This window comes from Saimiri boliviensis, chromosome 2 (assembly GCF_048565385.1).
Source record: "Saimiri boliviensis isolate mSaiBol1 chromosome 2, mSaiBol1.pri, whole genome shotgun sequence".
In the NCBI taxonomy this organism is placed as follows: domain Eukaryota; kingdom Metazoa; phylum Chordata; class Mammalia; order Primates; family Cebidae; genus Saimiri; species Saimiri boliviensis.
In genome coordinates this window covers 229,507,021-229,632,936 of record NC_133450.1, presented here as the reverse complement: position 1 = coordinate 229,632,936, position 125,916 = coordinate 229,507,021, and the positions used below count along the sequence as shown (strand labels likewise).

General features: G+C 43.5%; 1 protein-coding gene and 1 long non-coding RNA gene across 5 annotated transcripts; one reads left to right on the top strand and one right to left on the bottom strand.

Moving 5' to 3' along the window:
- The first annotated feature begins 18,108 nt into the window (after window positions 1–18,108).
- LOC141582978 (uncharacterized) lies at window positions 18,109–78,923 on the top strand. 2 transcript variants are annotated; one of them, XR_012515827.1, is made up of 4 exons: window positions 18,109–18,278; window positions 74,865–75,034; window positions 75,510–75,719; window positions 78,245–78,923. It is a non-coding gene; the product is annotated as an uncharacterized LOC141582978 (long non-coding RNA). The 2 variants fall into 2 exon arrangements; XR_012515826.1 differs by lacking the exon at window positions 18,109–18,278 and adding an exon at window positions 34,426–34,739.
- On the bottom strand, window positions 22,975–32,203 carry LOC101037779 (NUT family member 2G-like). 3 transcript variants are annotated; one of them, XM_074392411.1, is made up of 8 exons: window positions 32,173–32,203; window positions 29,122–29,818; window positions 27,167–27,295; window positions 26,052–26,191; window positions 25,293–25,582; window positions 24,710–24,826; window positions 24,178–24,354; window positions 23,428–24,027 (listed from the first exon to the last, which is right to left on the bottom strand). In XM_074392411.1, the coding sequence occupies exons 1-8, from the start codon at window positions 32,186–32,188 to the stop codon at window positions 23,428–23,430; spliced, it is 2,166 nt and encodes a 721-aa protein (XP_074248512.1). In that variant the 5' UTR covers window positions 32,189–32,203. The 3 variants fall into 3 exon arrangements, with proteins under 3 accessions (XP_039331023.2, XP_074248512.1, XP_039331022.2); XM_039475088.2 differs by having other exon boundaries at window positions 23,428–23,974; window positions 24,128–24,354; window positions 32,173–32,188; XM_039475089.2 differs by lacking the exons at window positions 23,428–24,027; window positions 24,178–24,354 and adding an exon at window positions 22,975–23,013.
- Window positions 78,924–125,916: the final 46,993 nt, after the last annotated feature.

Sequence of the window (125,916 nt, the reverse complement as noted above, 5' to 3'; positions counted from 1 at the left end):
GGCAGCAGATAACCCATCGGTTCCGTCTCTCCCTTCCTAAGGAGCTTCCCGCTTGTTTTCTAGGTTCATCTATCCATAGTGCCAGCTGTTGTCCTGGCCATTCCCTTTGTAGTAATAATCCAGGAACTTCCCGGTGTCCTCCTGGAGTTACCCAAGAACTGATAAAAGGGAGGTAAATCTTGAGTCATTATGTGCTTGGATTTTCTTATTCTACTCTCATACTTGATAAATATTGGCTTGTTTCAAATCTAGGTTGAAGATAATTTTCCCTCAGGATTCTTCAGACATTGCTCCCTTGTCTAGTTTGCAGTTTTTTTCTATTAAGAAGTCGAAGATATGTGACCCTCACTATGCCCTCCCCCCAGCTTTAATAGCCTTTAAAATCCTCTCATCCATGAGAATTTGAAATTATTTTGTTTCCCTCTGCGTGGATCATTTAAAAGTCATTTTTTTCCTGATTATTTGGTGAATCCCTTCCATGTGGAAGTTTTTCCAAGGAAGAAGCCTGCAATCCCTGGAAGGTGGAGAGGTCCACCTGTCTGCGGCTGCTGTAGGGGAGGGATGATGGGCTTGGGAGCAAGCTCACTCACCCCTGCCCCCTGCTCTGCTTGTGTTCCCCAGCTTGTGGTCACTCATTCATTTGATTTCCAGAGAGAAACCTCCTATATTATGCAGCATGGAAGGGCTACAGGGAGGCGTGGTCACTGGCCTGTTGGGATGGGGAGGTGATCGCGTGATTGAACTATTCTGTAAACAGTGAATGCCTCAGAAGTACTTGAAGCGCTATCCTCTGAGCCTTTTTGGGAGCCGATGAAGTGAACAGGCTCAGTCCTTTTCACTGTAGCGTGCTGCAGGCCCTTTGACGGCATAGCCCCTCATTCGTCATTGCTTTTTCTGCTTTCTACTCCAAAATGTGTTGACATCTCTGTCCTTCGTATTTTCCCCTTTCTCCCTCCCTGCATTCTTTCCTTCCTCTCATCTCATTTATTTGTGGAAGGAAGGGAGAAAGGAGGAAAGAGAAAAAAGAAAAAAGAAAAAAGAAAGACAATTGTATGTTAGAATATGGATTGATGCTATAGGAAAATAGAGCAAGCCGTCAGTATGGACTAGGAGGGCTATGAAGGTGGAGGTGTCATGTGGGGGTCTGAGGGGGTGCAGTTCAGACAAAAGGAGCAGCCAGTGCAGAGGCGCTGAGGTGAGGGCGGTGCCCGTCAAGGCACAGTGAGGATGCCCACGAAGGGCAGAGAGGAGAGATGGGAGGGAAGTGGGAGACGAGGCCGACCAGGCGGCCCAGGTGTGATAGGGCCTTGCAGCATGTTCTAAGGACTTTGTCTTTGACTATGGGAGGAATAAGAAAGCCTTTAATAGGTTCCTGAGCAGAGCGGGGACAGGATGGGACTTGGGGTTTAGCAGAGTCCTACTAGCTACTCAGCAGGAGCAGGAGTAGAAGCAGGCAGGGTGTCTGGGAAGTGATCACAATAATTCAGGCAAGAGAGGGCATGACCGAACTGAGGTGGGACAGCGGAGTGCTGGGAAGCGGCGGATTCCGTATCTATGTTCAAGGTAGAGCCACTGGGGTTTCCGGAACAACTGGCTGTGAGTATGAGAAACAGGGAGAGTCTGAGGATGACATCAACGTTGTTGACCTCAGCACCCGGGAGGATGCAGTTGTTACAGGTTTTGTTGGAAAGGCTGTGGACGAACAAGCTTTGTGGGGGAAAATCAGGGGATCAGGTTCGGACACACTAAGTGTGCGATGTCTGTCTGACATCTGAGTGAAGCTGTCAAAAGAAGCAGTTGGCTGTGAGTTTGGAGCTTAGGGGAGAGGTCTAGGGTAGAGAGGTAAATGTGGAAGTTTTGAACATAGGAAAGGCATTCGAAGCCACGGGAGTAGAAGAGAACCCTGAAGGGTGGGTGTGAAGAGGAGCGAAGAGCACAAGACTGCTGTCTAGGGGGTGGGGAGGAGAAACCTGCAAAGAAGATGGAGAAAGAAGTGGCCAGTGAGGCCAGTGTGGTGGTAGAGAAGTAGAGGAAGGCAAATGCCTCCAGCTGGAGGGAGTGATACGCTGTGCCAGGTAAGGAGGGCATTCGTTGCTGGATTTAGCACAGGGAGGGCATTGCTCACCGTGCTAAGGCTGTGGGCTGGAAAACTTGAATGGAGTGGGTTTAAAGGAGAAGGAGAGGGAGAGGAATTGGAATAAAATAAGGTATACAATAGTTTTGCAGTGTTTTGTATAGGGAAATGGGACAGTGGCTGAAGGAGGAAAAAGACAAAGAGCTTGTTTGTATCCTGATGGGATGACCCCTGGAAGGGGAGGGGAGGAAGCAGGAGCAGGAGAATCGTCTGAGTTCCCTGGAGTAGCTCCCAGCATGGGGAGATACAACTCGGGGGTGACCTTAGTAATGAAGCTCAGCTCATTTTTGTAATAGGAAGGGAGGAAGGAAGGGAGGGAGGGAAGGAAGGAGAGAGGGAGGGAGGGAGGGAAGGATGAGCATGCTGGGTGGGAGAAGTGTGGACATGTAGATGTGCTGACTGGGGGAACTGTTTCTGATGGCTTTAGGGTTCTCATGGAGTGTGATGTGAAGTCATTTGCTGAGAGAGAGGATGATGGTGAGCTGGGAAGCGTGCATTTAAGCTTTCTTTATTCCTCCTGTCTGAAAATTCTTTTACAGTCACTTTAGAGGGATTCAGGGAGGAAATACAGGTGTTCAATCTTCCATATTTTTGGGAAAGTTCAATGACAAACTACTTAAAATCCCAGCCCCACTCTCCTTTGCATCTGCCAGGCCCTGAACCAGTATATGCTCAGTCAGTGTTTGCTCAGCAGAAGTGGATATTTTTTTGTGGTCACATTCAGCTTTTCTGATGCTGTTCTGTTGTTTCTTCCTTATCACCTTCACAAATAAGAACATTCAACTTTTTCATGTCAAAGACAAGCTTCTTGGTCCTTTCTTGTTGGAAATGTTTGCTTTTGGATTGACCACATTTTCCAGCATGTACTCTGTTGATTCACACCTTTGCAGAATATGAGGGACATGTGAAGTAGTTAGGAAGCCGCTGGTTTTAGAACACTGCTAATCCAGCTGTCTCAGGGATGTGTGCACAGCATCCCATCTCCATTTCAGAACCAGGCCTCTGAGCACTGCAGCTTCCTGAAGCATATACAACTGACAGGCTTCAGGTATTCAGTGCCAAGTAAACATGCTTGTTTTGTGATTTGGTTGAAGTGGACTGAAGCATTACTCCTATCCCTGCCTTTGACTTTACATGGAAAGCGTTTATGAGATAGCAAATTCAGAAGACGAGGAAATGAGAAGAATATACATTTACGGAGGCTTATTTAATCCTGATGACTTCTCTTCTTGAATTATTATCCCCATTTTACAGGTAAAGACACGGAGGCACAGAGAAACCTAGTGACTTGCCGAGGCCCCTTACCTTGTTAGAAGAGAGAGGAGGGGCTCCAGAGCCCGAGCTCTAAGACCTGTGCTAACCCCCAGAACCTTTATTTTCATATCTTTCAAATGGGAATATGAGTGTACCTTCCAGGGTGGTGCTGAGGATTAAACGAGATAGTGTATATAAAGCACTTGGTATGTCACAGGAATGCCCTAAGAGTTTTGCTAGTATTTAAAATTGTTTTGCTTTTCTCTGTAACAATAACTGCAAAGATGTTAATACTATTTTATCCATTTGGTAAGAAATAATTGAAAAAAGCCCACTCATTTGTGTAGTGATTTTTCTTACAGTTGTTGCAGTGATTTTTCTTATAGTTGTTGCCATTGTATAGTTTTAAGATTGGTTTTGGGACATACAGTAAAATTTCAATTTATCTTGCACATTATATTATTTGGATGAAAACTCATAATTCAAGTTTTTAAAGGAAAGAAAAATTAATGAATTAATGATACTCAGAACAAAGTACCCACTCATACTTTTTTCGGTTTTCATGTAGACACTTTACTATTCTTATTATTTTTACAAATAGCTTTTTTTTTTTTTTTTTTTTTTTTTGTAAATAATCTAGAGTATTGACAAGACCAGGCCCATTTTCAGTTGAAAAATGAAAGATCACAAAACAACAAAAATATATTTAAAATAGAGTTTCATAGATTTCTTATTTGGATATTTTATTATTAATAGTAAAGCAGGTGCAGAAGACAAGTTATCACAGGAAGGCATGGGCTGTGGGTCAGAAGCCTGGGTACCTAGTCCAGCTGTGCCTCCTGCCAGCTGTGAAGTCTTGGGTATGTCACCAGCTTCTCTAATGGTCAATTTCCTTATATGCTGTTGGACATAAAGCTTCCTTTAATCCCAGGAACACTAGTTCCATAAGATATTGGTAGATGGTAAAGGAAAAGGGTTTCACAATCAAATATATTGGGAAATTCCAACAAATTCTAGGGTAGGCAAAGCATCCTTACTGCAGGACTTCTTGGACCCTTTTATTCATTAAAGATGCCATCTGCCTCCAGGAAGGGGATATAGCATTTCTTAAACTTACTTCATCACAGCCGTGCTTGGTCAGAGAGTATCTCTCACGTTTATAGAAACACTGCTCATCATCATTAGTCATTAGAGAAAGGCAAATCAAAACCACATTGAGACACCATCTCATGCCAGTTAGAATGGCGATCACTGGAAAATCTGGAGACAACAGATGCTAGAGAGGATGTGGAGAAACAGAAATGCTTTTATACTGTTGGTGGGAGTGTAAATGAGTTCAACCATTGTGGAAGACAGTGTGGTTATTCCTCAAGGATCTAGAAATAGAAATTCCATTTGACCCAGCAATCCCATTACTGGGTATATAACCAAAGGATTATAAATCGTTCTATTATAAAGACACATATATACATATGTTAGTTGTGGCACTGTTTACAATAGCAAAGACCTGGAAACGACCCAAATGCCCATCAATGATAGACTAGATAAAGAAAATGTGGCACATATACACCATGAAATACTATGCAGCCATAAAAAATGAGTTCATATCCTTTGTAGAAACATGGATGAATCTAGAAACTGTCATTTTCAGCAAACTGACACAAGAACAGAAAACCAAACACTGCATGTTTTCACTCATAAGTGGGTGATGAACAATGAGAACACTCGGGCACAGGGAAGGGAACAACACTCACCAGGCTAGGTGAGTGGGTGGAGGGAAGGGGAGGGAGGGACAGTCAAGGGTGGAGAGGATAGGGAGGTTTAACACTGGGAGAAATGCCTGATGTAGGCAATGGGAGAGTGGGGAATGGAGACAGCAAATCACCATGGCGTGTATGTACCTATGCAACAATCCTGCAGGATGCAGGATGTGCACACGTACCCCAGAGCCCAAAGTACAATAAACATAAAAAAAAGAAACACTGTATTAATAGATACAAAATAGAAACTGTTTTACAAATATTTAGTAAATCATATTCATTAATTATTTAGTCATTCATGTAAGATTTAAAGTAAAATATCTCCTGACTAGAAGAATTTCCCCAGAGTTTCTGCATATTAGCTGCTGCTGGGAAAGACACTATTGTAAGTTATTGATGCAGTTCTTATTGATCATTCGTCTTTGCCCATAAGCACTTCTCAGTTCAAATGTTCTTACTGCAGAATACAGGACTCACATATTAGCATCTCTCTCTTTCTCTCTGTCTGTCTCTCTCTTTCTCTATAAATATACATATATACACACACTATATAAACACACACACACACACACTATATATATATATATATATATACACACACACACACACACTATATATATATATATATATATATTTATATAATTGCAAAATTACTTTCTTTTGTCTCAAATCCTAGACAAGGTGAGAAAAATTGAAAAATTTGTAACTATAAAAGACATGAGCAGACATAAGTAAAGGCTTAAAAAAGTGTGTCAGGCTAGGAATTATGAAGATAACCTCTTACGCTTTTTTTTTCTAAAGCAATGGGGAGCCCATCATGTAAAGAAATGATTTATTATGTATCAAAGGGTTACCTGATTTAATCATCTAATAGGGCTATGGTGTGTCCTGCTCTCTTCTAAGACTGTTGGGAGAATCATATGGTGGCACTTACTGATGGACAGCTGGCCAGGACCACTTTCCATCACTGCTTTCCACCATCTCTCCCTTTTTAATAGGGAAGTGGTGAGTTAAAATAAGAATACTAAATATAAATATAAATGTTAACTTGCTGAACCAAAGAAATTCATAAGATGATCCATGTGTTAGTCCATTCTCATGCTATAAAGAGCTGCCTGAGACTGGGTATTTATAAAGGAAATTTATAAAGGAAAGAAGTGTAATCAACTCACAGTTCCAGGTGGCTGGGGAGGTCTCAGTAAACTTACAATCATGGCAGAAGGAGAAGCAAGCATGTGCTTCTTCACATAATGGCAGGAAAGAGAAGTGCCAAGCAAAAGCGGGAAAAGCCCCTAATAAAATCATCAGATCTTGTGAGAACTCACTTACAATTACGAGAACAGTAGCATGGAGGTATCTGCCCCCATGATCTAATCACCCCGTATTGGGTCCCTCCAATAATACATGGGGATAATGGGAACTGTAATTCAAGATGAGATTTGGGTGGGGACCCAGCCAAACCATATCAGCCTGTCTCTGGCCCCTCCCAAATCTCATGCCCTTACATTTCAAAACACAATCATGCCTTCCCAACAGTCCCCTAAAGTTTTAACTCATTGCTGTCACCCAGCAAGTGCTTTTGCATGGGCTGCCTGCTGCTGCTTCCACTGCTGAGCTGCTGGGGCACAGGGCATCATTTTTCATGGCTGTACAATAGCTCATCGCATGATTGTGCTGTACATAACAGTATTTTACCAATCTTGTACAGATGATGGACATTTAAGCCTTTTCTAGACTTTCACTGTTTATTAAAGACAAAACGATTTTTGTTCATATAATTATACTTTTTGTAGAACAATTTCCTTAGAATAAATTCCTGGAAGAACTGTTAAGTCAAATGTTATACATATTTTATAGGTTTTATGTGTATTGCCAAGTCACTTTTAAGAAGTTATACAGGTTTACAGCTACTGATGGTGTATGAGAATGTGCAAATCCTGAATCCTTGAGAATATCTAAAAAAAGAAATCTTGGCCAAATGATCAGAGACAATTATATCTTATTTTAAGAATTGCCTTCTCTATTACTGTTGAAGTTGGACAATACTTCATGTTTTTACTAGCCATCTGTAACCTGTTCATGTTCCTTATTCATGTCTTTAATGTTAATTTTTATTTTATTAATTAAAAGCACTTCTTTCAATATATCAACTTTTTTGTTCTGCTTTGTGTATTGTAAGTATATTTTAGCTTGTTATTTACCATTCTACTTTCTTACTTTTTCAACAGTATTTTTGGTGTAAGAGGATAGCTGTTGGGAGGTCAGGTTTGTGGCAGGGCTGAATCTTGCATGGAGTTTGGCATGAAACAAAAGCAGGATTGACATGTGGGCACAATAGCACCTGTACCTTATTTTCTTTTACTTGGTGCACAGACTAGAAATTGCAGAATTAGTTTGAATAATAGAGGTTGAAGCAAGCCATCTCTTCTTGTCCTTAATTTAATGTGGACATTCTTCATCATGCTAAAACTCTGTTTTTCTAGTGTTGATTCATAAAGAGGTTTTTTAACGAAAGATTCTGAATATTATCACATATCTTTTCATTACTGATTGAGATAAGGCATATTTTTGTGATTTGACCCATTTTTCTTAATATTTAATCATGCATGCATTTCTGGACTAAAATCAACTTGGTGATAATATATTTTCACTATATACTTTACACTTGAATTACTTTTATGTTATGTATAATTTTCAGATTTATATTCTTAAGTGAGATTAGTCTGTTTCTTTTTCTGTCCTTGTCAGATTTTAGGTTATTAACTGATTGTGTTTTGTCTGATCTTTTCTGTCTTATTTCATAGAGTTTGTGTTTTCAACATCTAAAATGCTCCTTTTAATTGCCGAGGTGGGCAGATCATGAGGTCAAGATATCGAGACCATCCTGGCCAACATGGTGAAACCCCGTCTCTACTAAAAATACAAAAAATAGCCGGGCATGGTGGCATGTGCCTGTGGTCCCAGCTACTCGGGAGGCTGAGGCGGAAGAATCGCTTGAACCCAGGAGGTGGGAGGTTGCAGTGAGCCGAGATTGTGCCTCTGCACTCCAGCCTGGTGACAGAGCAAGACTCTGTCTCAAAAAAAAAAAAAATTGTTATAATATTTTAAAAAGTATGCTCTTTATAAAGTCATAAAATATAAACATAAACATACCCTATAACTCAGCAATTCTACTGTTAGGTAGAAACTCTTATTTTAGTTCTTAGCTGATTGCAATTCAGGTTGTTACAGCCTCATAATGAGGCACATGTGTATTAGAAGACATATCGAAGAATGTTCATGGCTGATAATAGCAAAATGTTGGAAACTAATATTATTAGTCATAAAAGGAATAAATATATTGTATATATGGTACTATGCATCATCATGAATTCATCTCAAAAACAAAATAATAAAAAAACACATAAAGAACAATATATAAAGTATCAACCAATTTATATAAAAGCTCAAAGCAAGCAAAACTAAACACTGTGCCGTCTGAAAATGTGTTCACATGCATGTGTAAGGAAATTACAAAGAAAAAGAAAGGAACGCTTAATGCAAAATTCTAGACAGTAGACATGAAGGGAGGTGGTGTGACACAGGAGGGACACACTAGGGAGCTTCAAAGTGATCAGTCACTTTTATTCCTTAAGTTAGGTCATGGATAAACTGGTGGTTAGCTCATCATTGTTCTGCACTGTTAATTTATGCTCTGTATACTCTTTCATGTCTTGTTGTATTTGTTTCCCAGGGCTACCATAACAAATTGTCACCAACTGGGTGGTTTAAAACCACAGAAATTTATTCTCACAATTGTGGAGGCTAAATCAAAGTGCTCCCACCAAAGGTTCTAGAAGAATGCTTCCCTGCCTCTTCCAGCTTCTGGTGGCTCTGAGCAATCCTTGCCTGTGGCTGCCTCCCTCCTATCTCAGCCTCCTCTCCCTCATGGCCTCTCCCCGGTGTTAGCCTTTGTGCGTCTTAGTCTTTGTGCGTCCTTTCTTAGAAAGACACCAGTCATTGGGTTTAGGGCACATCCTAATCTGATATGACACCAACTTAATTTAACTAATTATATCTGCAAAAACGCTATTTCCAAGTAAGGTGACATTCTGAGGTTCCTGGTAAATATACATTTATAAGGACATTATTCAACCCACACTAAGTATTTCATTTAAGTAAATAATTTTTTAAAGAGATGTATAGTTTAAAAATATATAGAACTTAAAGATTTAAAGAGATATATAGATATAAAGATTTTATAGTTTGGGGATATAAATTTTGGAAACAAATTTTCTAAAAATTTTTTAATGTTTCTTGTTCTTAAATATATATATGTGTGTATATATATATGAAATATCTATGTTTATATATAAAGAACAAACATCCTATATATAGGATATATATATATATATATATATATATATATATATATATATATATAATGTAGGATTTTGTTCTTTAAAAAAAGCAGGTTTTTCCTCTGCAACCTGACTGTACTCTTTTTCTTTCTCTCTGCTCTATGTTGTTTCCCGGGCTCCATGCTATTTTCTTTTTTCTATTCATTTGGCATGAAAGCGTTGGAGAGCTGGTCAGGCCTGGCTTACCTGGGCACAGGTGTGGACTGGCTATGGTTCCCTCACTGTCTACCTGAATGCGTCAGTATCCTCCCCTCAGATCTTAAGGGCAGAGAATGAGTGCCCATGCACCTCACTTGGCTGGTAGGGTGGCCCTACGTGAACCGTACCCAAATCTTTGCTCACTGCAAGGATGGCTGAATAACTACATACAATTATAACCTTGGGCTTTGCCAATGAGCCTGTCATTCTTCTTGTGTCAGCAATGGTAAATATACAATTGCAGCCTTTGCAGCACACGTCTCCAATGGCCATTCCTGGCTCAGTCTCATTTCCAAATCTCTCCTCCAGAAAGTGATAATTTATGCTCTAACTGGTGATCGATCATCTCAGAATGGAGCATGAGGTGAGCTGACAACGGCAGCCTGGGGAAGGAACGCTGGGATCCAGGATGCAAATGAGACGGTCTGAATTTTTACCTCTTGCCTATTAAAAAATTTTAAAAATATTCAAGTAAGAGTTATGTAAATATTTGTTTTCATCATTTCAAAATTTCTTGGCCTGTTTTCAGAAGCCTTCATGGTTAAAGCTGGAACATAACGGAAATTCTAAAATTGCTATAAAGAGGTTTTCTTTAGGTCTAAGGATGTGAAAGTGTCCTTTGCACTTATTTTTTGTCTTTATTTACTTTGGATATATTTATTCAAACACACGCATATTCTTTTCTAGCTATTGAATTTAAAAAGTTTTAAATCTAAGTCATATAGCAGTGGTTTTCATTTTCATTGCAGTGTATTATGTATATTATTCCATTTTATGTGCTATGGTTTGAATATGTCCCCAAAATTTATGCCTTGGAACTATTTTTTTTTCGTGTTCCATACAAATTTATTGAATGAATACATACATGGTCCAGTTGGAACATGATTTTGAAATCACAGTGGATACCATGTTGCCCCACCCTTTTCTAACCCCACCCACTGTTATTTAGCATGCAATTATACTCCCGACAGCATACTAGCTTCCTGTTTCCAGCGATTGCCCATTCCTGAAGAGGGATGCCTCTCCATCAAGATCACACACCCTATTCAGGACCTACATCTCAATGACTGGCCAATGCAGAGGTATAAACTGCGACCCCTTTCCCTGAAAGGGACAATTCAGCAGTGTTATCATGGCTCGGAAGCCCTCAGTGGGAGGATGACTTTGTTGTGATTGCCTCAGAGCTCACTTTTCTCACTGCTCAATCACATTCCTTTTGCTCCCTCTGAGATGTTATTCCCAAGCGCAACAACATGAAATTCACTGAACACAAATCTCCAGCTCAGAGACTTGTCTCTAGAAACTCAGCCTGCCACAGGAGTGCACAGCTTCCAGACTTAACATGACTTTTCATCTCATTTCTAGGATAAAGGTCAGACTCCGAGGTACAATTACAAAGTAGAAGAAAGTGTCCGTCAATTGGTACCATTCTATTTTTGTGCTTCTCATCCATCTAACGCCATTTTTTCACCCAACCTTCTAGTGTACCGACATTTTCCTACTATCCAGAGAGCCCCAGTCCATCAAAGCACCAAGAGTCAGTATTCCCACAATACCACATACTCCTATGTTACAAGTGTTAAAAAGGCAATCAGATTCAACTCCTTCATGCTAACATGCTAGGGAAAATCTACTCCCTTTCATCTTCCCATGGAATCTAAGGAAGTAGGAATTGAGTAATTTCAGTAGAAAGCAGAATGTCTCTCCTGATCCCACAATGGAAGCAAAGATCTTGGGTCACCTAGAATCAGGAAGATTTTAAATAATATTTTATTTGTATTTAACCCTATTACCAAATTAATTCTGTGTTTTATTAAAGCTTGAGTTTTCTAGGAATACAGTAACATCATCTAGAAAAAAGATTTTTGTCTTTCTTTCAATATTCCTATATATATTCTTTCTTTCAATAAACCTATATATATTCAACATATATATACATATATATGTTAAGATTTACTTAATTTTGTGATTTATTAAAGGATTGCAATCTATAACTTGAAACAGTCTTTCCTTTTTTCTAGCTTTTGGACTGAGAAAGGGACCTACAGGTACCAATTCAATAAAATGTAGAGAATTGTTAAGGACACATTCATTAGTTCTTCAAAATACTATCCTACTACACCATTTAACATTTAGAAAAAAATGAGAAAGTTTTGAAAATAATTTCCCTAAAATTATGTGGCTTAATCACACTCGATGGCTCAATTTGTTAAAAGAGGTGAGACATTTTTACTGGACCAGTGATTGTTTGCAAACCATGCTTTCTCACATGGCAAGGTGAAAAATATTTTTGGAAAAGTAAGAGAAAGTGGTAAATAATAGTTAAATTAGCCAACTATTGCTGTGACAATACTGTGTGACAAACTACTCTAGAATCTTAGTGACTTACAACAACAAATATCAGTTTTCCTCCTTGGTAGAACTGCAGGGTGGCTGGAATGGGGATTTGGCTTTAGGCTATGACTTAGGTTTTCTTGAGAGGTCATTAAAGTCCTCTGCTTTGCAGTGGGACACTCTTATTTCATCTGCATTCCATTGGCAAGGGCAAGTCATGTGGCTGAGCGGAACATCAGTGGGTGGGGAACTAAACTTCTGCTGAGAACAATGGGAAGGGTGAGGGAGGAAGAATCCTGAGCCAATAATACATTCTAGTACAGTAGCTGATAGTTCAGAACCGTGTCTCTATTTCATTCACTTGTTCCTGAGTCATGATAGTCACTGCTCAAAATTAAAAATTGGCTCTTTTTTCATCACAGAACATGGTTGCTTGATAAAGTTAATTCTTTTTTTTAAGGGGTTGCATTTGCACTGTACAATCCTTTTCCAGTATATTTAGCTGAAAATTGTACAAAAGAAACATTATTTAGTTAAGCTGCCTAGGGAAATGTATCCTTTTAACAATTTGTACATTGCATATTGTGGCATCAGTGTGTGCTTCATGTTTTGTAGTAAATAACCAGCTGTGGATGAACTCAGAAAAATGTGACAGCACTCACTTAGGAAAAAAAACACCTTCCTAATTCCTTTATGATACAGTTCTTGCTTTGACTATACCATTTCTTTCCCCTTGGAATCAACACAGTTATTTAATTGATGAATAGATGCTCCAAAGTTGCTGAAATTATTTTATTCTCATGCTTTGATTCCTGTTCTGAATGCAGCTGTAGAAAAATTTTTCAGTGTAATGAACAATATGTAAGTGAATAAATGAAGCTGCATGGTGAGGGAAATCAGTACAGAGCCAATTTTGTTTCCTCTTCAATGCTCTAAATCAGGGGTTGACAAACCATGGCCTGTGGCCCGAGTGTGGGCCATCATATAGTTTTGTAAATAAAGTTTATATATTATCTGTGATTGCTTTTTTGCTATAACAGCAGGATTCAGTACTTTTAGCAAAGATCATATAGTCCAGAGAAGCTTCAATATTTACTCTGTAGTCCTTTATAGAAAAATTTGCCATCTCAAATCCAGGGAAACGTGGCGGACGAGAGACAGGACTAGATTGCAGCTCCGGACAGAGTAGGCTGTGGAGGCTTGCATTGTGACTCTTAGCTCCAGATCGACTGCAAGAACAAACCTGCAATCCCGAGAGGACCCACAGACCCTCTGAAGGAGGCAGACTGCTCCTGCAGGAACAGGGAGACACCCCAAATACTGTGAGTGCCCCAACTGCAGAAGTGGGAAAGGGAGACTCTCCTCTCCCAAACACACGTCCCCACTGGTGAAGCTGAAGGTCCATTTGCTGGAGAAGTTTCCGACTTTACCTGGAGCTGAGTCAAGTTAGAGAGCCATGTGAAATACAGGGGTAGAGGAAGAAGCAGAAAGGCCCTGGGAGCTTACTGGGTCCCCAAACAGCCCATTGCTGCTGGCACCACAGGGATCCTTTTGGAGGGTGGCCAGAAGAGCAGGGGGTAAAGCTCCACAGGGAGAAGGAATTCTCTAGCTGAGCTTTGTTACAATTTGAATGGGCCAAGAAGCTTCTGGCCAGAACTTGGAGAAGGGAGTGAATTGGTTGTACAGACTTCACAGGCAGGGGAAGAACTAAAGCCCTTTTCTTTTGCAGCTGGGAGGTGAATTGCCTCAGGCGAGTTCTCAAGACCATCTTGCCCTCCACATGGAAACAGACTTGGGGTGTTGGGGAGGGGTCATGGTGGAAGTGAGACTGGACCTTCAGTTTACATGGGAGCTGGGTGAGGCCTGTGACTGCCAGCTTTCCCACTTTCCTGACAATCTGCATGACTCAGCAGAGGCAGTCATAATCCTCCTAAATACCCAACTCCAGTGACCTGGGACTCTCACCCCCATCCCTTACAGCAGCTGCAGCAAGACCCACCCAAGGAGAGTCAAGGCTTAGACGTGCCTAGCCCCACCCCCACTTGATGGTCCTTCCCTATCCACCATGCTAATGGAAGACAAAGGACATATACTCTTGGGAGTTCTAGGGCCCTGCCCACTGCCAGTCCCTCTCCACACTACCTACAGCTTATGCTTTCTGGAGAGTTTCATCTTTCAGCAGAAGGCCAGCCAGCACAAAAACAGAGCATTAAACCACCAAAGCTAAGGACTATCATGGAGTTCACTGCTCCCTCCACCGCCTCCACCAGAACAGGAGCAGGCATCCACAGCTGAGAGACCCACAGATGGTTCACATCATGGGACTCTGTGCAGACACCCCCCAGTACCAGCCCAGAGCCGGGTAGACTTGCTAGGTGGCAAGACCCAGAAGAGAGACAATAATCATTGCAGTTTGGCTCACAGGAAGCCACATTCCATTTAAAAAAGGGGGAGAGTACTACATCAAGGGAACACCCCATGGGACAGAAGAATCTGAACAACAGCCTTGAGCTCTAGACCTTTCCTCTGGCAGCGCCTACCCAAATGAGGAGGAACTAGAAAACCAACTCTGGTAATATGATAAAACAAGACTCTTCAACATCCTCCAGAAGTTCACACTAGTTCACCAGCAATGGACTCAAACCAATAAGGAATCCCTGATTTATCTGAAAGAGAATTCAGGAGGTTAGTTACTAAGTGAATCAGGGAAGAACAGAGAAAGGCAAGGCCCAATGCAAGGAAATCCAAAAAATGATCCAAGAAGTGAAGGGAGAAATGTTCAAGGAAATAGATAGCTTAAATTAAAAAAACAATAAGAAATTCAGGAAACTTTGGGCACACTTTTGGAAATGTGAAATACTCTGGAAGGCCTCAGCAATAGAATTGAACAAGTAGAAGAAAGAAGAAAGAAATTCAGAGCTCAAAGACAAGGTCTTCGAATTAGCCCAATTCAGCAAAAGAAAAAAGAATAAGAAAATATGAACAAAGCCTCCAAGAAGTCTGGGGTTATGTTAAGTGACCAAATCTAAGAATAATCTGTGTCCCTGAGGAAGAAGAGAATTCTAAAAGACTGGAAAACGTATTTGGAGGAATAATGGAGGAAAACTTCCCCAGCCTTGTGAGAGACCTAGACATCCAAATCCATGAAGCATGAAGAACACCTGGGAAATTCATCCTAAAAAGGTCTTCACCCAGGCACATTTTCATTAGGTTATCCAAAGTTAAGATGAAGGGAAGAAGAACTGTGAGACAGAAGCACCAGGTAACCTACAAAGGAAACCCTATCAGATTAACAGTAGATTTCTCAGCAGAAACTCTGTAAGCTGGAAGGGATTGGGGACCTATCTTCAGCCTCCTCAAACAAAACAATTATCAACCAAGACTTTTGTATCCAGTGAAACTAAGCATTGTATATGAAGGAAAGATATAGTCATTTTCAGACAAACAAACGCTTACAGAATTTGCCATTACCAAACCACCCACTACAAGAACCACTAAAAGGAGCTCTAAATCTTGAAATAAGTCTTAGAAACACATCAAAACAGAACCTCTTCAAAGGATAAATCCCATGGGACATATAAGACAAAAATAGAAGTTAAAAAGCAAAAACAAAAGGCAAAATTAAAGTACACAGGCAACAAAGAGCATGATGAAGCAACTTACATTTCAATCCTAACATTGAAGGTAAACGGCCTAAATGATCCACTTAAAAGATACAGAACCACAGAATAGATAAGAACTCACCAACCAACTATCTGCTGCCTTCAGGAGACTCAAGTAACACATAAAGACTCACATAAACTTAAAATACAGAGGTGGAAAAAGGCATTTTATGCAAGTGGACACCCCAAGTTAGCAGGGGTAGCTATTTTTATATCCAGACAAAACAAACTGTAAAACAACAGCTGTTAAAAAGACAAAGAGGGACAGTATATAATGGTAAAAGGCTTTGTCCAACAGGAAAATATCACAATTCTAAACATGTATTCACCTAACACTGGAGCTCCCAGATTTATAACACAATTACTAATAGACCTAAGAAATGAGATAGACAGCAACACAGTAATAGTGGGGGACTTCAATACTCCACTGATAGCACTAGACAGGGCATCAAGACAGAAAGTCAACAAAGAATGGATTTAAACTATACCTTGGAACAAATGGACTTAACATATATATACAGAACATTTCATCCAATAACCACAGAATACATATTCTATTCAACAGTGCATAGAACTTTCTCCCAGATAGACCATATGATAGGCCATAAAATGAGCCTCAATAAATTAAAGAAAATTAAGATTATATGAAGCACTTTCTCAGACCGTAGTGGAATAAAACTGGAAATCAACCCCAAAAGGAACCTTCAAAATCATGCAGAGACATGGAAATTAAATAACCTGCTCTTGAATGAACATTGGATCAAAAATGAAATCAATATGGAAATGAAAAAATTCTTTGAATTGAATGACAATAATAACACAGCCTTTCAAAACCTCTGGGAAGCAGCAAGGGTGGTGCTCAGAGGAAAGTTCATAGCCATAAATGCCTACATCAAAAAGTCTGAAAGAGCACAGACAATCTAAGGTCACATCTTAAGGAACTAGCGAAACAAGAACAAACCAAAATCTATCACCTAGTGGCACATTTTTAAGCTGGTACCACAGATGAAGCTATTTATTTATTTTTTTAGTCCCAAACCATCATTCATGGATAGAGACAGTGCATCAAACCTGCCAGAAATGGAAACTGGACACAAGTCAATCTGGTGTTTCAATTACTTGGAACCTCTGCTTTTTGTTTTGTTTTTCTTCTCTAACCTTCTAAATGGTTCTGGAGGGAGCACAGCCATGATGGACATAATGGGTGGATCCAAGATCACCGCAGAGGGAAGGGGACTGAGGCAGGGTCTCAGCCTTCAGGAGGGGAGGGAAAGTTGCTGAGGTTACCTTGACCATTTCTGACGGTGGAAGCCAATGAGAGTCCATGGAAAGAAGCTGTGACAACTGGAATGCCTACAGTTTTGGTATTTCTGTGCCTACTTATCATTTACTGTTTTCTTTTCAACCTGAGGGATTTCTAGGAAGTTCTGATTAATTTCTAGAAAGTACCATGGACGTTTATGTGCAAATATTTTTTTCTTTTTTTTCTTCTTCTTTTTTTGTTTTTTTGTTTTGTTTTGTTTTGTTTTGTTTTGTTTTTTCCAGGCAGAATCTCACTTTGTTGCCCAGGCTGGAAAACAGTCGCACGATTTTGGCTCACTGCCACCTCTGCCTTCCGGGTTCAAGTGATTCTCATGCCTCAGTCTCCTGAGTATCTGGGATTACAGGTGCATGCCACCAACCAAGCTAATTTTTTGTATTTTTAGTAGAGAATGGGGTTTCACCATGTTGGCCAGGCTGGTCTCAAACTCCTTACAATTGAAGCCCAAACATGAAATCATGTCAGCACCAGGCCAGTCGAAACCCATCTGAGAAAAGCCAAGATTCTAACATCAGGAAATTGGGAGTGAAGCACACGATGAGCTGCAGGGGGCCAGAAATTTTTGATGGTTTTGTTCACTGTGAACAAACAGTGCCTGCCACACAACAGACACTCAAAGAGTATCTTCTGAATAGACAAGCATCAAAGCGCAAGAGAGGAGTGAAGTTGGAATTGAGGAGCAAGGAGATCTAGGAAAAGAGCTGCTGAGTGAAGAGGAGACTCCAGAGTGTTTACTGTCAATACAGAGTATTGAAAAGAAGAGAGCAGGTGTCCACAGCTAGCCTGTGTGTCTTGGACTCGAAGAGTGTCAGGCTGGCTTCGAAGGCCAGAGGCAAGGCAGTTAAAACAGATTTTTAAACATTGAAGTGAGAAGAAACCAATTTTATTTTGAGAATTTGTACATGGGAGTAGGCAGCACTGATGTCAAGTGAAAAAGGATTTTGTTAATGTCATGCCTTCATTTGTACACCACCTACAGCTTCAAAATCCTCTCATACGTATCCATGTAATCCTTGAGGTGGTTATGAGCCTCTTGGCGGTCGGCAAGGACGGGAAAGATTACATGATTTCAGGTCTCATAGAGAAAGTGGTGGAGCTGTAGCCAGAATTCTGAGCTTTTACTTCAAATCCAGTATTATGTCCACAATGCTGTGCCATGCTCCAGTGAAGGATGGACTCCCGTTCTGTCTCCTAACACCCACACAGCTTGCCTGGGTAAGTCTCTAGTGAAGTGTGCAGAAGTGAGTTCCTCGTTAGTGAGCTCTGTTTTTCTCCTGGTGCTCCATCGGTAAAGGAGCCGTTCTGGGACTGCTGTTCTGTGATCTGAGGAATAACAGCAAGGATTTTCTGATTTTCCTAAAGGGAGCCACTTACGGGAAAGCAGAGATAGTTTAGCAACAACTGTGAAATATGGTTTCATAATGAATACTTAGGGGATGGAATGAATATGGTTAGTATTTCTGTTGTTCTCACTCTTGAGAAGAGGTGATGGAAGATGGTGGGAGATGAGGTCCTAAGGATACAGGGGATATTGAGAACTGATCTAAAAACCATCCTGGCCAGTATGACCTCGGTGGCCATTTGAATGCTGTATAATGAAGACAGTAGCTACAGGGCTGGTGTTTCCTGGCAGGGCATGTGTTTTTAAATTTTCATGGGTGACTGATTTGACCTGCCTTTGCTGGTCCTTAGTTGCTGAACAGTGAGGTAGAGATGAAGATTTTCTGCGAACCTTCAGAGACTTATCTGTTGTGAAACGTGAGCACTCAGGTACCGTTTCCTCCTGGATAGATGTGACTGAATTTGGGCTCAATTATCAAGAGGCCTCTTCCTTGTGTCTATTTTAAAATGTATAGAGGGAGATAAAACCGGGAAAAACATCCCATTTTTGGTATAAAGCCTTTTCTTTATATCCCTCTTTCAATCTCCTCACTGGCTTAATCATCTAGAAGACAAGACTTTCAAGCCTCATGAAGCCAGGTGTATCTGAGAGTGTGGATAGGGAAAGGCCCGGGCCTGTTTGGGAGGACGAGGTCACTAGATTGTGGCAGGTGGTGCTTTTTTCCCCATTTTGCTTGTATCCTCTGGTTATTTTTATTCACTTTTATTATTTTTGCACAGTGATGAGTATAGGACCAGCAAGGAGATATTGCAGCCGTGTGGGCTGAAATAGTCTGGTACCTTCTGAAATTGTTAAACAGAGTTTCCACGTGGCCATCACTTTCACTCTTAGGTATACAGCTATGAGAAATGAAAACATACCTCCCCACAAAACATTGCACACAAATTTCTTAGAAGTATTATTCACAATAGCCAAAAAGTGAAAACAACCCAAGTGTTCATCACCTGATGTACAAATAAGTTTCAGGATATCCACCAATGGAATAGTATTGAGCAACAGAAAGATTTGATGTGATGATAGATGCTAAATACATGGATGAACCTTGGAAATATTCGCAGTAAAATGAGACAGGTTGTGAAAGACATACATTGTATGATTCCACTCATATGAAAGTCCAGAGTCTGTAAAGCTATGTAGAGTAAATTCGTGGTTACGTAGGCCTAGGGTGTAGATGGGGGGACAGTTAAAAGACAGAGTTTTGTGGTTTTTTTTCACTCTGTCACCCCGTCTGGAGTGCAGTGGCACAATCTCAACTCACTGCAACCTCCGCCTCTGGGGTTCAGGTAATTCTCCTGTCTCAGCCTCTCGTGTAGCTGGGATCACATGTGTGCCATCACACCCAGCTAGTTTTTGTATTTTTAGTAGAGAAGGGGTTTTGCCATGTTGGCCGGGCTGGTCTTCAACTCCTGACCTCAAGTGATCCACCCACCTTGGCCTCCCAAAGTGTTGGGATGACAGGCATGAGCCACTGCGCACAAACTAGGGTTTTCTTTTCTTTTCTTTCTTTCTCTTTTTTTTGATACCAAGTTTTGCTCTTGTTGCCCAGGCAGTGGCACAACCTTGGCTGACTGCAGCCTTCGCCTCCCAGGTTCAAGCGATTCTCCTGCCGCAGCCTCTCAAGTAGCTGGGATTACAGGCATCCGCCACCATACCCAGCTAATGTTTTGTATTTTTAGTAGAGACGGAGTTTCACCGTGTTGGCCAGGCTGGTCGTGAACTCTTGACCTCAGGTGATTCACCTGCCTCGGCCTCCCAAAGTGCTAGAATTACAGGAGTGAACCACCATGCCCAACCAGGGGTTTCTTTTTGAGGCAATAAGAAGGTTCTAAAGTTTATCGAGGTGATGCTTGCAAATTCTGTAAGTAGACTTAATGCAGTGATGGCTGCGAATTCTATAAATAAATTTAATGTGGTGATGGTTGCAAATTCTATGTAAAACACAAATTGTACAATTTCAGTGAGTGAAAGCATGCTATGTGAATGTCTTAATAAAGCTTTTATTTTAAAAATGAGCAAAGGGTAGAATGTGAACATGGCCCACACCTACATGGTGGGTATATTGGTTTCTATCATATTTTTTCTATGTGGTTTCTATTATATTTTTCTATGTGACCTGGGTGCATGAGCAGGGAGGCCAAGCTCACTGAGAGCCTCAGCACACCCCCAGCACCTGATGTGAGTGAGCTGCCTGGCTTCCCTGAGCATGGATATGATGATGTCACGGGTGTTTGCAGATTCCCTTTCACTGTGTCTCACAGCACTCCTGGTTCACGTGTGATGTGCTGCACTTGGGGTGGAGGTGTGCTGACCGCCGTAAAGGGCTGAGCCTTTCTTCATTCTTTCCCATGGCTCTGATGCACAGTTTCCAGATACTACTTAGGAAGGAAGTTCCTGAGATGATGGACGTTGTGCTAGTCACATAGGGCTGCTAGGGTGAAGTGTCATAGACTTGGGGGGATGGGCGGGGCATGTATTAAGAAAATAAATGTATTTGTCACAGTCTGGGGGCTGGAAGCCCAAGGTTAGGGTCCCAGTGTGGTGAGGTTCTGGTGAGGGTTCTCTTCCTGGCTTGCAGACAGCCGCCCTCTCACTGTGTCCTCCTGTTGGGGAGAGAGAGCTCTGGGGTCTCTGCTTATTACCAGGGCCCTAATCCCAGCATCAAGGCCCCACTCTCATGGTCTCGTCTAACCCTGAAGAACTCCCAAAGGCCCCATCTCCAAATACCATCATCTATCCTGGATTGGGGCTTCAACATAGGAATTGGTGGGAGCAGGCAAACGAACATTCAGTCTGTCAGGCTCCCCCAGTCACCCCCACTGTCCCCGTTTAGGGGCAGATTTTAGGCTTCAAGCGGGACACAGAGGTGGAGGAAGCACAGGTTCTGCCTCCTGGGAATGGTTCAGCCAAAACAAGGACAGGGACGTGGGGCAGACAACAGCCAGTGGGGTAACCAGCAGGAGTCCCGAGGTGCCACTAAGCCGAGGTGTCACTTTCATCCTTAGCTGAGGAAGTTGGCTGAGCACCACACACACCAGAGTACAGACCATGTTCCCTTCAAACACAGCTCACTTACCATTCCTCAACCCTGCAAAGGGGAGGTGCTACCTCATCTCCTGAGGATGGCCCTGAAGGTAGAGGAGTCAGGGGAACTGTGCACATCACCCACCAGTGACTCTTCACTCCCCACATTTTCCCCAATAGGCTGATGTGCACCGAGCTGGGGAAGCCCTGCTAGGATAAACTCTTCTTCTCAAAGGCCACAGAGGGCAAGCGTCTGACACTGCCCACATGGAGCAGAAGGGAGGGGGCAGAGGGGCATCTGTCCAGCTGACTGGTGTGTTCTGTGGGCGGATGGGGCTGGAGAGGACCCAAACATGGCTCCCTTTGTCACTCAGCAGAGGGGCCAGACCGCCATGTACCGGACAGCTGTGCCCCACCAGCCTCTGCTGCTGGGCCAGCCCCCAGCACCATGACCACAGCTCTGCATGCAGGGAGTGCTGGGACCAGTGCTCTGGCAGTCACCGTGGTCCTGAGCCAACAAAGGCCCTGGGGAGGAACCGGAACTCAGACGGTGAAGAAGGTTTGGGCCAGGAGGGAAGCAGGGCGGATGCCGGGTCCTGTCTATGCTGGGATCTGAGATTCTGAGAGGTGGGTTAGGGGTAAGGGGGTAGAGGTTGGCCACATGGGGTGAGGGGAGTTCAGAGATGGGGAGGACAGGACAATGTGGGAAAGAGCAGAGCGTCCTCCCCAGCCTCAGTCCCTCTCCTGATGCAGTCCTCATCTCACTCTCAGACTCTGGAAGTCTCCCTTCAGCGAACACCAGGCCCCCGACTCCCAGGGCACTTCCCAGACAGCCAGTGCCACATCCCAGGCAGCCCCTGCTCTGCCCTTGAGGTCTGAGCCTGGCAGAAGGGCGGCTGACCCTCGGCCCCTCTCGGCCCTGGTCCCAGCTCTCCCTGGCCCTGGGACCAGCAGACACACCCACCCTGCGCCTGGCAGGCTGGCCATGCTTGTGCCCGTTGGTGATGGTGGGTTGGGAGGGAACTGTTTCAGATACTAATGTAAATCTGTGTCTGCATCAATTCCACACAAGAGTTCAGTCATCATATGGGAAGGGAGTCATAGCTGTGGGGGGTGCTCCATGCGGGACCCCAAGGGCCCCTGAGGCCAGTCCCTGTGGCCACAGCAAGGAGCATCTGCTTCCGCCAGTTGGACAAGACTCTTTCCTGCCCAGAAATGGGAGAGGGATTTCCCCTGCTCCCCACGCACCGTCGTATCCCAAACACACCCGTGTGGATGGACGCCTCAACATCTCCCCTCAGCCCGGGGCCTGAGCTCTTCCTGACGAGGGTTAAGCAGTGTCCCTGTTGCAGGCAGCTGCCTTATCCTCAGCTACCACGGGCAGAACAAGAGGCAGCCAGCTCTCTCCATCCCAGGATTTTCCAGGGATGCTGATAACTAAAGCAGGTGGGGCCTTGTGAGTGGGTGGTGGGAGGGATCAGAGCTTCCTCAGCATCCGTCAGTCCCTGGAGCACCTGAAGGGGCAGCCTACACCTGGAGGAACGAGTGGGGCTGGCCCCCGTGGGTCCCCAGTGCCTGGCATCTCCCGGTCCCTCTGCCCTCCCTCACAGACCCCCTCCACTGAGCAGCACAGCCCTGAGGACAGAGGCAGCAGCCCCGAGAGCATTTCCAACACAACTATATTTATTTATACTTACACAGGAGACCCTCAAGGTGTTGCTCCCCACTCCTACCCTGTCCCCTAGGCCCTCCCTTCCTGTTCAGCCACACTCTTCCTCCCCTTCCTCCTCCACTCTCTCTCTCTCCTCCCTCCCCCACCCTCCAAAGCTAATGCCCCGCAAGATCAGCACTGGAGGAGAAGTCTTTGCTTTGGGTCTCCCAGTGCCGTGAGGCTCCGAGAGCTGAGAGCCCCACCCTTGAGTACTGGCCTGCCCTGTCCCCCTACTGGCTGCGGTGCTGCTTTTTCTTCCTCTTAGAGAGCAAGGGGTCACCCTTTCTCTTTTGGGACCGTGAGGGGCCACCCAGCCCCCAAGCCAGGGATTGCACCCCAGAGACTCTGAGCCCAGGCCCTAGGTGGGGTGATGGGCCTCCGAAGAGAGCTCGCTTCTTGGACTTGGTGGCAGGAGCAGGTGTTGGGCTGAGGCCTCTTCTCTTTGCAGATTGGGACTGAAGAGCTCCCTGGGGTCCCCACCCTTCTGGGCTGAGAAGCCCCGAGGCAGGGACAGGGCTCTGGGACAGCTTCCAGGGCCGCAGCCTGTAGTTGGTACCCACGACAGAAACCATAGCAGGGCTTTCCCTCTCCTCCTCACTTAAGCCCTTAGACAGTCTGTGTGACTCCTTGACAGGAGAGGCTCCAGGGAGACCCCAGGTGTCCTTGGTCCCCACACCTGGGCAGGTGGGTCTTTGGTCCTGGGGAGGAGAGTATGGCCGGGCAGCCCTGAGCCAGCAGGAATCCAGTCTTTCTAAAAGCACAACAGGGCTTTTGGACCTGGCTATCCCATTGTGCTCTCTGCCTCGTCCCTGAGGGTCCCGGGAGGCCATCTGGGGGATGGGGCTGTGATCTTGGGGAGGAGAGGTTGGCCGGGCAGTCCTGAGCCTGCGGGAATCCAGCCTCTCCAAAAGCACAACAGGGTTTATGGACCTGCTTATGCCAGTGCACGCTCTGCCTCGTCCCTGAGGGTCCCAGGCAACCGTCTGGAGTGGGCAGGATTCCACGCTGACCCCTTGCTGGGGGCCAGGGACATCTCTCTCTGCTCCTTGGCCCACTGCAGACTCAGAAGAGATTGAGTCCAGCTGGGCGGTGCCATGACCAGGGGCTGCCCTCGCACACCGTTCCTCCTTCAAGGATAGGCGGCGCTTCTCCGCTACCTGCGGGAGGAAAGGGGGCACTTACTGGTGCTGCCCCAAATGTGAACAGGGCCCAGGGTGGTGGAGACCAGGGCACTTGGGCGGCAGGCAGGGTAGACTGAGGCAGCTGGCGTGTCAAAGACAGAGGGTGTGGCTCTGCCGGGCATCCCGCTGGGCCTCACTGCAGTTTGCATCCTGACTCCCCTCCCTGGCTCCTCTCCATTCTGCTCCATCTGAACCTGCACCTCCCCACCTCGGAGTGGCTCCCCAAGAAGCTGAGCATCCCCGCAGGGTCGGGTAGACAATCAGGCGGGGCTTGTGTGCCGGGTCCCTCCTGCCCCCGGGGTACCTGGGTTCCCCTCCCTCCCTGCTCTACCTGGGCAAGGGTGAGTCCTTCCTCCTGCTCCAGCTCCTGGCTTAGGGCCAAGAAATCCATCTGTGGATCTGGGGAAAGCAATTCTTCCAGGAATCGGGGGTGGATGACGGCCTCCACCTGGAAACAGAAGGAAGATGGTGTGAGGTTCCCAGGCAGGGAGGAACCTGGAGCCAAGGACACCTGGAGGAGATGCAGAAAGCAGCGAGCGCCCCGTCCCCACCCTTCTGGAGCTGTCTCATACCATGGCGACCACCAGCTCCACACACAGACCACAGACCTGGTAGCATCCACACATGCAGACAGAGACACACAAACCACACACAGACACACACACACCCACATATGACACAGGAAAATACACAGACACAAGTAACATACCCACGCCACACTCACACCCACACAGACACATAGTAACAAATCACAGACACAAACACACAGACACACAATCACATACACAGACACTCAAATCCACGGAAACACACTCACCCCCTTCGGAGTAGCTAAGGAACAGCACTTAATTCCAAGGACCTGCGAGTGTCACCCCCTGGAATTCTGCAGACCCCAGCACTTTAGCCGAGCCCACCTTGGTGACGAAGTCTTTCTGGGAACACAGATTGTCAGCGTAGTTCAGGATGCCTGGGTCTAGAAGCATCCCGTCCCCTTCCTGCTCCACTTCTCCTTCTTCCCTTTGTCCCGGGAGCTCCCCGATGGCCCCAGTGGGAGGCCCCAGCAGCTCCTCCATGATGTCCACATACTCCTGCACCACTTCAGGGGGGATCTCCTCGGGGGCCTTGGTCTCCGCTGGCCGCTGGGGCCTGGGTGGTGACAGGCAGGCAGGCGGGGCCTTGGGGCCGGCCTTGCTGGGAAGGTACACTGAGGCAGGGAGGGAGGAGGATGGGCGTGGTGAGGGCTGCTCCTCCTGCCTGCACCACACAGGGGAGGGCAGGGCTCGGGGACGTGAAGTGGGTCCCAGCGGGGTCAGGACCACCTGAACCACAGCGCCCCCGAGGAGACGCCGCAGGAGGGGCACATGGGAGACAGCATCGTTTTGGAGGAAGCTTGGAGTCACTGATATGCTGAGTACTCTACCCGCTCATCCCTGCTTCTGGGCAGATTGTACGTTGAGTTTTGGAATGGGGAGGGGAGAGAGTAGCTAGGAAACATGACCACGTGAATACCCACTTCATGACCATGGGCCGCCCAGCCCCGCAGCTCCCCTGAGCTGTCTTGTTGGAAGGTGCAAATCCCTCTTTTGAAGGGAGGCATGGGGTGTGGGGACAGTGGCCTCCCTTGGCCCCTCTGGGCTTTGCTGTGGCTCCTGTGGGAACGTGGGAAGCCGTACCTGGCTGCTTGACCACCTGAGGGGCTGATGGTCCTTGAGGTTCAAGCCTCGGTGGGGCTGGAGGAGGCAGGCACTGGGACCCCTTCATCCACTTCGACTTCTGAATCTGCATCTCCTCTTCAGCCTCAAACTCCAGGAACCTGGGGTGAAGAAGGTGCAGGCTGTGGTGAGAGGGTCCAGGCCTCCTATCCCCAGGACCAGGCAGCAGCTGACGGCAGGGATGGGAAGGAGTGCCTCGGGCAGGTTGTCCAGGCCCTCCCTGGGGCCCATGCCCCCTATCCCACGAGGGAGCTGCTCCCAGAGTTCTGGGCTCTCCCTCCCTCACCCGGCCCCTGCAGAGCCCGTGGCATCAACAGGGCTTCCTGACTCAAGTCAGGGCCGTGAGGCCCAGGGGGTCACCAGGGGGACCCCTCCTCTAGGCTCAGCTGGCCAGGGCTGGGGTTTATGGCAGAAGGTGTCAGGGATGTTGCCCAGATGCCGGAGTCCTGAGGTTGGGACTGTGGGTCCCTGAAGGACAACCCAGGAGGACGAGGCCTGGGTGACTCCTGGTCAGGAGGAAGCAAAAGCTGAGCCCAGAAGACAGGGCCCCTTTCCCCTGAGGCTGCTGTCTGTCTGTCTTAACGGAGGGGCCTGCCCAGGAGCAAAGGCAGGCAGACCAGAGATGGGTCTCATGGTGTCCTGGACGCAGGTGTCACCTGACCTAGTGCAGGTTTATCCAATCCTGGCCAGGCCGGGATGGGTGAAAACCGACTTCTGGCCACTGCTGTGAGGAGAGTGCACCTCGCTCTGTCTATAGTCGCCAGCGCCCCTTCTCCCCATCCCCACAGCTGGAGGTGACCGCCTTTGGGCTGTGATGCTGGCTGCTCCCTCCATGACCCACAGTGTCAGGTAGGGGTTATCCCCAGGCCAGGCAGGGCGTGGCTTCCCACCAGGATAGAGACCCCAGAGCACTCTAGGAGGGAGGAGCAGCTTCCTGAGGGAGCCAGGGGCCAGGAGGGCCTGTCTTTGTCCACACCCTCCTCATGCCGCACGCTGAGAAGGCACCATGGCCACCACGCCTCTGTCACCCTCTCTCATCCTGCCATGCGGACTCTGCCCCTGCACCCCAGACTCACTTTCCCGCCATCTCGTAGTAGATCATCTGGTCAAAGCTGCTCGTGAGCTGCCATTCCCGCATGGCCTGCCACAGTCCCTCCTCCAGGGTCATGCTGGGCTTCTGCCGGGCCAGGGATCTGAGAACTGGGCTGTAAGGCAGTGCAGTCAGTCCCAGTCCATGAGCCCACCCTCCATCCCAAGCCCACCTGGTCCCAACACCCGGCCCCTGTCCTCCCCACACCTGTCCTGCCATCTGTCCCTGTGCTGTTCTCCCCAACGTGGGCTCCTCAGTCTCCAGGACACGCTCCCAAGATCAAACATCAACACAAGCCACTGGGTGGCCTCTATGACTGCCCCTCGAGTCCTCAGTGTTACAGTGTTGACAAGTGAACTCAGTACTGTGGGTGGACCGTGTGTGTCCCCAGCATTCCTGTGCTGAAGCCCTCAGCCCCAGTGTGTCGGTTCTTGGAGTCAGTCAGCGTTAGAGCAGGTCATGTGGGTGGGTTCCTGTCACGGCCTCTGAGCCCTGATAAGGGCAGGAGGAGACACCAGGGCTGTCCCTCCTCAGCCTGGGACTTCCGGCCTCTGGAACTGGGAGACGTGACTGCGTCCTGATAAAGCACCCAGGCTATAGGATTTGTTATGGAGGAGCCCGAGCTGACTCAGACAGCACGCACACAGAATGACCGGGGAGCCAGGGTTAACGTGCAGGTTCCAGGGCCCCAGGACTGAGCATTTAACAAGCTTCCTGGAGACTCTGGAGCAAGGCAGCCCCTGGGGACGCAGCCTGGGTCCTGGAGAGGAGCAGAAACCAGAACCAAAGCAGAGCGGGATCCAAGCCCACTGCATGTGGAGCCTGTGAGCCTGGGGCGGCTCCACTCCGAGAATCAGGGTCCCCAGTGCACCAGGACTCAGCTCCAAGGGAGAAGGCAACCAGTCCCAGGATGCAGGGGCGGCAAGATTTTTGGGAACAATGATGATGTCGCCTTATACCTACACCCTGGGCAGGGGACTTGCCTAGGGAGTGGCCAGTGTGTTGCCTGGTGGATGTGCTCAAGCTCCCGTGGAATACGGGTTTGCTCATCAACGGGGGACACAGGGTCACAGAGGCACCACAGGATGGAGAGAGGCAGGACTGGGACTGAAATGACAAACTCTCCCAGATGCTGGCATTGCTGCCTCAGGCACCACAGTCCACGGCCATGGGCTGCTGTGCTCGTGGTGCACTCAGAGCCATCACTGGAGCCCGTGGCTTTGGGGAGCGCTGTCCTACATGGCCTACTCCTGATAATGATAGCAATAGGGACAGTAATCATAACTGCTGTCATGTAATGTGTCACAGCATGTGCCGGGCACTGTGCTGCGTGTGTCATAAGTGAGCTCAATTCACCTCTTCACCATCCTCTGAATGAAGCATCATCGTCCCTTTTTCTAGGAGGGATCAAGGGCGAAGCTGCAAATACCTGCCCAGCATGGACCCTAGTGTGGGGCCCAAGACCATCCCCTGTGCAGGCTCCACCACCGCTGTGCCAGCGGGACCTCGGCCGAACAGTGGGCGTGTGCCAGGTTCCTGCAGCTCCCACCCCAAGCCCCATGTGCTGTGCCCCTGGCCTTCGCCACCCAGGTCAAGGGGAGGCACTGGGGCAAACTCAAAGTCCTAAACCCAACCCGTGGCTCATGTCGGACCGGGAACCCTCTCTGACCTGGGTCTTCTGTAAACATTGTCATGAAAATGATTGAAAGGAAGGATTGGCTGGACTCACGGCACAGTGAGGGGCAGGTGACTTGAGGCCCCGAGAGTCTGTCCTGAGCAGCAGCCAGATTAATGTTGCTGAACATGTGCCCTTCCATAGCTCAGCCCATCGCCTTCAACACCGCCCTGCGAGCTCCCCTGAGCAGCGTGACTTCCCGTCCATCCAGCAGCCCCTTTACGGGTGAGCTGCAGGACCAGCTCCGGTGCCCCGAGGACACTCACATGAAGAAGCAGGAAAGCGCTTCTGTGTCCGGACTCTGGGAAAGGTGCCTCCGGGCCAGGGGCTTGTAGTGCTGCCAGAGTCGGAAGTTCTCATACACGCTCTTGGGGTTGCAGGAGTCGTCCGGTGGGGCCTTGGCCTGGGAGGGAGCCAGGCTGCCCTCTCCATGAACCCCTTGTGGCCATGGACCAGTGTTCCCTGGAGCAATCATCGGGGCCGGCTGGGGAGCCGGTGGTGGTGCTGCAGGAGGAAGGCCCTGGGACCATCCTCCCTCGCAGGCCTGGGTGCCCCCAAAGACGTGGGCAGCCATAGCGGGCACCACAGGGGCTGCTGCCAGGAGTCGGGGAGGTGGACATGTGATGCCCTCACAGACGGCACCTGGAGCCTGCCAGACGAGGGGGCCCTGAGGTAGGACCAAGGTCTGTGCCTGCGGGGCCTTCATAGGCCCCGCTTCTGTCCTCATCTGGACAAGGACGTTGGAAACCCCAGCCGAATTCAGGCCTTGGCCATCCTGTCCTGCCACCAGAGGGGTCCTGGGGAAGGCAGACAGCACCGGAGGGCCGCCTGGAGGAACCACTGCAGTCACGAGGGGCGGCCCATGTGCTGGGCCAGGAGCAGGTGTGGCGAAGGACAGAGCCGTGAACACTGGCATGGAGGCACCAGGGTTCTCTGTCACGCCCGGTCCCAGTACTGGGTATGCTGTGGAGACAAAGGAAAGAGGTGAATGAGCTGGGGTCTCCAGGTCTGCAGTAGTCACTGGGAATCAGAGGGGTGTCCCAACAGCTAAGGGCATATGACAGGGAAATTCTGCAGCTTGCAAGTGTCCCTGTGAGTGTATCGGATACTCTGTTCCTCCATGGGTGGGTCTCTTCACTATAGAGAGCCTGGCCCTGGCTCCACTCGTCTCCCTGACCCTTGTCTTCCAAGAAGCAACAGGCAAGCCTTCGCTGCCTCTGAGGGACTCCCTCGGGCATCCCTGGCAGACCCTGCCAGTCTTACAGGCATCTCCCAAGCCGTGGGTCAGGGATGAATCTCTCGCCGGCTTGGTGGCCCTCAGCATGCTCAGCAGTAGGTGAGGGCCCCCCCCAGGGCAGTGCTCTGCTCTCAGAAGGCCTACAGGAAGCCAGAAGATTCCTAATATTATGGTCCCATCTCCTCTTCAGTCCTCCTTTTCCTGAAGCTCTTGTAAAGCCCTTTCTTTCCTAGCTTAGCACAAGAAAACTACTGAATAGACTGGGTGTGGTAGTTCACACCTGTAATCCCAGCACTTTGGGAGGCTGAGGCTGGCGGATCACCTGACGTCAGGAGTTCAAGACCAGCTGGGTCAACGTGGTGAAACCATGTCTCTACTAAAATACAAAACTCAGGTGAGTGTGGTGGCACACACCTGTAATCCCAGCTCCTCAGGAGGCTGAGGCAGGAGTATTGCTTGAACCGGAAGGCAAAGACAGCAGTGAGCCAAGATTCTACCACTGCATTCTAGCCTGGGTGACAGAGGAAGAATCTGTCTCAAAAAAGAAACAATGAAAGAAAACCACTGGATGGAAATCTCTCCCAAGCCAGCACCCTGTGAGCCCTGAAGATAACCCATACACGTCATGCCCAGCCTGCAAGTGATTGTCCCGGCACCATGCACAGCAAGTGCTACACAGGGTCAGATTCGGGCCACCCTTTCCTCAGTGCTCAGTGGTCCTGGCTGCCACTCAGGAAGCTCTGTTCCCAGGGAGCAGGTCTGAGAAGCAGTGATGGCTTTCCCTGAGATACTGTCATTGCGCAGCCAGCAAGAGCGGCACACGATTAGAGCACAGACAGCAAGTGGTGAGCAGTGGGGCTGTCAGGGGAGGTGTCCGGGGATTTTCACAGCTGCTAGTCATGTTACAGTAGGTAGTGGGACAACGAGCCCATCTCCAGTCCTTTTCCTTTGAGCTCCCAATAACTGAATATAGTAACCAATCAAGAACCAGAGGTTCTTGGGCCACAGGCCAGGTGGGCAAAGTTGTCTGGAGCTCATCCCTGTTCACTAGGACCTCATGCAGTCTCCAGTCAAGGGGAATAGGGATACAGCACGTGCATCTCATCAGTCAGAACACACAGCCTAACTTGAATAATAATAATAATAATAATAGTAATAATAATGGGACCGTCTTCCCATTTGTGTGTTACCCTCCTTCTTCTACTGAAAAGGAAACCATCTTTCCAGACCCTTCCACTGAGAACCTGCAAGAGTCCACGCCTGTCCCCTGTTCACGAGGTAGTAGACATGAAATAGAAGCAAATCCTTCATCTCCACAGTAACACAAAGTGCAGAGGACAGGCCATGAGCTAGCAGACAAGAGGAAGTGGGTCTGAAGACCTGAGCTTCCACAAAAGGACGAACAATTCAGAACAGCCTGGGAAGCCCAGACCATGTTGCCTGAACTTCCCCAACTGCCCCCACCCCTGTTAAATCAGAGCCAACAGCCACCTGAACTGACCGAAAAGCCACCTCTGGGGAGGGAGCTGAGAGGCTGTGACAGTTACAGTAGCCCCAGCCTCGCCCACCCAGAGGCTGTCACAGCCAACCCACCCAACAGTTTGCTGGCTGAGACCACTTCTCCCAACTCCTCCCTAAGATCCAGAAAACTCCAGTCCAAATCCCTCTGAACAATATGGAAGGACACCTTCCGGGAGCCTGAAGACACAACACAGGGCTCAGGCTTGCCTGTCATCCTTCCTGGGCCACGAGCACAACACCATTCCACCACTCCCTACAAACACACGGTGACGTGACCTGCCCTCCTCTAGAAAGAATCAATACATCCACTCCATCCTTTCCCCTACACGGTGTATTCCCCCAGGCATCTTGGTCCACCTCTAAGGAGCTATCCTCCCTAACCACAGACTCAGGGTGCCATGGCCCTCCCCAGGTGTAATGTCTTTGGGGACATCCAGGGCTCCCTCCCTCCTCAACATCAGCCCTATCAACTGTCCCCTGGGGCAGTGTCAAATTTGAATTCCCAAGGATTTGAAACATGGCAGAGAATTGGATAATGCCCCTGTCCCTACAGACTCACCTCCATTTGAAGCCATTCCCTTAGGCTGGGTGCTGATCACCGCTGTCTGGCAGTTTCCATGATGAGAAAAGTCAAGGGCAGGACCCAGAGAGTGAACTGCCTCAACAGATTCTCCTGAGTTCAGGTAGATCAGGGAAAATTTGGAAATAAATAAGTTTAGAACACAGGACCCCAGACATTCTGCAGAGGGGGAGGGGCAGTGCAGCAGGTACTGGTAGGGGTGGGGGACATTCTGTGAAGAGCTCCAGGCAATCGGCAAGAACTGAGGTTCCCTTCCAGCTGGACGGGCAGCAACGCAGACAGTGTGTGCCTCTTTAGGCAACTTTTAAATTGTCCTTCGGGCTCAGAGCACAAAGCTTCAACCTGGTGTCCCCTTTACTTCCATTTATCAACAGACCTACTTTTGCGCCCCTCAACCCATGCTCCTTCCCATTTGGGCTCTTTCCCGCTCTAGATGAATCTCAACAGGGGCTGCACTCCCTAAACACAATTTAGGACACTTCCCAGGAAGCCCTGTGTTTGTCAGACGATCCACGTCTGGATCCTCTGCCTGGTTCAGAGGATCCAGGCTATTAGGTGGCTGTGTGCTCATCATTGTTGTGGAAGCCGTCCTTGTGTTCCAGGTCCTGTATGTTGCTGGAATCTGTCCACACCGGCAGGCCAGCCTTACTTTCCATCTCCTTTGCTGGAAAGCCCCAGTCTGGGAAAGAGTGGCTATGTGGCCACAAAGCCTTTCATTTTGTTTCCCAGTGTATTGTGCTGGTATTAAATGTTTATTTTTTATCGTTTAAATGATTTTAATTTAACCAAGCAATACTTTTGCATGGTTCGAAATTCAAATTGTGCACAGTGGAATAGGCAGTGACCTGTCTTCCTCCCACCTCTTTCCCTGTCCACAACATTTTCTTTCCTGGAGCAAACACCTGTTTGCTCCAGGAAAAGATAAGATTGGTGTTTTGAGAGATTAGAATCTTGGCCAGTGATTTTAGAAGAAAACGCAAACAAAAGAAAAACGAGGTTTTCAATTGAAGGTACATCTCTTCTTCAATATGAAGACATTAATTGAATGGGTTGGATCCCCATGCAGTGGTCAGCGAAGGCCTTTGGCGACTGACAGAACAACATCTGGAGACTCAGGAGCTGGGTTTTGTTTGAAGAAACTTCCCTAAGTCATGAGCAGAGGGAAACGAGTGTGGGAGAAAGGAGGGGACTCTCAGGGAGGAGTACAAACGGAGAAAAGAAAAGCATGTCATTGCTGAGGAAGAAAATGGAGCGCTGCTTCTGTTTCTTCCCTCTACCTCCTTCCCTTTCTCCTGTGGATGGACAGCTCCAGCCCACTGAGGGTGGGAGCTGAGTTTACTCTTGTTCTCCTGATGCATATGGTTTTGTCTTCACTTCTGTTGAACATCACCTTTTTATATTTTTATTATTGTATATTTGGTTTCCCACGGCATCTCAAACATGCTTCTGTCACTGAGAAATGAAGGTTGCCTATTCGGGAAAAAAAAAAAAAAAAAGGCAGGAGGTTGGGGAAAGGAAGACGCTTTCAGACGCATGAGTGCACACTGGGATCATTTCCTGAAACGCTCCCTGTTGGCACTTACGAAGCATCTGCCCCTTCCGAAGACAACTGGACTCAGGCAGGCAGAGTTGCAGTAAAACATAACCGGGGCCACTTGCAGGGAGGGCGGCGGATCGCAGGTCTCGAGCCCAGGGTTCCCCGCTCTTTGCCCCAGTTGCGTGAGAAACTCATTTCCTAACTCCTGTCCAATATTCCTCATGGGCTCCTGGTTTGGTCCCAACTCTAAACCTGAATGGTCCTTGAGCATTTCTATGAAATGCCTCCGCAGTGGCCACTGGGAGGGGAGCGACCTCCACGCAATGCCTGCCTGTCTGGGTGCTCCCAGGCCTTTTGTCCTCTTGAGACAGAGCCGCCTTCTTCTGTGCAGCCCTCTTCCGCCACGCAGCCCACCTCGATCTTAGCTGAGATCAATGGAGAGCAATTCAAGCAAAACCATGGTAAACTTACCAAAACAAAACAAAAACAAAATAAACATTTTGGAGACCTTTCTGAGGACTTGCTCTTTTATCATGGGCTAAACTTGAATGATTTTCAATCAGTTGCTTCATCTCAGAGGGATGTTGATGGAAAATCTCCTCCTCAGGCGCTGAAGAAGGGCAGAATTCTTGGTTGCTTCCTCCCCTTGTCAAGCCAGTCAGCCGACGCTTTCTCAAGATTCTCACGCACAGCTTTGATACCGGATTCGAATGAGTCTTTTTCTGAGCCACTGATAGAAAAAATATACTGTGGAACAGTGTCTTGTCTGAATTCTGCAATCCCCTCTGTATGTGTTTGAAGTCCTAGATCCCAGGAGGAGAGACAATCAAATTAGCCAAAGGTAATTTGTGAAGACTGGCCATGGGAGGTGGTGGCTAAAAGTCCTCTGGCCCCTGCTTCCTGAGCATGACCACAGGAAGTCCTGGGCTGCACTGACTGCTGAGAAAGAACGTCTCAGAGCATGGATCTCATTTCAGAAGACAGATGCTCTTCCACACAATCACGGAAGGTAGGTAGAGGAATGGCGGGTCCATGCCGTGTCCTACAGAGCTCTCAGTTTCTGCACTTGAGGCTCTGGGCCAACGAAGACGTGAAGACTCTTCACTTTTGTCAGGAGGAGCCAGGAACGATAGGAACCTGCAAATGAGCAGAAAGGATCTGATGATTAACGTTTTTTCTGAAGCTGTTAGAAATTCAAGTCAGTGAGTTATTTCTCTACTGGTTTTTTATTGCCAACTCTAATTCTGCACTATGTCGCAGAGTGGAGTTTGGGGGAGTGTGGAATTATTCCCTTACTATCTGTTGCTTTGTCTACTGAAATTGATCAAAGCTATAACAAAAACATTTCTAGAAATCATTTGAATGCGGTAGGAAAAACTGTGAGCATGGAGTCAGAAGAAAGTGTCTTTTGGAGTGCTTTTTCAGGTCTAAAATTCTTTGCCAGAAATGTTCTTTAATGGAATCTCCAGACTGGGTAGGAAAACAGGGCATAGTTTTTTTGTTTGTTTGTTTGTTTTTGTTTTTAATTTTATTTTTTCCTCAGGAAACTTGCAATCATGGCAGAAGGTGAAGGGGAGGCACAGTATTTTTTTAAAAGGCATGAGCAGGAATGAAATAAATGCAGTCCAAAGGGGGAATGCAAGACTTAAACGCAATCTGAGGAAACTTTGATTTAGGGTAAACCCTCCAAAGGTAAACCTTTCAGCGAGGCGATTAGCTAAGTGCATGGACTGCCGGTTTGTATTACTGAAAATTCGGAGTGGTGGTTTGGCACGCGCTGGTTTCTCAGAGGGACGGTCATGGAAGCGCCCACGTTCCGCGTCTCTCCATTTGCGCAGCTCCTGCGGGGCCCTCCCATGGCGGACGCCAGGTCCGCCCCGCGCACAGGCGCACCAGCCTCGAGGCGGGCGGGGTTCCGGGGCGCCCTCAGTGGCTCCCAGTGTCCGTTGCAGGTGGTTGGGGCAGGGAGACCCGCAGCGCGCGTGGAAATGGCCATTAGCCAACGGCCTTTGCTCTCGTGGCGTCCTCCGTGGTGTTACCTAAAAACAAAGCTATGTATGATTAGCAGGTAATCACCTCCTGATCATGTTCCCGCTGGTCATCAGTGTCCGCTGGGCGACCCTACCCTTGTGGCCACAGCGGGCCTCTGGCTGCGCTTAAGGCGCGAGGGTGCCCAGCAGGGACCCTGCAGGACTCCCAGACCGCTCTTCTTTCCCTTGCTGGCCTGGCCCTGAAATGAGGGAGGAGGTTTAACAATGCCGTGGGAACCCCAAAGTGTGTCTCCTCCGTGCCTCTCACATTTTGAACAATACAAGAGCTTGAGGAAAACCTCAGCCGTTGAAACCGTTATGCGGTTCAGCAAAGAAGTAGCTCCTGTCGTGGTAAAATCTGTGACCCTTCTCACCGACATCCTCATTGAGTGAGTTTCGAAGCTTGTTGACTTAATCAGAATGATCACCCAGCATGCAGGTGCCAATATCTCATTTGTCAATGATACCAGCAGCTGCAAAGTCCAAGAACAGGCCTTTAGTCGTGTAGTCCATTCACTTGGTAGCACAAGTTGGTTGTGGGTGCAAGCGTGTGGCCAAAGTCAAGAAAAGCTTCTATGAGAATCACTTACTTATGTGCAATTTATAATGAAAAGTAGGGTATATTATTTGTAAATTGTAGGCTACACATGTATTATATCTAAAATTTACTGCATACGTGTGTGTGTCTTCTTGGGCAGTTGGGTCAATGTGTATACTTGAGGATGTAAGAACAGTTTGTTTTGGACTTTGATGGGGTATGAGATATGGTATAGTGGTTTTGTGTATGTGAAAAATGTGTTTATGTGACTTCTTAGTTTGTAATTTGATATGTATTTAACTGGTGAGAATCTAATATATATTCACACGTGTGGGTTGGTGGTGTCTGTGTGGAGATTGCAGATTAAAGAAGGTCATAACTGGGCTGGGTGCGGTGGCTCACGCCTGTCATCCCAGCACTTTGGGAGGCTGAGGTGGGCAGATCACCTGAGGTAAGGGGTTCAAGACCAGACTGGCCAATATGATAAAACCCCATCTCTACTAAAAATACAAAAGGTAGCTAGGTGTGGGGGTGCACGCCTGTAGTCCAAGCTACCTGGGAGGCTGAGGCAGGAGAATCACTTGAAACGGAGAGGCGGAGGTTGCAGTGAGCCAAGATCCAGCCACTGCACTCCAGCCTGAGTGACAGAGCGAGACTCCGTCTCAAAAAAATAAAATAGAAAAATAATTATTGAATGTAGGAATCAAAGAATGGGGTTTCAGGTTGGGTGCCCTTAGTTCAGTCCCTGAGAGTTTATAAGCAATAATGTTTTGTTTTTTAAAAGAAGTGAAAAAGGGGAGCATAGTTGTATTGAAGGAGAAGTTAAACGATGACTCGGGCCCCCAAACAGTCTCACCTGACCCCTCATGCTGCTGTGGGACTGAAGTGTCTCATTAGAACTGTCCTTGTCAGCCGCTTTACACCTCCGTCTATTAGCTACTGGATATGAAGCTTCCCCAGAAAGAGGCAAGAACTCAGCACGGGTGCTCTCCATAGCTGAGGCCACCCTGGGAGGGCCTGAGAGCCAAGTCTATCTTCCAGCAGCACTCCCAGCAAATGGGGAAACAAGTCCTTCATCAAGGAGGGATCTAGGTGGCTGATGCCCGCATCCACCACGGTCTGCTCCTTTTCAGCTTGAATCCATTTCTTCATTTGTAGTCTGAGGGTGGAAGACAAATGCATGTGTCTTTGTGTTCAGGATTGTAGGAGGTGCAGGTATGTTTAGGGTATAGTGTGTCTTTATGTATACAAAGTTGGAGTTTGCGTGTATGAATTTAGGGAGTGTGAGGGGCTGTGTATGTATTGGGGTCATGTATACAAAGTTGGAGTTTGTATGTATGAATTTAAGGAGTATCAGGGGCTGTGTATGTATTGGGGGGAAGCCACCACGTATGTTTATGGTAGAGTTGGAGTTTTGTGTATAATGTGAGGATTCTTTTGGATTATATGTGTTCTAGACTGTGGGTAGTTTATGTGGATAGTCAGAGTATGTGTAGGGAGTGTGTACATGTATTTGAAGGAGGGTAAGGGTATGTGAAGTATGTGTTGAATTCTGGTGGGATGAGGCATGTGTGAACAGCTGGCCTGAGAAGGCTAGAGTGTCTAACATATGCATTTGGGGATTGGGAGCAGGTGTCTGTTCATGTATTTGAGTCATGGAAGGTTGTAGATATGTTTTTCTAACTGTAGATGATTGAGGTTGCGTATTTGGGGAGTTTTGAGAGGATGTGTGTGTGTGCATGTACCTGGGTGCATGCACACGTGTGTGTGTGTGCAAGTGTGTGTTTTGGTGGGTGGGGCATGCATCCATCAGAATATCCCAGATTATCTCATGTAACAAATATTTCTACAATGGTTGTGTGTGTGTGCGTGTGTGTGTGTGTGTGTGTGTGTGTGTGTGTGTTTCTCTGTGTTTTTGTGGGTGGGGTATGCATCCATCAGAATATCCCAGATTATCTGATGTAACAAATAATTCTGCATCTCAGTGACTTCCAACAACGCAGGCTTCTCACATAAGTTACGTGTCCTCCATTGGTTGGCTTTGATCAATTACTGCTGCCTTGGATCCAGATGGATGGAGCAACCTCATTTGGGAAGGACTAGAAGCACTTTTTCTGCTCAGAGTCATACATGGCATTTCTGCTCACATTTCGTTTTCCATAACAAGTCATGTGGCCATACTTGAGTTAAACAGACTGGGGATGTGTAATCTCTCAGACAGAGACACCCCAGAGAAGGAGCATGAATACTCTTCATAGTGATACGTCTGCCCCATTGTGTATACATTCAGAACGTGTTCCATCGCTGGGTTTATATTTCATTAGTGGGGATAGGGAGTTGATGAGGGAGTGTGTTTAGGTGTGTGAAGGCTGCTGTATGACAAGGGATGTATTGGCAGGTGTGGGATGTTTTTATACTAACATGTTTTGGGGATTTGTGTCTGTTTTGGGTATTTGTATTCTGTGTCCTGTACATGTTTTATATATTTAAGATATATATTTATGTAGGTAGGTTGAATAAGTATTCAGTGGTGTTGGAAATGTGTTTTTAGGGGAATATGGGTGAGTTTTTAGTATATTACAGAAGCATAGCGAGTTTTGGGTTTATCCTGAGGGTACTAGATAATTGTGTGTTCATATTTGAATGGTGTGTGTGTGTGTGTGTGTGTGTGTGTGTGTATTTGCATGGTGGGGGTGGTTCTGTGTATTTTGACGGTACTATGAGATACTGTGAATATGTGTGTATACATTTGAAAAGACAGGTAATGTTACATGTTTTACTGTTTTGTGTGTATTCAGAGTAGAGGATTTTTATGTATGCTCATGGTGTCTAGATGAGAATTTAGGTGTACATTTTTGGTATGAGGAATTTGGAGGCAGAGGGATGGCTGGATGTATTTGGGTGTTACAAGCTGTATGTATGTAATCTGAGAATATGGACAGAATACAGGTTTCAAGATGGAGGCTTGTGTGTGTTTGTATTTGGATCTGTGAGTATATTGTGGATGTATTATTCAGGCATCTGGATGTTTGAGTTTGTGTGTGAATTTATTCAGGAAATGTGATAGTTGTGTGTCCATTCTGGAGCTGTGAGTGTGTGGTCTGTGCTTCTACAAGGGGAGTAGAGGATAATTTCCTTTTTTTTCCCCCTATTTTCATAGCATTTTATGTAACTCATAAAACTGTCTTTGCATAAAAATTCATGCAGAGTTGCTAGAGAGCATACGATTTCCAAAAATGTCCTGGGTTTTTGTTACATTAAGTTTTTCTAAGGATGCACTCGAGTCAGTGGTAAAATGCAGACATTATGCAATACTTCCTGATCTTTAACAAACCATTCTCATTATTTTGTCTCCATGTAGTTTTAACTCTGATACCCACTTTGTGCAGGGTTTGCTAGAACTAGGATGTCAGAGAACCATTAAGGCAGGATCCACAAGAGGTAAATATTTCCAGACAGCAGTAATAGCCCCTTTGCCCCCACCCCGACTTCCTATATCCATACAGTCTGTCTACACAGCCTGGCAGGGTGCCAGCTCACGACTTCCATTTGGGAGTCTCAAGATGTCTTCTCGATTGGGCAAGAAGCAAACATCTGGGGGGAATTTTGGAAACTGAGGCCATCTCTACAGGAACCCATGTGGCCGTGCTGTGGTGTGGTCAGGCTGGTGACTCTTACCAGTTAAACAGCCAGCCCACTCACCACTAAGTAGAGCCCACTGGTTGGTTGATGATTGCTGCTGATGTGGTCCCCTCTCCCCCACGAAACTTGCACATGGTCGCAAAGGACTTCACACTATTTCTTCCCCTCTACTGCCATCCAAGGGGCATCTTGACTCTTCCAGAATCAGACGTAAAAGACAAGGTTGGTAAAATCATTATCCATCCCACCTGAAGCTATGATTAACCATTGTGCACAAACATGACACTTTTATTTATTTTTTATTATTTATTTTTTTGAGACAGAGTTTCACTTTTGTTGCCCAGGCTGGAGTGTAGTGGTGTGATGTTGGCTTGCTGCAACCTCTGCCTCCCGGGTTCAAGCAATTCTCCTGTGTCGGTCTCCTGAGTAGCTGGGATTACAGGAGCCCACCACTGTGCCCAGCTAATTTTTGTATTTTTTAGTAGAGACAGGGTTTCATCATGTTGGCCAGGCTGGTCCTGAACTCCTGACCTCAGGTAGTCTACTTGCCTCAGCCTCCCAAAGTGCTGGGATTACAGGCGTCAGCCACTGTGCCTGGCCTGAACATGGCACTTTTAAAAAGATTTTTTTTTTTTTCAGCAGGGAGCCGTGGTTCACTCCCGTAATCCCAGCACTTTGGGAGGCCAAGGCAGGTGGATCACTAGGTCAGGGGTTCAAGACCAGCCTTACCAATATGTTGAAACTCGTCTCTACTAAAAGTACAAGAATTAGCCAGGTGTGGTGGTGGGCACCAGTAGTCGCAGCTACTTGAGAGGCTGAGGCAGGAGAATTGCTTGAACCCAAGAGGCAGAGGTTGCAGTGAGACGAGATGGCATCACTGCACTCCAGCCTAGGTGACAGAGCAAGACTCTGTCTGAAAACAACAACAACAACAACAACAACAAAAAACAAACAAACAAAAAAACAAACCAGATGTTTTTCCTTCTTTTTTCTTTTTTTTTTTCACCGCTAAGAGTCGAATGAGTTCGATTTGGTGAGGGCCAAGATTTTTTTTTTTTCTAAGTAAAATGGACCCCAAAGAGCCCAATGATTTTTTAAGGGTTTCTTTTTAAATTTTTTTTAAAGGATATAAATGGAAGCTTGGGCTCCCATAATTAGTGCTCTGTGAATATTAAACTATTCCTGATGATGTTACCTTCCCAGGGCAAGGCCAGTATTTCCCAGACTGGGCTCATATATCTGTTCTTTGGAGCTGTGGGCAAAGAGCCTATCTCTTCAGGGGATGTAAGCAGGTAGAGATGTTCACTGGGGATCTGAAAATTGAGTGAGCAGAGCCACATGAGTGAGTGCTCAGTGACAGCTCATCTTTGGCTGTTTCCCAGAATATTTCTACCTGTGTGAAACCAGTCATTGGTGTTTGGAGAATGACTGTTGCCATGGATACCTGGTTGTTCTAATCAGTCCCACAAGCTACCTCTTTATAGGAACAGCCCTTCTCTTGCCCCAGCCATGTGGCTCTGCTGGCCCTGCCCACCTGGACACACCTGATTATCCCAACATAAGCAGCTGACAAGGCTGAACCAATGCATTTGTGCCTGGGCGTCTTCTGACTGCACCAGCGACAATGTTTGGCCGTGTCTCTCTTCAGTGCTGAAGTGGTCAGATGGAAAGCCCAGAAGCTGTTGGCAGTCACCTTCTATGGAAAAAGCCTGCCACAGCAAGAAGGATGCACATGCAGAGAGCTTACTTGGCTTCATGGGGCCAGATCCTAGTCCTCTTGAGACCCAGACACATTTTCTTGTCTTACATTTCTTGCTTTTTAAATTATTCTTTAAGTTCTGGGATACATGTGCAGAACTTGCAGGTTTGTTACATGAGTATACACGTGCCATGGTGGTTTGCTGCACCCGTCAAGCCATCATCTACATTAGGTATTTCTCCTAATGCTATCCTTCCCCTAGCCCCCTACCCCCTTACAGGCCATGGTGTGTGATGTTCCCCTCCCTGTGTCCATGTGTTCTCATTGTTCAACTCCCACTTATGAATGAGAAATGCAGTGTTTGGTTTTCTGTTCCTGTGTTAGTTTGCTGACTGGTTTCCAACTTCATCCATGTCCCTGCAAAGGACATGAACTCATCCTTTTTTATGGCTGCATAGTATTCCAAGGTGTATATGTGCCACATTTTCTTTATCCAGTCTATCATTAATAGGCATGTGGGTTGGTTTCAAGTCTTTGCTATTGTGAATACTACTGCAATAAACATACGTGTGCATGTGTCAAATTGCTGGGTCAAATGGTATTTCTGGTTCTAGATCCATGAGGAATCACCACACTGTCTTCCACAATGGTTGCACTAATCTACACTCCCACCAACAGTGTAAAAGCATTCCTATTTCTCCACAACCTCTCCAGCATCTGTTGTTTCCTGATTTTTAATGATCGCCATTCTAACTGGCATGAGATAGTATCTCATTATGGTTTTCATTTGCATTTTGCTAATGACCAGTGATGATGAGCTTTTTTTCATATGTTTGTTGGCTGCATAAATGTCTTCTTTAGAAAAGTGTCTGTTCATATCCTTTGCCCACTTTTTGATGGGGTTCTTTGTTTTTTTTCTTGTAAATTTGTTTAAGTTCTTTGTAGATTCTGGATATTAGCCCTTTGTCAGATAAATAGATTGTAAAATTTTTCTCCCATTCTGTAGGCTGCCTGTTCACGTTGATGATAGTTTCTTTTGCTGTGCTGAAGCCCTTTAGTTTAATTAGATTCAATTTGTCTATTTTGGCTTTTGTTGCCATTGCTTTTGGTGTTTTAGTCATGAAGTCTTTGCCCATGTCTGTGCCCTGAATGGTGTTGCCTAGGTTTTCTCCTAGGATTTTTATGTTTTTAGGTCTTCCATTTAAGTCTTAAATCCATCTTGAGTTAATTTTTGTATAAGGTGTAAGGAAGGGATCCAGTTTCAGTTTTCTGCATATAGCTAGCCAGTTTTCCCAACACTATTTTTTTTTTATTTTACATAGACCACTTTAATTTGATTCTTAGTTTTTATGAACATAAAATTTTAAATGTACTTTCCTAGAAATTTTCAAATGTACCTTGAGTTAAGAAAAAAAAAATGCAGCCCTGGAAAAGTAAAGCTTTGCAAGTCAAGCAACATTTTTTTTTAATTGCATTTAAGTTTTGGGGTACATGTGAAGAACATGCAAGATTGTTGCATAGGTACACACATGGCAGTGTGGTTTGCTGTCTTCCGTCCCCTCACCTGTATCTGTCATTTCTCCCCATGCTATCTTTTCCCACCTCCCCACCCCCTACAGATACTTTACAAAAGAAGACATACAGGAGGCCAACAAACATATGAAAAAATGCTCATCATCACTGATCATCAGAGAAATGCAAATCAAAACCACATTGAGATACCATCTCACACCAGTTAGAATGGTGATCATTAAAAAATCTGGAAACAACAGATGCTGGAGAGGATGTGGAGAAATAGGAACACTTTTACACTGTTGGTGGGAATGTAAATTGGTTCAACCATTGTGGAAGACAGTGTGGCGATTCCTCAAGGACCTAAAAATAGAAATCCCATTTGACCCAGCAATCCCATTACTGGGTATATATCCAAAGGATTATAAATCATTCTACTATAAGGACACGTGCACACGAATGTTCATTGCAGCACTGTTTACAATAGCAAAGACCTGGAACCAACCCAAATGCCCAACGATGATAGACTGGATAGGGAAAATGTGGTACATATACACCATGGAATATTACACAGCCATCAAAAACGATGAGTTCACGTCCTTTGTAGGGACATGGATGAACCTGGAAACACTATTTATTAAATAGGGAATTCTTTTCCCATTGCTTTCTTTGGGTCAGATTTGTCAAAGATCAGATGGTTGTAGATGTGTGGTGTTATTTCTGAGGCCTCTGTTTTGTTGCATTGGTCTATATGTCTGTTTTAGTACCTGTACTATACTGTTTTGATTACTGTAGCCTTGTAGTATAGTTTGAAGTCATGTAGCATGATGCCTCCGTGAGTGAATGGGAGTTCACTCATGATTTGGCTCTCTTTTGTCTTTTATTGGTGTATGGGAATGCTTGTGATTTTTGCACACTGATTTTGTATCCTGAGACTTTACTGAAGTTGCTTATCAGCTTAAGGAGATTTTGGGCTAAGATGATGGAGTTTTCTAAATATACAATCATGTCGTCTGTAAATAGAGACAATTTGACTTCCTCTCTTCCTGTTTGAATACTTTTATTTCTTTTTCTTTCCTGATTGCCCTGGCCAGAACTTCCAATACTATGTTGAATAGGAGGGGTGAGAGAGGGCATCCTTGTCTTGTGCTGGTTTTCAAAGGGAATGCATCCAGCTTTCGCCCATTCAGTATGATATTGGCTGTGGGTTTGTCATAAATAGCTCTTGTCATTTTGAGGTACATTCCATCAATACCTAGTTTATTGAGAGTTTTTAGCATGGAGGGGTGTTGAATTTTATCTATTGAGATAACCATGTGGTTTTGTCATTGGTTCTGTTTATGTAATGGATTATGTTTATTGATTTGTGTATGTTGAACCAGCCTTGCATCCTAGGGATGAAGCTGACTTGATCATGGTGGATAAGCTTTTTGCTGTGCTGCTGAATTTGATTTACCGGTATTTTATTGAGGATTTTTGCAGTGATGGTCATCAGGGATATTGGCCTGAAATTTTATTTTATTTTTTAATTGTGTCTTTGCCAGTTTTAGTATCAGGATGATGCTGGCCTCTTAAAATGAGTTAGGGAGGAGCGTCTCTTTTTCTATTCTTTGAAATAGTTTCACAAGGAATGGTGCCAGCTCCTCTTTGTATCTCTGGTAGAATTCAGCTGTGAATCCATCTGATCCTGAGCTGTTTTTGGTTGGTAGGCTATTAATTACTGCTTCAATTTTAGAACTTGTTATTGATCTATTTAGGGATTCAATTTCTTCCTGGTTTTGTGTTGGGACAGTGTATGTGTCCAGGCATTTATCCATTTCTTCTAGATTTTCTAGTTTATTTGTGTAGAAGTATTTATAGTATTCTCTGATGTATTTGTATTTTTGTGGGATCAGTAGCGATATCCCCTTTATCATTTTTTTATTGTGTATATTTGATTCTTCTATCTTTTTTCTTTATTAGTCTGGCTAGCAGTCTATCTAATTTGTTGATCTTTTCAGGAAACCAGCACCGGGATTAACTGATTATTTGAAGGGTTTTTCATCTCCTTCAGTTCTGCTCTGATCGTAGTTATTTCTTGTCTTCCTCTACCTTTTGAATTTGTTTGCTCTTGCTTCTCTAGTTCTTTTAATAGTGATGTTAGGGTGTCGATTTTAGATCTTTCCTGCTTTCTCCTGTGGGCATTCAGTGGTATAAATATCCCTCTAAACATTGCTTTAGCTGTGTCCCAGAGTTTCTGGTATGTTATGTCTTTGTTCTCATTGGTTTCAAAGAACTTATTTATTTCTGCCTTAATTTCGTTATTTACTCAGTAGTTATTCAGGAGCAGGTTGTTCAGTTTCATGTAGTTGTGCAGTTTCAAGTGAGTTTCTTAATCCTGAGTTCTAATTTGATTGCACTGTGGTTTGAGAGACTGTTTGTTATAATTTCTGTTCTTTTGCATTTGCTGAGGATTGTTTTACTTCCAGTTATGTGGCCAATTTTACACTAAGTGTGATGTGGTTCTGAGAAGAATGTATATTCTGTTGATTTGGTGTGGAGAGTTCTGTAGATGTCTATTAGGTTCGCTTGGTCCAGGGCTGAGTCCTGAACATCCTTGTTAATTTTCTGTTTCTTTGATCTGTGTAATGTTGACAGTGGGGTGTTAAAGCCTCCCAGTATTATTGTGTGGGAGTCTAAGTCTCTTTGTAGGTCTCTAAGAACTTGTTTAATGAATCTGGGTGGTCTTGTATTGGGTGCATATATATTTAGGATAGTTAGCTCTTCTTGTTGCATGTATCCTTTTACCATTATGTAATGCCCATCTTTGTCTTTTGTTCTTTGTTGGTTTAAAGTGTGTTTTATCAGAGACTAGGATTGCAGTTTCTCTTTTTTTTTTTCTTTCCATTTGCTTGGTAAATATTCCTACATCCCTTTATTTTGAGCCTACCTGTGTCTTTGCACATGAGATCAATCTCCTGAATATAGCACACCAATGGGTCTTGACTCTTTATTCAATTTGCCAGTCTGTGTCTTTTAATTGGGGCATTTAGCCCATTAATATTTAAGGTTAATATTGTTATGTGTGAATTTGATGCTGTCATTTTGATGCTAGTTGGTTATTTTGTCCATTATTTGATTCAGTTTATTAATAATGTCGATGGTCTTTACAATTTCGTATGTTTTTGCAGTGGCTGGCACTGGTTTCTTTTTTCCATATTTAGTACTTCCTTCAGGAGCTCTTGTAAGGCAGGCCTGGTGGTGACAATATCACTCAGCATTTGTTTGTAAAGGATTTTATTTCTCCTTGACTTATGAAGCTTAGTTTGGCTGGATATGAAATTCTGGGTTGAATATACTTTTCTTTGGCCTCCACTCTCTTCTGGATTGTAGGGTTTCTGCAGAGAAATCCACTGTTATTCTGATGGGCTTCTTTTTGTGGGTAACCCAAGCTTTCCTTTTGGCTTCCTTTAGCATTTTTTTCTTCATTTCAACCTTGGTGAATCTGATGATTATGTTTCTTGGGGTTGTTCTTCTCAAGGAGTATCTTTGTAGTATTCTCTGTATTTCCAGAATTTGAATGTTGTCCTGTCTTGCTAGGTTGGGGAAGTCCTCCTGCATAATATCCTGAAGAGTGTTTTTTCACCTCGGTTTCATTCTCCCCATGACTTTCAGGTACACCAATCAAAAGTAGATTTTGTCTTTTCACATAGTCCCATATTTCTTGGAGGCTTTGTTTGCTTCTTTTCATTCTTTTTTCTCTAATCTTGTCTTCATGCTTTGTTTCATTAAGTTGATCTTCAATTTCTGATATCCCTTCTTCCTCATGATAGATTCAGCTATTGATACTTGTTTATGCTTCATGAAGTTCTTGTACTATGTTTTTCAGCTCCATCAGGTCATTTATGTTCTTCTCTAAACTGGTTATTCTAGTTAGCAATTCCTCTAACCTTTTTTCAATGTTCTTAGCTTCCTTTCATTGGGTTACAGCATGCTCCTTTAGCTCAGAGGAGTTTGTTATTACCCACCTTCTGAAGCCTACTTCTGTCAATTCATCAAACTCATTCTCCATCCAGTTTTGTTCTCTTGCTGGCAAGGAGTTGTGATCCTTTGGAGAAGAGTCATTCTGGTTTTTGGATTTTCAGTCTTTTTGTGCTGGTTTTTCCTCATTTTCGTCAATTTGTCTACCTTTGGTTTTCCATGTTGGTGACCTTTGGATGGGGTTTCTGGGTGAATGTCTTTTTTGTGGATGTTGATGCTATTCCTTTCTGTTTGCTAGTTTTCCTTCTAACAGGCCCTTCTGCTGCAGGTCTGCTGGAGTTTGCTGGAGGTTCACTCCAGACTCTATTTGCCTGGATATCACCAACAGAGGCTGCAGAACATCAAAGATTGCTGCCCATTTCTTTCTCTAGAAGCTTTGTCTCAGAGGGGCACCTGTCAGATGTCAGCTGGAGCTCTCCTGTATGAAGTATCTGTCAACCCCTGCTGGAGATGTCTCTGAGTCAGGAGGCATGGGGGTCAGGGACCCACTTGAGGAGGCAGTCTGACCCTTAGCAGAGCTTGAGCACTGTGCTGGGAGGTCTACTGCTCTCTTCAGAGCCAGCAGGCAGGAATGTTTAAGTCTGCTGAAGCTGCACCCACAGCTGCCCCTTCCCCCAAGTGCTCTGTTTCAGGGAGATGGATTTTTATCTATAAGCCTCTGACTGGTGCTGCTGCCTTTCTTTCAGAGATATCCTACCCAGAGAGGAGGAATCTAGAGAGGCAGACTGGCTATAGCAGCTTTGCTGAGGTGTGGTGGGCTCTGCCCAGTTTGAACTTCTCACTGGCTTTGTTTACACTGTGAGGGGAAAACCACCTACTGAAGCCTCAGTAATGGCATCCCTCCCCCACCAAGATTGAGCATCCCAAGTCAACTTCAGACTGCTAGTCTGGCAGTGAGAATTTCAAGCCAATGGATCTTGGCTTGCTGGGCTCCCTGGCGGTGGGATCTGCTGAGCTAGACCACTTGGCTCCCTGGCTTCAGTCTCCTTTCCAGGGGAGTGAACAGTTCTGTCTTGCTGGCATTCCAGACACCACTGGGGTATGAAAAAAAACTTCTGCAGCTGGCTCAGTGTCTGTCCAAATGGCTGCCCAGTTTTGTGCTTGAAACCCAGGGCCCTGGTGGTGTAGAAATCTGAGGGAATCTCCTGGTCTGCAGGTTGTGAAGACTGTGGGAAAAGCATAGTATCTGGGCCAAAATGCACCATTGCTCATGGCACAGTCCCTCATGGCTTCCTTTGGCTAGGGGAGGGAGTTCCTTGACCCCATGTGCTTCCCAGGTAAGGTGACATCCCACTCTTCTTTGGCTTGGCATCCATGGGCTGCAACCACTCTCTAACCAGTCCCAGTGGGGTGAACCAAGTACCTCAGTTGGAAATGCAGATATCATCCACCTTCTGCATTGATTTCGCTGGGAGCTGTAGTCCAGAGCTTTTCCTGTTTGGCCATCTTGCCAGCCATTCCTTTTGTCTTACAATTATAAGACAACCCTTTAACTTTCTAGTGATTCCCTCTTTTTGGCCTAGTTTCTCTTTTTGTTTGGGTTGAGTTTCTGGCTGTTGTCAGCCCTGAGCTTTGAGCTGGTGGTGTCTTCTCATGAGAAATTGAGAGAACCATAGAAGGAGGTCAATTCCATGAGGTTAGGGGTGGGGTTCTAATTACTCTGTCATTCCCAGAACACTGCTGTGTGTTCCATGGAAGTGAGGTGGTGTTTTTCTGGGTAACACAGTCCAAGGTCTTCAGAATAGTTCAGGCCACAGAGAAACTTCCTGGTTCCATGTAGTTGAACCAAGGCTTGGAGATCTCATTTGTGTCACCTGGCAAAAAGGGATGTGAAAGCAAAGCCAAGGTACAAAAGATATGGGAGGAGACTGCCAGTTTCCCCCTAGTTTGCAATTTACCTTCTTTTAGAACCCCTGACTTTAAGCTGGGAACATGGTTGCCCATTATAAAGACTTCACTTTTGGTATCTCTTATTGCTAAGGTGGTTATGTTACTAAGTTCTGAAGCAGAATTGTATGGAAGCTCCGAAGAGCATTCTTTAAAAGGCAGGAAGCTTGCACTCTTCACCATCCCCATCCCCTTGCCTTTGTCCTTTCTCTATCTTACTTGCTGGAATGCAGTTGTGAGAGCCCATGCTCTAGCTGCCGTGGTGAACCGTGAGGTTGAGTCCAGGCTGTGAAGGTGTCAGAGTGGTGCTGTCTACCTCTGGAATGTTACTTGATAGAGAAATACATTTTAATTTCAGTTTAGCCATTGGTTTTTCAGGTTTCTGTTGCAGCCATACCTAATCCTGACTGATAGCAGACACAGCACAGAACACTCTCCTGCTTCCAGAAGCTATGGGCATTCCATGGAAGCTGTAGAATGAGTTTATAGATAATATTCTTCCCCAGATGTGTCTTTGGCTTTAAAGATTATTAACTCTGGACAACAGGTTGACTATGGTCATGGATTAAAGAAAACATTCTCTATTCTTCTCACTCATTTCCTGCTTTTAGAAGGCAACTGATGAACTCTCCAGATATTTGAATAGCTTTGATGATTTTGTTGACTCATTGCCCTTAACATACACGACCACATGCTGCTTGGCTTCAGTTTTAATAATCATGACTCATTTTAAAAAGGGAAAGCTCTTGAGAAAAGAGGCTTCCCAAACTGCCCGGGCTTCCTTATAAGTGAGTCAACACAGAAAGGGCTCAGTCCATCAAAACAATGTACAACCGCAATAAAATGCAGTGAAAACACTGTAAATTTCTACAAATGAAAGATAGAATTGTTGTTGTTATTATTATAATAATGACAGGACATTCCTGTTATTTTTAATGTCTGCTATGGGATTACTGATAAAATCACTCAACCTGAAAATGGGTGGTTTGATTTTTAAAAGAAGGGTGATTTTCTCCCAAAGCTAGTTTGGCTCAGTTCATCAGATAGTCCAGCTGTGTGCAACAACTTTACAGTTTGCCAAACGCATTCCCTTCGTCTTTATTGTTTTGTTTCATCCTCACAGCAATCTTTAATCACAAGAGAACTGAGGTTCAGAAAGCTTAAGGAACCTGCTCCAGGTCCTGTGGCTGAGATGGCTGAGATTCCTCCCGGACTTTGAGTCTGGTTATGCTGGGGAGGGCAGGTGAGGAATAGGGGAGACTTTGCAAATGTCCCTGGGGTTGGGCACTTGTACAGCCCACCTCGGATGATGGGTTCAGTCCCTCAGGTGCTGGGAAACAAGAAGGAGCCCAATTCAGTCTGAAACTGTGCTTGTACCTTGCTTGCCTGGACACACCCTCCCCTGTCAGGGTCGCAGTCCTGACCCACCTCTGACATCCTGGCACATCTGCAGAACTTGCAGGAACAGCCCCTTCAAGCAGCTGAAGTGCAGCCGCCTCTTAGCAGATGGTGGTTAATAATAGGCTTTGTTCTCTAGGTTCTTCTATTTTCAGCTACCGAATACAATTTATAAAGAAAAAAAAATACACATCACCATCCCCCCACCCCTTATCAGATCTCTTATAATTATAGAATAAGGTGCCTGCGAAGTCCCAGGGAGCTGGTTTCCATGGCAATGACAAGCTATTATATTCTAAAGGCCAAGCTAGAACTCCACCCCCTCGTCCTCGCCACTGCGGCGCGTCTTGTTATTGCAGTGTTCCAAAATAAACTTGCTGCCTAATCGTAAATCCCATATAATTAGAGATGAGCTAATCGTTACCCTGCTACCTTTGTGCGGCCCACTCATCATGCTAGCAGTTTCTAGAACAGCGATGCTGACGGACTGTTTGATGTCAGAATAGACCTTTCTCCTCCAGGAACCGGGTGCAGCATCAATCCATGTATGGCTCAGGACCCTCCAACCGGAAAGGGCCTGAGTTATGGGACCTGCCCAGCGTGCTTCATCAAATGAGAGGGGCGGCTTAGGTAACAACTTACCGCCAGATCTGTGGCTTTCTCCAGCTCTCCATTAAGGACGGGCAGAGAAATCTCCCTGGAGTCACATAGAGCTCTCTCTCTCACACTTTGTGGTTACCTGCTGGGACCAGCATCAGGGCAGTGCATGTGACACTCTTCCTCCCATTCCTTATTTATTTATTGAGATGGACTCTCACTCTGTCACCCAGGCTGGAGTGCAGTGGCGTGATCTTGGCTCACTGCAACTCTGCCTTTGGGCCCAAAGCGATTCTCCTGCCTTAGCCTCCTGAGTAGCTGGGATTACAGGCACCCACCACCATGCCGTTTTTGTATTTTTAGTAGAGATGGGGTTTCACCATGTTGGCCAGGCTGGTCTTGAACTTCTGATCTCATGAATCACCTGCCTCGGTCTCCTAAAGTGCTGGGTTTACAGACATGTGCCACCGCATCTGGCCTCTTCCTCCCATTTCTTGCTTGGCTCCCCCAATCCTCCTCTGTAGACTGGAGGTGGGTTTTAGCACATGCTATGTCTGGCGTGTGTAGTTTTCATCCATGAGGGATCATTGTCTAGTTTTCAGCAGGTGGAGACCCCAGCAGGCTTGCATTCAGTGCAATGGTCCTTAGGAAAGTCCATCCTCCTGGAAACAGATGATCTACAAAAAAAAGCAACTGGGTAATGATAATTTCAGGTAAGTGATGGAGGGAAACTCAAACAGCGTTGGTGTTTAGAATGTGTTCGGCATTTGAAGGGCTTGCTTCTTGTAATATCTGAGCGAAGAACTGGGAGACAAAAAGACTGATTAAAGCGTACCTGTTCAGGGGTCCCATTTGCTTCATTTCCCTGAAATGCCCCTCATGTGCAACCAGGTTTGCAATGGGATTTAAGCGGTGTCCTGGCTCTGGTTAATTTCATCTGGGCTGGGTCCCTTCCCTTGGCTCCTCCAGGTCCACTCTGGGCCATTCTCCTCCTGGGTCTATACCTCGTACCTTTAGAAGCATCAGCGGGTCCTCTGCTATCTACTTGGTCTTAGCTGGTGCAAGGCACTAGCGGGAGACTGGAGAATGGTGGCAGGTGGCAAGTGGCCAGCCTATGCCTTTCCTTGGCTTCCTTCCTGTGGGCTCTCTGTGGAGTGGCTACTGCCTTCTACAAAGGGCACAGGGGCTCTCAGGGGCCCTCTCCAGAGACCTGCCCTCTCTGAGTCCTGGTAGTCACTCTTCCCATTGTCCCTTTAGGTTTAAGGGGGACAACAGCTTCCGACTGTTGCTAGCCCAAGGATGCTTGGCCATCCCACGTGGGTGTGGTTTCGTTACACCTGCCGTCACTCCTGCAGACAGCGCCTTTAGTAAACCCTGCGCTCACCCCAGGTCGAGTGCACTCTCTTCTTTCCCGGGCCCTGACTGAGTCAGTACCTCTCCCACCGACACCAGCTTCCTCTGTGCCTTTTCTTTCACTGTGCACCCTCTTTGCTTTCCTTTCTTCCCTCTGCCTCATTTAATCCTCCTCATTCAAGGCCCAGCTTCAGTCTCATGTCCTCTCCCCCACCTTTCTCCTTCTCCACCCTCCTGCTTTCCTAAGAGTCAGCCCCCCTATAGCTTAGCAGTCACTTCCCTGTTATCCTATGGGTTCCTGTCTGTTGATTTAATTTCCCCAACTAGACTTTAATCTTCTGTGAGGATGGGGACCACAGCCAGGTGCTCATCTGTCCGTGACTCAAGAAGCGCTAGGGGCATCTTACCTGCTGGAGAAGGTCTCCCTGGTGGGCTGTGCGTCTAGTGCTGTCTGGGCCCAGACTCAGACTGCACGGGTTGCCAGGCTGTGAATATCAGGACAGGGGAACACACTGCATCGTTTCATCTAGGTGTCCTGATGGCTGGGATCTTGGCAAAATAACACTACATGGGGATCATGTATATACATTGCCCAAGTCATGGTAGGTAATTCCAAAGACCTCATTCACTCTCCTTCTCAGAATAGCAGTTGTAACAAAAACATAAAAGCTGTTTAGGAAAATACATGGCAAACCCTGTCCACACAGAAAGGAGCAATTAATAGAGAGGAAAATGGGGGGCCTGAAAATCCCCTCATGAAAGTTTGTTTAGGAACTGGGTGCTAAGTGCAACAGGGGCGTGAAAGTGAGTAGCTGCTTCCAAGAGATCCTAGTCACCAGCAGCAGGATCACAGGAAGGGCTGATATCCTAGATCTTTAGAATCCCAGGAGATAAATCAAATAAACAGATTTGTTGCTTCTTTCAACTGAGAAAAAAAGCGTGGCTGATTTTTTAAAGTGCTTCTACAGAATAATGTATCGAAAAAGCAAGACTCAGAGTGTTTTGCAGGAGATTAAAATCAGGGGAATTAAAAAAAAAGGCAACCCCCACCCACCCAAATCCAACCAGATCAACAAGGAGTATAGCTTCTCAGCATGCAAATACAGACCAATTTAAAAAATTCATTGGCACAATTGTCTGTTAATCGTACCTTTGCCAGTTGATTATGGTATTTCTTAAACAACATCCCACTACTAAGCAGCTTTGCAACATTCGGTCCCCTTCTGATACCTGCTCTGTGCTCAGGGCACCGAACTCGAAGCAGGATTAATTCTGGCCTCTGGCAGCTGGGGTAATTTAAGGCTTCACTGGAGTGGGACAGGTCACCACAGGTTGAGCTATAAAAGCTGTCTCCAGTGTAGCTTTGCTCAGGGTAGCACACTGCAAAGTGCTGGGATGGTTTGTCCATCAAGATTAACAATGATCTTTTGGTGATATTTTCATTTATTACAGGAAGGCAATTTGTTTGGTGGGGTCTCAGAGGAGAAGATGTTCCGATAACATTTCTGGATTTACTTCCGTGGGTGGTGGACCTTCTTGATAGAGTGCAGCAACTCTCCGGCTTCAGAGTAGACTAGCACTCAGTTCTGGTCTCCAGAGTCTCCCCTGTGCCAACAGAGGTCATTGGGTGGGAAGCCATGCCCGGTAGCCGTGGAAGGAGACATCAGGAGCGCAACGTGGGCCAGCAAAGGATGGCGCACAGTGGGCTGGTGGTCTTATCCAAAGTGGTGGTTATGTCTCAAAACTGTGGTGTGTCCACTGAAGGGGGTTGGAGCGGTGGAAGAGGTAAAAATAGTGAATGCTGTGTGTCAGCCTCAGACAGTCAGAGAGCTGATAGGACATTGTCTCCGGGGTTCCCTGGAAGGACTTCAAGTTGGGGTATGTTATGAGTTGGCTGAGGCCTGTGCTAGCAGATGGGGCAGGAGCCAGAGAAACATGAGTGGCAAACAGAGTTAGCGATCTTAGAATGGGTGAAAACCTGGCTAGCGGGGCAGGGCAGGATGTGGCAGTAATGAGTTTCAGCTTGCTTGTTGATTTTGAAGTAACTTGGACATCCAAGTGACATGTTCTTTGTGTTCCTCATCAGGAAGGGGATGGTTGAATATTTGGAGTTTGGAAATGACATAATTCTTTTAAAAGGGGAGCTGTTTAAACACTAATCAGTCCTTTACACATTAGTATAAATAATAAGTCTGCAAATAAGTTTTGATAGAAAGGGAGAAACAAGGAGCCACTATCAATACTGATGGGAAAGTTGTTATCACCGAGGAAGGAACATTCAGCCACAGTGAGAGCCTGAGGGGTCCCCAGTCTGCCCATGATACGGCCTGGGCCTGCCCTGTGGTGCGTCCTCTCCATCAGATCTATCCCTCATTTCATTCCCAAGCTTCTGAGGAAACACATCTACCCAAATCTATCTCCCTTAGACTTATATCTCACTAGAGTTCTTATTATTTCTTTTATTTAAATATGTCATTTCTTACGTTGTATTTTATTTTCTTTAGTAAGGTACACTTTACATATCATAAACTTTACCCATTTTAAGTGTATAACTCAATGATTTTTGGTAACTTTAGTGAATTGTACAGGCATTACCACAATCCAGTTTTTTTTTTTAAACTTTTTTTAACCTTTTTTTTTTTTTGCACCACCACACCCAGCTAAACCACAATCTAGTTTTAGAACATTTTTATTACCCCAGTAAGATAACCTCATACCTTTTTAATGTTCATCATCATTCCCGGCAGTACCTCTGTCGTGAAAAATGAGATTGTAAGGCATGTTCCACTTTCTTCAGAGAGGTGAATATTAGAGCAGATTGTTCTTGAGTTCTGGTGCTGAGAGAGTATGAGTCCTAATCCCAGCTCAATTTAGTAGTAGCGAGTTTATTCAATCACTCGGGACTTCAGTTGTTCGCCTAAAAAATGTGATTAATAATAGTTATCCTGCGGGGTTGTTCAGATGATTAGAGAGAAGATATGTGAAGAGCCTGCCACATAGTAGATGTTCAGTGAAATCATGAAATTATTTCATTGCAAATACACAGATGCTTGTAAACAATAGGAACTGATTGGATGCAGAGACTGAATGTTGAGGTCTATTATTTTACTGTTTTGTAATTTAATCAGCAGAATAGGGTAGGAAGGAGGAGAAAATACAATTTATTTGTAATAGATATTGGCTGCTTTAAAAAATCAAATGCGTTTAAAAAAATTCCTTTTGATTTACACCGCTCAATTTTTCCCTCTTAAAACTACACAGAGATTTTCTTTCTAAAGAGCTTTTCCAAATGGCTTGACTCCCCTGACCTCCCCCCAGCCTACCTCAACCCTGTCTTCTACAGTTTTTTTCATGCTTTCTTCTGAAATGGATTTGAGAAAATATGACCCTGACTTCAGCTTTTCAGAGCCCGGTAGTGATTTTCTCTTCTGGTCTGAAATTTAAGACCCATAAAATGCAGTTGCCATTTCCTGTGATGTTCCGCTTCTGTGTTCCGATTTCACATTTATCGCCATATGAGTCAAGATCACAATAAGTTGCTCCATTGCCCTGTTATTGATGAAGTGCCATCCATTCAGCTGCTGGCCGGATGCCGGTTGCTAAGTACCTGAAAAACTAAACGTGGCCACTAGGGAGTGCCGCTGTCCCAGAGTACCGACCCGGGTACCCATTTGTGAAGGAAGAGAGCACCAGGAAGGGCTGCCCCAGCATCTCCCATCTTCCTCCCGAGGGACCCTGCAGGTGAGGAGCACCATAGGTCTAAGCTCTTCCACCTTAGCCAATCCCCACGCTGGGACAGCTTCCCAAGTGGGCAGGGAATGAATCAGAGCTCTCTGCCACTTTGAATTTTGGGATCCCTACATGGCTTCTTCTGGGGAAGGGTTTTTTAAATGGCTTTACCAGAATCACTAAATGATGCTTGCTAAAGATACAGATTCTTGAATTTCATTCTCCAAACAAAGTGAACCAGAATCTCTGAGGATGAAGTTCAGAAGTCTCTATTCCCAACACTTGTTCCAGATGACCTCAGTGTACATTAACGTTAGGACCTTGAAAAGGCAGGCCATTTCTGAAAATGCTCCTTTTATCATCTGTTCCCTTCTAAACCAAATCCAAAATCAACCGGAGGTCTTTGGAGCCACTGGAATATGCCCTCCCTGGAGTCTCTGAGTTCACTGTGAACCTCTTTCTGGGGAGGGTAGTGGTTCCATCTTTGTCAGCCAGCATTCCGGGACCCTCAAGGACGTCTTTAAATTTCAGAAGTGGAACTTCAGAAAAAGCAGTGTTGAAAGAATCATTTATGTTAATTAGAAGATGTAAATAATCTCTTTAAAAAATGTTTTTTTGAGATGGAGTCTTGCTGGAGTGCAATGGCACGATCTCGGCTCACTGCAACATCCGCCTCCCAGGATCAAGTGATTCTCCTGTTTCAGCCTCCCAAGGAGCTGGGATTACAGACACCTGCCACCACACCTGGCTAGTTTTTGTATCTCTAGAGGGGGTTTCACCATGCTGGCCTCGCTGATCTCAAACTCCTGACCTTAGGCAATCCACTTGCCTCCACCTCCCAGAGTTCTGGGATTATAGGTGTGAGCCACCATGCCTGGCCGAGAAGATGTAAATAATCTCTTTTGAAGAAATGGACTTTGTGTTGGTTTTCTAGTGCTGCTGTAACAAATGCTGGCAAACTGGGTGGCCTAGAACAGACATTCATTGTCTTGAAGTTGTGGAGGCCAAAAGTCAGAAATCAAGGTGTCAGTGGGACCATGCTCTCCTGAAGGCACTGGGAAAGAGTCTGTTTCACACTTTCCTCTTAGCTTCTGGGGTTGCCCACAATCTTGGCATTTCTTGGTTCATGGCCATATTTCTCTAATCTCTGCCTCTGTTGACACATGGCATTCTTCTCCTGGGTGTCATTTTCATCTTCTCTTTTTGTAACACAGCTGTCATGACCCTAATGACTCATCTTAGCATCTGCAAAGACCTTATTTCCAAATAAGTTGGGTGGCACATCTTTTTGGGAGATAGCATTGAAGCTGTAACAGCTCTATTGTTTCCTAGAAGTGATCTATCATCCTTTTAAGTCTCCAAACCCACAGAGTAGCAAGGAAACCCAAATTTAGTCTGGTCCAATAAATTCAGTCCAATCCAGTAATTTAAATAGTCTATTCCTTCTCCACAGGCATGACTTGGATCCATGCCCAGTCTTTCTTATTTCCTCCCCCATTTCTTTATATCTCCACAAAATGAAAGCTAGAGGTTTAGGGGGCTGGGCTTCTATGACTTCATGGTTGTAGAGGAAGGGGCTGACTCACTCTGTCCCTGGATCCTGGCTGGTCTCTGCTGTAGGATGACAGCTCAGTCTGCTCTGGAAATCATTTCCACTGAAGAGAGACTGGTCTCATTTAACATTTTGCGAATATATGCTAGTATCTTCCTCTGGAGTCCCTGGATCTTGGCCATTAGTCTCTGAAATTTAGAAATCTTTTTTTCATCCCAAGGACTGGCTTTCAGGTTATTATTTTATAAAAGGAACCAGGAAAATCAGCTTTGAGATACAACATTGATCAATGACCTCTTTGTTTCTGTCAGCAGTCAACCTTTTCTTCTGGAGGAAATGACCCTCATGGCGTAGTTTTCTGTTTGCATGAGAACAAGACATAAGGGCAAATACAAACCATGTGGCCTATTAGTTAGCTTCTGCTGTGTAACAAACCACCTCAGAGCTCAGTGGCTTAAGCAGAGAGTGGCGAACTATGACCTACAGCATGCTTTTGTACCACCCACAAGCTGAGAATGGTTTTACATGTTTATATCATAAAAAAACAAAATAAGACATACAACAGAGACCATATCAAATAATTAGTAAGTCTAAAATATTTCCTATTTGGTCCTTGATATCAAAAGTTTGCTTACCCTGGCTTAAAACAAAAAGCATTTCTTATTGCATGCAAGTCTCTGGGTTCTTTAGCTCCTGGATGATCTCATTCATGCATCTAAGGCCAGCTGTGGATCAGGCAGGGAGCTTGGATAATCTTGGCTGGCTTTTCTCACGTGTTTAGAGGTTGGCTGGCTGTAGGTTGATCTAGGATGGCCTTGGCTGAGGTAAATGAGCTCTTGTCTCTGAGCTCTCTCACTAGCTCCCAGGCTAGCCTAGCCTTGTTAACAGAGTGGAGGTAGCATTCCAAAAGAGAGCAGAAAGGAGCAAGTTCTCTGAGGTCAGACTTGGATTTCACACACCTTCACTTTTGCCACATTGTATTGACCAGTGATCCTAGCCCAGATCTCAGAGTGGGCAAGTAGACTCTTATCTCTTGAAAGGAGGAGCTGCAAAGTCACATGATAAAGAATGTGGGTGTGTGGAGTGGTGAGGAATTGAGGTCATTTTTAGTATCAGTCTGCCTCATATGGGTAATTTTCTAAACATTACCCCAGTAGCAAAAAGGAGAATTTTATTCATCTGTTAATATTTCCTCCAAATACTCCTTATGATTTTAAAACCCACCTGTATAGAAGTAATTTTGAAGTGATTTAGAGCACAGTAGGAACTTCTGTGCCTTCTTAATAGAACTTTTAGGTTCTAAAACCTTAGGGTTAAGATTTTAAAAGTTTTGCACTAAAGTTGTTTCCTTTTTTCCTTCAGTAACATTTTCTCTTCTCATTTCCAGATTTCCCCACTGGAAGACATGTTAGCTTTATTTTGTCAGTTTTAAAATTAACCATAGTTATCATATTTTCCTGTCCCTTCACTTTATAACTTCTGAAATCTGAGGTGGTTTAGGGAACCCTTGAGAGGCGACCCCCAATACCCACCTATCTCGTCTCCTGTGAAGTTGTTGTTGGCACTTCTCAGGAAATTTGTTTTTTTTTTTTGTTTTTTTTTTTAACTTCCACATTGGTGCCCAGGAGAACTATCTCAAATTTCGTCCCAGCCAACTTCAAGATGAGTTTGCCACCAAACTTCCCTTAACCCAGTCTCCAAATCCTGTGACTTATTTTCCCTTTGCTGGGAGCCCCATGACTTTTGCTTGATGCTGTTTTAAGAGAGGGAAATGAAAGCAAACCCCAAAGATCCAAGTCATTGACTCTTGAAGCCCAAAGGAATGTCCGGTGTTTCTCTGATACACTGCACTCTATTGTCTTTAAGAAGTGACCGGCCACCTCTTCCTGGCTGTCTCCCATGTCAAGGAGCTCACTACATATGAAAGAAGACAGTTTTGGCCAGTGTAGACTCTGCGTATAGCTCCAAGATACCTTAAGAAATATCTAGGCCATGGTAGCCACAGATTTTTACAGCATGACTTAGGGGCCAGCATCTAGTTGTCAAAATAAGAAATCCAAGCAAATGCAGGGCCTGCTGAGGGAATGGTGCCTGGCTCCCACTCTGCTGGAAAAATGCTGTGCCCTTGGGCATTCTTTCCAAATTCCAGTTGTAAAAATCAAGGCCTTTTCAAAACTCTAAAAATGAGGCCTGGAATCTAAATTCCTTGGTGGCTTCCCTAAAGGGCTGGTGGCTAGTAGAAGGCAAGTGGGTATGCTGAGGACAGACACCTGTGTTTGTTTGGCCACCTGTATCCTGTTGCAGGAGGGAGAGGCTGGGGCTGGGGGAAGGAGAAAGCTTGGTTCACTGAGGAGCCTGTGCACATGGAGTGGGCTACCCCAAATTGTGTGGGGCCTGGTGGATGTGAAAACATTTTTTCAAGGTGGTTGTATGTGACGCATTGCAAATTACCAATCCAATGTGCCAACGTCCAATCTCCTCTTCTTTTTTATGAACAGAATTCCCTTTTTGTTGGGGGAAGCTCTGGGCCTAGCTAAGCATGATCGCTGTCTCAGACTCCCTCGCAGCTGACGGTGGCCTTGTAATAAAGCTTGGGCTGATGAGATGTGAGAGGACGTCTGCTGGGAATTTGGGGGAAAGCTTTTGCTTTCGTCTTACAGGTTCTGCCCCCTTTTCCTTTCCTCTGACTTCTTCTTTCCGCCTGTCATGTGGATGTGAGACCAGGAGATGCAGCGTCTCTATGGCAACAGGCATGGATGGAAGTCTACACCATAGGGATTTACTCCCTGGGAAGCTGCACCAGCTCGGGACTGCATTCCTGGGCTTCTGTTGTGTGGAAAATAAGCCCCCAGTGTTTAAGAAACATTGGTTAAGTTTTTCTGTTACTTTTGGTCCAGCACAGTTCTTACTGATTGTCCTAGTTCATTTTGTGCTGCTAGAACAGACTACCTGAGACTGGGTAATTTATAATAAATATAAATCTATTTTCTCACAGTTTTAGAGGCTGGGAAGTTCAATATCAAGGTGCCAGCATCTGGCAATGGCCTTCTGGCCACCTTGTCTCATCGCAGAGGCAGGAGAGCAGAGAGAGAGCCACTCTAAAAAGCCTTTTAATTAAGGCGTTAAACCCACCCTGAGGGTGGAACCCTCATGGCCTAATCACTTCTTAAAGGGCCCACTTCCCAGTACTCTTACACAGGCAGTTAAATTTCAACATGAGTTTTGGAGGAGACAAACATTCAAACCGTAACACATAGTGTATGTAGAGCATACACTATGCAACATGGCTGCTTCTTCTTTTTTTATTTCTTTTTGAGTTAGAGTCTCACTGTGTTGCTCAGGCTGGAGTGTAGCGGTGCAATCCTCAGTAACTGCAGCCTCAGTCTCCAAGGCTGATTCTCCCCACTAAGCCTCCTGTGTAGCTGGGACTACAGGCAAGTGTCACAATATCCAGCTATTTTTGTTGTTGTTGTAGAGACAGCATCTCTGTGTGTTGCCCAGGCTGATTTCAAATCCCCGGGCTCAAGTGATTCTCCCACCCTGGCCTCCCGAAGTGCTGGGATTACAGACATGAGCCACTGCATTTGACCCAACCTGGCTTTTTGAATGCTCTTGACTCTTTGCTTGATACCCAAGACTAAAGTGTTGACATCATGTCTGAGTGACTTGAGAGGTAGACTTTTTTCTTTTTTGTTTTTTTTTTTCCTGTGCAAGTGGTAGTTAAAACAAATGAGGGATGTTGTGTCTGTGAAATCTCAGACCTGGGAGACATCATCTGGACTGAGTGAGCCGTGAGTTGGCATGTGGGTCTGGGGCCTGCTGATCAGCATGGTATGAAAGATTGGTGGGAAATTAGGGTGCTCTGTGCTACTCTGTGTCAGGTGACCCCCACCCCTTGTCTCTCATCTACACCAGCAGTTCATGTCCCATGTGGGTGAGAAGGTAGAAGAAGCTGCATCCTTGGGTAGCTGCTGGGTTTCTCATGAGCTGGGAATGCTGCACCTGCTGTATCTCCAGTTCTGTGGCCTTCCATAAGGCTAAGGCAACATGGGAGAAGATAAAAACTTATTTGCGTCTTGTGAGCCTGCTTGCCAACCCAGACCCATAGCAACTTCTGTGCCAGACCCAAAAGATTTTATCCACACTACTTAGCAACATTTTATTCTCCTGTCTACAATAATTATTTTCTAACCCTTGTATATGATCTCTTTGTATTGCCTCAAATATGTATATATTTTATATACACATATGTTATGGATTCAGCTATAAATAATTTCAATAAATACAACTAAATTTCTTATCAATGGCAATGGTTGCCTCTTAGAACCTCAAATTCCAGTCTCCAGGAGGAGTTGACGGTCACTCTCTCTGCAGTGGGCTGAGAGGTAGCTCTGAGGAATGAAAAGAGCATGGGCTTTGAAATCAGAGAAACCTGACGTGAAATCCACATGCTACCACTAGGCTGAGAGCTCTTGGGGGATTTGTTCACCTTCCTGAGCCTCAGTTACCGATTTGTATATTGAGAGTAAGTCTGTGCAGAATACATGAGATAATATAGATACAATGTCAAACCTCATCCCGACCAGGCCCAGCTACAGCCTCCCCACATTATTAGTTTCCAACCTTCTTCTGAGTCTGTAACAACAGCAATAACAACGTCTGTGTCATGCTTTTCCTCTTACAGTGCAGTGGGGTTGAATGCATGAAGTCAGACTACTAGGTTCGAAGTCAGAGCACTAGGTTTGAAGCCTTCTTCTGGAACTCAGGAGCTGAGTGACTTTGGGCAATTGCTTGACCTTCTTCATGGCTCATTGGCTTCGTCTGTAAATTGCCATGGTAACAGAGATGCTTCAGAGGATTGTTGTGAATTTTACGGAAGGTGAAGGTAGAGTGTTTTGCACAGCACCTGGCACATAATTAGGGCTCAGGTTTTGTTCCCTGGTGAGTAGCACTCATGGTTGACAGAGCTGGGGCTCAGAGCCAGGCCTCCTGACATGGAGCTGTTTCTGTGCTTGGCACTGTGCTTGGCACTAGGACTATGAAGCATGAGTGAGATGCAGCTTCCACTAATGAGTTCAAGAAGCTCAGGGTCTGCAATGGGTGTTCAGGAATTGAGAATACTGAGGTAGATTTGCAGTTCATTAACCAGCCATCCTTCTCCCCAAGCCGCTTGGATATTACTCTCCCTAAGAGCAGGGATGGTACCCCTGAACATGAGTAGGTGGCTGCCTATGGCCAGGTGGTAAAAGCCAGAGGCAAATCCCGCATCTCTGTCGCATCCATTGTGTTCTTGTGAGGTGCTTTCCCTCACAGATTTATGTAACTTGTCACCACAGTCACGTCTGTGTGTTTTGTTGATGCCATTTAAATTCTGTTACTATTTAATACCAAGAACATCTAAAAAGAACATTTTGAGGGACTTGAAAAATCCAATTGGTCTCTTGGTAATTTGATTTGTAGGAAATAGGAGAAGATAGTGTTCTGAATAGAGTGCTTTTAAATGAATCATCATTGCTTTCTTGTACAGGCAATGGATGGGCTGAGATTGGGAGCCCTGTTAATCTTTTATTAGGTGGGAGATGCAGTCTGCACTGGTTAGGAAAGGCTCAGCTGTGTGGCAGAAAACCCAAAATAACAGTGGCTTAGACAAGATGGATGCTGTTTGTTTTTCAGGGGAAAGAAGTGTAGTGGAGACGTTCATAGCTGCCAGGTGGCTTTGCAGAATCCCCAGGAGCCAGACTTCTCCCATCTCCTTATTCTGCCATCCTTAGAACATGGTTTCCTCCTTATGGGCCACCCAGATGTCACCATACACCTGCAACACAATCACAAGAAGGAGGGGGTGATAGGGAGAGCATTCTTCTTTCAAGGCATTTCCCAGGAGTCCTACGTCACAAGTTTGCTTTCATACTATTGGCCAGCACTTACTCACATGGCCACATTTAGCTGCAAGGAAGACTGGGAAATTTGTTCTTTATTCCAGGTACCTAGGTACCCAGTTCAAACAGGGTTCTATTAGCAGGGAAGGAGGCAATAATGGATATTGGGGCATTATTGTGTGTTGCAGGCTTTGCAACACATTTTTTGGAGACCCAAGTACATCCCCTTCTCTGTCAGGGAAAGTTGATTTGTTTGGAGGTTACATCAGGGACATCCCTACTGTAGATGGGACTGCACAGTAAGACACATGAGACTAGTGAAAAAACCCAGAGGATTGTGAAGTACGTTTAAAGACAGAGTTGAAGAACCCTTGGAAATCATCTAGGGCTGTAGGTCAACTCTCTCATTCTACATAAGAAGCTGCTGGGGACTGACTTCCTTGCTATGTCAAGATAGTCAAATCCACACTTAGGGTTGGTGATTCAGTAGAATGATTCACAGAACTCAGAACAAATGTTATACTCCCGGTTACAGTTTACTGGAGTGAAAGGATGCAGATTAAAATCAGCCCAAGAAAAGTGCTCACAGGGCAGAGCGCAGAAAAAAACAAGTCTGAGCTTTTAGTTGTCCTCTCCTTGTGCAGTCATTTGACAGTGTTGAATTTGCCCAGCTACAATGTGTGACAACACACACCAACCAGGGAACTTCACCAAAACCTTGGTGTCCAGGGCTTTCTTGGAGGTCAGGGGGCAGTCACATAACCATAAAGTGCCTAGTGTCTCTCTCATTTGCCCCCCAGAGGTCAAACCGATATAGTGTGGCCCAAGAGTCCATCCATAAATAACACTGTTAGCATAAACTATCTGGTGCAGCCTAAGGCCCCAGGTATACAGAGATACTTTTACCAAGCAGGATATTCCAAGGGCTCAGAGATGATCTCCCAGGAGCTGGTCAAGGGCCAGTCCTGAAGAGCTTCAAAATGTGTGGGGTTTGGGCAATGCAGGTCTGCTGAGGCAACCCTTTACTGCACGCTTGTCCAAAGTCACAACTCTGTGGCAGAGCAGGTCCAGAATGTCCACCTCCCCATCTCCCTGGAAGCCATTGAGAACAACTGGAATGAGTTACCTCACCATGGCAGAATAAGCTCATCTCCTGACCCTCATCCAGTACAGCAACGGGGGTAAAAGCATGATTTGGGACACACTCCTCCTTTCAAATGGGCTCTAACACCTAGGGCTGGCCCCCCGACTTAAAAAAGGCTTCATAACCTCTCAACGTCTCAGGTCACTCCTCTGGAACTATGAAGAAGATAGTATTATCATCTACTCACAGCATTGCTGTGAGGGCTAAAGAAGTTATAAACATAAGGCTCTTAGAACAGTGCATGGTATATTATATGTGCTCAGTAAGTGAAAATATCATTAACGTTATTCTTCACATGACGTTGCTGTTCCTCAAAGCCTCTTCTTAAGGGGAAAGTCAGCTCCCAGCAGCAAGCTGCCGAGGAAATTCTCGGATCCTCTGCAACACTGAACACTGAAGTCTGATCTATACTTGGCATTGCCCATATGCAAAGTTCCCTCAACCATTCGCTCTAAGCTGGTTTTCTGTAAGGTAAAGCTGCTCTGTGTAAATTTATTTTCATCTGCTTTTAAGGTGGGTGCTCTCTGATCTTTTCTCATCTGCCTTTCCTCTGGAGTGATTCTCTGTAATGCTTCAGAGTTCTGTTGTTCCTTCAGAGAAAGAATTCCCAATTTGTTTCTGTTGCTTTTTTGGTCAAATTCAGCCCTAAAAGGAGTGAAGGATTCCAGGATTCCTTTCCCTTATTTGTCACCATCAAGCTGTGCAGTTTTGGAAAAGTCACTTAATTTCTCGGGGCTTCAGTCTTCATCTCTAAATTGAGAAGAAAAGAAGAGAAAGCTGCTCAGATTCTTCCCATCTCTATGCTGACATGCTGAATGTGGATATTTAATCTGTGTCTCAGGCCATTAAGTTGTTGCAATTATGCATCCATAGTGTGTGTGTGTGTGTGTGTGTGTGTGTGTGTGTGTGTGTTCCCATGTGTGGGCTTGGGGTAGCTGGAAGATGGGGAAGCAGCAACATAAAACCTGGGGGAAAATGCATTAAGTGAATTGCATTTTTTCCCCCCAGGTTTTATGTTGCTGAGCAATCCTGAATCATAAGCCTGACAAAGAGGAGACTGTTTGTATTTGGGGTAAAAAACCTTCAGCTTCCGCTCTGCCCTCTCTCAGCACGCTGTAAATGCCAAAGCACTTGGAAGGGCTGAAGGAGAGAATATTTAACATTTTGGAAGCTTTGGAGTTGCCTTGGGACAAAGATCTTAAAGTTGATCTCTACCCATCTACTCTTCTAAGAATGCAAGATTGAGCAAGGGCCAGGACTCTGGACTTCTAAAGAATGTGCTGGGTGGTGTTTATGAAGAGGCAGACTCCAGGAAGGGGAAGACGTTATCCCGGTTGGTCCCTTCCCTTCTCCTTCCCCTCTCTAGAGGCTGTTCTCTTTGGAACCTTGCCCCCCACCTTCACCCTGATGGCTTCCTGCTGTCTCTGGTCCTAACATTCTAGAGGCAATGTCACCCAGCACTACTGAGCAGGCAAGAAGAGCCAGCAAAAGAACTTGCTGTCTTAGTCATCCTGCTCAGCCTGCCAAGCAGGTATCTTCTCTCAATCTTCTTTTTAAAGCTATTTAAAAAAGGAAACAGACGCTCCCTGTGAAGCCTGAATAGCAGCATTTCTATCATCTGTCGTCATGACATGGGCTGACAGGAGAGCAGCCCCGGCAATGGGGCTGACAGTTTGATGGGCTTAATTTCGGTGCAAGGAGACTCTGCAAAGCGGCAGCTGCCAGGCGTACACCACTGGTGGCTGAGGAGGGAGAAGGGAAACAGGCAGGTGCAAGGGACCTAACGACGCAGCTGGTCATGACAACAGCCCAACGTGGCTGTCACGATGAGTGCTTTGCCCGGCATTATTGTCGCTGCGCTCAGGTTCTCAATGGACTTACTCGGCATCCACCCACCTCGTTCTTCTTCCTCTGGAGGAGGCCAGTTTTTGTCTCTGTCTAGAAAATAGAGGCAGAGATCAAATAAATTGCAGTGAGATGAGGAAGTTGATCAAGTGGGTAAAGGATCCTGCAATCACTGTTCTTGGTCCTGGGTGCAAATCGCTCTGTGAATCAGAGCGAGATGGACATTCTTTTGCATCATTTCCCCCTCCACTCTTAACCCCGTTTGCAGTTCTCATATGAGGTTCCAATGCACACAACAGAGAATTATTGCCAAGAGAAATAAAATACAAAAACAAGGCACAAATCCTTCCTCCAGGCTCTGTGTTTCCATGCTCCTGTGCCTCTCCCCACAGTGAGATCTAACTTGCAAGAGATGGGATCAACCAACAGCCCCCTGCTCTTCTCTGCTTCCACAGGCAGGCTTCCTATTTTGTTCCCTTCTGAGCCTTGTGGACTGGGAGGCATCATTTTTCATTCCACTAACATTAGGTGGTGCTGCATGCTAGACATGTGCTAAGTGTGTGTGTGTGTGTGTGTGTGTGGGTGTGTGTGTTCCCATGTGTGGGCTTGAGGTAGCTGGAAGATAGGGAAGCAGCAGGGATTCAGCTAATGCGTTTTCCCAGGTTTTATGTTGCTGAGCAATCCTGAATCGTAAGCCCTTCAGGACTGGAACATGTGATAAGGAAGACTAATATGCAAAGAGGTGATCTTTGGAAAGGCAGATTAAAGACCACCTTTTGATGCCATTTTGCACACCCAAGATTGGTCTTTAAAAGACCGACTATATTAAGTAGTCTTGAGGATGTAAAGCAACCAGATCTCTTATATACTGCTGGTGGGAGGGAAAATTCATATAAGTACTTGGAAAATAATTTTGCATTACTTAATAAGGAGGAATACGCATAAATGCTATGGCAGGGCAATTCTGTCATTAGGTTGACACCTAGGAGTCCTTCTTTCACAAGGACTCACAAAAACAGTGTTTAAACAGTAAAACACTGGAAACAACATAAATGTTCATTAGGAATAGAATGAACGTTTTAGAATACTATACAGCAGTGAGAATGAATGCACTATGATTACTACTGCTCACACTGGCATGCATGAATATCACTAACAAATTATAGAACAAGAGAAGCAAGCCACAAAAGAATATATTGAACATGACTTTGTTTATATAAAGATCATAACTGACAAAATTAAGCTACTTATATTGTAAACTTTCTGTTAGTGTGTGTGTGTGTGTGTGTGTGTGTGTGCATGGAAGATGGAGTCTTGCTCTGTCGCCCAGGCTGGAGTGCATTGGCATGATCTCGGCTCACTGTAACCTTCACCTACCAGGTTCAAACGATTCTTGTGCCTCAGCCTCCCAAGTAGCTGGGATTACAGACGCACACCACCATGCCTGGCTAATTTTTGTGTTTTTAGTAGAGGCAGGATTTTACCATGTTGGCCAGGCAGGTCTTAAACTCCTGGCCTCAAGTGATCCTCCCGTCTCAGCCTCCCAAAGTGCTGGGATTACAGGCATGAGCCACTGTGCCCATCCAGTAAACATATTTTTAAAAACAGTGAGAAAATGTCAACCATAAAACACAGGGAGCGCTTGCTTCTAGGGGCAGGGGAGATTCCGGAGGAGCACAGTCAGAAAGGATCTATGGCTTAGCCTTGCACTTGCCATTTCCTGCTTATGGAAGGTTCATGATATTCAGATTTTTCCCCTTAATTAAAAAATTATTGATATATAATTGGAATAAAGTAAGCTTCCTATACTTAGAGCACAATTTGGGAAGTTTTGACATAGGCACATATGATACTGTACAGGTCATCCACAACAGTTTCTTCCTGCCTTTTGTAATCTCCACTCCCATCTGCTCCTTGTCACCTGCGCCCTTCCCTAAGGTGCTCAGTGCATTGATCTAACTTCCGTGTCTGTAAGTTTGCATTTTCAGGAATTGTATCTAAATGGCAACATACAATATTTCCTTTTATCTGTTTCTTTTATTCAGCATAATTATTGTGAGAATTATTCATGTTGCAGCATGTATCAATAGTTCATTTGTTTTATGTTTGAGTAGTATTCTAGTGTACGTTATAACACAACTTGTTTACCCATTCACTTGCTGATGGACATATGGGTTGTTTCTGGTTTGTGGCTATTACAATAAAGCTGCTGTGAATATCACATACAAGGCTTTGCACTGACATATGCTTCCATTTCTCCTGGGTAAATACATAGAAATGGAATGGCTGGATCCTGTGTTGAAATTTTTAAGCTACTGCTTAACTTTTCCAAAATGATTGTACCATTTTTATATTCCTACAAATGGTGTATGAGAATTCTGGTTCTTTCTACATCCTGCTCAATACTTGATACGGTCAGATGTGTTCATTTTTAGCTATTATAATAGGTGTGTAGTGGTATTTCATTATAGTTTTGATTTGCATTTCCTAAATGACTATTGATCTTGAGCATCTTTTCTGTCTGTCTCCTTTTTTTTTTCTTTTGAGACAAGGTCTCACTCTGTCACTCTGTCACCCAGGCAAGAGTGCAATGGCATGATCTCAGCTCACTGCAACCTCTGCCTCCTGGGTTCAAGTGATTCTTGTGCCTCAGCCTCCTGAGGAGCTGGGATTACAGGAGTGCGCCACTATACTGGTAATTTTTGTAATTTTAGTAGAGAGGGGGTTTCACCGTGTTGGCCAGGCTGGTCTCAAATCCCTGACCTCAGGTGATCCACCTGCTTCAGTCTCCCAAATTTTCTGTCTTCTTTGATGAAGCATATATTCAAATCTTCACTCAATTTTTAATATATTTGTTGTTTTATTATTATTGAGTTTTGAGAGTTCTTATATACTCTGAATTTTTATGTACTGCAACTTGCGAATATTTTCTCTTCACAATGTTTTACGAAGAACAGCAATTTTAAATTTTGATGATGACCAACTTATCAATTTGCTTTTTAAGAGCACGTTTTTAGACCCTTATCTAAGAAAAATTAACTGAAAAATGTATCACAGGTCTATGTAAAATTTAACTATGATGGTTTTAAAATTTATTTATATTTTGTTCTGTTTGTTTTTGCCCATATGCATCCAATTTTGGATTTTCTAGGACCATTTGTTGAAGTGATTAATTTTTTTTTTTCATTTTTGCAACTTTGCTGCAAATCAATTGTCCATAAAGGTGTGAGTTTACTTCTGGACTCTATTCCATTGATTTCTTTGTCTATCATTATGTCAATATTATATTATGTTGTTGTCTGTGGCTGTAATAATCTTGAAATCAGGCAGTGTTATCCCTCCAACTTGGTTGTTCTTTTTCAAGCTTGTTTTAGCTATTCTAGATCTTTTGCCTTCCCATATGAATTTTAGGTTTAATTTCTTAAGGGTTGAGTACAAAATGCCAAAGTTTCTTTTACAATAGTCTTCTAATGATGCTGGTTAGGGAGTGAGGAGCTTGAGCGAAGAACAGTGATAGGGACAGAAAGATTTCCAGCACTAGTAGGTATGAGGTACAATGGCATCAGCATCTGGGACAGCCTGATGCTGTCAACTTTTGATTAATGGGAGGAAGGCCAAACCCGCTTCCAGCCTGGGCCGGCACAGCCAGTGGCGTTCACCCATGAAATGCTGGGAAGTTCTCCATGCATCCAGTAACCCAGGCACTGAACGGCACCTTGTCCTGAATACTGTCCTGAATATTCTCTCTGCTGGGGTGGTGACAAAACACCGAGAGTCAGATAGAGCCAGAAAGCGGATCCCAATCTCCACCTCCAGATTCTTGAGGGCCTTCTTCCTGGCCATATCTCATGTGAGAATATTATGAAAAACGAAGTGGAAAGGAATCTGTCCCCAAAGCATGAGGGACTCCGCAGGCCCACCTTCTCTCCTCCTCTATCAGTATCCTTAGAGAGCTGGATGAAGTTTAAAGCTCCTTGCATTCCTTCAAGGACACAGGTGGAGTCACACATTGGCACTGAGTGTCAGAGAGCTCAAGGGGGCATATGTGGTTGATAGGTGTCCTCTTTTGGCTGTCTCACATCCAAGTCCCCCTCCTTTTTGTGTGGCTTCGTGTCCTGTTGGAGCAATTTGCTATTGTGCATCATCTTGGTGGGTGGACAGTTCCTGGTGATAGCCACCCCTGGCGCCCACCACCATGAAAGCTGATGGAGGCCAGATCCTTTGTCCATCTATTTTGTTGGACATGTAGGCACATGTCCTAAGCTTGGCCGGGTGGACACTGGCTCCTGGGACATTAAACCTGAAGTAAATGAAGTCATGATGAAGGGAATAGTGGTGGTGAGAATCGCGGCAGTGGCAGAGCCTGGACCAGGCCTATCCATTCATGCATGGTGACATTATGGTATCCCTTGTGCAGTGCTTGCTACATAGAAGATGCTTAGGGAATGCTTGGTGAATCAGTGCATGGACGATAATATTATCAACAGATCTCCTTTCTGCTAAACGAAAACGTTATCTAGAATCACAGACTTGCCTTCCTTTCTTATCTAATTCGAACACTTTATTTGGCTGATAAGTAAACAGAGTTCCAGGAAGTCTGAGGAACTTGACGGAAGTTGCCTCCCTGCATCTCGCCACTCCCCTGGCACAGGTCTAAATATGCAGACCTCCAGTTCATTCTTTCAGCTGCTCCATCCGTGTGCTTATAAAAGTATATTTAGATATTAGCCTGTTTAAGTAGACACCCACAGATGTATTTATAGCAGAACCATTGAAAATAGTGACAGTAGAGTATTGCCTCGCCAGCAGCTGAAATGGAAGAAACAGTAATTCGAGGTATTAATTAATAGGACTGCAGCTGGTTAGTAGTCTAGGTGGGTTGTATGTACGGTATTTGTGGGATGCAAAACCCACATTGAGAGGGGCTGCCTTTTCCTATATAAGGGCTCCACAGGGTTGGCTGCAGGACTTGAGAATGTGTGGATTTTGGTATATGAGGGGGTCCTGGAACCAATTTCCCAAGTGTATCTAAAGATGACTGTATTTAGAATTTTTTTCAGATCTCAAAACATTCTTTTTTCTTTCTTCATTTTTCTGATAAGAGTTTGCTTTAAGTTGCCTTTCCTAAGTCACTTAACTGGCGTCTTAGAAGCCAGCCAACACCTCAGCTCTCTGGATGGGACTGCTGGGTTTGTAGGTCCAGGATGGACTTCATCTAGAAACTAGAACTGGAACACAAGTGTGTCGGTTTTCTAAAAACGTGTACACTGAATGCAGATTTGCATCAGCGAATGGAACCTGTTAGACAAAGTCTTTTTTTTTTTTTTTTTTTTTTGAGACAGAGTCTTGCTCTGTTGCCAGGCTAGAATTTAGTGGCCTGATCTTGGCTCACGGCAACCTTTGCCTCCCAGGCTCAAGTGATTCTCCTGCTTCAGCCTCCCAAGTAGTTGGGATTACAGGCTCCCACTACCACGCCCAGCTAATTTTTGTATTTTTAATAGAGACGGGGTTTCACCATGGTGGCTAGGCTGGTCTCAATCTCTTGACCTCGTGATCCACCCACCTAGGCCTTTAGTCCTGGGATTACAGGCCACTGTACCCAGCCCAGAAAAAAGTCTTTATAGACAGTTATTTAAAAAACAGTCTAATGGCCAATGTCCATGTTTGTTACAGTTAAATAGAGACCCTTCAGAAATGCCGAAGCCTATATTTACCCGAGGGCATCGTTGTCAGTGTTAAATAAACAAACCCCATTTTGTTACATCTCCATGAGGTTTGTTGCAGTTTCTGTGTGTTTGGTCATTGATTAGGAGGAGAGAAGCTCAGCTGTTCATCAGGACCTTGGAATCGGTACCTACAAATCTTCAGTGCAAGGATCTTTATTTGGGTCCTTCTAAGAGCAGACCCTGAGACAAGGAATTGGGTTTAAGTGGTTTGTTTGAGAGATGAAATGGGGGAGAGGGTGACAGGTAGAAGGAAGAGGTGTGATTGTGGGTGGTAACGTGGGGAGAGCAGCCAGGATTAAACCCGTCAGGGACCTTTGAGAGAGGGTGGAGAACATACCTTGATGCAGTCCTTGGTGGGGGAGGAAAATGCAGCATCGCTCACCAATCCTTGTCCAGCATTGCTTGAGGGTTGCTCCTGAAGTGTCAACTCCCTGGCATTTTTGTCTGCAGGTGACTGCTGAGGTGGGTCAAGCCACGTGGGTGGGAAACCAATGGCAGACGCTACGCTAAGGAAATGCTATTCCAGCTCTCTGGAGAAAATAGGATCCTTTGTATAGCACTTTACAGTTCTCCCTCTTTAAATATCACCATGACAACCACCACAAAATAGAACACCTAAAGTTAGGAATAATGTAAAATTTCAGGAAATGTGGACTGCAGAAGATTTGCATTTCCATTTGATAAGAGCATTTTACAGGAAAAATTCTAAGGTTCATTCTCTAGCTCTTCATTGTTCACATATTTGTTGTCAGTATCTCTCTCTTCTGTCTTCCTCTCTCTCAATATCTTGCATAATTATAGCGTAATATCAAAACCAGCACATTCAGATTGATACAATCTAGTGGCCTTATTTGGATTTTACTGATTTTACACATGCTTATTTGTGTGTATATGTATATTTAGTTCTAATAATTTTACACCTGTGTAGACTTCTGTGATCACCATCACAGTGAAGACACAGGGCATTTTCACAACAAGGATCCCTTCTGCTATACTTTTATAGCCACAGACATTCATGCCCGCTCCCAGCAACCATTAATCTATCGTCTATTATAATTTCGCCATTTCAAGAATGTCGTGTAAATGCAATCTTACAGCTGCAACCTTTTGGATTTTTTTTCTCTACTCAGCATAACCCTTTGAGATCTATTGAAGTTACTGTGTGTAATCAATAGTTTGTTACTTTTTGCTGTTGAGTAGTATTTCATGGTTTGAATGTAACACAGTTTGTTTAACCATTCACTCACTGAAGGACATTTTCGTTTTTGTTTTTTTTTTTTTAATTTATTTTATTTTTGAGACCAGGTCTTGCTCTGTCACCTGGGCTGGAGTGCAGTGGTGCAATCAGGGCTCACTGCAGCCTTGAACTCTGGGTCAAGCGATCTTTCTGCCTCAACCTCCCAAGTAGCTGGGATCACCTTTATCTGTCACTGCACCCATCTAATTTTCATATTTTTCATAGAGATGGGGTTTCACTATGTTGCCCAGTCTAGTCTTGATCTCCTGGGCTTAAGCAATCTTTTTACTTTGACCTTCCAAAGTGCTTGGATTACAGGTATAAGCCACTGCGTCCAGCTGGTTTCTGTTTGGGATTATTATGAATAAAGCTGTGATGAACACCTCTGTACAGCTTTTTGTGTGGATATAAGTTTCCATTTTTCTGGCATAAATGCCCAAGAGTGTAATTGTTAGGTCATATGTTAAGTGCATATTTAGTTTTCTGAGAAATTGTTATACTCTTTTTCAGAGTGGCTGTGCTGTTGTATTTTCCCACTAGTAAAGTAATGTAAGAGTGATCCTTTTTCTCTGTACCCTTATAAGCATTTTGAGATAGTAATGACCTCTTTTGTTTCAGATGAGGGGGTCAGGAAAATTGTCTTTGCTTTGGATTGAGAATAGTTCTTTTGTTTGTAAACCCTATAGAAAGCTAGCCCCATTCTGGGCCACCTAAAGGATATCTTTTATAATTCTTACTCTTCTGTTTCCTGGCTGTCTCTCTTTTTAACTTGAAATAACAATATATATGATAGGTTTTGATAGATCAGAAAGTTTCCCGTGATGAACTTTCCTCAGGTTAAAAAATAAAGGGCCAGTCCCCAATCTGTAGAGATAAATAAATGACTCACACGTAGTCTGAATCAATGCGGGAAGATAGAATAAGGGAGAAAATGAAGGATGGAAGAAATCTGAGGACAACGATCAAAGAAGTCCATTATTCATAAGATGTGATGAACAACGGAACAATTTGTGAAATAGATGAAACACCCTCAGAATACATGGTAACAAAAGGAAATGCATTTGTAATGATACTGGGCTATGACCTGCTTCAAGGGACCTGTTAGAGTAACATAATTTGGGTTGAAAAGGACATAAGCTACCATCGGTTTAGATGTCATTCATAGCTTTAGAAACGAGGTAACTGATGCCCAGATTAATTAAACTGCTTGTCCAAAGCCACTCTAGCGTCCGAATGCAGACAGGGGCCAGAGCCCCATGCATTGCGCAATCTGGACATTAACAAAAGGGTTTCCAGCTTGACCTGTGCCAGGCATTCTCACATCACACCATGCCTTGCTTTCCTAGGCATGTCACCTGTTCCAAGTTGGAAGCTTCTACGTTGCTCCACTTTGCTGTCTATGCCTGTGAATCTTTAGAGTGGACACCGGAACACGAGTGAAGCATCTTTGTGCAGACCCACCAGTTCCTTGTTTCCAAACGTCCTCTTGTGTTCAGATACATACAAAGACTCAGAGGTAAAAAGAAGAGCTAGCAGTTTAAAAAAACAGATTACCCAGAACAGGTTTTAAAATAGCAAGACTTAAAGGGATTCAATGTTAATTGAATATTGAGTAAGGAAGAGGCAGGGAGTTAATTGAGTGAGTGAGCTTGGGGTTTCGAATAATTTTTTCATGATGTGAAGGAAATTATTACATAGTTGGACGCAGATCAGGGGAGAGAGCGGCTGCATAATCTTTGGAAGCAGTAAATGAAAGCCATTTAGTTTGGTGGGAAAAACATAAGCCTGTTGGTTTGTTTTTCCAGTAACTTTGTAAAATTCTGTTTTAAAAACCCCAGCATTTGAAAAAAATTGTTACAGAAGTTACATGTTATAAAAAAACTTAGAAACTATTGATAAGCAATAAGAATAAAATAAATACCATCCATGATCTTATTATAGATACTGCTGACATTTTAGCTTACATTCTTTTTGTTCTTTTCTGAGAATAGTCATGCATCACTTAATGATAGGAATCCATCCTGAGAAGAGCATTGTTAGGCCAAGTCATCACTGTGTGAACACTGCAGAGTGGACTTGCACCAACCGAGACGGAAGAACCTGCTACCCACCTAGGCTGTTTGGGACAGCCTAGTGCCCCTAGGCTGCAAACCTGGGCAGCACATTACACACTGAATACTGCAGGCAAGCTGAACACAATGGTAAGTATTTATGTATTTAGACATATCTAAACATAGAAAAGGTATAGTAAAAATATGATACAAGGTATAAAAAATGGTATACCTGTATAGGTCACTGACACTGAATGGAGCTGGCAGGACTGGAAGTTGTTCTGGGTGAGTCAGTGAGTGAGTGGGGAGTGAACGTGAAGGCCTGGGACATTACTGTGCACTACTGTAGACTTCATAAACACTGGACACTTAGACTACACTAAATTTATTAAAATATATTTTTAATAATAAATAAGCCTTAGCTTACTGCAACTTTTTAACTCTATGAATGTTTTAATTTTTTAGAAAACTTTTGCCTATTTTGGAATAACACTTAGCTTAAAACACAAACACATTGTACAGCTGTACAGTAATTTTTTTCTTTATGTCCTTATTCTAGAAAGCTTTTTTCCTATTTAAAAAAAATTTATTTTTAGAACTTTTTTGTTAAAAACTAAAATACAAACATATTAGTAGCCTAGGTGAAGATCATGAATGTCATCGTTTTCCACTTGGACATCTTATCCTACTGGAAGGTCTCCAAGGGCAGTAACACATATGGAACCGTCGTCTCCCATGATTTCAGTGCCTGCTTCCAGAATACCTCCCAGAGAACCTACCTTGGGCAGTTTTATATTGAACATTTTCTTTTTATAAGTACGAGTAGGCTCTAAAACAATAAGAAACCTAGTATAGTCAATACGAAAACCAGTAACATAGTTGTTTATTATCATTATCAGGTGTTATGTAGGGTACATGAACTGCAGGTTCTAGACTTTTATGACTGGGTGCAGTAGGTCTGCTTACATCAGCATCACCACAAAAACATGAGTAACATTGATGTGTAATGACATTAGGAAGGCTGCGCCATTGCTAGGTGATGGGGATTTTTAAGCTCCATTATAATCTTATGGCACCACACTAAAACATCATTATGTGGTTCAAGAGTATATATGTCTTTCATATATATATATATATATATATATATATATATATATATATGTAGTGTGTGCTCATAGGTATACAGTGTCTATAAATATAGGGTCATATTGTTTTGTAGCCAACCTTAAAATGTAACAGTCCATGAATGCCTTTCCAATGTAATTTTAACCTGTCTAGTGTTCTATTTTATAGATGTTCTTTAGTTGACTTACCCCATATGATTTCCCGTTTTATAAATGCTCTGTGATAAATGTTATAGTTTCATTGTTGTGCTTATACACAATTGTTTCATTCGATTAAATTTGAAATTCCAGTGTCAAAGGCAATGTAAATTTTAGGACTTCTGATACCTCCTGGAACCGCAGGATGAACCCGGGGAAGTTCGTCTCAATTGCCATTCCCAGCTGCAATTGGTAGGGTTTCCCGTGACCTTCCAACAACAGCCTCCAGTATTTCTTTTTAAAAATTGCCAACTGGATAAATGAAAAAAAAATCTATATTTAACATTTACATTTTTTGATTATTGAGGACATTATATTTAAAGAAATAATTATTTGGGTTTCTGTGTTTGTAAATGGCCGGACCACGTCCTTTGACTTTTTTTTTTCCTATGAGGCGCTCATCTTCTTCTTAAGGATTTTTAATTGCTTTGTATATATTAAGTTTACTCACTCTTTGTTTTCTATGTTGTCAGTTTTTTTTCCTGTTGATTGTAGGCTTTCATTTTATGTACTTTTCTACGTCGGTAATTTTTATTGCTGTTACTGTTTTTGGGATTTTTTTCCTTTTATTTGTCTGACTGCTTTTGGTTTTCAGTCAGATATATCATTGTTGTGATTTCTGTCATTGGTCTCATACTTAGAAGGACAGACCCATTCTTAGATTACAGAACTACTTGTCCACATTTTCTTTTAGTTCTTTTATCATTTTATCTCAAATCTTCAGTTTATTTTGGCGATAGCTTTTATTTCAGGATACAATTGCAAAATATTATGCTCTAATTTAATTTGTAAAACAACTATTAGGATGGTTAATGATCAATTGCGTTGTGTTTCTATAGTGAGTCTATTTGCAACTATCCTGTCTATACCAGCTAAACACTGTTATCCACACGTGGGCCTGGGACCCTCTATAATCATCGCTATTTAATTGCTTAAAAATAGAGTAGGCCTTGGGGTTCGCATATATTAAGAATGAGGACCAGCACTGTAATGCTGGCTGGCACACTCAGATTTCTTTCTTTTTCAGTTTGGATTATCGAACACTTAAAAGCATGTTCATGTTTGTTTTCCTGGAGTCCTGTGAGAGTAAGTACATGTATTCCCGTCACTGGTCAAAGTCTGTAGTTTGTGAGAAAAGCTGTCCTGGGGGAGTGGTGAGTGACTGTCTCTCCAGACAGTACCTTTCAGCCTCTATCCCAAGCTCACAGCTGGGCGGATCGCTGAGTACAGTGCACCTCAGGGCACAAACTGCACTTCCTGCACACGGACTAGCCTGGGATGCCATTAGCTGCAACACAGGTTTCTTCCTACTTTCAAGTTAAACTTCAACTTTTCTTTTTCTTTCTTTTGCAGAGCTTCAAATGTGAGAACACATTCCAGTTGCAGGATCAGCGGACTTTCCCTACAGCACATAAATGCATGCAGCTCTATCGTATTTGCAAATCTACAAGAGAGAGCACATCGTATTGTTCCTGGTTTTGAGTTCCCTTTAATAGTATGTCTTGTAAAATGCTGGTTGCTGGTGGACAGGGGTGTTTTACAGATAGGTGTGACTCAGGAGGGGAAATGGGTGGGCAGAAACAGCCACAAGGAATTCCACACATGGAGGAAACGCTCCCACGTGTGTTTTCTATTTGTGTTTTTAATTTGAGGAGCCACTCACAGGCACTGACAAAAGTAACTAATTATATTAACCTTATCAGTAATGAGGTTTCCTGGCCTCTCATCAGACACTCAGCTCACTGGCTGGTATTTAATTGGGAGCCTGGTGGCCAGTGAAAACACCGTGGGATGAGTCACACGTTAACAAGTTTTTATAGCACACCAACCTTGCTGTATTGTACCCAGACGTTATTAAAATTCAGATATGGTACACTGACTTGTTTGTTTTCCTTATTCACACGAAACAGATGCTCAGGACTCACTTGGCTCAGACACAGTAAATGAGGGTCAGCTGTGTTGAGTGAAGTACGCACTTTGCCTGCTCTGGAAGGATAGATGTTGTAGCATTTGTTTTGCTCTGATTGTATTTGAAAACAACACATGATATTCTTAGTACAATATCGTGTTCTTCCAATGCCGAGTTGGAGTTCAAGGGTTCTAAAACTGGGCTCTTGAGGAGTGGGATGGAAAAGGATGGAGATGGAAGGTCAAATATGGTTTTGAAAGGGACCAGCAGAAGCCAGACTGCAGTGGTGAGCACTGTTTGTGAATGGCCCTTTGCACCCATAGCTTGGTGGACCCAGCGTGGACCATGGAGAGAGGACCTGCCTAAAACTCTGAGACTGGGTTTGCCTCTCCGCGTCGCCACTAGCTTGCTGCGTCATCTTATTCTGCCTCTCAGATTCTTCACCTGTAACAAGGTGATTGGGATAGCTTTTTTTTTTTTTTTTTTTTTTTTTTTGAGTCCATTCTAGCACTTTGAAAAGTCCAAGGGGGTGTTGTATTGTAATTCTTGGAATTATACAGTGACCATCAGATGCTTTGAGGTTTTCCCATGGGGTGGACTTCTGGGATTCTTTTCTGAGGGAGTGATGCTAACCAACAAGAATCTATCATCTCCTGCTTCAATCTCAAACTCAGAAGTTATTTTGGGGATGGGAAATGGTAAGATTGGAGAAAATCCTTCTATCTCTGCCCCTGTGAATTAGTACACATTATTAAATAATGAGACTTAGGGCATCAACCTATGTGACCTGTGACAGTTGAGTATCAAAACACATCTTTATCTGCATCTCCACTTCGCAGTTTCTCTGGGGGGGGGGGCGGGGGCGTACGATGACAACTGTTATCATCATTTCTCCAAAAGGTAGCAAATGTCAATCAAGTTTTTCACATATTGCCTTTATTCTAATCGCTCTCCCTCTCTCTCACTGCTACAGCATCAGGGACCCATAGAGATTTTTAAAATCACCTCATGGGCAAATGTGGACGCTCCTGTATACTCTCCATGAGTCGTGAGGTTGTTGGTGGTGAGGATGTGAGGCTGGGTCCAGGAACGTAGGATTGTCTCCACACACGGTACGGTGCCATGGGAAGGAAGGGAGCCAATGGCGGAGAGGATGTAGTTTCACAGTGTGGCCCTTGGGAGAACTGCTTTCCTTCATCAGCAGTGTAATTACAAGCAGAAATTCCAAAAAGAAGGAAGGCATTTCTGTGGCAATGTTAAACAAAGGATCCTGTACTCTTGAGCTGAGTCGTGGAAAAGTTCTCTGAGGCTGAGGAGCCAAGACTGTCTTCTGAATGAAGACGAAGAGCTGACCAGGAGTCAGCCAGCAAAGGGTAGGGATGAGTAAGAGCTTTCCAGCCAGAGGGAGGAGTCTATGCAAAGACCTCACAGAGGGAAGAAGTAAGGTGCTTTCTCAGAAATGAAGGTGGGGGCAGCTGAAACTCAGAGGAAAGTTAGTGCAAGCTAAGGCTGGAGAGGGGCTGGGGATGGGCCCCCTGGGCCTTTTAGGCCATGTTAAATATTTAGATCATGATCACAGAGCATATGGATAGCCACAGAAGGCTTTTAAGCAGGAGCGTGTGTGTGTGTGTGTGTGTGTGTGTGTGTGTGTGTGTGTGTGTGTGTTGGGGGGATAAGGATTAGATTTGAAGAGGAAACCAGCTGCAGTGAGGACCTCACCTGGTTAGCAAGACAAGCAAGGACGCTGTCACAATCCCCCTTGTGAGGAACAGTGACATCTGTAATGAGGAGTTAAGAGGACAGCCAGCAGGGAGACATTTAGGCACTGGTGAGTTGGATGTGGAAGTGAAAGAGGGGACAGGGTCAAGGATAATTCCCAGATTCTGGCCTGTGTGCTTGGAAGAATGGAGATGTCATCTGTTAAGATGAGGCACTGGAAGAGGGCAGGTGAGAGGAGGTTTCGTGAGTTCAATCTTCGTCTGTGTATTAGTGGTCAGCTGCAAAGAACAGAGAGCCCTACAGAGTAGCCCAAACAGTTATGGGTATCTGTGATTTACAACACAGGAAGTCCAGGGCTATGCAATTTGGGCCTTGCAGGGCAGCTTAACAATTCAGGGATGCTGAAGGCTCTTTGCAGCCTACTGGTCTACCTACCTTAGCGTGCAGACCTTCACAATTTTGCTTATCTCCTTTTGGTTCAAGATGGTCGCTGTGTGCCTAGCACCTGTACTCCAAAATGGAAGGGAGGGCGAAGGCGTGAAGCACTTCATCCTTGCTAACATTTTTCTTTTTATTTAAGAAGAGACCTTTCCTCAGGAACTTTGCCTACGCAATATAGGCCTGAACTAAGTTTTACGGCCACCCCTGGCTAAATGGAGGCTGGGAAATACAGTTTTTTAGCTTTCTTGCCTCTATAGGTGGAGGACAGCAAAAGAGAGGGGACATGTGAATAGCTTTTAGGACTAGAATATGTCTACCACAGCCATGTGGAATCTGAAATGCTCCTTGTCATCCAAATAGAGATCTCAGGAGACAGATATATTGGCCAAGGGCTGCTCTTCCTCTTGAGGGGAAAGGGGTAATTTGGCAGTCATTTAAAAACACGGCAACTAAGACATACATCCCAAGTCTTCTCTATCTCCTCGAACGAGGGGAAAGCAGGCACACTCCAGCCAAAAGAATGACTTCTTAACTGCTGGGTTATTGAAGGTGGGTGACCAAGGGGACTTTAAAATAAGGACACAATAACTCTGTGTAGGTTGTGCTTGAAAGTGGCAGGCAATGGGCTTCCTGACCTTGCAATGACCCAGCCAGCCTCTCTGATGGTACATGAACCTGTAGCATCAGCTCTTAATAATGTGGCCCCTCTGGAGCACATCATAAACTTGAATGCACCAATGATCATGATGGTAATAACTTTTTTGCTTCACAGGCTGAATCTCATTCCTCCCTGTCCATTCTTTCCTTGAGAGGAGGCAGTGAGAACAAGGGAGCTGCCATGTCAGAGGAGGTTGTCACTGGTGAGGTGACAGCTAAGCTGAGACTCCGAGGAGGTGAGGCAGATGCCAAAAGGGCCTGTGCCCAGAAAGACCAGTGGTGGAGCAGTTCAGGCAGAGGGAAGAGCAGCCCTAAAGCTGGAAACTGTGCTGAGCAGTCTGGCGCTACACAGGGTGGGTTTATAGGGAAGAGAACCCATACGTTTAGGAGAAAATAAAATGTTCACTCCAGACTCTTTCATTGTAAAAGTTGTAGGTGCATTATAAAAATAATACCCACTTGAAATATCATCCCATCTAATCTCTGAAACCTTATCCTCTGGGAAACTAGCAGTGATTCCAGAAAAAGACTACAAGAAAAAAATGTAAACAAGTGGTAACTTAGGTCATGTAGATAATGATAGACAGCATAGTGATTAAGGGCACAGACTCTGAAGCATTTGAAATCCTAGTTTCCCAGTTTCACCACTTAGCAGCTGCATGAGCTTGGGTGAGAGGTTACCCAACCTCTCTGGGCTTCAAATGAGGATAGTCTAGTACCTACTTTCTAGAATTGTTGCAGAGCCCGAATGATCAAAGATGAGTTAATATGTGTAAGGCACTCAGAATGGTGCAGATAAAATATGCTATGTATGTTAGCCATTATCATGCTTGTAAGAAAATTTCAAGGTATCAGAAGTCAGAAACTCTTCGATGTTGGAGTTTTGAAGGAAAAGCAGGTTGAATAAGCCAACAAGGCATTTCAGGTCTTGTGCTAGGGCTTTGATTTTTAAAGAAGAAGCTAAATGCTCATGATAAATTTGATAAAGTATATCTAAGAGTTCTTGACTTTTTCAGGCTACCACTCTTCTATTTTCATGTACTCATTGATTTGTTTTTTCCCTCCATCTCTTATTTTGCCCACCATTACTGTTCAAAGATATCAGTATCATCTCCATTATCCAAGCCAGAAGCCTCAGCATGACCATTGTCTTCAACAGGCGCAGTCGGTCAGGCATCCACTTCTTTCTCTTTCCCTCATTTTTCTACCCCTACATTTTCTTCCTTTGGATATTATCTCTGAGGAATCCTGCAGTCTGATTAGAGCACACCTACAGTCTCCTTTTCAGCCATTTCTGGAGGTCTCATTAACCTCTCCCCATTTCCCCATCACGCTGTAATCTACAGCTAAGAGCATTCAATTTTTTTTTTTTTTTTTTTTGAGACGAAGTCTCACTCTGTTGCCCAGGCTGAAGTGCAGTGGCACAATTTTGGCTCAGTGCAACCTCAGCTTCCCAGGTTCAGGCAATTCTCCTGCTTCAGCCTCCTGAGTAGCTGGGATTACAGGTGTGTGCCACCATGCCCAGCTAATTTTTGTATTTTTACTAGAGACGAGGTTTCACCATATTGGTCAGGCTGGTCTGGAACTCCTGACCTCATGATTCACTTGCCTCGGCCTCCCAAAATGCTGGGATTACAGGTGGGAGCCACTGCGCCTGGCTGAGCATTCCTTAATTCTTCTCAGCACTTCTTCATCAGGCCTCACATCACCCATCTCTCCATCTGAGGCCACATCTTGAGGCACACCCTCTTAGTTATTCTCTAGTGCATTTGTTCATTTAGGTAACAAGCATGTGTCTGGTATCATGGGAGGTAGTGAGAAAAATATGTCACGTCCACCCAAAAGCTTTCATTCCTGTCCTCATGGAGCTTACACATTGGTAGGGAAAGAAATTGAACCATAAGAACACAAGTAAATTTATAGCCATCACTGTGATGGACATTCTGAAGGAAAAGTACAGAAGAAGACATATGATGGACCTTTCTCTTTCCACTGCCACACTTGAGCCCTGTTCTCTGCACACCGTCCCTCCTCATTCAGCCGGCTTCTAGAATCCCATCTGTATCAATCACGATAAATTGAGTGCAGGTAACAGAAATCTTGACTAACGTTTATCTCATATGATATGAGGTCTGGAGAAGGAGGGATCAGGGTTGCTTGAGCAACACAATGACTTTTTCTTCATGGTAAGGACTACAGCAGCCCCAAACACCACTCAGTGGTGCCCCAAGCAGGCAGGAAGCGGGAGGCCAGAAAAGATGCCTTTTACTTTTCCAGCTGTCTTTGTTTATCCATAAGAAAAGGAGCTCCTCAGCTTCTCCACTTACGCCTCATGGGCTGGTGCCCAGTCACACGTCCAATCCTAATGATGATCAGCAAATGGGAATGGGGTGGTTATGCCTGCCTTGCATATACTTTATTCACTGCAGGGCCTGCAAGAAGGGCTTAGCTACCCTGACCATGTTGCAGCCAAACCAAATGGGTTTCCATTGATTACAGAAGGAGGAACAATTACTTTGAGATTGGTGAGCAACAGTACCAGCCCCATGAGCATATCTATGAGTCCCCCCAAGACGGGTCCTAGAAGAGATGACTATTTTCCTCTCTTTATTTTGTCTGGACATGAGTCCTCAGGGATGCATTTCCTAATCACATCTAGAGTATGATTTGCCCTGTCCTAATTTGGGTTCCTTCAGAAGCTGACCCTGAGGCAAAGATTCATGTGCAAGGAGTTTCTTTGGGAGGATTGGGGATCATTGGTGGGGATGGGAAGGCAGTCAATACAGGCGAATTAGTAAGGTGCCGCAGTGAGTGACTGGAGCTTAAGCGTGGGGGAAACTGGGAAGTAGAAGAAAACACATGCCTCAGAATTATTCTGCTCAAGAGATGAAGGAGCTGGAGTGTTTAAATACTAACTCCTGCGGGCCATTGGATGAGGGCTGCTCCCCAGGTGTGTGGATTGCCAGCACTCCTGGGCTGCACACGTGGACAGATGGCCTTCCATGGCTTTAGCAAAGTTCTCAAGCCCAGAGATGCAGATAATCCTCGTGGAAGTCATCCAAATCACAGAAAGATGATGAGAGGAGCACTGACCACACTTGCCACGCATTCTGCCTCTAACACGCATGAGCCCTTTGATGAAACGCTTCTAACTCAAATGTATAACTTCATCAGTGTTCACCATAAACCGTATGCTTCTCAAAATAAGGGTGGATCAGACTTGTGTAATTTAATTGGCACAGAATCCTGCACAGTACTGTGTATAAATAACCACTTTCTCACATGCATTTGATGGTGTCACACTGAAGATAAGAATAACTTCTTCCATGCCACAACATTTGGGCCAGTAGTTACCATCACGACAAATTTATGACTTGGATACAGCTTTCCTAGTCAAGCCAGTGGGTTAAGTGGTAGGACCGTATGGAGCACAGCTCTTGTAACCCAGGGCCAACCTCCACCACACCCAAGGGAGTGGAGATTTGGCAAATCCCTATGAATTTGATTTGAGTAGTCAACCCAGTAAAAAATTCAGTACTTCAAATTCTAGAACCTAATCACATGTTAGGTCTAGATATTTTCTTCTGTCTCCTTTGAATCTAAGTGGAAAGAAGCATAACAATTTTTAGTCTTTATAATGGAGCATAAGCTGTTTTTATAAATGTGGAATAATTCATTGAGTATATAAGTAATGTTGAGGAAGCATCCTGAGAAAACCCTGCTTTTGATGTAATGTAGTCAAATGGATTATTTTCTTTCTTCCTGCTCCTCCGCCCCCCTCCCCGCCCCGCCACCCCATTCATTTTTGTCAAAGTGAGTTTCCATATGTTTCATCTAAATGAGTCACATTCAGAGAAATCATTCAAATTATCTGTGGGCACAGATACTTTTCTTTCATTTGTGGCTGTAAGGTGGGTGGTTATAAGGAGTAGAAACGATGGTGGGCTCTTCTCCAAACCCCAAATCCTTTGGCTTGCTCTGATTCTCTGAGCTCTCTGCATCTCCAGCTTTATTCTATACCAGAGGGAAATAGCCATAGTAAATTGCAGAGATTATTCAATTTCAGTCCACTTTAAGTACCCTTAAAGGAAGATTGCACTCATGGCTTCTCAGGGGATAGGCGATGCGTCTTGCCACAGATAAAGTGCTGGTTGAGAGGTTTTAAATCACATTTGTAGCTTGGGAGAATAATACTGGAGGCAGTCCTCTTCCTAAAAAGTAATGTCATCTGTGTCCCTGACTGTACAGAGCACAAGCTGGGGAGACCAGAGCCAACTTGTTTAAAGAACGATAGAACCGTTTAAAGGGTATCTTTCAAGGGAAGGAAACACCTTCCCCAGGTTAATAAAGACTGCATTTCACACTCTCAGCATGAGGGATGCAATTGCTCTTCCCATCTCTCTAGGTTACCTTCTACTGTTCAACCTGAAATATACACAAATCTGAATTCAAATGAGGCAATGCACTTGATCCACACCAGAAAAAGAGATCTCTATTGACTGAGTTTAATGGTCTATTTGATCTTCACCCTTCTAATCAAAGGCTATGTTTGTAAGTGAACATTTACAGAACGCTCACATCTGAATGGTCTAGCTATGGAAGGTTTACTATTGACTTTTCTCCCCATTTGGCTGATGTTTTCAAATGAATGGGTACATTGTAGATTTTTTTTGTGGATGTTATTGCTATTTGGGCTTAATAATCTCTATTTACTGGAAAAGACCCACTCAATTGATTTCCACACACCCTTATTGAGCACCAGCACTGGCCTGAGGCTGGGATAATGAACTCTCCAGCCTGTTTGGAATCCCAAACAGCTGCTGGGGTCTCATGCTCAGACCACCCACGCTGCATCTCAGCAATATCTGGCTCTCTCTTAAGAAAGGGAGAGAGGGAGAAAGGAAGGGAAGAAAGAAAAAAGAAAAGGAAAAAAAGAAGGAAAGAAGAAGGAAGGAAGCAGGGCTTTAAAATTTTCAGATCATTTAAAGAAGAAAATATGTCTCTGAAAGGAATGCAATTGAGGTGGAAAATATCTTTCCTTGTTGCATCTGTGAACATCACTCTGCTGGACACATTCCATGTTGTGGGCAGCGTGATACACCCAGACTCCTTCAACCTCAGCTCTTTAAATGTTTCTAAAATTGGTGAATCTGAAGTCCTTCTATGCAGATGGGGTGGCTCATGTCCAATTCTGGCTGTTGCCTTTCTGCTTAAACAACCACGTGGGCTCGGGTGGGAGTCTGTCTTTCTCCCACTTCCTTCTCACTCATTTCCCTTGGCTCTGGGCAGGATTCCCACAGCAACAACCAGCTAGACCATTAGGTTGACTTATTACCTGGGACCAGGTGTGTGGAAGCTGATTATGATCCGCATAAACAACGGAGCTGGGAAATAATTGGTGGTCAGTGTGTTTGCCATTAATTGTTTTTTAAAAATGTGTTTATGACTTAGTTTCGACCTATTTCTAAGACATCTTTGAAACAGCTTATAATAAAAGAAACATAAGTAATTAGACTACTTGTGGGATAAAATGTTAAAACTCATCTAATGTATGAAATGATAAGCCTAGGCTAATAATAGCTAGTATAGTTTCACACTAATTTTAGTAGTGGGTTCCTAGGCAATCAAAATTTAAAAACATGGTGAGGGACTTCACTTTGGTTACCTGATGAAAGGATACGTACTTGTTTGTCCATAGGTGAGATTTCTTAGCTCACTAACTGTTAATTGAATATTATTATATAAATCCTGTACGCAGGCAAAGAGTAACTAATGAATACATTTAATGATACTGGTAAAAATGTTCTTCATGTGTCTGTTTTTCATAGTGTGAAAAGAAGTTGGCTGCTTTGTATAGAAGAAATAAAGTACTTTTTGGCTTTTGAGTTTTTCTTTATTTGAACACCATCTTATCCATGTCAGAAACACAGACGTGAGCTTTTTGGCAGAAAGTGTGATCACTGGCCACACTGTCTTTTGCCAGGGAGATTTATATCCCAGGTTCTTAAAGGTTCACCATGTGCTTTTTCCTCAAGGATATGTTGTCAAGCTTCCACAGCTCTGCTGTTCCAGGGTTCGGCCTTTATTAGGAATTCTTAAAATTTTCTCTTGGCACACCCTCAGAAGTGCTTCAAATAGGAACTGGTAGATCCTTTAGTGCTTAGTGCTGTCCCTAAAAATCTTGGATTATTTTCAGGGAAGATTCCAAGCCTGCTGAACATCTTTTGCATTCTTTTAAGAGCCTGGTGCTCTTGTCTGAGAGATCTTTTGTGATGTATTCTAAGGCTCTGGTGCTATAGTTGCTCAGACGGTGAGACCCAAGCTTTTGGAGAGCTCCTCAGAACTAGGCATCATCTCATTTCAGCGCCACAATTAACTTTGGTGAACTCCAGTGTTTGACGAAAGTGCTTCTCATCATTAATATTTAGGGCATTTTATTTCTAAAATTCTGCCCAGTGCAATGACATCATACATGAGTAATACGGTATATCCCAACTTCAAAGGTTGACAAATAGTTTGATGAAAGCAGCAAATCAAGTCTGGCTCAGAGCCATCCATGCAGCAGGCATAGAACCCAGATGTCAAATGTCAAATATCACTTAAGACTAGCAGAGCACTAAAGCGATGGAACATTTCACCTGGATAGGCGATACTGTCCCAGTCAACAGGCAACACAAGAAGGAAATGATATCAGGGATAAAAACACATGAGAAACATTTAATAACCCCAAGAACATATGGAAATTAATGATATTCAGAGCTTGTAGAATACCAAAATTTTTCAGCTTAAAATAATCTTCCTGCTGATGCACAGTTACTGGAGGGCTCCCAAAATGCCACAGAGAAAATTAGATGCAAGCAAAAAAAGCAAAGCTCTGAGATTCAGGACATGGGGTAGAAATGAAATGCAATTGTCTGTGAAGAATTGAAGAGATGGGTAACATGGAGACCGCCTGAGATTGAGACTTGGGCTTACGCCCCAGTTTTCTCCTTAACCAACCTAATTGGACACAATTCTTGCTCTTAATGTCTTTCTAAGGAGGAGTATTACTTTATCATCTTTTAGGGTATTTTACATTTAAAAATGGTATATTCTACGCATGTGACAAAGGCCTAGGAGCCAGAATGACTTCTATCAGAAGGCTCTCTACTGAAGTTGGTAGAGCTGCATCCCAGAACCCCCAGTGCTGGTCAATCTAATAAGAACTCATAGCAGAAAGAAGTTCTCCTCAACTCCCATCCTCCACTGCCATGATGCCATACTGTCTCAAGCACAGAGGATAGCGTGGGGAAAAGATGGAAGAAGAAAACAGATAGTTGATCCATAGCAGTCTATATTTGACCACATTGCTCATTTATTCTCACCTGTTTCTACTTGAAATGGGGGTTAAATTGGGTAAAAGAATTTAGTGCATCTCAAAATCCCAGGGGTGATATTTTTCCAATGACAGAATTCTCTAGTTTATTTATTTATTTATTTTTTTAAAGCAAAAAGAAAAGCGACTTCTCTGAGGTCTGGGCGGATGCACTCAGCAGTGACATATCTGATTCTCTTATACTCATTTACTATAATTCAATCAGAGCTTCAGAATCCTTGAACTCTGTCTTCTATTTAACCCCAAGACCTTGCTGGCAAGCAGATGCCTTCTAGAGAGAGGACAAAACCAGAAAGCTTTTAGTCAATGTCAGACTCCAGAGTGAAGACTTTCTTCAAAGAGCTCTGAGGCCTGCAAAAATCACAGGAGTGTTGGGAGGTCACCAGTAGATTTTTGAATTATTAACACATGTTTAACAATTAAAGAAAGGAATATTGATAGGCTATCTAGGCAATTAATTATTTAGCTGTACAAAGTAAAGAGTGGAAAAAAAAAAAGATTAAGTGCAGTGGGTATGAATCTTAGGCCACAAAGACAGGTCTGCGTGGAAAGGCTGTGGTAAAACTTTGTTTACCTGAAATCAAATCACATCTAGCTTCAAGCCCCATTCTACGAGGCTGGTGAGATGTAATCTCAGGCTTTTTCAGCATTCTTTTTCACTCTCCTCCAGAGTCATGCAAAAGTCATGGAGAAGAGGTAGGTCTTTCGTAAACTGTTGCTTGGGATGTCTTTCTCTGATGATGCTCAAGATCAAGTTGTGGGTCTAGGGTCTCTGCAATTCTGAGAAGTGTTTGAGGGCAGGAAAAATTGTATTTAAGGACTGGATTTCTTGGGTGTATTTCTGCCCTCAACAGCCTCCAAGGGCATGTGAAGAAGCCAGTTGTGGTGGAGACCCAGCAATCCTCTACTGCTTTAGCAAACTCAGGCCATCTCATTCCCCCTCTGTTTTCCCTCTTTTCTAGCAAAAGCATTAAATTCCTCACCATTCCCTTTGGAATGCCTGCCACTATCCCCTCTGAACTGCCTATGTCAATCTCCTCAAGGACTCAAGATTTCATAAAAGAGACAAGGAGAAGCGATCTTTAGGAAGCTTCTTTTTTCCTGCCTGGAAATATAAATTTCTCTTGACACGGGAAGCACAAACCCCAGCTACCTGCATGGACATGGAGGTGGGAGCTGGAGAGCGAATGAATGGACATTGCAAGTACAAACCCCAACTAAACACCTCCACTCATTCCATCCCATTCTCCCATTCTCCCCTGAGTGAATCTTTGGGTTCCTGGAGCTGAGATATCTGGGGCTTTATCCTAAGTAATTCCCACACACAAAGCTAGCTGAGTGGATGATAGTTGCCCCCGACCTCTCAAGGTCTGAGTGTGCAAGCCCTGGTGCAAGGCAGTGTTTTTGCTTTCTGGAGTGAGGAGGCAGGTCTGTTTAACAACTCAGAACAGAATTGTTGATCGGGTTTCAGTGCAGATAGGTATTAATGTATACAATGTGATGAGAAGACGGGAGATTATAGTTTAGGCTGTGATTGGTAGGGAGGATTTCTCCTTACCTGCATAAAAGAATTTGGAAATAGCACACAGTATGAATTGATGTACAATATTGTGGTGCCATGGTGGCCATCTTGGAAGTAACCAATGGCTCCCCTGGCAATTGCATTACTGAAAAGTCTGAAGAAAATTTCAGAAAGTCCACGTGGTTATGATAATTGAAGTACAAGAGAAATTGCTTGACTAAATTCCTATGCTAGGAAACCTCCTATCTCTTCATCCCTCTAACAGAATTCTCCAGATCTTAGAGATTTGGTTTTAATATGTAGCCCATAACAAATAGTAATTTCAAAATTCTTGCAATTATTTATTTAAGGTTTGCCTTCCCTGCTGTCTCTATGAGTATGAAGACCAATATTTGACTTTTTCATCCCTGTATCCCCAGAATCCAGTACAGAGCCTAGTGCATAGAAGATGCTCAATAAATAGTTTGGTTGAATGGATGATGATGCATTTTTATTCTAAGATATTCCTAGCCATGCAACCATAAGAACACCCGCTTTCCTCCTGTGAATGCCCACAACACTGATCACACACATCTCTCAGCTCTCACTGAACATAAAATGCGTCATATTGCCCAGTTTTTAAGGATAAGTATTCTGCATGCCTGCACTGGTAGTTTGTAAAGTCCTAGAAAGGAGAGATGAAACTCACACTCCCATTCTCTCTAGCAGTAGCACGAGTTTTGGTCTCAGTAGGGACCTGATATATGGTATTTATAGACAACTGCTTTGTTTAGAAATAAATGTTTAGCACTCAGCCTTCTCTTGCAGATGATGTGTTATTCATGTAATGAAAATCCCTTAGCTGGAAAACAGCTGTAGGCACTTCTATTAAAACACTATGTGCATTTCTGAAAAAAGAGCATTTTGCTAAACTGTGCATCAAACAACAGGGCTTATGGAAAAATTAGGATTAGGTGCAGGTCACTCAAAATCTCCAAAACTCTTACAACTACAACCCCTACGAAAAAATTATTGGCACTGAGGCAGAGAGGTGACTGCAAATTGCCTCAGGCGGTACCAAAATTCATAAAATCAACAGCGTAAAGATGCTGGTATGTGAACACTGAGGCCATGCAGATGGAAGAGCAGATGCAAACTGTCACCAGCAGAGAGCGCTGCAAGGCTTAGTGGTGGTGGTGGTGGTGGTGGTGGTGGTGGTGGTGGTGGTGGTGGTGGTGGGGAGTGGGGTTGGCCGGCTGTAGCCACAGATTTTGTTAATAAATTTTCTTAAAATTGAACTGAAAGGGTTCTTGCTACTCAGAAGCCAAGATGAGGGCTCTCTTCTTTGCTGCTGGAGGTTCTTTCTGTTCTGTTCCCCTTGCCTGGGAAAAACTCACCTAGGAGCCAAAGAACTGGCTCATCATATGGACAGCATTCCCTCTTTCAACAGTCGTGTGGGAGCTACCCATTGGTGGATGGGTGGTGGCAGATAGATTGCACTTGTTTCCATCTCAATTTACTTGTCTTCCAACATTCCAGAATGTAGTTCCACTCAGAACGACTGGCTGAGGTGTTTTATTCTCATATCCTTGACTAATAATAATAATAATGGCAATAGCAATAACAACCATTCCTTTCACACCTACACCCACTGTGATAGCATTTTACAGATTCTGTTTAGTGGCCAGAGCAATCCTGCCATGAAGATACTCGTGTGCTTTTGTTACTGATGAGTAAACTCCCCCTTGGAGCAGACCATGTTCTCTGTGAGGGTCAGTGATCATGCCTGGACGCTAAGCTGGTTTGGTTGTGCTTTCAAAAGCATGATGGGTATTGAGGAAGGTCTGGAAAAACACTCTATAAACTGAACTTTCTCCACTCTTGGCCTCAACGAGGTTATAGTCAGTTTCAAAAGAAAGAGTTATTTGCTGACTGTTCTCTGTTCGTCACCCACAGGTAAATGGTTTAGCATAGCATTGGGCCTCAACAGGCAAACAGTCAAAGTGTCTTCAGATTGGTGAATCATCTGCTTCCAAGTTAGCATTTCTTCTCCTTGAAGCCTTTTAGTACATGTGCTGCCAACGTGAGCACCTCCTTGAGGCTTCTTGAGCCCTTGTTTTACAGTCAGTCAATTCTGTTGAGAATTTTCAATAAAGATTTCTTCCTTTATTTATTCTGAAAACGCTGTATCAGTCTCTTCCCTCAAGCAATTCTGAACTCACCAGGGACTGACAAAAATTAAACTTCTTGAAGGCAAAAGTTAATTAAGTTTCTTCTCGAATGCCAAAAATATATTTGAGGATTTTAGACAGTTCCTTACAGCCTTCTTTTTGGTCTACCTATCTACCTACAGTGTCTGTATGAACATATCTTGTTTTTAATTAGATTATCACATGTCAGCCTTCACTTCTAATACTTTAATAGGAAAACTTCGTAAATTAATGTACGATTGTCCACTATCCTGGCATTTACTGAAGGGTGCATCAACAAAATAAATGTGTAAGTCAACAGCATCCATCAGAAGTAAGAAACAGTAATTTGTAAAAATCTGATGAAGTCTTACAGTTTGAATGTTTGTGTCCCTCTAAAATTTATCTGTTGAAACCTAACCATGCAGGTGATGGTATTAAGAGGTGAGGTTTTTGGGAAGTGATTAGTTCACCCTTATATCCCATAAGTCACTATGGGATTCATGCCCTTATGAAAGAGGCTTGAGGCTGGGCCAGTAATCTCAGCAATTTGGGAGGCCAGGGTAGGCAGATCACTTGAGGTCACGAGTTTGACACAAGCCTGGTCAACATGGTGACACCTCGTCTTTACTAAAAATGTGAGAATTAGCTGGGCGTGGTGGTGCACGCCTGTAATCCCAGCTACTTGGGAGGCTTAGGCAGGAGAATCACTTGAACCCGGGAGGTGAAGGTTGCAGTGAATCAAGATCACGTCACTGCACTCCAGCCTAGGCGACAGAGTGAGACTCTTGTCTCAAAACAAAACAAAACAAAACAAAACAAAACAAAACAAAACAACACAACAACAACAACAAAGAGGCTTGAGAGAGCTTGTTTGTTCCTTCTGTCATGTGAGAACACATAGAAGGCACCATCTAAATGGGCTCTCAACAGACACAAAATCTGCTGGAGCGTTGACCTTGGGTGCCCAGCCTCCAGAACTGTGAGCAATACACTTCTGTTGTTTATAAACGACCTAGGCTAAGGTATTTTGTGTGGCAGCCCTGAATGGACTAAGACATGGGGCTGTGATGCATTTGTCAGAGATTGGAACAGGGACCTCAGGAAGGAGCTCTCAAAATTACTTAAAATCAGTCTTCTGCCACTAATCTAAATCAAAATACAATAGAGAAAGAGAAAGTTGAGTTCAAGTATCATCCAATTCCTTATAACATCCTGAGCCTGTAAAAAGAGACGCTTTAGTTTTTTGCACGATAAAAAGAGGAAATTGGGAACACAGCAAAGATGAGCAATGCGACCTCAGGAAATCAGTGAGGTAAGAGACCCGGGGCAGAGGCATGGCATGAATTTTCCTGAGTTAGTCAGCGAGCCCTGGAACGAGCTAATGTTATGCACTGGCACGCTTGTAGTGCACACTGGGAATCTCTTCTTCTTTGGTCTATCCCTTAAGTCCCGACAAAGATGGTAATGTGAGTTATTTTGTTGGTTTAAATTTGAAGCCGTAGTCTTCCTTTGTGTCTTCTTGCCCTAGGAGGGTAAAAATAGTTCTTATGGACAAAGAAAAGCCTCCAAGTAACCCTTCAAAAGCTCAGAATTTATGTCATCCATTCTCTTTTCAGACTGAATTAGACTTCTACCGCTCTCCTTCCATGGGTCTTTTTTGGTGTTTATGATGGCAAACAGTGCACATCGCATTCTAGACTTCCCCACTAGAGCTGGGATGTATATTGCAGTAAAGGCAGGAAGATAAAATACGTTTCATGGTGGCAATACGGTGCCCTTTTGGTCTGGCTCTGGGGACAAATCGGGACACATACGTGTGGCTTTATCTCCGTAAGACACCTTAAATTAGTTATATGAATTGATAAATTGTTATTTAACTGACTGCATGAACCAACTACTATCAATTTTTATGGCTAAATGAGAAGCTCTGGAGTGACATATGTCTCAGGTCTGAAAAACTGGAAGTCATTAGCTGGCAACCTGAAGACTGTAAACATGAGTTCTCAGCCCCAAGAGAGCCCGAATGCAGCATAAGCTGCAACATCACTTTGCTCTCCTCGACATTCGGTGTGGCAAAGGAAAATGACGCACATAATTCAGGCTGCACTGTCAAAAACTCCGCCTTATTGTTTATTATTTTTATTTTTATTTTTTTTAAGAAAGCATACTTCAAGTCAGTTTTCTCAGGGACTGAAAAAAGTTGATCACCAGAGCAATTCTCCTTTATAACCTAGAAAATATATCAAGATTTGGTCTTCCGCAAGTGACATGATAACATAACAGTTGAGAATGGATTCTGGAATCAGCCAGCTGGGGTTCAAATTCCAGCTCCGCCTTTTTCTAGCTCTGTGACTTTGGGCAATTTCATTTACTTCTCTGTGTCTCAGATTAAATGAGTTAATATGTAGATACACTTAAAACAAAATTTGGTGCATGGTAGAGTCTAGGTGTTTGTTATTTATTTCAGCAGCAGAAGTAAAATTTTACATATTTACCCAGGCATTTTAGAGACTAGCTTTCAATCACTGTAAATAAATTTTTGAGAAATATCAATGATTATAAGTTAAACACAAATGACTCCTTACTCAGAAACTAAACAATCATTGGAGATAGACTTTCATTGTGTTATTTAAGTTGCTAATTCACTTCTGATCCCTTAAGAGATTTGTTTATTCTAGATACATTTATTTTTAAAAGGAGTTAGATCTTTTCTAATTGTGGATTCATTGAAATATATTATAAAATTGTACATATTTTGCTATAATAAGCAAATTTACCCTCTTCCCTTCCAATTGCTGTTCATATTTTCCCCCACTTCAGCAAATTAGCAGATGTTAAAATTTCATCTTGTCACTCTAACTTTGCAAACCAATAATCACTAAAAAATAAAACGATAAAACAAAAATGAAGAAAAGATCTTTTTTTCCTAGTGCTTTCCAGTCACAAAACTAATTTTTTTTTCTTTCTCCATTCACTTCCTTTATTATGTTGAATACCTAGTATATTGCAATGTTGACCAAAAAGCCATTACAGACGTTCCTTGTGAGGCTTCTAATTTAGCTCTTGAGCTATGAGATCACCTTAGGAAAAGGAATACTGAATTTGATTTCCTCAAGAAGCCACCATTTCTGGAACATAGGGTAAGGCGCAAAACAACCAAACGCAAAGCTTCTGGAGAGGCAAGATGCTGTCCAAGAAAGAGTTGTTTGTTTCTTCTTATAACACAGCACACAAAATCCAGGAACTCAAGATTGATGAAAGATCTATGAAAACAGGAGATGGATATATTTTAGAGAGTTTTTAGTATTACTGTCAAGCATAGGTCCAAACCAACTTACTAACTATTGACAGTTTAGTGGGATTCCACAGAGGACTGAGGTTTGGAATCTCATCACCTGAGAAAGGGTGGTAGGAAGTAGAGACATTTGGAGGAGGGGGATGTCAAAGCTCTCTCCCTATGTTTGAAATGATGATTTGTAAAAGAGGAACCTGTTTTGTTACCTGGTAGAGCATAATTATCACATAGGTGAAAGTTACAGCAAATTACATTTCAACTGAGTGTAAGGAAGAACCAAGTAATAACTGGAAGCATCCAGGAGGTAGATTAGGTTGTTTTAGGATTTGGTTCATGTTTTTGTCAAATTAGCTATTCTGACAGACACCATTTCATCATCTATCAGGGATACTTTAGAAGATCACACTGAACGGAAAGTGGGTCTTGCTAATCTCTCAAGTTCCTTGAAACTGTAACATTCTGAATGGACTTTGAAAATCACACTTTAAAAATCAGCCTTCTATATCAGGAGAAAATGAATATGACTGCCCAAAAACAAAATAGAAGGGAATGAATGGCGTACATTCTCCCAGTCTTCAATGGGATATGTAGACTCCCTCCATGAGCATTATTAGACACCTATTACATGCACAGTGCTATGCTAGACTATGTACACAAAACACCCTGCAGTGGACAAGTGTTCTATTTTTTGGGCTACTCAACCTTTGAGCTCTCTTCCTCTGTTTTTAGAAGTTCCGTCACGTTCAAGCCTTGAAGAGAGATAGGTTCCACCTCCTTTAAGAGAAACTGTTTTTAAGTAGTCAAGGATTATCTGCAACAAATTCATGGGAATATAATCTGGAATCTACAGATGAGAGCCATCCATTGGAGACCTGCTAGGGTTGTGAGTGATCAGAGGGAGTGATGGTTTCGAAAAGAGTTCCAGGAACAGCAGCAGCGGTGGTGCTCAGGGTGGCATTGAAGATCCAGGCTGGAGATCTCTGTGGGAGAGAGTGTAGCATCAGACCTTGGTGACTGTGGCCAGAGGCATCCTCATCAACAGTTCTGCAACATGGTTTTAGGGACTCTTGCTAATTATATGTCCCTAAACTTTGCTCTCCAGCCTTGAAAAAATTGCTGTGAGATATGCAGTATCTTTTAATAGTTTTCTTTTCTACCCATATCAGTTAGAGTTGACACTGTCACTGTCTTATCAGAATTCTGAATGATACCTAAACTGATACCAGGAATGGTTTGCAAGCAACTGGCTTTCAAAGATATGGGGGAATGTAGAATTTTTAGATGCCTGGTTGGGGCTGAAGCTCTTGCAGTTAATGATGCATAGTTGCAAAACGGCTGCAAATCACCAAGTGTCTATGAAAGGCACTGAAAGACTTTGCCAAATATAGGTCTTCAAAGTCTGAAAATTTGCGTAGGAATGGATTCTAAGGTAGCTAGATTAAGGAAGAAATAATACAATACTAAATGAAGTTAAATTTATTAATATGGGTGCTCTTAGCAAGTATCCTGGATTTAATGTGCTAGCTTAAGTGATGAGGAAGAGGTTCCAATTGGTTGCTTGCTTTAGTGTTTGAAATCGGAATTAAATGGTGCCCATATTAAGTGAAGTTAAGGCGCTAGGATTCCCTAGGATTCTGTAGAGGAAGAAATCCAAAGTCTTTGAAGACGAGAGTGTTGGAGTAGATTTATCATGTGTAATCTGCATATACCAACTATATCCTATTAATAAATAGATTGGTATGAGAAGCAGCAACACTTTTGTAAAGTCTTATGTGTCTGCTCTCCATAGGCTGAGGATTTAGTGCAACATGTTGAAGTGTAGATGGGTTCTCTATTTTTAATGTGGAAAGCAGAATGTGCTTATGCAGCCACCACACTAGACAACAAATCTGGCATCAGAAACAGAATTTTCTGATCCAGAGGAATCTTCGTTGATGGTTAATTGGTCATGGGGCCTTAGGATGGAAATGAATTAACAATCCCTTAAGACATTATTTAATTTATATTACTGTCAAAACAGTAAACTTGGCTAACAGAGACCTGATTTGTGTTTCCAGAAGAGAAGCACAGCCCTGTTTTGTGCCGAGTTCTTAATTGATAAAGGTGGCATTAGAGAGGCCAGTGGTATTGAAAGCAGATTTTTAATACTTGTATTAATACTTCCTGAGAGAGGGGAGCATGCTGTTCCTTTCAGGACACCGGGGAAGCAATGGGATTAGTTAAGAGACAGACACAGGAGAAAGGGGAGAGCCCAGGCCAAAGCCTTTACTGGAGTTCCTTGGGAAATCTAAGGTAAGGAAACAGTTTAAATAATATCAGCAGGCTCTGGGCTGCAGGGGTGGGCCTAGTTGTCTGGAACTTCGTCCTGATTTAGGGCAGTGGAAATATTGGTTTGGTGTGTGAAAGGTGGATAGACTGGGTGATTAGCGGGCAGAGACTCCCCAGATTATTGATTTGCATATGAAAGGCACATCAAAGGACTGAGCCATTGGCAATTTCTGAGGGTTGGCTGATCCTGAGAAGGGCAGTCTTTCCTAGCTAGCAGGATTTTTAAGACATCAAAATATTATAAGATACAGGAAATAAAAAACATGATTAATACATATTCTCCATCCATGTGCAGACACAGAACCAGCTGAGTAAAGGGAGGTTAGCTCTTGAGGAAGGATTGCTACGAGATAGTTCCATGATTCTTTCCCCTAGACTTCGCCAAAGAGACTGAAAGATATGTGTCAGGGTAACCAGATGGTGGAAAAGAAAATACCCAAACATTCTGATTTTCTGGATAAAGGCAATACTAATTCTTGGAACTCAGAATGCCATTGTCAGATTGCAGCTTACGGTGGTTGAAAATTAAGTACAGTTTTAATCGCAGGCTCGTTGAGACCTTAAATACATTCTGTGGTTATTTCCACAGTTTGTAAGGGCATACTTTTGATAGATACGTGTATCAGTTGGCAGAATCCCTACAAAGACCTTCTATCCTGGAGTAGTGGCTGTTTATGATAGGAAAGACTAAATGGAAATCCTTAGGACTCTTTCTCTCTGTGCCAAAATGGTAAATACTCCACCACTAGGAGAAATACAGAGTGAAAGGTCATCATCAAAAACACTAAAACATGCAGGGATGTTGATCCTACTACATTCTCACCTAACTCACTAGTTTTGCTGATGCTGGAAATGGTTTGCTTGATCAGGAAGAATATCTACTTGCAGCCATTGTTTCTGATGTGCTATTCTCACTGAAGGAAATCAATGCATTCTCTAACAAAAGGTATAAAACTATTAACACAATGAAATCCCTTTTCTCCCAGGAGTCAGCAAGCTTTTCTTTAAATGACTAGATTGTAAATATTTTAGGCTTGTGGAGCCACATGATATCAACTGCAACTGCTCAACTCAGACACTGTAGTGCAAAAGCAATTGTAGTCAGCATGTGAATGAATGAGTAGAACTGTGCTCCCATAAAAGTTTATATACAAAGAGGGGTGGCCACCATCTAGAGGGCAATTTTGGAAGCATCTATAAACAGGTAAAAATGCCTTCCGAATCATCCTTCCAGGTCTATGGAAACCCTCCTGAAAATTCTGGCACAGAGATTTATGCACAAAGAAGCCTAAGTGTGTTAGTAACTGTGAAACTTTTTAAAGTTTGGCCTTAGTATAGGAAAAACCTGTAAGATCAATGGAATAGAAACTGAATCCATAAGTGGACCCGAATATATTTGTGAATTTAGTACATAATAATAATGGTTGAAGTTCAATGGAAAGTTCCCTCCCTTAAAAAAAAAAAAAAAAAAAAAGACAACCCTGAGTTATTTATGTGATGGGAAACAAAGTCAAAAGCAGTAAAAATAAAAAGCAAGGATAATTTTGGTAATTAAAAAAGAAGGGTGAATACATGGCACTGGAAGGAGAGTGGATCGGAGCACGTTTGTTTTGTTCTGTCTGTCTTGGTCAGCAAACTCTCTAGCCAAATCCAGCCTGCAGCTTGTTTTTCTACTACCTCATGAGCTAAGATTATTTTTACATGTTTTTGATGATTGAAAAAGCAAAAGAAGAATAAAGTTTCATGAACTGCAAAAATTAGATGAAATTCAAATTTCAATGCCCACAGAGTTTATTGTAACACACACAGACACGAAACAGGTGGCCAGCCCCTAGGTAGAGTTTACCAACCTCTGCTTTATCTCAATAACCAGAAAGCAATAAAAATAATTTGCTTCAACCAGGATAGAACAATCACACATTTTTACTCGTTAGGCTAGCACAAGAATCATTCTGGCAATAGATACATGCCAGGACCAGAACAAATTTCTTCCAAGATAATTTTGGTCCCGAGATTCCATGGCTGTCATGTACATATTTTCATGTCTTTTTTTTTTATCATATTCCCAGGATACGAAAAGAGATACTACAATACCTGATTTGCCTATGAAGTCAAAGTCTCAAGCTTCCACAACAAACTGTAAAAGTCCAGTTACACTCTTCTCTCAGAATGTCGGGTGGAACTTGCATCACATCCATATAATTTAAAGGTTTCATTTAGATGACTTTCCAAACAAAAAACAATCTGATATAATGTGATTCAGCAAATTTACCTTTAGAAACACATGTCCAGCAATGTCTCCCCCTAAAAGTAGAATGATAAAATTCTGCACCATCCAGTACTCTCCCATGTCCACAATTCCGTTTCTGTGTTTTCAGTAGTGTAAACTATTTGCTACTAAGGGAATGCCCATGCTATCACCCCATTCCTAACAACTCTCATCTTTTGAAATCTGATCTCTCCCCAGTAGAGTGGCACCACAGGTTCTAAGTTACTGTGTGGCAATCCTATCAGTCACTGTAAAGCTGCTAATGCGTCGCATTTAAACAGGCACATTGGATTTGAGGCCAGTGCAGTGATAGAAGGCAGAACTGACAGCTGCTCTGTCAATCGTTTTTCTAGGCTGTGTTCTGCAGCTGTTTCGCATGATCACTTATTTATTGTTTAAAATAGGCATTTTATAACAATAACTAAAAGCCAACTTGGCCACAAAGGAGAGAAAACTGGCCCTTGGGGTCTGGGGAAACTTTGTGGTCAGATATATATTTAAACTTATATTGTTTGAATACATCTCATTACTCACTTTGAGTGACCCCATATCCTGCCACATTAAAGTGATCAAGCTCACCGCAAAGTGACTAAATGGAAATACACAGCCCACTTTGTCTTTAAGCCTTCCTCAAGAAACCAAAGTGCTTAAATACCTAAGAGAGATTTCCCTGATTCCGGAACTCAATGGCTATGGCTTAACTGGCTTGGTTTTCAGTCTTGGTTTCTATAGTCTAATTAAGTTTGCTGATGTTCAAAGCTCCCATAAGAAGTGCTGTGTCAGTCCAGTAAATTTTTCCCTTAAACCAATTTGTGGCAAAATACACCAAGTAAATTATAACAGAGAGAGGGAGAGGCGAAGACAGAGAAAGAGAGATAGAGTAAGAGCTGAAGATGAAGACAGTGCTGTAGGCTCTGCTTATACACAGGTTGTCTTAGAAAATGTGAGCATTTCTGTCATTGTCATGAATGCTGCAAGTCAACAGGGTTGAATAGGCTTTGGTGAGATCCATTTTACTTATTTAAAGGCCTGGCTTCTGAGGTGTCAGGGGTCAAGTGGCAGCACTCGACCATCAAAGGCAAGGTGGGCATAGCTACCATAATGGACAGCAGAGGCAAAGCAGCCATCAGAATACTCTGACTCGTGTAGTGCTCTGGCATTGGCTAACTAATCATGGTATTCCTAGAAGTGAAATTGATAGGAAGCTTACTGCATTTCCACTTAATTTATATAAGCAAAAAACTTCCAGGTCAAATGGACAAAAGACTAATTTGAATTATAAAAACATTTAAAGAGATGCAAAAATTGAAAATCCATTTATTATTGTTAAAAAATGAAATTAAAAACAAACAAAAACCTCTGCACACAGGACGGGAAGAAGACTTTTCTTCATCTGATAAGACCATCTATCAAAAACCCTCAGTGAATATCATAATTTATGATAAAAGACTGGAAACTTTCTCCTAAATGCAAGAACAAGGAAAGGGCATGTGTCCTCACCATTTCGATTCAGTTTTGTACTGGAAGTCTTAACCAATAAAATAAAGCAAGAAAAGATAATAAAGACCATAATAATTGGAAATAAAGAAGTAAAGATGTGTTTCTTTTCAGAGTATATGACTGTTACACTTACAAAATCATTTAAAAACTATAAACTACTATTAAATATAATTAATAGGTGAATTCATTGAGATTGCAAGACATAAGGCCAATGCAATTTTCTACAAGCAATTGGAAAGAAAATATAAGGCTAAGTTGGTTGACAGTGTTGTTCAAATCTTCTCTATATTTATTCATTTTATTTTATTTTATTTTTTAAAAATATATATTTTATTGTGTTTTAGGTTTTGGGGTACATGTGAAGAACATGCAAGATTGTTTCATAGGTACATACATGGCAATGATTTTCTATATATTTGTTCTACCAGTTTCTGAAAAAGAAAGGTTACATTCTCCAGGTTAAACTAGAGATTAATCTCTCCCTTAGCTCAGTCAGTTTTTGAATCATATATTTTGAAGCTGTAACTTAGGTACATACATATTTAGAACTGTTATGTCTTCTTAATGAATTGTTTATTGCATCATTATGAAATATCATTATCTCTGTTTATGTCCTAGGGATCTTTGGAAGTTTGAACTTAACAGTGATGACTTAGGGTATCTGGCAGAAGAAATTTCTAAGAAGTAAAGCATTCAAGTGTAGCCTGGATGATTCTAACAATCATCATTATTCTCAGATGTTGGAAAAAAGAAACGACTTAAAGTTGCAAGTTATATTTAAAAGAAAAGCAAAGCAAAAAGGTTTGGAAAATTTGAAACCTAGCCACGTGGTAGAAAATAAATGGCCATTTTCCTAACAAGAATCCAAGCAGGCTGAGGAGGAAGCACTTGCTAGAGATATTTGCATAACTAAAATGAAGCCAAGTGGTAGTAGCCAAGACAATGGGAAAAAGTCCTTGAAGGATTTTTTTTTTTTTTTTTCAAGATGCTGGATGGGGGCAGGGTTAGCATGCCTTTCCCACTTGGAAGAACAGAATAGTGTAGGGAGTTTCACACTGTGAACTTTTTCAAAGAACCTCCACAGAAAGTTAACAGGAAAACTGAAAGAATTCACAGATTATTTGAAAGAAGCAGCAGACCACAGAATACTCTTTGAGACAGGTGAAAAACTGTGAGTTTTTGGAGTGTGGGAAGGGAAGAGCCTGCCTCCAAACACACATCCCCACTGGGGAATCTGAAAATCCAGATCACAGGAGAAGGCTTTAACCCTACCTAGAGCTGGAATGGATTTAGGGAGTGGTGTGAAATATAAAAGTAGAAGCAACAGTGGGAAGAGCCTTATAGGCATTCCAGGCTCCAGAATGGGCCCAGGGAAGCCATCCCTGACTATATCTCACAGGAGCCCTTGGGGAAGTCAGACAGTAAACTCAGGGAGAAGTCACAGGGAGAAAAAAGTACCTAACTGAGTTTTGAGATATAATTTTGAGTGGGCACAAACTCCCTTGAACAGAATCCAGGGGGCAAGTGGAAATTGTGCTGCAGATTTGAGTGCAGGAGCTGGGCACCTGGTCTTGTAGGCAGATGGAGAGGGGTGTGGCTTGAAAGTTGCGCTTCCTTTCTCAGTGGGGAAGCTTATGGCCTTGGGCAGGACTGACCTGTGTGCACAGGCTGCCTGGATCTAAACCTAGTTCTGTTAGCAGGGCACTACAGGAGTGAGATTGGCTACACCAACTGCACAAGAGCTGGGTGAGGCCTACCACTGCTAGCTATTCCCAACTCCCCTTGTGAACTCGACTGCACAGTGGAGGTAGTTATACTCCTCTCTGAAACATAATCCCACTGGCCTGAGAACCACCACTCAACCCCTACAGTGGCCATGGCAGGTCCCACCCAAGGAAAGTCTGAGCTCAGAACTGTCTAACCCTCTTCCACTTGATGCCATTTCTCTACCCACCATGGTAGCTTAATACAAAGGTCATAAACTCTTGGGAGCTTTATGGCCCCACCCATCACTTGAGAGACACCAGAATATTTCCCCTGGCCAACTTAGGGCAAACTCAAATTCTACTGCTACTACTGCAGCTGGTGCTCGGTCTTTCTAAATTAACTCAGACAGTGTCATGTATTTGGGGTTTACATAACCTATAAAGGAAAACCTATCAGATTAACAGCAGGTTTCTCAGCAGAAACCTTATAAGTCAGAAGGGATTGGGGCCTATTTTTAGCCTCCTTAAACAAAATAATTGTCACGCCAAAAATTTTGCATCCAGCAAAACTAAGCTTCATAAATGAAGGAGAGATAAAATTTTTTTCAGGCAAACAAATGCTGAAAGAATTTGCTACTACTGACCATGCACTATGAGAAATGCTAAAAGGAGTTCTAAATTTGGAAATAAAACCTTATTGTATATACCCAAATATTGGAGATACTACAGCCAATATCATGGAAATACAGATGATCATACAAGGCTACTATGAACACCTTTACAAACACAGACTAGAAACTCTAGAGGAGATGGATAAATTTCTGGAAATATACAACCTTCCTAGATTAAATTAGGAAGATTAAATCAGGAAGATTAAATTAAAACTCTAAACAGAGAAATAACAAGCAACAGGATTGAATCAGTAATAAAGAAATTGCCAACAAAAACAAAAAAGTCCAGGTCTGAAGGGATTCAGAGCTGAAATATATCAAACATTCAAAGAAGAATTGGTAACAATTCTACTGAAACTATTCCAGATAGAGAAAGAGAGAACCCTCCCTAAATCATTCTATGAAGCCAGGATCACCCTAATACCAAAACCAGGGAACAAGAAAAGAAAACTACAGACGTATATCTCTGGTGAACATAGTTATGAAAATCCTCAATGAAATACTAGCTAACTGAATTCAACAGCATATCAAAAAGATAATATATCATGATCAAGTGGCTTTCATACCAGAGATGCAGGGATGGTTTAACATATACATGTCAATATATGTGATATGTCACATAAACAGAATTAAAAACAAATATTATATGATCGTCTTAATAGACACAGAAAAAGCATTTGATAAAATCCAGCATCCCTGTATGATAAAAACTCTTAACAAAATTGGCATAAAGGACACATGATTCAAAGTAATAAAAGCCGTTTATGAAAAACCCACAGTCAATATCATACTGAATGGGGAAAAGTTGAAAGCATGCCCTGTGTGAACTGGAACAAGACGAAGATGCCCACTTTCACTTTCATTCAACCTAGTACTGGAAGTCCTAGCCAGAGCAATCAGACGACAGAAAGAAATAAAGGGCATCCTAATCAGTAAAGAGGAAGTCAAACTGAAACTGTTCACTGATGATATGATTGTATACCTAGAAAACCCCAAGGACTTCCAGAAAGCTCCTAGATCTGATAAATGAATTCGATAAAATATCAGGATACAAAATCAGTGTACACAAATCAGTAGCACTGCTATATGCCAACAACAACCAAGTTGAGAATCAAATCAAGAACTGAATCTTTTTTACAACAGCTTCAAATATTCAAAATATTTAGAAATATTCTTACCCAAGGAGATGAAAGGTCTCTATAAGAAAAACTACAAAACACTACTAAAATGAACCACAGATGACACAAACAAATGGAAACCCATCTCGTGTTCATGGGTGGGTAGAATCGATATGCCCATACTGCTCAAAGCAATTTACATATTCAATACAATTCCCACTAAAATAGCACCATCATTCTTCACAGAACTAGAAAAACAATCCTGAAATTCATATGATACCAAAAAGGAGCCCAGATAGCCAAAGGAATACAAAACAAAAAGACCAAATTTGGAGGCATCACATTACCCAACTTCAAGTTATACTACAAGGCTACAGTCACCAAAACAGTATGGTACTGGTATAAAAATAGGCACACAGACCTGTGGAATAAAGTAGATATCCCAGAAATAAAGCCCAATACTTACAGCCAACTGATCTTCAAGAAAGTATACAAAAGCATAAAGTGGGAGAAAAGACACCCTATTCAATAAATGGTGCGGGAAAAGCTGGCTACCCATATGCAGAAGAATGAAAATGGATTCTCATCTCTCACCTTATACAAAAACCAACTCAAGACGGATCAAAGACTTAAATCTAAGACCTGAAACTACAAAAACGCTGGAAGATAACATCAGAAAAACTCTCCTGGACATCAGCTTAAGGAAAGAATTCATGACTAAGACCCCAAAAGTGAATGCAACAAAAACAAAAAGAAATAAGTGGGACCTAATTAAACTAAAAAGTTTCAGAATGGCAAAATAAATAATTAGCAGAAGAAACAGGCAATCCACAGAGTGAGAGAAAATCTTCACAAACTATGCATCCAACAAAAGATTAATATCCAGAATTTATAAGGAATTCAAACAAATCAGCAAGAAAAAAAACCAAATAATCCCATCAAAGAGTGGGCTAAGGACAGGAATAAGACAATTCTCAAAAGAAGATACACAAATGGCCAACAAACATATGAAAAAATGCCCAGCATGACTAACTATCAGGGAAATGCAAATTAAAACCACCATGCAATAGCACCTTATCCTGCAAGAATAGCCATAATTAAAAAAAAAAAAAGTTTTGGCATGGATGTAGTGAAAGGGAAGTTTTACACTGCTGGTGGGAACGTAAACTAGCACAACCACTATGACAAACAGTATGAAGATTCCTTAATGAACTAAAAGCAGAACTGCCATTTGATGCAGCAATCCCACTACTGGGTGTCTACCCAAAGGAAAAGAAGTCATTATATGGGAGAGACACAGGCACACACATGTTTATAGCAGGACAATTCACAGTAGCAGAAACATGGAACCAACCTAAATGCCCATCAACATACAAATGGATAAAAACGTGATATATCTACACCGTGGAATATGACTCAGCTATGAAACGGAATGAAATAATGGCCTTTACAGCAACTTGGATGGAGCTGGAGGCCATTATTCTAAGTGAAGTAACTCAGGAATGGAAAACCAAATATTGTGTGTTCTCACTTATAAGTGAGAGCTAAGCTATGAGGATGAAAAGGTATAAGAGTGATATAATGGACTTTGAGGACTCAGCAGGGAGAGTGATGTAGGGAGGAATAAAAGACCATACATTTGGTACAGTGTACACTGCTTGGGTGATGGGTGCACCAAAATCTCAGAAATCACCACTAAAAACTTATCCATGTAACCGAAAACCACCTGTACCTCAAAAACTATTGAAATGATAAAATAAAGTAAAAATGTAAAAAAAAAAAAAAAATCCTTGAAGGCATTTCAGAGACTTCCATGGCAGCCCCTCCTATCAAATGCCCAGAGGCCCAGAAGGATTGAATGGCTTGTGGGGCCAATCCCAGAATGCCACTGTCCTGTGCCACCCCAGGAAGCTGCTCCTATGTTCTGGCCACTCTAGCTCCAGGCTCAGCTCAAAGGGCCCCAGATATTGGTTGGGCCTCCACTCTGGAGGGTGCAAGCCATAAGCCTTGACAGCTTCTATGTAGTGTTAAGCCAGTAGGTGTGCAGACTGCAAGAATGAAGGAGGCTTGGCAGCCTCTGCCTAGATTTCAGAGGATGTATGGGAAAGCCTGAGCACCCAGGCAGAAGCTTGCCACAGGGGCAGGTCCTTCACAGAGAAACTCTACTAGGGCAGTGCAGAGGGAGAATGTGGGGCTGGAGCCCCCACACAGATTACACACTGAGATACTGTCGTGGAGCTACAGGAAAGGGCCATTGCTCACCAGACTCTGGAATGGTAGCACTACAGGCAGCTTGCATCCTGTGTCCGGAAAGCTGCATGCGCTCACTTCCAACCTGTGAGAGCAGTCACTGGGGCTGTACCATGCAAAGCCACAGCTTGGAGCTGCCCAAGGTCCTGAGAGCTCACCCCTTGCACCAGTGTGCCCTTGATGTGGGACATGGAGTGGAAGGAAATTATTTTGGAGCTTTAAGACTTAGTCTGTCCTGCTGGATTTCAGACCTGTGTGGGGCCTGTAACCCCTTTCTTTTGGCCAATTTCTTCATTTGGAAACAAATGTTTACCCAATGCCTGTACCTTCATTGTATCTTGGAAATATATAACTAGTTTTGATCTCACAGGGTCATAGGTGGAAGGAATTCATCTCCAGATGAGACTTTGAACTTAGATTTGGACTTGAGACTTTGAGTAAAGCTGGAATAACTTAAGACTCTGGGGGACTATTGAGAAGGCATCATTGTATTTTGCAATGCGAGAAGGACAAGAGATTCGGGTGGCCAGAGGTGGAATGATATAGTTTGGATATATGCCACCATCAAATCTCCTGTTGGAGAATAATCCCTAGGGTTGGCAATGGAGCCTGATGGGAGGTGCTTGAGTCATGGGGAAGATCACTCACAGCTTGCTGCTGTCCTCATGATGGTGAGTGGGTACTCAACAACATGCAGTTGTTTTAAAGTGTGTGGCACCTTCTCACCTCCCTGACTTTACCATGTGATGGCCTACAACTGCTTCACCTTCTCCCATGAGTAAAAGCTCTCTGAGGTCTCCCCAGAAGCTGAGCAGATGCCAATGCTATGCTCGTACAGCCTGAAGAACTGTGAGCCAATTAGACCTCTTTTCTTTATTGACTATCCAGTCTCAGACATTTCTTTTTAGCAAAAAAAGAATGGCTTACCATAAACTGATTCTCTGATTTACTGCCCCAGAGGGTGACAGTTCTGCTTCTCCCAAGATCCACCCCTCTGTCACATCTCCTGCCTGGACTTAAAAAATTTGTGAGTGACCTACAGCAAGTCACGCAGCAATAACCTTTAGAGTTAACTGAAGTGCAGCATGATTTTATCTTTATGTATTTATTGAGTTGTTTTCTCCTTGGCAATTCCTTTTTACTTTCTGGCCATTTCCTCTTCAAACTAGACCTTGGGGCATCTTATCTTGGGTACAGGTTATTATAAGCAGAAGGAGGAAACAAAGTAGCCAATTTCTTGGCTTTTCAAGTTCAAAAGCTTGTTTTGATTTTTAAGAACATAGACTTTTGAGCTATAAAGTCTGAGCCCAGATGGACTCTTGGAAGAATTTTTTTTTCCAATAAAAGTCAAATATTTTTTAGATCTTGAACTCCCCAAGAAAAGATAAAGATTCCCAAGGATGTGTGGTGGAGAAGAATGACAGAGAGGATAATGAGAGCTAGATGCTCATGGGATTCTGCCAGAAGGGGCCATGTGCCCTGCCACGTGCTGGCTGAGTCTTGATGAGGGGACAGAGGATTTGAAAGCAGAGGGGACTGAAGCTATCTTCTCTGTCAGTAGGTTCTAGTTCCTCAAAATGGCAAATGTAAAAGTATAACTTTTCTTAAGTTAAAAAACATGACTTCCATAGAACTATATAGTGAGCATGTAACCACGATGGATTTAAATCATTAATGAGGGAACCAGCTGAATGGTAAAGGTAATCTGAAGGGAAATATAAGAACGTGATGCATGACAGATTGATGTATCCCGATAGGCAATACAATCATACAATATGTGATTATCCATCCTACTGGTGATAAATAAATTGCAAGTTTACTGACCAAAAATAATTTGCAACTTATTGATTTTTTTTTTATAAGAAGAGTTTGGGCCTTAATTAACAGCAAGTATGGAGCTGAACAAAGTTGCTTCCCTTAGACTGTGATTGCTCAATTAAGGAATGATACTGCCCGTGGGAATAAAAAAAATTGTTTTTTGGTGGGTAAGAAAAACTTCTTACATATTACAATGGTTTGTGGCCTTCCAAAGTTCAACACTACCAGAAAAATCTTATTCCTGATTATCTACTTTGTCTTACTAGGGATAAATTAAACAAATTAATTTGCCAGTTGATTTTTTTTTTTAACTTTAAAGGGCATTTTCTCCCACACTTTTACTGCGGTAAATACACATAACAAAAAAATTACCATCTGAAACATTTTTAAGTGTATGGTTCAGAGGTATCAAATACATTCATAATGTTGTGCAATCATTATCATTATCTGTCTGCATAACTCTTTTCATCACATAAAACTGAAACCCCGTACCTATTAAATGATTAAGTCCCCATTTTCTCCTATCTGCAGCCACTGGCAACCACCATGCTATAGTTTGTCCTTATGATTTTGCTACTCTAAGTACCTCATATAAGTGGAATAATACAGTCTGTTTTTTAGTGCCTTATTTCACTTAGCACAATGTTCTTAAGGTTTACGCATGTTGTAGCATGTGTCAAAATTCCCTTCCTTTTTAAGGCTGCAAGATATTCCATTGTATGTATGCACCACATGTTGCTTATCAGTTCATCCATTGATGATCACTTGAGTTGCTTCCATGTTTGGCTACTGCAAATGATACTACTAAAAACATGGGTGTGCAATCAACCAATTGACTGTTAATTACATGAAGTGGCTTAAATAAATTAATATTAGATTGGAATGCAATAAAATTTTTCTCCTGGCTGGGTGCGGTGGCTCACACCTGTAATCCAGCATTCTGGGAGGCCAAGGCTGGGGGATCATGAGGTCAGGAGTTCTAGACCAGCTTGGCCAATATGGTGAAACCCTGTCTCTACTAAAAATACAAAAATTAGCCAGGCATGGTAGGAGGCACCTGTAATCCCAGTTACTCAGGAGGCTGAGGCAGCATAATCACTTGAACCCAGGAGGCGGAGGTTGTAGTGAGCCAAGATTGTGCCACTGCACTCCAGCCTGGGTGAAAGAGTGAAACTCTGTCTCAAAAAAAAAATTTTTTTTCTTCTGGTCAGGTTAATAATGAATACAACAGTTGGGGAACACTGCTCTAGAACTCCAGTGACCCCTAAGAGGCCTTGTTATATGATGCTCCACAATTCATTTTAAAGAACAACCAGACATATTTTTCTTATTTCTAAATTGTGGATAATTCTTAAACTAAGGAAGACATAGAGTACACGTGGTTGTATGGGGCACCTAGGCAGATGGGTCAAAGACATCTAGCTTTGCAGAGTTCCCCCCAAAGGCACGAGAACAGAAAAATATCTGCTTGGGATCCAAAGTCCTCAAGATTCAGCTGAGTGAGAACAGACCTGGCGTGGACCAGAGCTGGAAGAGTTGCTTGGCAGATGCCACAGCAGATGGATGATGTCAGGCAGCAGCTACATGCGCTGGCCTGGCATCCTTGCATCCTTCTGGATTTCACCTGATTCCAGGGGAGTGAGGGGAAAGCTGGCCTTGAATTGAATTGAATTACCTTTCCAACAGCCATCACAATGGGGACTTAGAATGGAAACTAAGTTCATGCAATGAAAAATACGCTACATCGTATTTCTTATGCCCCCCATATCTGTGGCATGGATTTTGCTTCCTTACATGTTTGGAAGGAAAAGGAGGAGAGGAGAACTCAGTAATGCAGTGGAAAGAATGCTGAATTCCCGAATACTTCTTGAGAATCCAGAATAGCCAGTGAGCAGAGCCACTGAAGGGCCTGCCCTGGGCTTCGGTGAGCTTTTCCTGCAGGAATCTTTACAAGTGTTGGGATATGGGGCATAGGGATTGCTAAGTTCGTCAATGAAAGGCCAAACATCCTGGGCTGAATTAATTAGAAGAGGTGGCAGTCTTTCTCCAGAAAATTTGGCTGTCAACTCTTCCCTGCCAACTATGACGTGTTTCCAGGTGGTAAAATCATGTCTGAAATAAATTGCTAAGCACTTCTTTTCCTGAGCTGCTTGAAGCCCAAGGAAAAAACCCCCAGCACTGTGAAATGAAGCCCCCATGAATAATTCTGGTGAGATTTTATTGCCGAATAAAACATTCAGTTCCGTGGACTAAGGTAACCAACTCTACATCAATGAGGAGGATGGCCCAGGCCTGTGTCAGGTTCAGCTGCGTTCAGCTTCTAGCCCAGAGGAAGCTCCACTGGAGACCCTGTACCGTAAAGGATGCTTCTGAGAAAGCTGAAACCCTCATTCGCATAGACATAAAGAATGAACTTGCGTTGGAGACTTATTTAACTCATTAATCAGGGAGTCAGTAAGATGGTAAAGCTGGTTTAAGGAGGATTTGAGGAACTGAGAATTGAAAAGCATTTAAAAATACTTATTGAAATTATTTGCCAAGTTAGATACAGAACTAATTAATGCCTGCAGGGCACATAAAGCCAAAAATTTGGAGTTATTTTATATTCTAGAGAGAAATCATTTGTCTTTCTCCCGGACAGAAATCTATGTTATAAAACATCACAGAATCTAATCACCAGACAGCAAAGTCGAACACAGGTATCTTCTCCCAATTTAATACTCTCTGGGCAGGCCTATGAAGACATACCCATTGAAAGAAACTCATTCCTCCCCTTTACCTTATCTTCAAGTCTTGGAAAATATATCTTAATAGTAACTCTTTGAAAAACTGCTGACAGTGTAGAGCTTATCAAACAGCTATAAACCCTGTTAACTGGTGCTTTGGGTCCTGAATATACATGCACCATAATTGAGGAAAACACAGAGCTCATTGCAGAAGAGCTCTGGCTGGAAGAAGGGACTGGCTGGAAGGTGCCTGGAGATAAAGGCATTTTGTGTCGTTGAGCATCACGTGATTATTCCTTTGGACTAAAACAGGGATTTTGGCTCAGCTTAGGTAGAAAAAGGAAATGGAGCAAAGAGAACAGGCTGTTTGATTTCTGGTTCAGCCACTGACTCAATGGGTGACCTGGGAAGCTCACAGAAGATCTCTGTAGGTAGTGGCTTGTCTCCAAAGAGAGCGCCCCACAAAGAACTCTGCCTCTAATTTTAACAACGTCGTGCAGATCCCTCATCGTGATGTGGGCCGCCCTGTGCCTCGGACTTTCCGGTGGAACGTTGGGAATTGATGCTACCTATGCCTCATGAAGGGTTACAGCCCCTGCGTTTTGGTTTTGGAAGCAGTTAGGCACATAACTGTGACTGTCCTGCTGGAGAGGGAGACCACAAGCAGGGGCCCTGGAGGATGAGGGGCCACATGGAGAGCGAGACCTCAGAGAGCGCTGGGGAGGTTCTGGACATGTGAGTGAAGGTGCCACCTTGGACGTTTCATCCCCGTGGAGGCTCCAAGGACACCAGACCCCTCCGCTGTGTGATAACAGCCAACAAGAGCCCCCAGGTGAGAGTGCAGCAGGACTGCCCTGCCAAGCCCGTCAGCCCACAGAATTGTGAGAGAGATTAAACCGCTGTACTCCGCTAAGTTCTGGGTTGTGATGGACAACTGAGATGCTGCTCCCAGCAACCACTTCTTGGATTCCCTTCCAGAATGACTATGCCTTGATTCTCAGTCTGACGGTCAAGCTTGTGCGTGCCTCACCCCTATGAAATTAGCACTATTCTGTAATGACAGGCACGCAATGCTCATTTGAGAAAGGAAGTCTTTTGTTGTATTTCAGAGGGGTGGATATACTACTCTGCTGAAGTGAACACCTGGACTACAAAATGAGGGATTTTAGGAAGTTTCTGTTGACTCAAAAGGAAGATTGCAGCCCAGCTATGAAGGGACCCATGTCTCTTCCTAAGAGTGCCCTATTGTACTTTCCTCGTATTTCTTGCCTTGATGCTTTTGGTCTACTCAGGTCTTTGTTCAGACCTCATCCCCTCACAGGGACCTCCCCTGGGCCCCTCTTTACATTGGCCCCTCTGACACTCTGGGTCCCCTTCTGTGTTTCATCCTCCTCTTCACCTGATGTCATATAACTCCTTTTACTTATTTATTTGTTTATTTTTGAGATGGACTCTCACTCTGTTGCCCAGGCTGGAGTGCAATGGTGTGATCTCGGCTCACTACAACCTCCGCCTTCCAGGTTCAAGTGATTCTCCTGCCTCAGTCTCCCAAGCAGCTGGGACTACAGGTGTGTGCCACCACACCTGGCTATTTCTTTGTATTTTTAGTAGGCACAGGGTTTTGCCATGTTGGCCAGGCTGGTCTTGAACTCCTGACCTCAAATGATCCATCTACCAAACCTAGGATTACAGGCGTGAGCCACAGCACCCTGACATGATGTCATAGAACTCTTTATGTGCTGTTGTCTCTCCCTAGACTGTTAGCTTTCTGAGGGCAGGCACTTTGTCTTTATATCTCCAGCCTCCAAACACATTTGCCAGTCAAGGAATATTTGTTAAGTGAATGACTAGTGTTTTTCAACTTAGAAAAGAATGACTAAAAATTTTAAAGACCTTGCAAATCCCAAAAGGAAAATCTGATGATGCCTCAAGAGCTGTGTGCCTGTATTTGGCAGCACTAACTGAGGCAACGGGAGAAAAAAAATACATTTTTTTCTTCTCTATTAGTTTGGTACAATAAAGAAGAAATGCCAGGATGCTCTGGGAATGCAGAATTTGGGGTGAACCTATACGGTAGTGAAAATGCTGAAGCTAAATGCTTTAAAAACAAGCCAACAAAAGCCATGTAAAAGAACTAAAGACGTCATTTCCAAGCAAAGCCAGACTGTGTGAGAGACTCCCTAGGGTACAGTTGAGCCTGATGAGAAAACAGGGAATTTTAGGGGGAAAATTAAGCTTTGTTGTAATGATGAAAAGTTGCAGCATTTTCTAGAGAGAAGCCAGGGTGCACCATTTCTTGCTCTTGCAAAGTTGTACAAATCACTGGAGAAGAGGCCTTAGGGAAGAATCCTGGAGCAGCCCTGGGTGAGAGGAAGACGAGCCTTCGATGACCAAATAGGTTATTTCATCTCGGCGTGGATCATTTTATTGCTGCATAGCTGGGAGCTGGGAGCAAACCTGAAAGTGGAAGAATTACTTGAGGATGAGATTTACTATAGCAACAAAATATTTGTCTTCGAAGGAAACCTGGTTGAGAAACACGGTTTACAAGATTTTAGACAGAAACATACTTTATTTGGAAAATGAAATAGTATCATGGTTGTTTTAAACCATTTGAGCCTACCCTAAAATAAACCTTACCCTTCATAAATCTTGTCTGTGGAATAATTTTTGAATTCAGAATAACTAACGTTTGAAATTGTGTAATTCAATGTAAAATAAAACTAAGCTCCCTTTCGTTTGAACTATTATGGTGAATTTTAGTATTTAGCGAAGTTGTAAATACGGAAGGTTTTCAAACTCCCCAGTATGAAACCAATAAGGAAACATCAATATCAAATGAGCCTTAGATGTGGTTCTTGATTTTTCTTTTTTTATTTATATTTTTTAAATTGCATTTTAGGTTTTGGGGTACATGTGAAGAACATGCGAGATTGTTGCATAGGTACACACATGGCAGTGTGGTTTGCTGCCTTCCGTCCCCTCGCCTGTATCTGTCATTTTCTTAAAAAATTCTAAAACATCCAACCTCAAGCTGTTTCTTTTTGTCCACTGCTTGTTCTGTGTTAGTGACTCAGTTGATGTTGTCTGAGTCACCTGCAGATCCCCAGTGCTGTGTCGTGTCTCTCCTTAGGGTCTTTTCTTGAGACCCAGGGGTGGATTGCACCAGGTCTTGACATAGAGACTATTTTTCGGTCAGAAGAATCTCGGAGATGGGAAAGGAAGGTCAAGGAATTGCACGTGTGTGCTAGCTGTGTACAGAATAGGTGTTGCAAAGACACACAAACACAAAACTTGATTCTGAGGGGAGTCGTACTCAACCCTCAGCATTTTTCACTTGAAAGGGGCTTCAGGAATCATTCAGTCACCATTTTGACAGTCAGTTACTAAGATGGAAATAATGTCAAACTTTAAAAGAAACATTTTAAATGGTCCAATTTTATAAACAAAGAAACTAAGTCTTATAGAAGCTCAGCAACTTGTCTAATGGCCCAGAAGGAATGAAAGGTAGAATTTGGAGAAGGGTGTGACTAATATTTGGTTAACACTTAGAAAATTATATTAGGGCAGGAAAATTATAGGCAATCTTTATAGGTCATGGCCTATGTATCTGCATGTTTGCCTAACTGCAAAATGGTTTGTACAAAGAAACATTTAAGAACTCCTGAACTATTAGGATTTTTTGTGACTCCGAGTCCAGATACTGAAGAAACTTGCATGTAAATGAAAACTAGTATATGGATATTTTGCTTATAGTTAATCTTGTTAGTGTGATATGGGCACATAGTTTAAAAGGCATAATAAAAACTGTCCTCTGTCTTACTTATCATCATGCTATTTTTCTTCCTATAGGAACCACTTTTCTTCTATTTATTTTAGTATTTACACCCCTATTTCTGTAAAATATGCTATTTTATAGAAATAGTAATATAGGCAAATTCTCAATAATTTGCATTTAATTTTGCTATTAGAGAACTTAACTCAATCCAAATGTTACTTACAGTAGAAGCTGAAGTTAAATTTCTCAACCCCTGGCAAGTGGAAACTTGGGATGAGATTTATAGATTTTGAAAAAGAAAACAACATGACATTTTCTGCAATGAGATGTTGTAAGGAAAGTTCATACCTGTTCCGCTACCTGTGCACAGTTCTAATGCAAAGTCACTTAGGGCACATCTTTTGAGATGTGTATTATTATCACCCTTGTTTTACCGTGTTCTATGATGAGGTTCAATGAGCTTATGTCCAAGGTTATAGAATGTGTAACTGGTGTAGCCAGGATTTAAAGTCAGATCCCTTTGACAGAACTAGATGTTACAGCTGCTGCTACCTTCTTCTTGCATGAAGGAAACCTTTGAAAAGAGTTCTGTGGGTCTTGCGATGAAATATAGTGTCATCTCTGTAACTTATTGCATGAAGAGGTATGAATGGTATTAAAAAGACACCTGGCAACTGGTGGTGGGAGGAAGGCCAGGCTCCCAAGTTGATTTTGTGAGAGTAAGAAGACGAAGCTGAGTCCCGCAGGCAGCAGAACTGAAACGTCTGTTCCTGAGGTTGATGCCCTCACAAAGATCCTTTGAACTTAGGCATACAGATGGTAGAGGAAATTCAGGCACTGGAGGTGGCTCTCCAAAACAGGAGTGAGACTTCTTCCCATGTTTTCTTTACCTTAGGCTGGGGAGGTGTCTCCATTCATGAGAATGTAGTATGATCTGCTAAGGTGTGGCTGAATGTAACAGGAAGAGTGAAAATGACTTCTACTCTTTTCTCCTGGCCTGACAGGAAGATGGTTCTTGCCTAAGAACATGTTTAGATTCTTAAAAGGAATTATTACAAGACTTTGGTAGCATCTGTAATCAGCTGAGGAAATGACCACTATGAGGTATCTCTCTCTGCTGACGGCTGTCTCCTGCACTAGCGAGTCTGGAAGTGTGTGTGTGGAGTGGTGATGGCAGAGGGCTGAGGAATTTAGATAAATTCCTTGGTATAGTAAAGCAAAGGGGAAACTCCACTGTGATACAGGTGGCCTTGGAAACCACGATGTGGCATGACAATATTCCTGTTCTTTCTGTTGTTTTTAAATTCGACTGCCTCTGAGAATTAATATTTATCCTTGGAAGTGGCCTGTATATGTGTGTGTTTGTGGGTGTGCATTTTGGTCTGTTTGATTGACTTAAGAGTTACTTCTTGAGCAATGAAAAGAATAGAGCAGCAAAGCCATAGCTTATTCTTATGGAGAGACTTCAAAAGAATGGGGCTTGGGCATCTCTGCTGCCGCAAAGACCAAATGCTGGCTTGATCTCTGTTCTGCTGAAACCCAAAGAGCTATGCTGACATAACTACTTGCACATTGAGGAAATGTAGCACCATGAAGACACTGGAGAGACTGATCTCTGTGGATAGAGCATGGGATTTTCTAGAAAGGTGGTGGAAATTCACATGGGGATGAGAATTAGAAAAAAGCGCTTTTGCCAAAAAAGGTACATAACAGCAAAGTTAGGAGCTAGGAGCATCCATAAAAGCTCTCTTTGTGAAATTATAGCTTCTTAGTTGTTGCTTTCTTTTGGATCAATAGAAAAGTCTTAACTAGGATAAGAAAAATATAGATGTTTCTCCCTCCTGTAATTCCTCTGTTAGTTTAAATCTTCAGTAAGGTTTTGTGTGCAATGTGGTGAGGACAAGAGGATCAGACAGTGAAGGTGGGTGTGTTTTACCCCTCATCCACCCCTTTGGTGCAATCTGTGCAAAGGAAGGTGTCCTGGGAACTGACCAGCCATGAGGTTGGAGGAGGCACAATGAGAAATAATGAAGACTGCCTGAGCGCGGTGGCTCACACTTGTAATTCCAGCACTTTGAGAGGTCAAGGCTGGCGGATCACGAGGTAAGGACTTTGAGAGCAGGCTGGCCAGCATGGTGAAACCTCATCTCTACTACAAATATAAAAATTAGCCAGGTGTGGTGGTGCGTTCCTGTAATTCAAGTTACTTAGGAGAACTGCTGGAATCCGGGAGGCAGAGGTTACAGTGAGCTGAGATTACCCCACTACACTCCAGCCTGGGTGACAGAGCAAGACTCCATCTCAGAAAAAAAAAAAAAAAAAAAAATAGAGAAAGATAATAAGGACCAATTGCCAAGTGAACAGCTCAGGAGAGAGTCACGTGACTCCATCTCCGGCCTCTCCTTTCCTGCTGTGTTAAAGGAAGGCGAATGGTGAAAGTAGGAGGCCGATGTAACTTAGGTTACACGAGCTTATTTGAGGGGCAGCCTAACTGTACAACAAAGCCTGTCTGGGCTATGAAAATCAGAGCTCATTTGTCTTGAAAATGTCACTAGCTTCCTCACATTTTCATTTTACTTGTTTGTGTTTCTAGGGTATCAGAGGAAGAACTGACGTGAGCACACACAAACATCAGAACATGCGAACGTGTGAAAACATCTGTGACCGAAAATTGTAAATTAAAATACACACTCTAGGGAAGTCCATACAATTCTGTAAAAATGGTGGTCGTAGTAATAGCGTAGTTTTTGGAACTTCTCCAATTGCACACAACATGAGGTAGGGCAACTAGACAGCAAAACCCAACCCATGGAGCACATTAACAAAACATCCCCAGGAATTTCAAAATGCAAGTGGGTAGGGCAAGCCACCAGCAGTCACAAGAGTTATGAGTTATTGGCTTCCGTGTGGGAGAAGTGAGAGGGGACACTGATGTGTGTGACAGATCTGAGAACAGAGAACCCCCACACGGCCAAACAGGCATGCACGGGGAACAAAGCAGTGTCTGAAGCTGAGAACGTTTTCCCCACTCCTCTCACAGCTATGTGGGAGGGTTGGCAGCAAGGTCTGAAGACCCAACTCCTATGAACTCTCAAAGCAGAAGAGCATGGCTTCCTTCCAGGCCAGGGCCCATCCTGGGGAGGGCCTGCTGCATGGGAGTGAGGTTAGCAGGACAGGGATAAGACAGATGAATAAAAGAAAGGACCCAGACACAAATGGGGAGAAGAAAAGGGGAGGGCCTGTGAGACACTGGACACCATATGTCTTTTTTTTTTTTTTTTTTTTTTGAGACGGAGTCTTGCTCTGTCGCCAGGCTGGAGTACAGTGGCGCGATCTCGGCTCACTGCAGCCTCTGCCTCCCGGGTTCAAGCAATTCTCCTGCCTCAGCCTCCCAAGTAGCTGGGACTACAGGCACACGCCACCACGCCCAGCTAATTTTTGTATTTTTAGTAGAGACGGGGTTTCACCATGTTGGCCAGGATGGTCTCGATCTCTTGACCTCATGATCCATCTGCCTCGGCCTCCCAAAGTGCTGGGATTACAGGTGTGAGCCACCGTGCCCGGCCTGGACACCATATGTCTTAATTCCTCATGGGAATAGGAGAAGAGGGAACTCTGTGAAGTTAGACAAGCTGCCAAAACCCAGACTTGTTCTCAAGGTTCAGGAAAATGAAATTCGCATCAGAATGAGCAGCAGAACAATAATTAGGAAAAATTCCATGCATAATTACTAAGGAATAAAAGACAATGGAGAACATAAGCATATCCCCGCAGATAATGAAATCTGACAGAAAGAGTCACCGCCTTGCGTTGTTTAACCTCTTCATTTTAAAGATGAGGACAGAGAGAACTGAGAAGTTTGGTAAATGGCCATGGTGACAGAGCTAGGACTTCTGGGCCATAAACATTTAGACAACCTTATGAACTTTAAATCTGCTCCTCTGATGTATCATAGAGAGCTTTTAATCCTTTTAAGCAATTATTCCTCATCATTCTGTGATATGTTAAGTGCGACTGGGGTGTAAATTCCCTTTGGAAGTGTTACATGGCACCAACAACTGGCAAAGGAAATTGAAATACAATCCGTGTCTTCCATGCTCACTTTATCTGTTGACAATTTTTATAAAATTGCATTTAGAGAAACGAATCTTTTATAAAGGGAACTCATAATCTTTGAGTGACAATTTAATGAATATGTATTAAGTACACATATTGATATTTAATCCTGGTCCCCTTAAAGATACGTGGATTTGAGATGTTAAATGGGACTGAAGAAAACTGACTTAAGAATAATTGAAGGTTATTTGTTGTAAAAATTTGTGTGAGTTTGAACATGTGTCTGGAGTGTGGAGTGGAGAGAGGAAAGGGGAGGGGAGAAGGGAGGAGGAGTTAATAATGAGCTATGGCTTTCCCCAAAGAGCTGGAATTAGGCAAGTCTGCTTGTGCACAGTTGGCTAATGTTGAAAGAAAGCGTGTTTTCTCTTGGTTTCAGCTCAGTGAGGATCTTCAAATTGCTTCCTGATCATGCTGACTAGGTACAGTGGCTGGTCTTCCCCGCATGTCATTATCATCATCGCCATGATCTTCATTCCCATAGTTGTCCTCATCAGATGGAGGAGGGAGCCCCCTGGGCAGGGTTTCTTAAAGCCCAAACATGCTTCATGCCTACTGGGCCCTCATGGGGGAAGGGGGCTGTGCCTGGATGGACAGATAGGGCTGACTCCAGCTAGGGCTGGCTCCCTACTGTGCTCCAGAAAAGTGTTTTCCTTAAGTATACAAGTTTCATCATTTCAATTTTCCCTGTTTCTGGGGATCTGCCCACTTCTCTCCCCTTTACTAGTCTTTATAGACTATGTGAGTGAAGCACCAGTTATGGACTCTTGCTGTCTCTCCTATCATCCCTGACCATTATTTATGTCTTCCCAATGGGTGACTCACCTTCGTTTAGTTCCAGGGAGGAGTGAATTTCTCAGTGTACAATTGAAAAAACTTGATGGGTATAAAATGAGGTAGAAAACAGATTAACATTTAGAAGTATGACTTCACCACCCTGACATACAGACATCAAGGATATGGCTCTTTGCCCCGTCATTTCTTTAAAGTGGGCACCATATGCAATTCCCAATGGTCATTTCTCTAAGAGAAGATGATGGCATTACCGTGATAGAACTCAAAATGCACATAAAATGCAAAGGAAGCCAAAAAAGCATATAATGGGAAAGCACATCTGGGAAAATAAGTTTGCTATATGTACATGCAAGAGGGATCTGAATTTCTGATGTTGACGCAACCCACATCTTGACCTCTGAGGCCAACTTGTTTGAGTAACTACAGAGTTTGCAAATCTAAGTCATTCTAAGTTGGCACCCTCTGGCTGTTGGCCAACATAAGGTCTGAAGTCCAGACCTCCCAGTGACTGAGTACGAGAAAATGTTAATGCTCTGGAAGTGTTTCAAATCTTTCAAGCCATTAGGGGACCATTTTGTGTTCTAAGAAAGATAATTTACTAAAACAAATTGTAATCATATGAAATGCTAATGCAACTCTTTGAGTCAGTTGTTTATTTCTTATTTCCTAGCAGGCTAACGGCACCCCAGTTGACATTCATCTCTTCCCACCAATTCTCACACTGCCCCTTGAGTGCTACCTTATTACACTGCCACTTGGGCCAGTCTTCCTTGTGTTAAAGTTGTTTGGTACTAAAGTAAAACAAACCTGTGTCATAAGAGTATCCTATGGAGACAGACTGACTTGCAGGAACAGGTGGGCCCAAGTCCCATAGAGAACCGAGGCGCTGAGAAGGGACTCCCCGGTCAAGGCAGGAAGAACGAATTAGATAGTGATGGCTGACTGAAATCTTTTACCTCTTATTTTCCTAACAACATCTGACAAAGTTTTACACCATGTATACACTGGGTAGCAAATAATGTAGATAAGCAAGAGATGCCACCTGACACTGGGATTTCAGGAAGGAGGGCAATGAAGAAAATGCAGCCTTGGTGAGCAGGGAAAGGGGCAGAGAGGAGAGATAATATGTTGGCTGGAGTTGACTTAAGAAAAAATTCTCAAAGGTTCAAGACTCATTGCACATAGTGGAGTCCCAAGACTACCGAATTTTCTAACTGAAAACACATCCCAGGGTCTCCCATGTCTGTTCTAGGAAACTACAAAGAGGCTTCCCTAGCATAGGCATTTACCTCTGGCACTGTAGGAAAGTTGCTCCCCACAAATGTTTCTGGATTGATGTATGGTAAGTTCCCCACTTCATTGCTATTTACATTTTGAGTAAAACTCTCTTTGTTGTTGCGGGGCCGATCTGGGCACTATAGGATGCTTAGCAGCATCCCTAGCCTCTGCTCATTACACGCACCTCCTCATCGAACTGGGTGATAGCTGCTCTCTCCTCTTGGGAGCCCTTGAGATATCCCTGTGATGTTGAGGTCTCTGGGACACTACATGTGGGAGCCACACTTTTTTCCAGGCAGGGTAGAGAGGTTCCTCTTTCTTTTTTATACCTTATAATCTGGGAAATAAAACAGGTTGTGGTTTTCTTATATTCTTCTGAAATATTCAAGGAACACTGCATAAAGTCAAATAACTTATCTTTCCTTTTCCATAGGGGCTATCTTACAGAACTACTCAATGACAGACGTCATCTTGTTCTTTGAGCCCCTGTGCCCTCTGCCAATGCTCTTTTTGCTATTTCTCCCTTTCTCCATCTCAAGAAGCCAGACCCTGAGGTTCCCAGATCTTGGAGGCTGCAGGGCAGAAAGATAAGTTTTCCTGGAAAAATTCTCTGCCTGGTTTTTATTTTCAAAAATTTCAACTCATGGAAGAGACTATGCTGTGTCCTTTTGAGGGAAGGGAGAAATATTTTGTAAATCAGAAGGGCAGTACATACCTGTGGGTTCCAGGGAGGTTCTTTTCCTTGGCAATGTCCCCAGCGGGGTTGGAGAATCTCAGAAAGGAGACATGCCTGGTATACCTAAGGGTTTTTATGTTCTTCCCACCAGAATTTCTGCCTGGACAGCAATTCCCACACCTATGCTTAACTCAGAAATATAGAATTCCTGCCTCTTCATCTTTGAGGGTGAACTCTAAAAAATAACTACTGTGTGGCAAGACCCATGTGATCCTCAGGGGCAGATTCCAAAGATGGCCATGGTCTCTTGCATCTTGAAAGCTGTTTTGCAATGCAACCTTGCCTCTCCCCTCAAAATATGGGGTCTATTTTCCCTACCCTTGAATCCTGGATTTGGCCATATAACTCTTGAAATCAACAAAATGTGGCAGAAGAAACTGCATGACATTTAGGGTTAGAGTTGTGCAACTTCTGCCTGGTTCTCTTGAGACACACACTCAGTGGGAAGCCACCTGTAGGAAGTCCGGTCATCCTGAGACTGCTGTCCTGGAAAAGACACATGTAGTTGTTGAGAGCCCCAGCTGAGCTCCCAGCAGGCATCTAGCCTCATCTGCCTGCCATGTGCTGAGGCATCTTGGGCATCACACCCAGTGGAGTCTTTGGTTGCCTGAAGCCCGAGTCAACATCTGACTGCAGCCATATCAGAGACTGAAGCAAGAATGGTCCAATTTAGCCGTCCCCAAATGCCTGAATCACAAAACCATGAGCAAAAGAAAAGGGTTGTTTTAACCCATTATGTTTTTGGGATAATTTGTTACACAGCAATAATAGCGGGAATAACCTCTCTGAATTTTCTGTTCTCTTCAAAAACCCTAGGACTTCCACATGACCCGAGGATGGACAGAACCACATTACAATTGAGGGGGGAGGGGGTTTTCTCCGCAGCCCTGCAAGATAGAGGTTCTGAGTCAGATTGATAGGATTTTACTTTTGATCTATCTAATAATATGACTTTTCCTGCAAACATGAGCTCGTGAAGGAGAATTCATTCTTGCCATAGTTATCTACCTGACTGACTGTCTTTTCTTTTAGAATGAGTTTTTTTTTTCTGAGACGGAGTTTCGCTCTTGTTACCCAGGCTGGAGTGCAATGGCGTGATCTCGGCTCACCACAACCTCAGCCTCCTGGGTTCAGGCAATTCTCCTGCCTCAGCCTCCTGAGTAGCTGGGATTACAAGCACGTGCCACCATGTCCAGCTAATTTTTTGTATTTTTAGTAGAGACGGGGTTTCACCATGTCGACCAGGATGGTCTCGATCTCTTGACCTCGTGATCCATCCGACTCGGCCTCCCAAAGTGCTGGGATTACAGGCTTGAGCCATTGCGCCCGGCCTAGAATGAGTTCTTTTCCAGCAACTCTTCAATCCTTTCTGTGAATAGGTTCCTGAGAGGCCCACTCAGAGCCTCCTCAGAAATAGCAGGCTTGCCTGAAATTTGTGGTCAACACTGAGACTCAAGCTAGAACCTCAGCTGCTCTTTCCACAGACTGTTATGAATGAGTGAACAGGCACAGTTGGTCTGGCTGGTGATGCCACCAGAACCTGAGGGTGCTTTGGGTCACTAATCCATGTCACAAATTGAGCCCGGGCCACCACTGCCGTGTCCACTTCTGCATCCCTGGCTCCTGGCCTGCTGTTTAGTACAAAGTAGCTACTCAGTAAATATTAGTTGCATGCACAAACTAGGATTGAGAAAGAGGGCAGAAATGATGGAATAAGGGATTTAGGTTGAATTTAGGATTTACAAGTGGAGGCAGGAGAGTTAACAAATGCTATTTTTTTCCCTCGCAATTGCCTTAGCATGAAAAACCTTTTTATCTTTGTGTTTTCAATCTAGAGGAACTCGTCTTTATCTGAAAGGGAAAAATAAATTCAGCCTCTAGGATTAGTTCCTCAGTTGAATGATGGTGAGGTAACATTCAGATTTCTATTTCTATTCCTCCCTCTGTAAAGCGATTGCTTTCAAAGTTCCTTTCAACTGAGAGATCACATTTGCCTCTAGATGTTACTCTAGGTCTCTATATTACCAAGCTTAATTAAAAAGTCATACCCCAGCTTTCTGAAGAGTTCTGGTTCTTATGTGTATGAAGTTTAAATAAAATATTTGATTTCTCTCTCTCTAATTTTCCTATGCAACTAATAAGTCCAGTGTTGATCATAACACTGCACAAATCAGATCCCTTCCAAGTGTTAATTCTAGCTCTGGAAACAAAAGGAAATATTTATACAGTGGCATATTGTCAACCACGTTGTCTAGAGCTTTCTAGGTAATTCGGTACAAACTTTTCACAGCACAACATTCATCACTTCTGATATTGTCGAGAATAGGAGTTGTTTGAATTATTATTACTGACTCTTTCTTTTCCCTTTTAAAGTAAATTAATTAAAAGACAGTTTTTAAGATAATCTCTATAGGAACTGCCCTCTGTATTAATAGAATTTATGTGATAGTATTTACAATATTGATATTTTGGGTATATTCTACATATCAAGAATGGGGTTGAAGGGTGATGATATTTGTGTACAGAATTTCTTGGTGTTCTCTGGCCAGTGTGCCAGACAAATCATGTTTGTTTTTTGAGGTCTCTAAACTTTGCTGTCCTCATTGGCTTTATTCTATGTATTTACAGCAGCATCACATAATCCTGTACTAAATTAAATACTATTTTGTATTGTTTATTTTCATTTTAACTTTATTAGACTTGTTTAGAACTCAGAATGGCTAGAACTGTGGCGAATCAATGTTCGGCCCCAAGAAATACTTGCTGCTTTGTTCTACTTTTTTGTTTTCAAATCTACAGGCTTGAAATCAAAAGACGTCTTTGAATTAATAAATGAATGACGAATTCTGA

Excerpts from the sequence above, each read along its gene's own strand:
- LOC101037779 (XM_074392411.1), bottom strand. Across the intron at positions 27,296-29,121 it reads GCGCTTTCCTGCTTCTTCAT|CCCAGTTCTCAGATCCCTGG; the intron begins GTGAGTGTCCTC and ends ACTGCCTTACAG. Across the intron at positions 26,192-27,166 it reads TACTACGAGATGGCGGGAAA|GTTCCTGGAGTTTGAGGCTG; the intron begins GTGAGTCTGGGG and ends TCTTCACCCCAG.